Source organism: Silene latifolia, chromosome 11 (genome assembly GCF_048544455.1).
Source record: "Silene latifolia isolate original U9 population chromosome 11, ASM4854445v1, whole genome shotgun sequence".
Taxonomy (NCBI): Eukaryota; Viridiplantae; Streptophyta; class Magnoliopsida; order Caryophyllales; family Caryophyllaceae; genus Silene; species Silene latifolia.
Genome location: NC_133536.1, coordinates 16,247,104 through 16,371,991, shown reverse-complemented (window position 1 = coordinate 16,371,991; position 124,888 = coordinate 16,247,104). Strand labels below are relative to the sequence as shown.

General features: G+C 37.2%; 8 protein-coding genes, 3 long non-coding RNA genes, 1 other non-coding gene and 1 pseudogene across 17 annotated transcripts; 8 read left to right on the top strand and 5 right to left on the bottom strand.

Moving 5' to 3' along the window:
* Positions 1–17,810: 17,810 nt before the first annotated feature.
* On the top strand, positions 17,811–20,038 carry LOC141611202 (3-ketoacyl-CoA synthase 4-like). The gene has a single exon (XM_074429676.1). It carries the CDS (start codon positions 18,275–18,277, stop codon positions 19,778–19,780), a length of 1,506 nt encoding a protein of 501 aa, XP_074285777.1. The 5' UTR covers positions 17,811–18,274; the 3' UTR covers positions 19,781–20,038.
* Positions 20,039–21,638: 1,600 nt separating this feature from the next.
* On the bottom strand, positions 21,639–25,407 carry LOC141611201 (clathrin coat assembly protein AP180). Its single transcript, XM_074429675.1, has 2 exons — positions 24,478–25,407; positions 21,639–23,547 (listed from the first exon to the last, which is right to left on the bottom strand). Exons 1-2 carry the CDS (start codon positions 25,050–25,052, stop codon positions 21,783–21,785), a joined length of 2,340 nt encoding a protein of 779 aa, XP_074285776.1. The 5' UTR covers positions 25,053–25,407; the 3' UTR covers positions 21,639–21,782.
* A 5,005-nt stretch (positions 25,408–30,412) lies between these two features.
* LOC141611199 (uncharacterized) lies at positions 30,413–33,398 on the top strand. Its single transcript, XM_074429673.1, has 5 exons — positions 30,413–30,748; positions 31,419–31,861; positions 32,447–32,536; positions 32,703–32,770; positions 33,097–33,398. Exons 1-5 carry the CDS (start codon positions 30,583–30,585, stop codon positions 33,227–33,229), a joined length of 900 nt encoding a protein of 299 aa, XP_074285774.1. The 5' UTR covers positions 30,413–30,582; the 3' UTR covers positions 33,230–33,398.
* A 558-nt stretch (positions 33,399–33,956) lies between these two features.
* LOC141611200 (uncharacterized) lies at positions 33,957–34,801 on the top strand. Its single transcript, XM_074429674.1, has one exon. The coding sequence runs from the start codon at positions 34,043–34,045 to the stop codon at positions 34,715–34,717; it is 675 nt and encodes a 224-aa protein (XP_074285775.1). The 5' UTR covers positions 33,957–34,042; the 3' UTR covers positions 34,718–34,801.
* Positions 34,802–35,877: 1,076 nt separating this feature from the next.
* On the top strand, positions 35,878–37,832 carry LOC141612739 (uncharacterized). Its single transcript, XM_074431517.1, has 4 exons — positions 35,878–36,540; positions 36,764–36,853; positions 37,060–37,127; positions 37,263–37,832. The coding sequence occupies exons 1-4, from the start codon at positions 35,923–35,925 to the stop codon at positions 37,402–37,404; spliced, it is 918 nt and encodes a 305-aa protein (XP_074287618.1). The 5' UTR covers positions 35,878–35,922; the 3' UTR covers positions 37,405–37,832.
* Positions 37,833–39,410: 1,578 nt separating this feature from the next.
* Positions 39,411–51,380, top strand: LOC141611198 (uncharacterized). Of its 3 annotated transcripts, XR_012528554.1 has the most exons (5): positions 39,411–39,746; positions 42,382–42,495; positions 48,537–48,695; positions 50,046–50,183; positions 50,310–51,380. It is a non-coding gene; the product is annotated as an uncharacterized LOC141611198 (long non-coding RNA). The 3 variants fall into 3 exon arrangements; XR_012528553.1 differs by having other exon boundaries at positions 50,046–51,380; XR_012528555.1 differs by lacking the exons at positions 50,046–50,183; positions 50,310–51,380 and adding an exon at positions 49,535–50,039.
* On the bottom strand, positions 44,353–46,485 carry LOC141611197 (protein RADIALIS-like 6). The gene is made up of 2 exons (XM_074429672.1): positions 45,510–46,485; positions 44,353–44,584 (listed from the first exon to the last, which is right to left on the bottom strand). Exon 1 carries the CDS (start codon positions 45,777–45,779, stop codon positions 45,519–45,521), a length of 261 nt encoding a protein of 86 aa, XP_074285773.1. The 5' UTR covers positions 45,780–46,485; the 3' UTR covers positions 44,353–44,584; positions 45,510–45,518.
* Positions 51,381–54,608: 3,228 nt separating the features above from the next.
* Positions 54,609–77,633, top strand: LOC141611196 (uncharacterized). Of its 3 annotated transcripts, XR_012528552.1 has the most exons (7): positions 54,609–54,995; positions 57,564–57,677; positions 63,593–63,867; positions 66,061–66,148; positions 69,630–69,715; positions 71,098–71,224; positions 77,234–77,633. It is a non-coding gene; the product is annotated as an uncharacterized LOC141611196 (long non-coding RNA). The 3 variants fall into 3 exon arrangements; XR_012528550.1 differs by lacking the exon at positions 77,234–77,633 and having other exon boundaries at positions 71,098–72,539; XR_012528551.1 differs by lacking the exon at positions 77,234–77,633 and having other exon boundaries at positions 66,061–66,154; positions 71,098–72,539.
* On the bottom strand, positions 59,537–61,706 carry LOC141611195 (protein RADIALIS-like 6). Its single transcript, XM_074429671.1, has 2 exons — positions 60,808–61,706; positions 59,537–59,757 (listed from the first exon to the last, which is right to left on the bottom strand). Exon 1 carries the CDS (start codon positions 61,075–61,077, stop codon positions 60,817–60,819), a length of 261 nt encoding a protein of 86 aa, XP_074285772.1. The 5' UTR covers positions 61,078–61,706; the 3' UTR covers positions 59,537–59,757; positions 60,808–60,816.
* A 4,324-nt stretch (positions 77,634–81,957) lies between the features above and the next one.
* On the bottom strand, positions 81,958–87,418 carry LOC141612990 (uncharacterized; annotated as a pseudogene).
* Positions 86,923–87,029, top strand: LOC141615897 (small nucleolar RNA R71). The gene has a single exon (XR_012530284.1). It is a non-coding gene; the product is annotated as a small nucleolar RNA R71 (small nucleolar RNA).
* A 14,426-nt stretch (positions 87,419–101,844) lies between the features above and the next one.
* Positions 101,845–105,339, top strand: LOC141611194 (uncharacterized). Its single transcript, XM_074429669.1, has 7 exons — positions 101,845–103,095; positions 103,304–103,576; positions 103,710–103,844; positions 103,938–104,009; positions 104,127–104,333; positions 104,422–104,524; positions 104,759–105,339. The coding sequence occupies exons 1-7, from the start codon at positions 102,544–102,546 to the stop codon at positions 104,794–104,796; spliced, it is 1,380 nt and encodes a 459-aa protein (XP_074285770.1). The 5' UTR covers positions 101,845–102,543; the 3' UTR covers positions 104,797–105,339.
* A 2,207-nt stretch (positions 105,340–107,546) lies between these two features.
* On the bottom strand, positions 107,547–111,839 carry LOC141611193 (uncharacterized). 2 transcript variants are annotated; one of them, XR_012528549.1, is made up of 6 exons: positions 111,554–111,839; positions 111,224–111,282; positions 109,848–109,965; positions 109,699–109,760; positions 109,286–109,370; positions 107,547–108,444 (listed from the first exon to the last, which is right to left on the bottom strand). It is a non-coding gene; the product is annotated as an uncharacterized LOC141611193 (long non-coding RNA). The 2 variants fall into 2 exon arrangements; XR_012528548.1 differs by having other exon boundaries at positions 107,547–109,370.
* Between the last annotated feature and the right edge of the window lie 13,049 nt (positions 111,840–124,888).

The window sequence follows — 124,888 nt, the reverse complement described above, 5'->3', positions numbered from 1 at the left end:
AGTGTTCCAAAATAAAAAAGGGCGAAACATCGAGGCTTACGTCGACGATGCTATTGTAAAAAGCAAGTCTGACAGCGAGCACTTGGCCGATTTAAGCGAGACATTTTGTTCACTAAGGAAATATAGAATGAAGCTCAACCCAAAGAAATGCAACTTCGGTGTCCGGGCCGGCAAGTTCCTCGGCGTACTTGTCAGTGCCAGTGGAATTGATGTCAATCCGGAGAAAGTCCAAGCAATACTGGACTTACCGGAGCCGAGGAATCGAAAAGAGGTTATGACGCTGACCGGGAGAATGGCGGCTCTTGCCCGCTTCATCTCTCGGTCGGCCGACAAGAGCACACCGTTCTTTAAAGTGCTGAAAGGGAATTAAAACTTCAGCTGGGGGGAGGAACAGAGCACGGCTTTCGTGCAATCGAAAGCTAACCTTCGACACCGCCGACCCCGTCTGTGCCGATCTTTGGGGAGACGCTATATCTATACTTAGCAGTTACCTCGGCCACGGTCAGGGCCGTGATCGTCAGGGAAGAAAATAAGCAGCAATACCCAATTTACTTTATCAGCCATACACTGCTGGACGCCGAAAGGAATTACCCACTGATCGAAAAAGCAGCCCTCGCCGTCGTCGTTGCCGCAAGGAAACTGAAACCCTATTTCGACGCACATCCCGTGACGGTCTTGACCGACCAGCCATTGGAGAAAGCATTGGAAAAATTCGAAAAATCCGGCAGACTTATCAAATGGGCAGTGGAGCTCTCCGGCTTCGGCATTCAGTACAAACCGAGGCCTTCGATAAAGGGGCAAGCGCTTGCAGACGTCCTAGCCGAGTGCACATATCAAGAAGAATCACATCCCGGTGTGTGGGAAGTATATACCGACGGGTCCTCCACGGCGAACAGCTCAGGAGCCGTTATCCTTATCATCAGCCCTAACGGGAACGAGTTTGAGTACGCCATGAAGTTTACCTTCTCGACCTCAAATAACGAATCCGAATATGAGGCGGTGATAACTGGAGTCGAGTTAGCTAGAGCTGTCGGGGCGGAGCATGTTGTGTTGAAAACAGATTCACTCTTAGTGGCTAATCAAATCAGAGGAGAGTATGAGACTCGAGACGATGGGATGATAAGGTATCTGGAGAGGGTAAAAGCTGACACCTCAAAATTGAAATCTTTCCAGATATAGTGCATTCCCAGGTCTGAGAACAACCGAGCCGACGCTCTCTCAAAACTTGCCAGTTCAAGCATCAAGAATGTCAGTCGAACCGTGCTGGTAGATATCAGAAATGCTAAAAGCATCACTGAGATCGTCGGCATGGTGGGCGACATCGAAGCCGAGACGACGTGGATGACTCCGATAATGAAATACAAACTGACAAATGAGTTGCCGGAGGACCGCAGTCTCTCGCAGAAGATAAGAAGGATCGCCGCAAGGTACTCAATGTTCGAAGGAGAATTGTACAGAAGGTCCGTAATAAGGCCACTCTTGAAATGTGTCGGCCCAGCCGACGCGGAGCTAATACTGACAGAGATTCACGAAGGCATCTGTAGACATCACATGGGGGCAAGAACTCTAGCCCACAAAGCTCTCCGAGCCAGCTACTTCTGGCCTACCATGCTTGAGGATTCCAGAGCAAAGACCAAGAAGTGCAAGAATTGTCAGATGCATGCTCCGGTGATACATGCTCCTTCCCGAGACCTGCAACCGGTGCTTAGTCCCCTTCCTTTTGCACAGTGGGGGATAGATTTATTAGGGCCATTTCCGACGGCCTCCAGAGGAAGAAAGTACCTGATTGTCGCCGTTGACTACTTCACCAAATAGGTCGAGGCTGTCGCGGTACCTGCCAAGACCACGGCGGCCGTAAGAAAGGTGATTTGGGAGAACGTCATAACTCGTTTTGGGTTACCCCAAGTCATGGTATTTGACCACGGCCGAGAGTTTTGGAGCGACATGGTGATGAATTGGTTGGAAGAGCTCGGTATCAAATTTGCATACTCCTCCGTCTGTCACCCTCAGAGCAACGGACAGGCGGAGGCAGCCAATAAAACAATACTGAACGGGCTGAAAAAGAAGGTTGAAGATCTAAAAGGAAGGTGGGCTGATGAACTACCCGGCGTCCTGTGGTCACTTCGAACCACGGAGAAAGAAGCAACGGGGTGCAGTCCATTCCACCTAGTCTATGGGTCTGAGGCCGTCCTGCCAATTGAAGCAGCGGTGCCGACATTCAGAACGCAAACTTTTGACCCAGTCGAAAATGAGGAAGGCCTGACAGCCTCCCTAGACCTGGTCGAAGAAAGTCGAGACACGGCACGGCTCAACTTGGCAGTGTATCAAAACCGAATGAGAAGAGCATACAACCGTAGGGTCCACAAAAGGGACTTAAGAGTAGGAGATCTAGTCCTAAGAAAGTCGGCCGCCACAAACAAAGGAAACATCCATGGTAAAATGACGGCCAACTGGGAAGGACTCTACAAGGTGGTTGAAGAAATGAGGCCAGGGACATACCGGCTGACAGACATGGAGGGTGTTCCTCTAATGAGCCATTGGAACACAAACAACCTTAGGAAATACTTTGTATAGCGGCGGAGGTGTCCGAGACCGTTGTGGGCACCCCAGCGCGTGATTATACCTTATGAAGAATGATCCAAATTTTCCATCAAGATGCTTGTCCCCTCCCTAGTCGTACCAAGGTAGACGCCACGGCCAAAGCCGGCAGTCACCGCAATGGCAGTTGATACTCGCGAAAGCGACCAACAATCTTAGTAGACGCCACGGCAGTCACTACGAATGCAGTTGATACTCGCGAAAGCGACCAACATGCTTAGAAACGTATAAGTACAGTTGAGACGCAAATTTAGTCGCCTCGGCCAATCCGGGAGTGGCAGACGAAGCGATCAATATGTCTACAGATACGAACGCTGTCGAGCCGTAACCTCGATTGCCTCGGCCAAAGCCGGGAGTGACGGGGACACAACGACCGATACGTTAACATGTTCACAACAGCGGTTGGGAAGCGCAAATCTGACCGCCTCGGCTAAGACCGGGAGTGGAGGAGGAAGCGACCGACATGCCAACATGTTAAAAAACATTTAAGTACAATTGAGATGCGCATTCTAACTGCCCTCGGCCAAGCCGAAAGTAAAAACGAAAAAGCACTCAATATGTTGAAACGTAAGAGGACAACTGAATGGAGGCAAAATAAACAAACTTTATTGAAAAATGTTTACAGGTGAGGCAAAACAAAGTCGACGGCCGTCCCCATAGGGATAGCCTAAACACAACCTACCAAAGTTTAACAAAAACAAAAGGTACAACAAAAGATTACAGACATAAGACTTGAAGCGCCAAAAGGATGGCAGGGAGGAAAGGCTCAATAGTTGGCCCCCAAACAGCTGAAGCTGTCTGAAGGGCCGGGTGAATCTGGTGACGACCGCCCGTCTCCCTATGCTTGTTTCTGCTCGCCACCGGCAGCAGTAGCAGCATCACCATCAGTGGGCGGCCTATAAGCCGACTTGGCAGCTTCACCTGCCTTTGCCCTCTCAGCTTCCTCCCTGGCCTCCTTCACCTTAGCATCCCGGGCCGCCTTGGCCTCAGCTTCCTGAGCAGCCTTCGCCACCTTCGCCTCATCCGTAGCCTTGGCCTCCGCAGCAGCCGCCTTCTCATCAAGAAGCCGGTCAAAATCTTGCCACGGGAAGGAACCTTCAGGAAGGAGCTCTTTGATTGCATCCCTGGTAGCATCTTCAGCTTGGTCCCGGTACCGGGCACACATGTCAGGGATGATGACGGTTTTAAGCATCTCAATATCCTTCTCCCTCTGAGCAAGGATAACCTTTGTGCTCTTGTGCTCCTTTGCCTCAGTCGAATGCAGGGACTTCCATCTATCCCTCTGCTCAACCATGGTATTATAACCGCCCTAAAATCTGGTCTTCTCCTCCCGCTGCTTAGCGGCATCAGCCAACGCAGCCTCAACCTTGGCCCTCTCGGCCAGGACCAGCTTCTCAGCCTCCTCCTTAAGCTTTCGCTCAGCGAGGAAGTCATTCATGGCGGCCTGGAAGTCCTTCTTCGGCTTCTCGGCTTCCTTCTTAGCAGCGGCAAGCTCAAGCCTAAGCCGTTCGAGCGCAGGAGCTGCTTGAGCCATGAGCTTTTCTTGCTCAATCATATGAGTGCCGGCTAGTTCAGCCCACTTCCCCAGCCTCTTGGACAACCTTATGCCTTCCGCCCTAAGCTGAGCGGGGGAAACCTTCTGAGATGAGGAGTCGGCGGTGACATTTTGATCGCCCGTCTGCACAGGCCGCTTCTCCAATTGCCGTTCAGTAGGACCGACAGCCGGCGACGATTGATCTACAAAAAATCCAGACAAAGCATCCATGTCAACATTCATTGACATGTCAGAGAGCCTGTCATCAGGAATGCCTAAAGAACCTGCTAAATCCGAGCCATGGGTCAGATCCGTACCGGTCCTGGTCTTCTTAGACAGAGGGCCGACTGGCCCCTTCTCTTTCCCGGCCTCGGTAATAGCAGCAGCGACAGGCGTTACCTCTTTTCTCTTATTTGAAGGAGGAGGAGCCTCCACAACGGTGACCTCCTCTTCAACATCGACGACCACCGTCTTCTTTTGGACTACGGGGATTGAAGATTTTGCAGGAGTTGACGTCGTAGCCGCCGAAGACTTTGCTTTTGGTTTTCAGCATGGCACGAAACCGCCAATCTCCGCTTTAGTCGTCGTCACATCCATTGCCTTCATCGCCTGCTCCATAAGTTCGTGAGGGGCCGGTCTGCGATCACGTGGCGCGGCCTTAGGATGCAGCTCAATAACTCTCCCGTCCTGATCAAGTCCCAACTTGTTTAAAATGGAGACGGAGAGATCCCGGCCAAATCGATTTGCAAAAGAAACAAAGCAAGAGTTAAACAAAAGAAGTAAAACAAAGCTCAAATACAGAAGCATAAAAGCAAAGGTGGGCCTCATACTGACCCCACTCACCCTGGCCAAGGGCCGGTATGAGGCCGACATGGCAAATCGGCTCGTCCTGAAGAACGATCTGCGTCGGGGGCATCCATCCCTTCGGCGTGCCATCCTTCTCAGCCTCAAACAGCCTCATTGCCCGCGTTTCGTCCTCTTTAAGATAGACCTTCTGGGCGTCCATCTTAAGTTTATTACGGGAGACATATTTATCGTGCTCCCCCTGACTCTCACACCGCAAATTGACGCGGCTCTGGAATGACCGAGGCAGTGGATAGTTCTCCGGAACCTCGACGTACACCCACTGCCCCTTCCAATCCTTGCAAGACGTCAGCTTAGAAACGGTAACGTAACCCGGCTCCGTCTACACGCTGTACCACCCCGTGCCACCTAGGGTGGTCTGCCGAAGATGATGGAGCCGGCGGAACAGGTTAACCGTTGGGGCCTCCCCCTTAAAGAGACAGAGCCACACAAAGCCAATAATCGTCCTGATGGCCAACGGATGAAGTTGTGCCACGGCGACGTTCATGGCTTTAATTATGGCAGCAACGTGTGCATTAAGAGGAAACCGGAGCCCATACTCCAGGTGTCTGATGTACACGCCGATACAGCCTTCGGGAGGGCAACAGACTACCTGATCACCCTCAGGGACAACAATTTTATACCCCCTGCCGAAGGAGTAATGGTCTTCAAAAAGATCAGGCCCGGAGACAGAGGCGAACTTGTTTGTCCAAACACGATCAGGATTGATCGCGCAGGCTTCACCGTGCCACAAGAACTGCGGCCTCTCTACATCAGAATGGGTCGCCTCATCATCATCATCATCATCAAAACCCTCCAAAAATTTTGGATCAATTTCAGGAGAAGGCGACTTGGGACTTGGGACCCCCAAACCCTATCGGGGTGACAACCAGTGGCTCCTGTTCATCAGGATGCGACAGTTCGCCCCCCGGCGCAGAGGTACTGGGTTGAGCATCAGCATAAGACATGGTGCCAACAATTACTTAACAAATAAAAGAGTTGGAAAAAATTTGTTTGTTTACCTTGGAAGAAAGTGTTACGCCGAGTAACGCTTCGAAAGTTAGAGAAAGAAAGACGCTTCGAAGAAAACTAGAGAGAGGAAATTTTTTGAGAAAATGAAATTTGTACGACAAAAAGAGGGGCACACTGCTCTATTTATAGAGCAAAGCCCATGAAGCGGACCAATCAGGGCAAAGCCCATGAAACGTCCACCAATCAATGCCAAGCCACGTGTCAAGCATGCAGCCACGGAATGTCAATCGACATACAGTACCAATCTTCTTTGACACGCTTCCTGATATCTACTTGCCAACGGCCAGCTGACCAACCAAGCTTGGCAACACCGGCCGGGGGCAATCAAAAGCACACGACACTCAACCTTGGTCTCGGCCAGCGCCATTTTCTTTTCCACATTCGATGTCCATTACACATCCATGTGGAGGGGGGATATGGTACGGCCTGAACAGAACCAAGCCGAGGAAGAAGGTCAACATGCGCAGAATACGCTCAACACTCATCGAAGGTCCATAGCACGACATAGACTACGCTGGGCGCAAATTGATGGGGCATATTCTGCACCCGCTGACCGGGTCAACACATTGAGCAAGGTCAAAGCCAAAAGACAGCAAGTCAACGTATTAGACCCTAACAAGACGCACGACTGTCGGCTGTCACTGGGTCTCGGTCTTGGCAACTAGCCGGCCGAGAGACATATCCGCGTACTCGCATCCAGTCTCCTCGGCATGGAGTCAACCAGGCCTGCCGGCCTACCATGGGTCGCTCGGCCGAGGGCAAGACAGTCTTTTCACCTGCTCTGCCACTTGGCCACTTGGCCACTACGTGACAAAAGGTGAAAGTCTATAAATACTCCACTTCTCTCATTGAGAAAAGGATCGAAATATCATCTAAACATCTCTTAATCCGGTATAAACTCCCTTATCTCTCTACAATACATCTTTGCCAAGTTAACATACAACTTATCTCTTTTAAGTTTACTGACTTGAGCGTTGGAGTGAGTACGCTCGGTACCAAGCCGAGCCCTCAGTTTGTTCATCTTAAACGGGAAAGAGTGAAAGGAAGAGACAAGCAACGACTCCATTCAACAAGCTCACATGGTCACAACACTGCTCCGAAATTACACCCGGAACAATATTATACAATAATGGCATTTAAATATGATTTTATGAGTAAAAATGTCATTTTCGGTCTAAAATTAGCTATACTTCGAATTTTCCAGTGATTTTTGGATATGTTGTCACATATATTATTTTGAGATAACCTGTAAATTTTCATAATTTTTGGACTTCTTATGCTCGAAAAATGGATTTTTCATTATTAAATTCGGATTTAGGTGAAAAATAGGTTAATATGAGATAAATTTCGAATCTGGTCATAGAAATTTAGTATGTTGTCACATGCAATTTTACAAGATGTGTGTAAAATAATGGGCTATAGTGAAGTCTTTTTGCATGATTTATGGATTTTTGAAGAAAAATTGCATGAATAGTGACTTTATTAGTGAAATATTGATATAACATACTCTATGACTAAAGAAAAACATCATATGTTGCATTTTATTATATTTTTCAGATCTGAAATTTAAAAGATAATGAATATAATTTTTCTCATGTTTTTATGATTATTTTGTTAAAAACCGATAAACCGCAACATTGTTTTTCCGGAAAAATTTCAAAATTTTTAACCTAAGTTTTTGAACATTATGAGTGTCATGGTATTTTTCCAGAATTTTCATGAGTTTAAATTTCAAATTTTGAATTTATTTGAAATTTTGGGATTTATTTGAAGTTTATAGCTTATTTTTATAATTTTTGGTCCCTTAATGAACAATTTTAGAAATATGAGTTAATTATGGTCAAATAATTAGTGAAGACTAAATTTTGAGTCCTAAAAGGTTAGGGTAATTAACTTATGCATAAATATGAATTTATGTAATTTTTGTGATTGTAAAATATTGAAATCACGCAAATCCGTAAAAACCGAGTAATATACGATATTGGCTAATTAAAGGCGATTTAGCATAAAATTGGGCATGTTCATACATATTATAATGCTGCATTTTCTTTATAATTGTCATAATTTAATTTATGTATTTTTTGAATTATGTAATTTTTACTTAGTATGGCCTTAGTTTTAATTGGTATTACCCGAAATGTATGGGAATATCGATTCGGTTGTAATTTTATTGTGATCTCGTATCACCGTTTTGTAATTTAATAGAATTATTTTATTTTAGTTACAAATGTATAATAGGAAATTATGTAATTTGCTATGTAATTTAATTTATCTCGGAGTTCCCAAAGACGGATTTCTTCAAGATGGCGATACATAAAGACGGTGTTACCTCGAGATGCGTGCCACAACCGAAGTTCAAGGGACCAATGGAGTTGGTTTCCGAATATGTAATAGTTAAATAGTTTTTCTATTTTAGGAAAGGTCATACTAGGAGTTTTTTTTTAAGTTTGCATTTTATTTATATGTCACATGCATCGCTAAATCGCCATAACTAAAACATGAATCATCTTCTTTCATCGAGTTTATCGACCGTGTCAATTAGAATTATCGTAGTTCACCGCTTTAGTTCACTTAAAACGTGATAGATAATAAATTGACATGACCTCTCGCAAAAACAATCAATTGAGACATAGCCTTACCAAATAGTAGAAACCATGAAAACCTATTTCGCGAGGGAGTGCGCTCGGCCCTACCGGGGTACAAAACTTGTTACGTAGGGGAAGTGGGTGATAAATGTCTATCCACCGAATTCATGTTGATAAGGGATGAATCGGCCCTACCGTGCCCGAGTTGATGTGGATTTGGATCATGGACACATTTATTCGAAATTTGGATTGAGCTCAACGGAAGTATTCGTGACCGTAGTCGCATGTGTTCCGGGCTATAGATAAACATTAGAGTAATTTTATCGACCAAGAGTTCTAAAAGTAGAATCGATTAAACGTTAATCCACCGAGTTATATTGATAAAGGATGAATCGGCCCTACCGTGCCTAAGTCGATATGAATTTGGGTCTTGGAATCTTTTATCTAGTTGGGTAGAGGTCACTAGAAAAATGCATAAAACTTGTTTAAATTATAATTTTTACGAGTATTATTGTTAAAACGACATTTGTTTTACTCCTTCTATTTTGTTTTGTAGACCACTTCTTTTTCTCATAACTAATGGCAACACCAACCCCTAACGTCACGCCTCTCGCTAGTTCATCATGGCTCCGATCCTTCATGGATCGATGTAAACTTGAAAAGAATGGGTCAAATTTCTCCGATTGGGATGCCCAACTCAAATTAGCCGCCCAAGGTGACGACAAGCTTCGTTACCTTACCGAGGCCTCTCCATCCGAACCTTTTTCTAGGTCGACCGCCGCCACTAGGGAAGCATATGAGGCTTACCAAAAGGAGTCCGCCGCAATGAAAAATGTCTTGATATTTCCGATGGAGGCGGATCTCCAAAGGAGAGCCTTTAAAATGGGCAATGCCAATGAGATTTACTCGAAGCTTGTGACAATGTTTTCACAAACTCCGCGGATCGTCCAATATGAGGCGGCCGCGGCATTCTTTGATCTCGAATTCAAAGAGGGCCAAAAGGTTAGCCCTCATGTGCTCAAACTTATGGAGCTTGTCGAGACCTTGAAAATTCAAAAGGTTGAAATCCCCAAAGAACTCATCGTAGATAGGATTCTACACTCCTTGTCCAAAGTCAAAGCGTATGTCCAATTCCGGGTGAATTTTAACATGCAAGACAAGGATGTGTCTCTTGAAGAATTGCACAAGTTACTTGTGCAAGCCGAGAGGGACATGGGGTTAAATGTGAACCCACCAAAAGATGTGCTTAATATAAGCACTAAGAGTAAGGGGAAGTTCAAGAAGAATGGGAGGAAGGGCAAGAAGCAAGCTCCCACATTCACCAAAGCTAAGACTTGTGAAGCTAGCACTTCAAAAATCAAGAAGGGTCCTCTTGATAAATGCCATTATTGTAATGGTATGGGACATTGGAAAAGAAATTGTTCCAAATACCTTGGTGATATTAAGGCTGGAAAGATTACTCCAGTAGGTAAATGACTATCCTTTCTTTTATGTTTCTAATTCAACTATGGTATTATGATACAAAGTTGTGATAATGTATCTCCCTTTTTTATTGTAAATAGGGCCTCCACCAAGCAAAGACAAGGGAAAGGAAAAGCAAGCATGAGAAACCATCAAGAAGCTAGGGATAGCTTTCATGGAGATTTGCTTTTTATTGTCTTATTTTATTCATGTTTTGAATTTTAGAACCTTAAGTTTCCGTGTTCGACATGGAAAGGTATTTTGGATAATGGGTTGTATTTTGGATAATGGTGACTTGGTTTGCAACCCAAGTCACCCGTTTTATCATTTTATCCTTTTGTTCTAAAATTCATGTTTAAATGCTTACTCTTAGAAACATATAACTTAAAGTGATCTAATAGACAAATATAATGACGGGTTTCATTATATGTCCACCTGCTTAAGGCTTGTGTATGATCATTTATAAAGTGATTTTGAGTCTATGAACTCTATCAAAAGAATGTCAATCACCAAGTAAACTTACGAAATCAATATCTATTAGTCTATCTATGAGATAGTTCTCCTTATATTTCAACATCATTATTTGTGTCTCATATGCTATCTTTGAATCTATAGTGTATTTATTCTAAAGATAGAGTGGGAGAAAAATGAGGGACACAACACACAAGACACAAGCCAAGATAAGTTTGCATACTTGTGTAAATGAGATCTACGCAAGAAAGAATGATTTGAATGGAGGTATGTCTATTTATATAGTATACCCAATAGATGAGATCTATGGTCTCAAGTGAGTTCTATATGACTAAAGAGACCACGTGAAGTAATCGAAAGAATATATTCTTACGATAACTACGTGAGGACACCAAAAGAAAGTTTTTGGAAGAAATGACTAATGTAAAGTCTTAATAAGAGTTTTGACTAAGTTTAGACTATTTTGTGATAAATTTTGACCCATAGTTTCAACCGAGATTTACTTAAAAGCCTAAATGAATCAAAGTATCATTCTAGTATATACATACGAGATTTATGACTAGAAATTGCAAGGATTGATATACCGATATCCTAAATAGCTAAGTTAAGCATTAACCACGCAAATGTCATTACTTAACCTCATTATGAAATGGTTAAACCTCCTTCCGAAAGGGTATTTCGAAGGACGTGTTCTAGATATTATTTATATTTGAATAATGACATCGCTACACATCATTATGATATGTGAGAGTTAGAGATTAAAATCTTTTTCCATAAGGTTAAGATAAGACCACTTCAAAATAGGTATTTTGAAAGGATATGATGGAACATATATGGTTTTATCTTAATAACTTGGCAATGCAATTTATATTTCAATTCTTGAAAAGTTTCGATTGAGAAGTCAATTTTGAAATATGTAGAATTGAGTGGGAGTTAGGAAATTGTCATGTGAAGACATGGAATTTAATGGGAGCTATCATCCTTTGAATGTTTACAACTCGTCACTCATTGAAGAATCATTTGAGTTTTCAATTCTGGATGAAAATGGACTATGATGAATCCAATTACATCAAGGGATGTTGGATAAGTATTGGGAGATACACATCGAATCAACAGAAACATAGGTTATTCATCTAAATGAAATGGAATTGCCATTAGCAGTCATGGTCGTTCCTTGAACCTAAATATAGTTGATATCATGATTAAAAGTTACTAATGTTTCCGCCATTAGAATAATCATGCACATGTCCAAATAATGAATCATATGCATAAGAGCATGATGATTCATTGGTAAGCCATAATAGAAACGTCATAAATTCTCGAGTAGAATCCAATGAGCGATTTCGGTGTTTGACGAAATGCTCTGTTATGTGTCAAGAGGTTGCACATATTGTAGAAAATCCGAGCACTTGTACGGATTTATGAGAATCCTAAGCCTTTCAAGCTTAAAAGAGAAATAAGAAGTTTAGGAAAGATACTTAGTTAGAGAATAAGTTACTCAAAACTAATCTTTCCTAACTATGCTAGGACTTGTGAGAAGTGCTAGGCTAATCATCTTGTCAAATTGTTGTAAGACTCTACAAAACATATACCTAGTGCATTGTGTGTGGATGGGGTACTTGATCAGTACAAGTTATATCATTCATCACAAATTCGTTCGTTATGTGATAATCGATAAGGAAGTTCTTTCAAGTTAAAGAACCGAAACCAAGGTCGGGAACCTTGATGTGTACTTGGTAAGTTTCATGCTATGAGAGAGAACATGAATGTAAAGGAAAATGCAAGTGTAAGAAGTTTGAACACATGGACACATGGCATGTTAAACTTCTATTGCAATCAATAAGTGTTTACACTTACGATATACATCACAAGGTTGTAATATGATATTGACTACCTGATATCGACATTTGTCGTTTGAGTTATTATTAACTCACCTTGTACTTTGTTACATCCAAACGGGTTGTGGAGACAATTGAACCCCGTTAAAGTGAACACGGATTAACATAGTATTTGCCCATAGTCACTTGTATGAGGTGACGTCTCGAAGTGACTAGAGTGTGATGCGATTGATGGCAAGTTCAAGTGCCATAGAGTCATGTGAGATGACTAGTCGATCACATAGGCGATCTGTTAGGAACATTTTGTCGGCCTAATGACCGCTTATAGAGTTCCGGCAAATTTATATAGCCTGGTCGTGGCGAGAGCTACTATAGTATTCGAATGAGTCGATTCTTTTGACTAAAGACTGTTCACCTAAGATGGCACGATTTGATTAACTTTGATTTGTGTTACTACGACCTTCGTAAATGGGGTCAAATGGGCATATTTTGGGTTATGATGGCTGTGGCTAGTCGAAGGGAATGAGTGCGATAGGAATTGTCCACCCCTAGTCAGGGTTATAACAATATCTCAGGGCCACTCGAGGAGTAATGAACTGGAAATGCGTGGCCACGCTCGGAATGTATCCATGGTGGATAAATCCGGTCAATCAGTTATTCTCGGATCGAGGAAACCACTCTCGATATGATCACTTGCAAGTACGACCTGAAAGACACCTTGCATTGAGTGGGAGATAGTAATAGGACAAGAGAATTGGTGACGCACACTTGTCGAGGACAAGTGGGAGATTGTTGGAATATGTGTCCTCCGACAATAATGCGATCACGACTGTTGATCATGATGATCACATGTTTAAAACTCATTATAAAGAATACAATTGGGAAGTATTTTTACTGTCAACTGATCAACATATATCGGTAATGATTGGCTGACTAGAGTTTGACATTCATTGCGTCGTGCGGCGTTGGTGATCGTTGATCCCTAGGTCATACCTATAGGGCAACACTCTTAATTGATCATTTAATTAATCGTATAACGTTACGAGTTAATTAAATTACTTGAAAATTGACGGACGATTTTGGAGGTAAAATTTACGTATCACATTGAAATTTGATTAAATGAGATACGGTCTGAGTAATTGAATTGTATCATTACTCAGATGAAGTTATTGTTTAAAGAAACAATTAAAATTGAATGAATTATTATAAATACAATTTATTGTGATTTGTAAATTGGTAAAATATTTTGGTACAAGTAATTATGAATTACTAAGTCGATTTTTGTATATGACGTATTTTTATTAATACGTTGATTTTTAATATGTTAAAAATACATAACAAATTTATGTAACATATGACATGTGACATAAGACAAAATTGACAAAAATAAAATGGATTCCATTTTATGTATGTACTGAAATTAAGGGGAGGTTTTGGCTAATATTGTGTTGTTTAAATTAGTGGAAAACATAATCATTCACTAATAGCCTAGCCATGCAACCCTAGTTTGCATTGTTAAGAACAACACACTCATGCATTGGCCCTAAGAAACCCCCCCCCCCTACCCGGTTTTGGCAAAAGAAAAGACCAAGGGTTTTCTCTATAATTTGTCCAACACATTACTTGTTTTAGTGTGCATTAGAAATTATTCATTCATCTCATCAAATAATTTTAGAGAGATAAAAATTATTTTCTCCTTCCTTCCCTTTCTCCTACCCGGTTTTAGGAGCTAAGACCAAAATTATTTTGGGTCATTTTTCTTCACCAAATTAATATTGTACTAGTAACTATAATATTAATTTCAATTAGAGTGAGCCTTGGGTATAAATCATTGGGAGAGATCCTACACTTGGGTCTTTGTTCATCCAAAAGGAAAGCTCAAGAACAAGAGAGAAAGGTGATCTCTCTTGTGCCCATTTGAACCGAAAATCCAATGTAAAAATGGATGCTTCTTCCTTATTTTGTTTATTTGTTTGCATGCATAAGATCATTAGTTAATTTTATGACAAATTAAATTATAACATATATGAATATGTAAGTATATAGATCTACTTTTCCATCAGAGTCATCACGTGGCAATTAGAAGTCTTCCGCTGTGTCAGACGGTGTTTTGTAGCTTTGATAGTTTTAGCAGTAGACCGTCTGAGAACCTTGTATATCAGTTTCACAGTTTTGGTTTTGATCATGTAATCACTTTAAGTTATATTGTTATTTAAATTATGTTTCTTCATTGTCTTATGATTATCACTGCCTCGGGGAAACCGAGATGGTAGCACTTCCATGCCTTAAGTGGTCCTGGTAAGGCACTTGGAGTATGGGGGTGTTACAGTCGCACCACCTCCGTCTTGATGGTGGTCTGGCGAACGGGTTTCAATTGCAATATGGTTTCCAACAGATTGAGTTAAAGGTTACCGCTACTTTGAGTCGAAGTTGTCATTGATGGCCCAATAATTTACTGGTGAAGGTCACGATTGATACTTATTTCGTAAATGGGAAATAAACTCTCCATCTATAAAATATAATTAAAAGGCTACCCTAAAATGACTAATAAACGCCACGTAGACAAAGCCACGTAGGATCCAAAAATGCACGTAAATGCCACGTAGATGTGAGCATCAAAACTCATTGCCACGTAATTGCCTTATTTTATAGATTTAATTCATTTTTCTATAAATTAATTTAATTTATGTAACCCTTACAAATTTACATCAAAATTTCATAATTTATAATCAATATTGACATTTTAATTGAACTTTTGTAATAAAAACATGTTAATAAATGTCATAATTTATAATTAAAATTGACATTTTAATTGAAATTTTGGTAATAAAACATGTTAATAAATTAAAACTTTTCATATTACTTAACATGCACCCACCATTTTTATTAACACTTTTTCCAATTTAATTCATTTTTTTAATTAAACATTATAATAAATTGATTAAAAGTCTTCATAATACTTAACACCCACCAAATTAATTAAAATTTCTTCCTATGTATTTAATTTTTATAATATAATATGTTAATAAATTGATTAGATTTCTTTATACTACTTAATACCCATAATTTTCATTCATTTTTCCCTATTTAATTTATCTCTTGAGTTGCTCGGCAATCAATTATGTAATTTAATAATACCACAAAATAAATTAAAAATAAAAATAAAATATGGGAGTCTATGGTTGTGTGATGACTATAAAACCTATAATACCTATGATAGTTTATATTCACAATATTTATTTAAAATCTATTGCTCATTTGCCCATGAGTTTCTAAGTTGTGGATTATATTTTATGGTTTAATTTATTTATTTTATTATAGAGAATATATTGAGTATTATTATTGAGTATTGTTGTTGTTATGTCCAATAAAGTATATTTTATTTTGTTATGTTATTGGTTTTATAAATCCTTTGATTTATATTTAAATTCATGTTTTCCATTTGGTTTAATTTTAATGATTTACATGTGACAATGTTGATTCGTTTGTGAAGTTTTGCCATGTTGATGTTTTACCTTTTGGTCAATATATTTTTTATATGAATTTTAAAGCATCGTGAAATGTATGTGAATGCAGATAAGACAAAGCATCACGTGGGTAATCTGAAGAGGGAAGAAATACAAAAGGCACGAAACCGAGGTAAAATCTATCTATAAAATATAATTAAAAGGCTACATAAAACATATAATTTTAATTCACATGGCATTTTATAGAGGTTAATACTAATTCATCTATATTAATTACTTAATTATTTATTTTTATACAATATTATAAAAAGGCAAAACTATGTATTAAAAAGTTAATTATCTCCAAAATTGTCACATGCTTATAAGTACCAAAAAAATTAAAAAAAAAATAGTAGTTGCAATCACTAAAAAACTAATATAAACTCTTTATTTTCCTCTCATAAATTTGGTTATTAATCTACCTATTTATTCAACTTTAATTCCATAAGATAATTAAAAAGCAAGCGATACTATCTACCATTATTATTCTGAATGTCATATTTTAATTTCGGAAGATAATTTCTAAACCATTCTCATGCAAAGTAGATTGTGTAAAATAATAATAATAATAATAAAGCAAACCTTTCACATTCCATTTCTCCTTACACCATATTTATGTCTATATTAGACTTCATAATACTGAGAGAAATCTATAACTCTATAATCTAAATAAAAAATCTATAATCTATAAATCTAATTAAAAGGCAAACCAAACTATCTACCATAATCTATATGTCATATTTAATTACATACGATAATATCTTAAACCACTCTTGTATAAAGTAGACTTTGTAAAAATAAAAATAAAAATTATAATTATTAGTAATCAAGCAAACCTTATACATTCTATTTCTTCTTACTCCTTATTTATGTTTATATTAAATTTCATAATAATGACAAAAATGATGCTCAAAACTCAAAAGTCATGAACCTTGATTCATATTTATACTTATATTAAATTTGATAATAATGAAAAAATGATGCTCAAAAGTCATAAACGCATCCTCAATTGTTTATATATTTTTGTTGGAAGGCAAATTTGTAAACCAAAATTTTTCTCATCCCTATTGTTTGTAGAACTAAATGTGTCACTAATCTTCCTATGATTCTATTCCAATTAAGGTAAATGTATTAAGGCTTTAGATTATTAACTAATTTATTTCTTTTTTAGTACAAGTTCCATTGGTATGAAGTTTTGATCAGATTTTTCAACTTCATCGTATGTATTTGTTTTGTTCTTATTTAGGGTCTACCAAGATTTGTGGTGTTGACCTATTCAAAGGTTAACACACTTACATATATAAGACTTCATTTATATTCCCTCTTTCTTTCCCTATTTAAGAGGAAGTTTAAGTTAATAACGATAATATTGTATAAAACAAATTCCACTTTTTTTGTTAGTTAATTCGCACTAATTACTGAGTTACTTTTTTATAGGGACGATTCATTGGAGAAACAAGACTATATGGAGAAGGAAAATATTAGGATTGCTTAAAGAACTATATATTAAAAACTAAGTGTAAGATTGACGACATCAACGTGAATGAGTAATAGTTTTTTAGTTTTTTTTTTCAACTGTATTTTTTATTGTAGTATTTGTTGATTTTTTTTTTCATTATTTTACCTTTGAAAAAATAGCACTCTTTAATTTATCGACTTTGATCTTTATGTTAACATGTAAATGCCCGTATTTTTAGTACACGATCTATCAAGAATTATTCACGAGGTAATCTTACTATGCGATTTGATATTTTATAAAGTCTCAATTACTAGAAACACTAAAAACATCACACTAAAAACAAAATATCCCGTGAAATTCACGGGCCACAAAACTAGTTTCTTTTAAAAAACCGGTAAAGATAATTCAAACTTGTAAACAAAGAGGATCAAATGGCATTAAGTAATTAACCCTAAGTCCCTATTAATATTAGTGGCAGCCACAATAAAACTCCCATCATTAGGCAATCAACCCTTCCTCTCCCCTCCTCTCCAGTCTCCCCCACAAAAAAACCCAGAAAAACATCTGAATCAACAACAGTCTGTACTCTGTAGTACTTTACTGTTACCTTAAAATCACAGACCAAAATCACACATCAATCTTCACTTCCATTTCAGAGAGAGAAAGAGACTTCACAAGTCACAACATTTCATTAAAATCTCTAAAATCTTCCATTTTTCTTCTCTTTCTCTCTCTAAAACTCAACAAAAAAAAAAAGTCAAACCCCATTTTTACTAATTACTCTCACTAATCTTTTTAATTACTCACTAATTACCCTTTTGAATCCTTTAGATCTCTACTAATTTCTTCAAATCTAGTCAATAATCTTCAAAATTAATCACTACCCATTTCAATTAACCCATCTAATTACAATACCCATATCTCCAATCCTCTCAAATTCGCCAAATATGTCAAACGACGCCGTTCAGATCCAGTTACCGCGTCGTTTACCTGATTTTCTCCAAAGCGTAAACTTAAAGTATGTCAAGCTTGGTTATCATTACTTAATGACTAACCTTTTGAAACTTTGTTTGATTCCATTAATATCCGTTATACTAATCCAAGCGTCGCAAATGCAATACGACGACGTTTATCAACTATGGCTACACCTTCAGTATAACCTCGTAAGCGTCATTATCTGTTCCACAATACTCGTATTCGGCTCCGCCGTCTATTTCTTGACCCGACCCAGATCCGTTTACTTAGTTGACTTCTCCTTATACCATCCACCGAGTCACCTCCGAGTCGAGTTCAACGACTTTATTCAACACTCGAGGTTAACCGGGGACTTCGACGAGTCGTCACTCGAGTTTCAAAAGAAGATTCTAGAACGTTCTGGACTCGGGCAAGAGACGGTTGTTCCGGTCGCAATGCATTCGGTTCCGCCTCGCCCGACAATGCAGGCGGCACGTGAGGAGGCGGAAAATGTCATGTTTGGAGCACTTGATAATTTATTTGAAGAAACCCGAATTAACCCGAAACAAATAGGGATATTAGTTGTTAATTGTAGTTTATTTAATCCAACTCCTTCATTATCCGCCATGATAATAAACCGTTACAAATTACGTGGAAATATTCGAAGTTTTAACCTCGGCGGAATGGGATGTTCCGCCGGGGTTATATCAATCGATCTCGCTAGAGATCTTTTGCAAGTTCATAGGAATACGTATGCCGTAGTCGTTAGTACCGAAAATATTACGCAAAATTGGTATTTCGGGAATAAAAAGTCAATGTTAATTCCCAATTGTTTATTTCGAGTTGGTGGTGCTGCGGTGTTGTTGTCGAATAAGAGAATTGAACGTCGTCGATCAAAGTATCGACTAGTCCATGTCGTCCGCACCCATCGTGGTGCGGACGACAAGGCATTTAAGTGTGTGTATCAGGAACAGGATGAGATTGGTAAGACTGGTGTTTCATTGTCTAAGGATTTAATGGCGATAGCTGGGGAAGCATTGAAAATAAATATTACGACTTTAGGACCGTTGGTGTTACCGGTTAGCGAGCAATTGTTGTTTTTCGGGATGTTGGTGGCTCGGAAAGTGATGAACTCGAAACTTAAACCGTATATACCGGATTTTAAGCTTGCGTTTGATCATTTTTGTATTCATGCTGGTGGGAGAGCGGTAATTGATGAATTGGAGAAGAATTTGCAACTTAGTGAAGTTCATGTTGAGGCGTCTAGGATGACCCTTCATAGGTTTGGGAACACGAGTTCGAGTTCAATTTGGTATGAGCTTGGTTACATTGAGGCTAAGGGAAGGATGAGGAGAGGTCACCGGGTTTGGCAAATTGCGTTTGGGTCCGGGTTTAAGTGTAATAGCGCGGTTTGGCAAGCGCTAAGGAATGTTAAGCCTTCGCCTAAGAGTCCTTGGTTGGATTGCATTGAGAGGTACCCGGTTCAAATAAGTGCTTAATTGTAGTTTTAATGATTTGGGGTCAGCTGATATGTATTATTCGTTATATGAACCATTTTTGTCATGTGGTAAATTGGTAATCGAGTTTTATCACATCATCAAATCTAAAACATGGCGAAAATAAAGAGAAATCAGATCCTTTTGTTAGATTGATCATATTTTGTTAGAAGATTTTAATGATCTTAATTGTTGTATGATTTCATTGTTTTGAAATGGTGGGTGTACTGTTGCTGAATTTGTGAAATTAAATGTCAAATGATCATATTGAAAATGTGTGGTTGAGTTTGTTAAAGCACAAATTCTTATTTGAGATAGTGACTTTTCGTTTGAAGCATCAAACTGGCATATGTGACCATTTTATGGTTAAATGATACCACGATGGTGTAGCCTGTGTTACAGCTTATGCTAACTTGTTTTTTAATAATGGTCACATTTGATTGTAAAATGGCTATAAAATCTTGTCTTATTATTTCAGACCAAAATGGCCCGTCTGAAGCAAGACCCACCATTGTTAAAGTTATGTTTCTCTCATTTTGTCCCATCTTTTCTGGATTTTACATCAAGGTACAAGACAATTTTCACAATTTGTGGAATAATTCATTCATACAGTAGCAATGAGCTGTAAATGGCTAAAACAGCAATAATTATGTTGGTATCGTTTTTCAATACCACCCTCTCATATGCGTTTATATAAGGTTTATCATTTTAATAAATCTTACACATTATACATGAGAGAAGACTCAATATATTTTTTATTAGACTGCTAGTAATTGACTCACTGTGACAGATATGCATTCATGTGATGGTCCCATGTATTCAGCTGTACAGGCATCTAGTCCCCAAATTTGACAGCTGATTTGTGATTGGAAGTTGAATGTTAGATGAAGTCATAATTTAGTGATTAGTTTGAAATGATCAACTAATGAATGGGTATAAAGCAATTAATTTATTTAGTCAATTATGAAACTTTATGTCACAAAAGCTTAAACTCATTTTTTAATTACTCAAAAGGTTGAACTAGTTTTCAGGTCCGGCAATTGTCTTAGACTCTTCTTAGGTTAGATTCTTTTTCCGCGTATAGAGAACCACAAGGATGATTTTAATACAAACGGGGTTTGAAATCAGATCATGAGTATCACCACTCATAACTTTATCAAATAAGTTAGTTGACATTTGCTTCTTAGATTAGATTTGAAACATAAAAAATGTGTGTTATTGATATTAATGTGTTTGTAAGGCAATTTGATAATACATGAATCTTGTTAAGTGAGACGGGTCTCGTACGAAATTTCCGTGTGAAGGTATATGGCTTGTTGATTGAAGGTAAAGGAGGATAAATAACATTTATGCATTATGTAGTAGTTTGAAATCACAATTTCAACTATCTAGCTTGTGAGTATAAATGTCAAGTTAACTTTTTCTTTCTCCTTAGGGTGTGTTTGGATAGCAAAAGTGGAGGGAAAGGAAGGGGAGGGAGAAGGAGGGAAGAGAAAGGGATGGAAGGGAAGGGGAGGGAGAATGGAGGAGGTCATTTTCCCTCCAAATCTTGCCTTTGTTGGAGAGGAAATAATTTGGCTTGGAGGGGGGAAGTGGAGGGATTCATTTTCCCTCCCCTCAAAATCCCTCCACCTCCATTTTGCTAACCAAACAAAGGATTTATCATCCCTTCCTTTCCCTCCCCTCTCTTTCCCTCCAAATCCTCCTATCCAAACACACCCTTAATGTTAGATAAGCCTAAATATGGACAAAGTAATACGGAGTACTTAAAAGGAAAATGAGATAGCGACTAGCGGGTAGTTTTTGTTTATAGATCAAAGTCGACTTTCAAAATGTTTGCCTAGTTCTTCGTTTGAGCACGTTTTGTATCCCCAAAATGTTAATTACCTTGATTAATTAACAAAAAACAAATGCTAATTACAATCAATTACAGACGACATTCAAAACTAACCCGAAATTTACAAGATTACAAGAAGGTAACAATCACAATTGAACAAACAATATCCTAAGTCAAATGTCTAGCTAAAATCTTGTTCTGATTTTGCAACCACAACTGCTGCTGTGTCTCTACAGCTGTAGTATTAGTAATTGATCCAAAAGGATCATTCTCAATGCCGAAACTGCTATTTTGCTCATCCATGTCTATACTATTAGCTCGAAAGGTTGGTGCTGCTTGAAATCGGGGACCTGATGAAAACAAGTCATCACTGTCTGCAGGATTAAATGGGACTATTGCATTCCCGTCTCCTAAATCCGCAGAAAATGATGTTGAATGACCAAAACTGTTGGTAGCATTGCCAAAATCACCAAATAAGTCCACTGGTAGACTCTGGTGACTGACCTGTCTGTTAATATTGGCCTTACTATCAGTAAAAAAATTAGGTGGGAAATCATCTCCAAACTCGGCCTTAAATGTTTGTGGAGCAATACCCTTATCAGTCGGAAACCCACCCGAGATAGATGGGAAGTCAAGATTACTGGCATTGACAGTGCAGAAATCATCTCCAAATTCGGCCTTAAATGTTTGTGGAGCAATTCCCTTATCAGTCGGAAAACCACTCGAGATAGATGGGAAATCAAGATTACTGGCATTGACATTGCAGAAATCATCTCCAAACTCAGCCTTAAATGTTTGTGGAGCAATTCCCTTATCAGTCGAAAAACCACCCGAGGCATTATCATTAAATTCAGGTTGAAAACTAGTATGGCTTAAATCGCCTGGAAAACCGCCTTCTGGAAAATGGGAATCAAAACCAGTTTGAGCAAAGGAGCCGAATAAGTCATTATCGGTAAGAGGATCAGCTCCAATAATACCATTCAGATCATCCATTGTATCCTCTAAGAATGGATTACTATAATTATTTTCAAGAGATAGCGGCGAATTTGAGGTACTTGGATTAACACCATTAGCATTAAAACTGCTGAAAAAATCGACATCATTATTTGTCGAATTGTCATAGTTATGATTATTAGTTTCTGAAGGATGCTGGTCAGAAGTGTCAAATAAAACCAACTCCCAACCTTCATTCTCATTCGGTTCAAAACCCGAATCTTGAAATTCAGGCGGAGGCGATGGACCGTCTAAAGATAAAAGATCCAAAACCGAGTTAATCCCCCGGTGATCAGTCGGGTCAGATCTTACAGAAGCACTGTCATTTTCCTCGAAAATATCTTCACCCTGGGGCGAGTTTTCTCTACCTGGATCAGAGTACCTATCCGGACTGAACCCGGGATCAGTGCTTATAAGGTCTTCCAACGACGTACATTGGGACCCACCATACTCTGACACGGCCCGGTCCCTACTCCCTAGGTCAGACCGAGTAATAGACCTTGGATCGAACTCTCTTGGGCTAGGTGGCGGTAGACTAGTACTAATTCCCGGTACAACACCGTTTGAGCCAGGAAAAGAGGATTGGTCCTTGAGAAATTCTTGAAGAGTTTCTATTAATTCGTCTGATATTTTATGGACACTCGGGTATTCTGCGCTCCGTCCAAGACCAATGGCTTTACAGACGTTATGAAATAAGCCGAGTTCCTCAAATTGCTTAGAGGCCTTAGCACAAGTTTGGTAAACACTTACGCAATTGTTGTATTGTAAATGGAAAAATCCGTCTATTAATAAGGCTAGACCATCTGAGATATCCCGGTATAGCTCAAAAGACTCTTGGACTATGGCGTATAGGCAAGTTTTCACTAGCCGGTTTGTTCTGGCTATTCCGGTTGGCTGTGAGGCTATCGCTCGGTCTAGCAGCCTTTGCCAGTGTGTTATCCTGTCATTTGGATCAATTTATATTAATTAGGTTCACATTTTATTTTCACACCCATGTTACACAATGCACCAAATAAAGACTCCCAAATTGATATGACCAGTTTAGACCTGTGCTCCAGTAGACGAACCTGAATGTGACTCGAACTCTGAATTGACGCAATTGGGCCCGATTTTTTATGGTCATGAAGTTGCCTTATCCCTACATGACCCAATAAAAATACCAAGTATATTCAAAAGGATGCATGCGCGAAATGACGTACTTGTACCACAACCTAATAACCCGATTGCCAAGTCTAGACGTATCTAGACCTGGCCCGAATAACACGACCCGACACCCAAACTCAAGGCCCAAGTTTGACTTTAACCCGACTCGAATGTTTATTGTTGCACACTGATTATTATTCATAAATATAACTTGATAATAGTTGATCATGAAATGACCCGAATCAGAAATGACTTGGCTTGGACCCCTGAGCTCTGCAAACCCAAAATTGACCATATACCAGAACCTGACCTGATTGGCCCGTTTGTCAAGTTTAGATGCACCTAATTGTAGTTATGTATCAACCTTTCAAACCATGTGAAAGTTAGTGCATTTTGTACGGAGTACATAACTTCACAGCCTCACAGGGTCACAAGTCACAATGTACATGTATGAAGAATTAGTTAATAGAAAAATCACAATACATACATGATACATAGCAAGAATCTTGTGAATTGCAAAATTTGAACAGAAATTCACAATATTCAAGTAAATAAAAAAAACCTACAAATAGTCTATATGTTGAAACACAAATTCTCATTTGTAAAACGTCACAAGCATGTGACGTCTCTCAACCGATTAAAATAATGTTAAAAAGGGAAGGTGGTTGTGAGATGTCACAAGCACCTTTTCGTCAAAAGCAAGAATAGCTGATGTTGAAAACAATACCTGTCTAGGAGGACATTAGGCTTCATGTCGCGAACAAACGGCAAATTCCTCCTAGGATAACCCCTTGTTTTACCAGATTGATAATGAGATGTACGGCGTTGAAGCTTACCCGTAAGAAAACAATCAAGTCGCTCGTCTAGGTAAAGAGCAAACGTCCGAACAAAGGCCGTAAAATCCCAAGGACAAGAAGTATTCGATTCATCGCGAAACGACGTAATATTAAGGATCTTATACCCACGTTTCATTGCATGAAGGACTTCCTTAGGAAAATGTGGGTCCCCATCTTGGAAAAGTCGGAGTACAAGCATGAGTGACTTTACTGCCACGACCCAATTTTTAGTCCGTCCAATGCGACGTCCTAAGGCTCTAGCACAGGACCTCGCATAGGACCTATTTGAGGACACGTGCTGGAGGACCTCCATCACGTGTCGCTCATCTACGGGTACCTCATCATGGGTTGTAGCCCTTAGGATCGCGACTTCAAGACTTGATGAATCCGCGCCACCTACCTTTGCTAGGCTTATGCTCGTTTGGTCCTTAACTACCGCGATTGCCTTCTTAAATTTACTCGGCATTGTGTTTTGTAATTTGTTTTTTTTTTTTCTAACTCAATGATGAAATTCTCCCCAATATGATTTAAAAACTCGTCTAATTATACCGAAAGATGCTTAAACATTTAGATTTATTCATGCATTTTACGATATTAATGTAACGCGTATCATGAAAAACACTATTTTGTGCCCGTGTTAGTAATCTAATTTGGAGAAAAATTCGACAAATTTTTTGGTAACAAAAATGTTGGAGAAAATTTTTAGGAAAATTTGGAAGATTTGATTGATGGGATGCTAAAGAATTGGAGGCAAAAAAAAATGAATGGTGGAAAAATGAAGCTAAGAAAGGGAGGGAAATTAAAGTTAGTGGGAGGCAATAAGAGACTCTAATTTCATGTTCATTGATAAATGATTTGTTGGCTTTCTATAACGTGACAAAGACTATCACGACGAACATATTGTCCGTCTTTGATTTGTTCGTTATATTCGTTAGATTTTGTTATGTTTGTGACATTTTTGTTAGTTATTGAATTATGAACGGCTGAATGCCACCTTTAAATTTTTCTTTGGTGAAAATAATCTAAAGGTGAGATTATCAGTCAACTCACCAAAATCTTAAATCTTTGCCACATCAGGTTTTTTACTAACTTTTATTATTTATTTATCGGTTTTTTCCCATGGTACCCTTGAACTTTGACAGATTACACATGGTACCCCTCATTTTAAGTTTCTACATATAGTACCCATGTGTTTAACTTTTTCTTTCCCAAAATACCCTTGGCAGACTTTCCGTCATAACGCCGTTAGTTTATATCTTCTAAACACACTTTACCATCCCTAATCTTCTATCCTTTTGTTTTACACTTCAAGCCTAATCTCACATTCTCAAATCTCAATCATCCCCTCCATCACCACCACCACCACCACGCGCGACCCCCACAGCCAACGACACCATCCAATCCCACCACCACCACTGATGACGCCACTCTGCCACCCTCTCGCTGGCGACGTGTCTCTCTCTCTCCCCCTTCCTCTTGATTATTGCCTTTATCACTCCAATATTCATAACCTTGATTCTAATTCGGTAAACAAACAATTATATAACAACTAAGCTTTCCCAATGAAGTACAACTATGGTGAAGATCCTAAACGAAATCAGTAGCCATAATCAAGTAAGAACACAATCCAATGGAGCTGACAATAAACAAGCAATGGCACAAGAAAAATCGGCAAAGAATGGCAAGAAAAGAATATTCCTGAGAAGAAAACCCGAGTAGGGGAATCAACCCAAATTCAAGATCAACCCAAATGAGTAAACACTAATCCGATCAAAACCCAAATTCCAAAATCAGAAATTCAGGTCTTAATATAATTGATCTCTTTCTCCTACATCGATCCTTTAGTTTCAAAGATTATAGGAACAATTGACAACAATAATCCCACCTTTCACCTCTCTTCCTAAAATAATCCCACCTTTTATTAATCTCAAAATAGTCTCACCTTCCTATCCTATCTTCTTTTAACAAACCATATGACTTGTAACCTGGTTAACCGGTTACTTAATCGAAACAAAGTAAGAATCACCTAATGAAAGGTGTTTTGATGTGCTTAATAAGATGTGAGTCATGTGACCATAAAAAGAAAATGTTCTTAATAAAGATCAGAACTACTAAACTACATTGACAATCAACAAATGTTATGCATATATATGACTGCCGTCTTATGTACTCTTCCTCCATTACTACATATGCATCACTATTCATTGTCTTCCTTCCAAAGTTGCTCTCTCTTTGTGCACAAAAAGTCTACCAGCGCAATTGAACTGGCCGCAATTACGGAATCTCCGGCAACGTAATAGAATCTCGGTGTGTTGTGTTTTAGGAGGGCCATAAAAAGTATTACCCTTTATTTTTTGGTTAAATCGATGGTGGGTAAGAAGGTTTAATGGTGATGATGGAGATGTGAACATGCTAAGAGACGGGTATTAAAAGTGGGTAGATGAGAGAAGCAGTCAAATTGTTTTTTTAAGGGATAAATCACTCACTTAACCTGATATTATAGATAACGTTTAAATAGGGCTCATTTCAAGAACATGGAGTGTAAAGGTGGAATTATTTTAAGAATAACAAAAGGTGGGAGTACTTTGGGAAGAGAGGTAAAAGGTGGGATTACTCTTGTCAATTATTCCAAGATTATATTGTTGCTTTACCTTCGCAACAACAATCAATTCATTATCGGCATCACCATTATCATGATCATGATCAAGGTGTTCTTGAATTTGAGTAGAGATTTGAATAAGATTGAAACGAAGATCAGGTTTACAACGTCGAATAATGCGGCGTTAAATGTATGGAACTTCGATGACTGAACTTAGATGGTTGTTGCGGTGGTGGTGGTGGTGGATGAGCAAGAAGTGGTTGTAGTTGAAGAAGATGGAGGGCGAGATGAATTGGGGAAATTGGGATTTTCATTGGAATCCCGCCCTAACCCCTAACCCAACCGTTTCGGATGGTGGCGTCATCAGTGGTGGTGATGGGATTGGGTGGTTCCGTTGGCTGTGGTGGTTGTGGGGGTCGCGTGTGGTGGTAGTGGGGGTGGTTGTGGTAGAGAGGAAGAGTGAAATTAGGCTTGAATTGAAGGTGTAAAACAAGAAAATGAAGATTAGGGAGGCTAAAGTGTGTTTAGAAGATCTTAACTAACGGCGTTATGACGGAAATTCTGTTAGGGTATTTTGGGAAAGAAAAAGTTAAACACAGGGGTACCATATGTAGAAACTTAAAATGAAGGGTACCATGTGTAATCTGCCAAAATTCGAGGGTACCATGGGAAATTTCCGTTTATTTATTGTTCAGACTCACCTCAGACTTATCTCAGACTTTATATATTAACATTATCAGTCAGACCCACCTCAGACTCTACTTTTTCACTTTACTTGAGAAAATGTGGGGTTTAAGAAAAAAAAAAAACAGAAATAATATAACATTGTCATTCATTCATTGTACGTCTTCTTTTAATAGTGGGGTCAAGACTCATGTAGAGTTTAAGTCGAATCTTGGATTTTCAAGACTCTACTTAAAACTTTGTCAAGACTTTATTAAAAGTATAATAGATTATTGGTAGTCTTGAATGAGTCTTGTCTTAAGACTCACAAAATTATCTCAAAACTACCAATAATCTTAGCCTAAATCTCATTCTCTGTTTTGTACGACGTTGTGGACCTCAGTTTTTACCAACTCTAATGGCAGGACCTTATTATGTGAGTAAAAAGTCAATTAGGTGTCCTACATGGCTACATGGGAGATGACTGATGAGAGTGAATCATGAATTACGATGGAATTTATGAGGCTCGATATAAATTAATAAAAAAAATTGAGTTCTTTTCTACTACGCCCTCCAATTTCCTATGTTGTTTCTCTTTTTTTTTTCCGTCCAATTTTATTGTTGTTCCCTCTTTTCTATTTTGGACAAGTTTGTGTGGTAAAAAATCAATCACATGTAGGTTTATGTATATTGTATGGTCCAAATTGATTCTCTTAATTCCTGGGCAAAAAAGAAGAGGGAACAACATAGGAAATTGAAGGGAATACTTGTTACGAAAGAATGAAAAGTTAAGGTTTGATAATTTGGATGGCATTGTTGTTGATTGAGTGTTTAATTTGCAACTTTGCATAGAACGCATTGGTCAATTATTTGAGTCGAATTTGTAGGATTCATGATTAATGGCATTGTGTCACCTTCCCCTTCTTATTCCTTTGAAGAAATCAGTTTTTTTTTTTTTTTTTTTTTTTTAGTACGCATTTCTTTGTTTTTAATGACATTGTCGACCTTCAACTCGTTGGTGTTTAACTTGACAATGTTTTGGATCCAATGTCGTGCTAAAATGGGTCGTGAGCTGTGTTAGTTAGCTTAACAGGTCGAGTGCCCGTGTGTCCACTTTCATCTCTAAGCGTGACCCAATCTAATCCAACAGTATCCGGATATCGAGGCCATCAACACCTCCTTGGTATTTAATTAGGGAACAAGTAATTATTAGTGAATTAATTATTGATCGAGCAAGTGAACCGAAGATAAAGGACCCATCACATTTTATTTTGCTTGATTTGGGCTACATCTTTGGCTACGACTCTACAGCATCCAACTTTGAGAAAATACTTGCGTTCTTCTGGAGGACGTCCTTCTTACCCTCAAAAGGAGAAGGACTATCCTCCTCATTTCCATTTTGGTCCTCCTTTTAAGAGTGTAAGAAGGACGTGCGCAAGTATTTTCCCCAACTTTGATGCATTTCTTGTAGCTTCACAGTTCACGCCCTCATAAATCATAACCACCAACGATATATTTATTACCTCCATCTACCCAAAATTTGGAAAATTCTTCGTTTTTTTTTTTTTTTTTTTTTTGGTTCAATTCATTTTTATTACCTTCAATTCTTCATATAGAGCACTAAATTGGACCGCTTTCAAGGCTTGAGCTACTTACTAACCAAATGTATACCTACCTCTGGTACTTCCTAACCAAATGCAATAAACTCAATGACACATCCATTGTTTCTGTAGGGCTACTGCGCCCCAATTCCAATTCCATCATTCAATCTTATCCTTGCTATTAATAATAGAACGATTTTTTTAATGTGTGTTCACGAATATAAATTAAAAATCCTAATAAGGAAATACCGAGTATATTTTAGAAAATACAGAGCGAAACTACGAGATGAAGTAGTAATTAACAAACTCTCAAAGAGACTCTCCTCTCGTGACATAATTTCGGACCAGTTTAAATTTCATCAGACCTTGGACGAAATTTTAGGCTTTGAGCATGGTAAACCATGAAAACGGGTATATTAACGAACCCTCGTAGAGGCTCTCCTCCAGTGACATAATTTAGAGGTTGGAGCCTCTTTATATTTCATTAAATCGAAGACGAAACCTTGAGCTTTGAGCATGTTAAACCATAAAAACGGGTTTGAATCACATCTATAAGAAGGATAAAGAGTTCACTTCATTACCCCAAAAGCCGTTTCATCTTAAAACCAATCGATAATAGAACTAATAATTACTCCATCCATCTCGGTCAATTGTTGTCCTTTGGTTTTGGCACAAAGATCAAGGAAAGAGAAGAGAGTCAATTATTAGATGACAAGTTGACTAAATTGAGTGTGAATTATCAAATTGCTCATCAAATGCATTCCTAAAATAAAAAAGACAACAATTGACGGAGACACCCAAAAATAGAATAGTAAAATGACCGGAACAGGGAGTAATTGATTAATATGACCTCATAACAGTAATAATTTGGTTCCCCCGCATTAATTTTGTTTTGGTGACCAGTGATTCTACCACATTATTGTTTTGCTATAAATGCATTTGTCAATAGTACACCCTTCTTTTCTAGACAAAATACTTGCTATATATATATATATCATACATGTATCTCCATTGTCAGTATACAAACTTAGAAACAAAAATTACATTTTTGAGTATAAATTTCTTGGTTAAAATCTGGTCAGTATACATTGTTCATCTAATTTGAGAAATCTTTAGATCTCAATTTAGAAAAAATGAACATTTTGAGTTGGTATGTTTCAGTATTATATAAGATCATGAAATTAATTGGATTGCAACCCAAAGAAGTAGAAATAGAGCCTGGAACTGTCATGCATTTCTTTGCTCCTTGTGAACGAGACAATAAAAAGCCAAATGTTGTTCTAGTCCATGGCTTTGCAGGTGATGCTCTTTATTCTTCGTTTTACGCGTCCATTCAAGCCATTTTCATACGTTTGTACAAATTATGTGAAAGAAATTTTGAACAAACGAATGAAAATGACAAAAAAGAGCTTGTAACATATACATAATAGTTATCATTTTATATGTTGCATTATATGTTTGTTCTCTTAATTAATGTTTAACATATACACTCATTGTTCTGGTCAATTCTTTACGTTTTCCTTATTTGGACTTTTCAGTCATTCCTTTTACATTTCTATTTTCAGCTTGAATGAATTAGTTGACAATTTTTAGCAGAGACGGTTTTAGAGCGAAAATAATTAAATTACTAAGATGTAGTTATCACAATGACATTTTATTCAAAGAGTCTACGGTTTGAGGACTTGTTATTGTTTTCTTTCCGAATTTTTATTGTTTAATACGTAGTAGTAAAATAGTGATTTTTGACTTCCCGGGATAAAAACATTTTCTATGTATACTCGAACCCTTATTACCGAATACCGAGATCCTAGAATCGCCCCTGTGTGTTAGTTGTTTTTTCACTTATTATATTTTTTAAAACGTGTCATCACTCAACCAACGTAATTATGTAAAAAAACAAACATATAGAATTGACTGGAATCGATACAAAAAAGCGAACCACATCGCTAACCCATCCATGGTATTACAGGTGATGGTCTTACTACATGGCAACTACAAATGATATCCTTAGGGAAAAAATACAACGTATATGTACCAGATCTAATCTTCTTTGGCAAATCACATTCAACAAGAAGTGAAAGAAGCACAAGATTTCAAGCAGATTGTTTAGCAAAAGCACTAAAAAAGTTGGGAGTTGAGGAGAAATGTGTATATGTTGGATTTAGTTATGGTGGATTTGTGGGATTTCAATTTGCAGAACATTATCCTGAATTAGTTGGTTCAATGGTAATTACAGGATCATCTGTAGCCTGGTCTGAATCCCTAAATAAAAAGGCTTTGAATAGAATTGGGTTTAATTCTATGGCTGAAGTTTTGTTGCCTACTACTGTTGATGGTGTCAAGACTTTGCTTGATGTTGGTTCTTATAGCTTCCCTCCTATGCCTAAATTCTTTTATAAACACTTTCTTGAGGTAATTTTCTCACAATTTTTTTTTTGTTTGTAATGGTGCAAATCTAGACCTGGTAAAATTGATCCGATCTGAATGATTAGATCCAAATAATCCGACACCTAAAGTGAGCAACCGAGTATGAGCAGGACCTGAATTGACCATACTCTATATGACCGACCTGAATGTTATTGTTATAAATTAACCATTATTCCTAAATTGTTTGAAAATAATAGACCTCCTGAATGTTATTGTTATAAACTAACCATTATTCCTAAATAACTTGAAAATAACAGACCTCCTGAAAGTGATCTTAACCCGAAATGACTCGATCCGGTCCGATTTGTCTCAAATCGGCCTTTTAAAGTTGAACTGACCTGACCAGATCCGAAGCCAACCCGATTGTCACGTTTACCAGGTCTAGGTACAGCACGGATAAATTTGTTGTTGATAGGATTTGCGCCTAAGTCATAAGTATCACTTTTGATAAAGCTACTATTTTATTTAATATTTTTCACCTTATTTAATGATATAGGTAATAGGCTAATAGCTGTGACAATTTTTAAAAAGTCTTCGTTTGCATGTCTTTATATTTTTGTTTCTTGACAGGTTATGTTTAATAACCGAAAGGAGAGAGCTGAACTGTTAGCAGGTCTTGTGGTTCCAGACGAAAATGTTAGCACCCATCAATTTAAACAGGTTAGTACGATTTTACGAGTAACTTACCGCAGTTAAAAATTAAAATCATTCAAATTTACTCTACTTATTTGCAATTAAACTATGCGTTTTTTTCTTTTTAAAAAAGAATGATCTAAAAAGTTGTTGAGTAATAATTTCACTTTTTAATTGAATTTCTTTGCTGTAGACAATTCATCTGCTGTGGGGCAAGGAAGACGTACTTACGGACGAGGAAGCGGCAATAAGCTTGCAAGAGTACGTTCACCATAGATTTTAGAGTAACAATGAATACAGAGTAGTAGGAATTTCATTCACTAAAATCATATAAACATTTGACTGAAATATAAACATTTGACTGAAATATAGCTCACATATATTCAATTAACGTTGTGATTTTCGCACAATAATGATTGTTTTTAATTGACATTTACCATTATTACGTTTTGATTGACCTTGCACGGTTGCACCTTGCTACACCACGGGACTACACACGACATAATCGAGGGTTTTAGTGTTTTACTACTACGTTGCTTTTTTTATATATGACGTTTTTGTTTATAATGAAATCTTATGTGATGCAGAAGATTGGGTGGTAAAGGAATGCTGAAATTGGTTGAGAAGGCAGGACATCTTGTTCTTCAAGAAAGACCTTTTGTCTTCAACAAATACTTAAATGAAATGCTAGCCTCCTTGGCTAAAGAAAATTCCTACTAGATTCTTCTTGTGATTACCATTATCTTTATTTTCTCATTATTTGTACAAGACATACCCAAAACAAAAACAAAAACAAAAAATACTATGTACAATTATTGTGTGTGTATTAGTAGTAATTCAACTTTTACTTTAAACGTTCTATAGTTGGTTATGTAATCTCTATTATTTATCTCTTTGTGTTTTGTGTTACTTGTGGTATTTTTGTAAGTTGATGTTTAAATACCTATTTTAACAACTAGTATAGATCCCGCGTAAATGTCCAGTATTTTAGATAGAAACATTAAAGAAAATAATAATAAAAATGCTATTTAACTCAATTTGAAATTTAATTGTAAATTTATTATAATTAATATTTGTATTAATCGGTGGAAAAGGGATATTTCAGTATAATGCAGATGTAAATATAATATAACGAAAGCTCAATAACAGATACGATATAATAAAAGCCGAATTACATATATGATATAATAAAAGCCAATTATAGCCAAATACATTTAGGCGGGAAAATTTTGGAGAACTCTCATCCTTTTAGCAAAAGGGGGATTAATGCGCAGATGTCACTGGTTTCATAAACCAAAAAACAATAAAAAAAAAAAAAAATTAATCCCAGATATTTTATGTGCAATTCTATTTAATTTAGGAGTGTGTTTTACTACTTGTGTTCAGGCTAGGTTTAATACTAATCATACTTATATAAGAAAGAACTAAGGCTGTTAATTATTAGACATTGTTGCACGTTAATAATATACTTGACCTAGCTACATAAGCTCTTAGATAAAGTCGAACCTCGAAAGCTTTGATTTAGGGTTAAAGATGGTGAACATGATGAGTTCTTACAAGACAATGCTACACAATGTAATGAAATTAGCAGGGATGAGAACCAAACAAGTCGAAATCGAACCCGAGACTATAATGCACTTTTGGGTTCCATCTAAAACAAACAATAACAAGCCAAATATTGTTCTAGTCCACGGTTTTCAAGCTGACGGAATATTAACATGGCAATTTCAAGTTTTATCGTTACGAAAAAAATACAACGTTTATGTCCCTGATTTACTGTTCTTTGGTAAATCTTTTACTAGTAGAAGTGAAAGAAGTACAAGATTTCAAGCAGATTGTTTAGCAATTGGGCTAAAAAAGTTGGGTTTAGAGAAGAATTGTGTTTATGTTGGGTTTAGTTATGGTGGAATGGTGGGCTTTCAGTTAGCTGAGCATCACCCTGAGTTGGTGGGCTCAATGGTCATCACGGACTCGGTTTTGGCCGAAACCGAGTCCATAAGTAATAAGGCTTTGGAGCGAGTCGGGTGCTCGAATTGGTCGGATTGTTTGATGCCTACTACTGTTGAAGGTGTCAAGGTTTCGGTTGATATTTCTTCTAACAAGAAAAATTTCCCTAAAATGCCGGATTATTTCTTCAAGCATTATCTTAAGGTATCTCCTACGCTTACTTTGAATTGGTTTTTGTTGATACTGGATATCGATAAATAGATTGGGATTGCTTCGAATTATGTTTTTGAATATATAAAAGCCTAAAGGCAACGGATTAGATTGTTACTTACATAACTCTGATTCGTTTGACTAACCCTCTAAATTATATTTACCTGGTCTAAAAATTTTTATACCAAATAATTCGCTTTATTTGTTTTATATATAATTCATTTAAGATTTAATAGCGTTACCCGGCCTTTGTAGGAAATATGAACTTAATTGATCAAAAATACCCTTAATCGAGACGTCGTGTGGGTACACTGCCCTAATTCAGTTAGACCCCCACATAGGTGCTCCTTGGGTTCCTTGGTCACCAACTCCTGGGTTAACGTCTCCTTCCGCACAATGGTGCACTCCAAAGACAAAAGTGGGAATTGTTCTCAATTGGACATAAAATATAACAAAAGAGATGTTTTTTTTGTGTTTATGTATTTTTTGGATGATCTAAAACTGAGCAAATAGAAGGGGTTTTATAGCTGTTAGAAGACTCTAACAATAACATAGAGATGCCAGAATTAATGGCATTCAATCAAGCAATCAATAGCAATAAATCAGATAGTTAAGTGCAGATTTTATTGTGCAATTAACGGCTATATTTCAATAGCTAGAATCCGAGGAAAATATTTAGACCAAAATCAAAAAGGGACACACTGCACAACGTGCACGTGTCACGTGTCACTAGCCCGAGCCGAGTGTGACAATATTTATCACTTTTTAGTTTGGAGCAACATCATACTCTAACTTTTAAATAATATTTTTTTTGTATATATCTGGCCTTTAAAAATATTAAGTTAATTTTATTTGGAATAGGATAACATTCCCTCCTCAACCCAGGCAAATTAGGTGTGGTTCACCCATTAAAACACGAGAAAAATCTCTCGAAAATGCCGAAATTTTCTTATCAGCTTTCTTGTGTTACTTGGAGCTAGAATTGCACAATATTTACTAAGATAAAAATATACGTGTTCCGCGAAAAAATTACATAAATTAAAGTCTACAATGGTAGATTATGTATGTCACACTAACCTTGTGAAGCACGAATAAGTTGGACTATATAGTGATACAACTAACCCTTTATCAACCGAGCGACTGTGACATTACAAGTTATTTTTTTTTTTTTACTGTCAAAAAAAAAAAAAAAAAAAAAAAAAAAAAACTTCACTAGGGATTTAGATTGAGAAGTCAAGAACAAAAAAAAAAAGATAATGATGAACATAGTAACTTGTTACAAAACAATGCTAGAAAAATTGTTGAACTTAGCAGGGATGGAAGCTATAGAAGTCGAGATCGAACCCGGAACCATTATACATTTTTGGGTACCATCCCAAGAAAATAATAAAAAGCCAAATGTTGTATTAGTCCATGGTTTTGCAGGGGATGGCATACTAACATGGCAATTTTTAGTACTATCCCTTAGAGAAAAGTACAATTTTTATGTCCCTGACCTTTTGTTCTTCGGCCGGTCTTACAGTCGAAGAAGCGAGAGATCTCCGAAATTTCAAGCAGATTGTTTAGCATCTGGACTAAAAATCGTCGGCCTTGTGAAAAAATGTATAGTGGTTGGGTTTAGTTATGGTGGTATGGTTAGCTTTCAATTAGCGGAGCATCACCCTGAGTTGGTGGGCTCCATGGTTATTATAGGCTCAGTCTTGGCTGAGACTGAGTCTATTAGTTGCAAGGCTTTAGCGCGAATTGGGTTCGCTTCTTGGGTGGATTACTTGATACCTAGTACTTTTGATGGTGTTAAGGTTTTGCTTGATTATTGTTCTTACAAGAATAACTTTCCTAAATTGCCTAATTTCTTCTACAAACACTATTTAGAGGTATTCCTTGATAATTGCCTATCCCATAAAAATTTTGATTTATTTTTACTACGATTCGTATGATTGTGCTTGAAATTGACACGGTAAAGTGAATACGTAATTAATTGACTTATCACTCTTTTAATTCTATCTACGTTGTTAATTTGAATAATCTGGACTAAATTGTATCGTAAAGACAAAACATTTTTCGTTTCTAATGTGTCGTTTAATTATGATTATTCAGGTTATGTTTGAGAACAGGAAGGAGAGAATCGAATTATTAGAGGCTCTAGTGATCAAAGACGAAGATGTCACAAATCATCAATTTAAACAGGTATGTATAACCGCGTAGTTGAATATATTACACACTAGGTTTAAAGCCTATGTGTTGCAACAGAACTTAGTCGCTTACTTTGAGTTTTATTTAACGCCTTTTTAATTTACCTAAATATCACACTCTTTTTTCTGATCTTTTCATTATATATCTTTTATTATCACACTCTTTTTTTAGTCGATTAATATTTTTTTTTGTGGTTGCAGCCTATACATCTAATTTGGGGCAACCAAGACAAAATATTCGACATGGAAGTTGCGAACAACTTAAAAAAGTATGACATTCTACTACTTTATAATTTCTCTCGCATTTTATTTAATTTGAAGTGGCGTTAATCTATCTCAATTTATTAATAACATTATTTTTTTTCATTGCATATATATTTACTCTAATTCAAATTGTAATGCAGGAGACTGGGTGGCAAAACAAAACTACTTATAGTGGAGGAGGCAGGTCACCTGGCGTTACTAGAGAGGCCTTTTGTCTTTAATCAACGTTTGAGAGAAGCCTTGGACTCTTTCACAATGAATACTGAATCTTCGACCAACTAAACTAAGATGTAACACAAATTCTCATTATAGACGGACACTATCCGTCTATACGTATAGACGGATACCATTTTCCCTCACAAAATACCCATTTGCCATAAAGTGGGAAGCACATGGGGGTGTCCCACCTTATCCCCCCTACCCATTTTATTAGAGGTCTTTACCCGTCTATTCGCCCCACCCGTCTATACCAAGACCTACTGAAGATGTAATTTGTTACGAGAATTGTTATGTTTATGAATGATAATAGCCGCGACCTACACAGACTCCATGTATATGTTTTTATTTATGACATTTTTTGAGTTTATTTATGTTGTGTTTGTCGACATTCTATACATGTAATGTTAATCGTTGTGAATGAACAATAACCCGGATTGAGGAAGCTATCGAGACCAAACCTCTTACTTATAGAATTATCCAACTGCAATTACTACTCTATGTGTAATCTTTTTTTTTTTTTTTTTTTTTTTCTCTCTCTCTCTAAAAAGATCTTAACCTGTGTCTATTGGGTACATTTTAGAAAAAACTCTTATATCAATGATGATGATCTTTGCTTGCTTTCAATATTATTACCTTTGTGTGTCAGACGTTGATGATAACTGTGACTACGGTTTATAGTATATTGTCACGACGAACTATAAAAGAATGTTAGTAGGTAAACTTGAATCATTTCCTTGAGATGAGTTAAAAATACACTTTACAATCCAACTCGAATATCTAACCATAATACAATACAACAGGTACATTTAATTGAGTTTGGATCCTCTCCATTTCCTAAAAGAAACCATTACAATCCTTTGTCTATAAAAGTTGAAGCCAATAAAGCTCTCCTATTGGTCCGTGGTTTTTAAGGATTAAAAAGAAAAAAAATTAAGGTAGGACCCCCATGTTCATCCTACACATTTAATTACCCTCTCTTCTATATTTCACTTGATTTGCTTTTCTTTTTCTCTTTTTCAAACTACTGAGTTTACGATATTTTAATTTTAGTTTTAACTTTTTTTATAATTACATATTATACATATATATTTTCCTAAAATGTTGGGAATACATCTGAATGAAAACAATTTAAAATATTACAAAATGAATAAAATTACAAATTATTTGTACCGGTTTTCTTATTGATAGGTACCCAAATAACATTCCTATACAAAAAAAATGTAAGTCTCGATAAGAATTAAAGCACATTCATATAATTATAATTCACAATGTTAAGAAATATACAAAATTTAGCAAAATTTGAAGAAGATTCATATAATTATAATGTTAAAAAAAATACACATGGTAAAGATTTTAATGATTATAAAAAAGAATCAGCACTAATTTTCTTATCTTACAAAAACCACAAGTCTTACAAAGCATTATTATGAGACAAAAACATTTATTTAGTAATCAGGCATCAACAATATCATATTTACAATTTCAATACCGTCATTTGAATTTAACATTTGAATAAAGAAGCTCAATTCATTATATGTGGTTACAATAATAAATAAGCGGCCCGATTAAATTCAATACCGTCTCTATGGACAATTTATATTGTTACGATATTGAGCACTTAACATCTGTTGTTACGACCAGTGCATTTTTTTGCACGGGTGTAAAACTAGTACTCCCTCCTAGTCTGAGTGTTGGTTCTCTTTCTTTTGGGCACCAAAATTAATGAAATGAATTTGGACCACACAAAACACTCTACCCCACATGGAATTGAATTTGGACCACACAAAACTTACCAAAAAAGGAAAGAGGAACCAACACCCGACTAGCATGAAAATAGAAAGGGAAACCAACACTCAGACTAGGAGGGAGTATAATATTACATCTCTCTTTGTATTGCGTTTTTCATGTATTTTTTGGCAAAAACTTGAATCATTAAATTACGTTGAGATAAAATTTTGTCCGTTTATAGAAAATGGACCCTCCGAACGGCCAAGAACATGGTGAAAACAAAACGTGAACAAGTGGTCTCGGTCTAGTCCATTTGGCAACATCACACGCGGACGTGAAAACCCCGCCAATTTTGAACCCAAAACTTACGTCACACGTCAATTCTACCATTACCGTATTTGACTTCCTGTCACACGTTCTCCCTCTTCCCTCAATGTCTCCGATTACGATTCCCCGTCATCGTAAAATCACACTCATCAACCAATTTAATCTCCAATTCCTTCAGAAATTTCCAGAATTTTGCGCGATTATACTATTTGAAGCTGAAATCAACGAATCGCTTTCAATTTACTTGCTTGTTTGCTTTGGATTTGGGAATTAGGGTTTCGGATTCTCCAAATTTCATCGATTCTGCATCTATTTTTCGAAATTCAGATGAAAATCGGTCGTCAATCGTGGTTAGTTAACTTTTAATCTAAAGTTTCATAACTTTAGTATAATGATGCTGTATATTTAATCGTATTCTTTTTTTTTTTAATGATTTCCTGTTAAAAGTTGCGGATTGTTTAATTGTTTATTTCACTTTGTTTGATGTTAGTGTAACCTAGAAATCTAGAATATTCCGTAACTCAGCGATTTATCAGATATTTTCGGTGATTAATTTTCATTTACTTGAAGACGTGTTACTGTTGACATTATTACATACGGAGCATATGAGATTATTATTTGTAAATTTTCATTTATTGGCGATATTTTCCGATATGAGATTAGTATTGTTAGCTATTGACATGGTTTGTTAGTAGATGATGACTAGAAGGGAGAGGAGAACAATGAATTGGTACAAATTTAAATAGGCTACTTCAATACGGCTGGTTGTTATTATATTTTTATTAGAGAAAGTATTGATCGAGAGTTTCGAGTGAGAATGTTGATGAGGAGCATTATCTATAGGTCAACGTTTATAACTTTCTATTGAGTTGTATTTGTTTCTCAAAATATCTGAGTGAGATTTTGACAAACGTATGCAATTCAATGGAACAAAAGAAGTACGGAGTACAACTTTTAGAGAGTGTACCTAGAGTACCTTTGAGTAAAGACGTGTTACTTGTGGAGTTGGCATGATAAGTTTAACTATTATGAGGCAATCTCATTGAAATTTAGTTGTTTGAGAAATTATGTTAGGATGAAAATAGTTAGAAGCAAGCAAGAAAATAATCCGCATAACAATTTGTTAATGTTCTCGACATTGTAGTTGTTTTCATAGTTGATGAAGTCATCCATGGTTCTCGCATAAACAAAAAAAAAAAAAAAAAAAAAAAAAGACATAACAAAGCTTACAGAGATAAGTAGGTAGGATCACTAATTTGTTCTACATGTTCTCCCCTGTTCTTTATAGTTGTTAGGTTCTCATAAAAACAAAGAAATTCCAAATTCATACAGTGGTTGTTTGTTTGTTTGTTTGACACAAAACACTAAAGTTGAGGAAGTTGCACACCTGGTATGTGGTAATTCTGGTTGGAATTTCCCAGTTTTTTGTTTGCCGATGTCTGAGAAATTGATAAATCATTGGAATAATATTTCTTAGGCATTTGACATTCCTATATTGAAGCAAACAACCCCTTCAAGTTGGGATTTGGATACGTTGAGCTTGTTAACCGATGATACTTTTTTTTTAAAGTCATTTGTGCTTCTTTGGTAGTTGATTGAAGCTGTGTTGTGGTCTAAGGTTCATCGTTCCTCCTGCAAATGGAGTTATAGACTTATAGTATTGCAGAACATATGTTACTTTCTGAATCAGTCGGAAGACAGTTTTGCAATTTGGCATATCACTATTGAGACATGACGATCTTTTCTGCCCTCTTAATATTCACATTACCCTCTTTTGCAAACAGAGGAGTTCTTCAGGATATCATTGTGTAGATGCTTAACAAGACCTAAAATATAGAGGTTTATTCTAGACTACCATGTTGAGGTTGAGACGAAATCAAATATTTGAAGTACTTACACCAAAAACCAGTTATGTATAGTGGGGAATCAACTTAGAGATGCTTAGAATGGCCTGAAAATTTCAGAGGTTAATTATGATTATTCTCTATTTAGATGTTATTCTCGTAGATTTGGTAGACAAAGTATAATTCCCAGGGCATTCAATATGGAGATGTCGGGCAAGTTTTAAGGAATACGCCTTGTTTTGGCAAATTAAATTATTTTTTTAGTGGCTTATTGTTCATTGAATTGGTTATTCTTAATTAGTGAGGTCCGTTTCTCAAGTGAACAAGATTTACTGATTGGCACTCAATGATTTTGTCCGGTAAATGATTCATGATTTATGAAGCACCTGTGTAACTATATTTATGTATTCGTTTTAACTCATATTGTAGTTCCTGTAGTTCGGTCAGTGTCAACTCTTTTTGGACCATCTATTAGATGCTCATAAACACAGATTCACATGATAAGAATATAGATGTTTTAATATCCTATCAAAGTTCCTCTCTGATCAATCAGTTAATTTAGGTGAATATAGGCTTGTGCATTTCATCTTTCAGCTCAAGGCCTCAGACATGGTATCTATGTACTTTTTTGAAAAGGTGGCTATGAATTATTTAGCATCTTAATTCTTTGGTTGTGAAGGATCTGCTGAGGTGAAATTTTACGTATCATTGCATTTGTATTAGGTCTAAAGACGTGTATAATTAGTTTTTTGTAAACTGTTCCATGTTCAAAGTGCCAGAGTATTTAGATTTAGTACTACAACTACGATATGTCTTGTTGTCTTGAAGCCTGATGACTAGCTCGTAAGAGGTCCATAAAAAAATTATCCTCAAGCTTTGTGTCGAGATCGTACAATTTCTATTATATAACTTTGCTCTCTGCTTTTCATAGCTGTTATTTACTTGCTGCTTTTGTAACGCCAAGAAATGTGCTAAGAGGTCCATTCACAGTTATCCTTTCCTCACGGGATTCCCTAATCTTACCTTCTTAGCTACTATTTAATTCATCATATGCGTGTATTTACTTTCTTAGTTGGTTAAACAGATTGTTTTAGTTAGCATGTTCAAGGCTTATAAGACTTAATTTGCACTGTATGACTAGGGCTGAAGTTAATTTTAGTTTCCATGTAATTGGGCGAAGAGCTGAAGAGGAGCATGCAGGATTAAATCGTCAGTTTGGCCAACTCGGTAGCTGCCTTGAAAGGGTAGAGACGAGGTACTTTGCTAATTTATTTACACATCTCAGTCATCTTAGTTTGTGTCCACTTTGGTACTTTTATTATGTTTTGCATGTGTAATGCTCTAATCGTTGGATATGTGGCGTGAAGCTTTTGTTCTGCCCTTGTCGAATATTATTACAACATCTAATTGGTTGCATGATCGTATTAGAATTTTATCAGGATGAGGAATATTTGTCAAATATGGCAGGAGAATATCATATCTTTGCATCAGTACATGAGTGCACTTCCTTGCATTAATAAAATAGATTTTTTTTTTTTAAAGATGAGGGTTCTGCCATTCAGCAAATGTTGACATCTTAAGTAAAATGTTGTGTGGGACACGATTTTATCGGCACTTAGAGATCACTATGAAAAGTATGATGTAACAAGAGAGAACTAAATCTAAATCCTTCCTAAGCCGTAATTATGATTCTATTAACCAAAAAAATTCTCTCTAAGAAAGGCATCAACCTTAATTTTGACCGTGAAAAAGAAACAATGCCTGATATGAAATGGGGTGCCTGTCTTGATTGAACCAAAAACACAAATACCGTGTCTGGTACTTTCCACATTTAAGGGAATGGCATATGATTTGAAAGGATAAGTAAGCTTATTTAGGCTAGTTATGGATGCAAACTAAGCAAAGATACTCCGATAACTTATGTTACTCTGAGTCGAGTATGCGGGTCGAATATTATACTTATCAAACATTGGACTTGTCATGACTCATTTTTCAGACTTTGGGGCATGTTGGATGAAAGAATTTCGGGGGAAGGGGAGGGGAATGAGAGTGAGGAATACAATTTCCCCTCTTTGGTTATCAAATCGGGGTAGAGACTAGAGAGAGATGGAGGAATACCAATTAGCGGTCGTTGATGAAGGCAAAGGAAACCAAAGGTGTAAGCACCAAACTTGTTAGATGGTCAAACGTCGAAATCAGGTTGATCAGTGCGACAGTCATGAAACTCATTTACTTAGCTTTCTTGTTTCGTTTTTCCTTTGTTTTGTGCATCAATTTCTTTGGATTCACATGACCTGGCCTTGACTCATCCTTGACATGAAGGTGAGTCTGTTGACTACTTGACCCGGTATTACCACTGTTGACTTTTGTTGACCAACTTTGGCTTGTGACCACTGTTTAGCTCGTCTTTGGACTTCGTTTTACAATCCGCACATCTTCTAAGGTCAAACCAACATTGATGTTCACTCAGACATAAACGCGATCCTTAGCTCACCTTATCACCTTGAGACTTCAACCAAAACTCCTCCAATCCCATCATGAAATGACTTAAAAACCTCAATATAACTACAATATTCACGCACATGTTACTAAGAGGCAATATACAATATCGCTCCTAAAATCACCATCTAAATCTCTCTTAGTGATGAAGTACTCTCATAAACACCCTACTAAGCTCGTCACATCAAAATTCAAAATCTGGGTAAAAAAATATGGGACCATGACGCTTTGATTTGATGGGATGAAGTAATTATAAGTTTGAAATACCAAGGGTTTCAAGTGAAAGAGCTAGAGTGAGTGATGTTCAAGAATTATCATATAACATTAAGCCATAAAATTCTTGCTAAATATTTCATGCACCAGTCTTCCTCTACTTTTGTCATGTCAATCTCCTTTCTCTAACTTTTTGAAGTATTGTATTGGATTGGTGAGGATCGGGTACTCCATACTCCTAAATTGTAGCCTTGAGTGTCGTGTAGGACACATGTATGGCTTTTGGAGTTATGAGTTCAAGTAGCATACCGTTAGCTAATGTCGCGGCTCCATTCTATCAAATTGGCTTGATTTGAACATCAGACTTTTGCATTTATCTCGGCCCTTGGATAACATATACTTGAAAAGTAATAACTCAGCTTTAATTGTTTCATTTCATGAGATTTGGGCATTAGAGAATCATAGGCTTACATTTCATATTGCTGGAACATTACATAAGCTAAAGTGGAGAAGCATAATTTGGATTACAGTTACAAGGAATGGATAAAGGAACAAAAGTTTGTTGTAGACAAAAACATAGCTTCTGCTGCATGAACCTAGAACTTCACAGTAAACTTAGTTATTGTAGCTTCCTGCAAAATTGTTCAAGCAGAAATTATTAAATTAAAAACCCATCATTTCTTTTCCTACCTTGCCACATTTTGTAGAAAAATAATGCTGATTAACCGATTTGCCGTTGCGCTATAATGGCAATATGACATCTTACCAGTGTAGAACCAGTTTTATATGTTAGCCAAGCCACTGGGTATCAGAGAGAGCAACCGTCTAAGTGCTTGCATGTCTGATTTAGGATCATAGTAATTTCTGTGTTTTTTATGTTATTAGTGAAGTAGCGTTTGGTCTTTTGGTAATGATTCGCATGGGATCACTAAGTTCTAGTTACTAATAAGCTCGCTATTTGTACTGATATATTCTCTCGTCGTCTCTAAACAAAAACAGAGTAACTCCGGCCGATGACTAATTAATTGACATGTGTTAGGTCACTGTCATTATAAAAGTTGAGCTTAGGTTAGTGCATTGAATTAAAGCTTTGTCAAAGATCTAAAATAAAAAAAGGCACAAGACCAAATTTAGGTGGGATTTTGCATCAAGTTTGGAGGAGATCTCACGTGCACTTTTATCTTAGATCAAAGACATGATAATTAGATAAAGAAGGAATATTACAGATTTAGATTCTCTCTAAAACATGCCATATTTGATAATCATGCAATACTATATGGGTCACCTTAACTTGTCAAAATTTTCTTTGGTTTACCTATTAACTGGACTTGCAGCCTATGGTTCCTACTTTTTTGTGGACTTTACCGCAGTTACAGTAGACATAATGCAGCTAGCGACAGCTTAATTAACAGTACACAAGCGTGATCATTGATCGCAATTTTGTTTTTTAGAAGAAGTCAGATTGCATTTCATTCTAAGTCATGTGGTTTGTTTATGCCATTGTTTTTGCACATGTAATTTAAAAGGAGTACATTATACATGTTGGTTGAAAGATACCTGTGTTTATCATTGAAGCTCATTGAGTTTCCTTGAGGATGTCTTGTAGTTGGGAAAGGGAACCCTACCCGCTTCAATCTGATGAAGATCAGCAAGGAGAATTTCATAATGCCTCTTAACATCCTCAGCTGATTTCCCCTCCACAAACCTTGCGATATTCTGCCAGCGATCTTTTGTGTCCTTGTCATATAAAGCAAGCGCCCTTTCAAAATCCTTGTTCTGTTGTTGAGTCCATGCAGAGCTCATGTTCCTGCGAGAGTTTGATGCCATTGTGTAGGTTTTTAGTAATTTCTTTAGGAGACTTGGAAAGAAGAAGACAAAAAGGAGTTTATGTGTTTTTGTTGGCTAGGGAGATTATTAGTAAAAAGATTAAGTAAAGCTTATGGTTTTAGGGTTTGTTTTATGGAAAGATGTTTGAAATGAATCCTACTTATAAAGAGGAAGAAAACTAGAAAAGGGAAAGAAAGCCAGTGAGCGAATCAGATTATCAGCTAGAAAGTTACGAAAACGAATGACTAGTTTTGTTTCAAACCACGGGATTTAAAGTTCCATAGGTGAAGCAAGGGAAGAGAACATTAGGGCAAAAGGGGAGAGGGGAATCACTTTTACACGAGAGAAGAAGAAAAAGATGATCTCCTCTTGGGTATATTAACTGTGAAATTTTCCTGAGAGAAACTCTTTTTCACTTCAGCAAAAACTGTTAATACGCGTTTTTTTATCTTCTCTTTCAAATTTTATGGCCTTTTTACTAGGTTAATACTGACCAAGTCTAGATCGGGACCTCCCTATGCTTAAGCGGGATTATTATTGGACGGTTTCTCTTCTCGGATGTTTGTTACTAGCAGCTCTTAAAACCGCAAATTTTAAACTAAGGTTTATGAGTGACCCGACAAGATAATTGTATAATTAGGCAGTACTCTATGAGTGACCAGACAAGGTAATAGTATAATTAGGCAGCAGTACTCTAGGCCAAAGAAGTCTACAACAGCCTAACGGGTCAGAAAAAGGATCCATGGTCCTTTGTAACATTAACATTAAAATTGTGCACATTTTCATGTGTTAAGTCGAAATGATTATGGTCTCTTTCAGTTTCACCTGTTTCCAATTTCTTTCTATAGTTGTACGGACCTGTTAAGTTATTTTTCTGTTATGAGTTTGAAATAGAAGTAAACTGTTTGTCACAGAACATATCCCTTGAAAAAGTAGCATTAAATTTAGATAAATAGAGGAACTGAGGAAGTTAACTTATAGTGTTGGCTTCATCTTCTTGTGAGTTTCAACTCTCGATTTAAATGACCGTCCATTTAGCCTTTCACCCTGCTCACTTTTTTTTTTTTTTTTTTTTATCTTTTATACCGGGTGATTTGTAACTTCTGCTGCTGGGAAAATGAACGTAGCACAGGGCTGGGAGTTTGTTACAAAACAGAGCCGAAGCAACAAACTTAGACAGAAACGACTGTATTACTGATTTGTCATTATGATTTTACTCTCTTGCTGTAAAATCTTTTGTTAAACCAATATGGTTAGCAAACATGAGCTTAGTTGAAAACCATCCTGTGTTTGTCTTGATGTTATTTCAATTTATCTAAATACGTATTATGCCATGTTTTTCCACCTTTTCGATGGAGCCAAAGACTCATTGGCCATTGCTCTTTGGTTCCGGATTCTGACGGTATAAAGCAAAATGGTTCACTAAAGTGACTGCACTTCTTTCTATTGCGGAGTACCGGTCATTCGATGTAGTTTTTGATGCAATTTTAATCCTGGTCATTCGGAAACAGTCTCTTTGTGTTGCTAACACAAGGGTAAGACTGCGAGCGTACATCAGACTGCGAGGCAGTGGGGTAATGTTGTTGTAGGTATTATGCCATGTTTTTTATTATTCATGATCTTATTACATGCTCTAGTTTTCTCTCGTTAAAATTCCTAGAAAGAAGAAAAAATAGCATCTTTGGAGAGATTAGTTGGTGATCATCCTTGCTAACATACAGTATTTCACTATTTTGTCATATTTTGTCATGTTCTTTTCTCTTATGTCACCTCAAAATTTGTCTGAAACTAGATTTTGTCATGCTAACTTGAGCTAAGGTAAATGCCAAGAGATAAACTACATGCCAAGCATGCATATATTGGTATTTGAGTTGTGGATTGTTTTGCTCAGAAACAATACTCCAAAACCATTTACCACTAGCTACCCAGCTAGCGTAGCATAGATTGCTCAGATCGATTGTATGAACGTTGATTGAGGTATATGTTGTTGTCTACCACTGCCAACGTATGCATGTCTTGCCTTTGTGACCTGTAGCATTTGATCAGGTGGCTTGAATTTATGCAAATGCAGGTAGTGGGATTTGAACCCTGGGCATTAGGTTGAAAATCAAAGCATTTACCATTGAACCACAATGTATATTGTACATTTAATGAGATAACATTTACTTATTAGCTATTCAGCAATATTTGGGGTAGCAAAAATCCGTCTTCTAAACCAATTTTTTAAAGTTTGGGGTAGCGACCGCCACCCCTTGCTACTAGGTAGCTTCGCCCCTGAGCAGCAGAAGTGTGCTGGTTTGTTTAAGTTGTTTCTCGAATCTTGCTACATTACTCCGACTCCTGTTTTCCCCATGCACCCGTGTTCGACACTAGACACTTGGACAAGGATATGACACTTATAATACAACATTTTAAGCAAAAATATGCATATTTTTCATAAAAATAGCCGAGTCCGACACTTGGACACGTACCCGTGTCACAAACTTCTAAATATGTCCAAGCAACATTGGTTTCTTGACAGTAGTATTTTTGTTGGAAGCTCAATCTAGGAATTTTAAAAAAAATTCCTACTAGCTTTATTTGAAGTAAGAGATTGTGGGCCTGTGGCGGTACCCATAGACAAACAAGGGGTTATGTTCACTAGTCCAAACTTTTGATGATAATAAAGAAGAATTTTCTTAGCTGAAGTACGAAGAAAATGCGAACAAGAATCCATAACAAATTAACAAGTATAATTGTTGTTTTGTTGTGTTCCAGGAGTGCTGAAGTGCATGAACGAAATTATGTGATTAACCAACGAAAAGGAAGGAAATTAGGGCAGTGAAAATGACAAGCATTTATCTTTCAGCAAGTCACAAGATGTACATTTGAACTGTGGAAAGATGACAAGATGATTACTTGTCAATTCGGCATTAGGTAAGGCACGTTAACATAAATATTTTTGTGTAATATTAGTCGTTGCATGATTAATTGGTGATCTTTGAGAGGAACCGACTTGCGCCTAAGTGTTCATTGCTGCCGTTCAATAGAAAAGCCTATTAGAAATATTACCTAAACCGTCTCAAAGATTCTGTTCTAGGTTTGTTATTAATTGAATTTCCTTATGACCATCATAACTTTCCTATTCCTATTTGTGAATAATTGTATTTCCTTTAGTTAGATTAGGAAACTACAACTCTTGTATTATTAGTATATAAATAGACGTCTTATATGTCATTATTATTTATGCAATTTCTCAATAAAACATGTCCTTCCAATAAAGCCCAAAGTATATCCAATTATTCAGACTTACCTATATGTTTTCTTAGGGGGACAGTATATTATACTCCCTCCCAGCCACTATATTGTTCCCATTTGATATGGGCACAATACTTAAGGAAAAGTATTCAAATAGGAGTAAAAGAGTTGTGTGGGGTTGGTGATAAGAGAGAGGGATGAATTATTAGTAGTTAAATAAAGAATTGTGGGGCCAAAACATAAAGAAAAGTAATAAAATAAAGTAAAAGAATTGTGTGGGTTTGGTGATAGGGGAGGGAAATGAATAAAATAAGAGTAAAAGTTTCTAAAAATAGAAAGGGGAACATTAGTTGAATAATCCGTTTCGGGAAAGAGGGAACATTATAGTGACTGGGAGGGAGTATGTTGCATGAAAATATTTATGGAAACTCGAAATTGAGATGGAGGGAGTCTAAGATTAATAAACCTCCAAATTAATTTCTGTTATTAATTGGTGTTATGCTTTTATGAATTTGTAGGAATTACCAACAATTCTTATGGCGAACGTACGAGAAAAAGATGCCCGAAATTCAGATAAATTCAATTAATTTAAATTTAATACTCCGTAACTTTTAATTATTTTCGTAACTGTACTTTAAAAAAGATGACCTAAATTCAGACTTTGATTAATTGTTAAATACCCAACCTGTTTATTTTTTAAAATTTCTGGTAGGAAATAGTATGTCGATGTAAATAATTCGCACAATTCGATACTCTCTTCGTCCCAATCAGTTGTTTAATTTTTAGTTCTTTGATCTTTAGTTCTTTGACTGCGGTATTGTAATAAAAAGAAGTAAACAGATAATTGAGACAGAGAGAGGACCATGTACAAACTACCTAGTAGCTAAGATACTGGTTCACCGGTATTTATTTTTGCAACCCGCAATATGAATTACATCATGAATCATCGGGAAATAGTCTCTTTGTGTCTTTAAAATAGTTAGTGATACTAATGCTTATCTTATCTCTTGTACTTGATATTATGATCAGCCAAATTTGGTCGTAGTCGCTCGAGGAACAAGCGAAAGAGGATTATTGGAGGGTATTTTAATCGCCTTCCATGTGAAATCCTGCACAACATTGCACTGATGCTACCATTCGCCTCAATCATACAGCTGAGGCGCTCGAGTAAGTTTTGGTACAACCTTGTGACGGACCCGAAATTTGAAGATTTGCATTTAACTCATGCACTTGAGAAACCACCTGGCTATCCTTTTACTCATGCACCCGTATGTTATTTTGTGGAACAATCAGGGGGTCAAGTTCGTACCTCCAAGATCTTGGAGTACTCATTCGACGACTTTGAACGTAAAATGTGGGCTAGCTTTCAATCAAGTGGAGGTTTGATGTGTGCCTATTGGAATCAATCATATTGCTTTCGTATATTCAATCCCCATATTGGAGAACAAGTTCAAGTTCCTTGTGATCCCAAATTTAAAAGATGGCGCTTTCTACGTTTTATCTTCAGTTATTCACCGTCCATCAAAGAATATAAGATTCTTAAACTGGGAGAATCAATAGAGAAGGGACAAACAAGGGTTTATGGAGAATCAATAGAGAAGGGACAACGAAGGGTTTATGGAGAACCAGCCACTGCTGAGATTTGCACACTTGGTTCCAACAGTTGGAGGGAAATACAAAATGTTCCTAGTTGGAATATTAATGGGTATATTCAATGTCAAGGGAATCCGTTTTGGATGAAAGAGTCCGATTTACATTATTTTGATCTTATTTCTGAAATTTTTTATGTTATTCCTGATCCTCCAGTACTTGATCGTGTTCGTGTTCAAGTGACGCATTATATGGATACGCCTGTGTATATTATGATGAGGAATTGTCTTATAAGAATGGGTGACACAGTAGGATATGTACATTATAACAAACTATGGATAAATAGGTACAATTTTTCTATCCCTGAATTGTACTGAGGCTTTAAGCTTATTGGTACCTCGGAGAATGGGCATTTGTTTGGCTAGAATGGGCATTTGTTTGGCTACAATGGTTATCGAAACATATTCTACGGCCATGACATGGGATGTAGAGGCTTCAAGGTCATGGAGAATAAATTGGACGAGCATGGTGGGAGCGAAGAGCAGTCGAGAATAGTAGACGACAATGACCTAATACTGGATGAGTATGTCGCTCCTCATGTTAGAAGTTTTGTGTCTCCGGTTAGAATCATGAAAATGGGAAACAAGTTAAATCACAAGGAAAAATGGGTATTAGACCCTGTTCTTTTGAACTTAAAATCACTTAATATAAGTTCACTTCAGATCCTATGAGTTCAGTTCAGTTTAGATTCTATAAGTTCAATTCAGTTCAGATCTTATACGTTCAGTTCAGTTCAGATCTTATAAGTTCAGTTCAGATCCTATAAGTTCAGTTCAGTTCAGATCCTATAAGTTCAGTTCAGATCCTATGCCTCAATTTAAGTTTACTTCAGATCCTATAAGTTCAGTTCAGATCCTATAAGTTCAGTTCAGTTCAGATCCAATAAGTTCAATTCAGATCCTATAAGTTCAGTTCAGTTCAATTTAGATCCTATAAGTTCAGTTTAGTTCAGATCAGATAAGTTTCAGTCCAAAAGAAGAGGGCCTTAGACACATTGAAGTTGGATTATGATGCTACTAAAAATGATATTTTCAACAAAATTTATCAAGTCTTGCAAGCATATGAAAAAGATAATAAAAGCGAAGACTCATAATGAGGGTGCACGTTATTCTAACTCCAGAAAATTTCCAAAATTTTAACTTGTGATTCAACTTTTTCATCGATTGCATTTTAGAAAGTATTACATTATGGAAAATGAGTAAGCCCTGTTCTTTTAGACTGAAACGGATCTGATCTGAATTGAACTGAACTTATAGGATCTGAATTGAACTGAACTAAACTTATAAGATCTGAACTGAACTTATAGAATCTGAACTGAACTGAACTTATTGGATCTGAACTGAACTTATAGGATCTGAACCGAACTTATAGAATCGAATCGAATCGAACGTATAGGATCTCGAATCGAATCGAACTTATAGGATCTCGAATCGAATCGAACTTATAGAATCTGAACTAAACTTATAAGATCTGATCTGAACTAAACTGAACTTATAAGATCTGAAGTGAACTTACATTAAATGACTTTAAGTCCAAAATAACAGGGTCAGTGTCACTGGGTGGCCTTATATTATTGTATACTCCTATTTTGCGTAAGAGAGAATATATTATTATTATTATTATTATTTTTTTTTTTTTTTATTATAAAGGGATGCGCGCAGCTTTCATTAAAATAGAAATAAAAGTTTACATGAAATTGGTGGGGAGCCGAGAGACAATCTGGGCTCCCACACCCTTAGCAATAGCAAAGCTAAGTCTAGTAAAAATGTAAGCGGCCACCCGAGCCTCCGCATCCTGAGATACCGAGAATTTCTGGATCCGCTTGAGCAAGACAACAGCATCCGAACCCAACTCCCCAAGTGAAGAGAAAGAGAAAGGTAGGAAACCATAACCCGCTACCGCGCACAAATCCTCATACTTAGCACACTTTCGCTGAGCAGCATCAGCGACAACCCGGCCCGGCACAAAATCTGCCAACCCAGTCTGAGTCAAAGGTGAAGAACATGTCAAGTCAACGCACACATCACGCCCCCTGTCCCAAGAATAAAGCAACAAATCCGCAGGACGAAGAGAGCCACCATGCCCATCAACCAAACCGATATCAACCTCTTTCCCCGCAGTAATACCAGATCTATAGCAAATGTCGAAAAGAGTGTCCCGGACGAGGTTATGCCGATGTTTAATGCCCACAGTACCAGCACAAGAAACCGCATGGTCCCCAAAAACATCCTCAGCAAAAACCCGAGAGCAAGCAGGACAGGGCCTAGATGTCGTGAATAACGGAACACCCAGACGATACCCAAGCACACTACGGTAAGTCCTTCCGTTCATAGTCTGACCCAACCCCGAGATAGGAACAGCATGTAACCAATCAGAGGAGTGAGAACCCTGCTGAGACTGCCATAAAGCAAGCTGGCGCGGTGTCAAAGAGAAAACAGACTCTGAGGCAGCAGCAACCGTCGCGAAATAAATGTCTGCCAATTTCTTCATAAGTTTGGGGGCAGCAATTTCACTAGGGTTACCTAAGATTTCAGATCCCGTGCAAATGCATGGTTTTTTTAGGTTATAATGTGTAGAGAAATTAACATTTAGTAATTAAACTTTAAATTAAGTGTTATAGTCTACAATTATTATATGTAGTATTAAGTGGTAAAAATTACATTATTTATATTTTCGTGTTGCATTTTCATGTGTGGTGATGGAGAAGATTCTTAAATATAATACTCCTAAATAAGTAACATTTATGATTAAAGTTCAGACATAATATGGGCAAAATATATTCGTAATTTATTTTCGCAGTACGTTTTTTACTCAATACAGTACGTTTTGCACCAAATTTTCCATTTATTTGCCCTTTACTAAAAAAACATTAAACCTAATTCTTTTTTCCTTCTCTCTAATATTGAAACCTTAACCATCTTCAAGCACATTAAAATTCTTCAATTATGAACAATTATTCAAGTGACGAACATGTAATTAATTAGTTTATCCTATATTACTTATTAAATTAAATTGAATATTTTTTATAATTTAGTTTCTTTTTTAATTAGGGTTTATGATGTAACTTAATTAAAATCTAATTTTATCAATCATATATATCAATTTACGAAAGTTAAACATTTACTCAATTTGCTACCATTACAATGTAGTACTACAAGCAAAAATACTCCAAAAATACTACTGCAAACAATCAATGCAAACAAACATAAATATTCAATGTAGTACATTGTACTACCACAAACAAAAATAATATTGCAAATAATCAATCCAGAGTACTACTCCAAAACAAACCAAATACTCAATGTAGTACATCGTATCCGCCATCACCCCACCCAGGTCACGATACCGACATACCACCACCACGTCATCATTATCAGCGCATTCCCCTCTCCCGGCACATGTATTAGCGCATCTCCTTCTCTCGCGACTAACCACCACCGGCGGCGACCAACGGTCGGTATCTACCCTATCCCGATGTCGACATCAACCATTGAGATATGAGATTTGAGATAAATTTATATGAATTTGATATGATTGATATTTTGATATTAGAGAGAAAATATTAGAGAAAGAGGTTAGATAGGGAAAATAGATGTGGAAATGGGAGAGGTAAAATTGTCAATAGTGTACTGTATTGAGTAAAATGTGTACTGCAAAAATCAGGACCAAATATATTAGTACGATCGAACGCACATAAAATATAAATATTTTACTAAATATATTTTCTCTCAACTACAAAGGTCCAACGCTTATATAGATTAACCAAAGTATTAAGCTCAATTTATAGGTGAAATGATTTGAGCGAAAAAATTTAAAGTTTCACCTATTCATTTAGTAAATAGAGAATTTGGATTATTAAGCCGCCGTAATATAAAATCTAAACCGTTTATAAAAAATGGACCCTCCGAACCCAAAAGAACACGGCGGAAACAAAACGTGAACAGGTGGTCTCGGTCTAGTCCATTTGGCAACATCACACGATAGACGTGAAAACCCCGCCAATTTTGAACCCAAAACTTACGTCACACGTCAATTCTACCATCACCGTATTTGACTTCATGTCACACATTCTCCCTCTTCCCTCAATGTCTCCGATTACGACTCCCCGTCATCGTAAAATCACACTCATCAACCAATTTAATCTCCAATTCCTTCAGAATTTTCCAGAATTTGTCGCGATTATACTATTTGAAGCTGAAATCAACGAATCGCTTTCAATTTACTTGCTTATTTGCTTTGGATTTGGGAATTAGGGTTTCGGATTCTCCAAATTTCATCGATTCTGCATCTATTTTTCCACTTTCAGATGAAAATCGGTCGTTAATCGTGGTTAGTTAACTTTTAATCTAAAGTTTCATGCCTTTAGTATAATGATGCTGTATATTTAATCGTATTCTTTTTTTTAATGATTTCCTGTTAAAAGTTGCGGATTGTTTAATTGTTTATTTCACTTTGTTTGATGTTAGTGTAACCTAGAATATTCCGTAAATCAGCGATTTATCAGATATTTTCGGTGATTAATTTTCATTTCCTTGAAGACGTGTTATTGTTGACATTATTACATACGGAGTATATGAGATTATTATTTGTAAATTTTCATTTATCGGCGATATTTTCCGATATGAGATTATTATTTGTAAATTTTCATTTATCGGCGATATTTTCCGATATGAGATTATTATTTGTAAATTTTCATTTATCGGCGATATTTTCCGATATGAGATTAGTATTGTTAGCTATTGACATGGTTTGTTAGTAGATGATGACTAGAAGGGAGAGGAGAACAATGACTTGGAACAAATTTAAATAGTCTACCTGAATATCGCCGGTTGTTATTATATTATTATTGTGAGAAAGTATTGATCGACAGTTTCGAGTGAGAATGTTGATGAGGAGCATTATACCTATAGCTTATAGGTCAACGTTTATAACTTTCCAGTTTCCATCGAGTTGTATTCGTTTCTCAAAATATTCGAGTGAGATTTTGAAAAACATATGCAGTTCAATGGAACAAAAGAAATACGGAGTACAACTTTTATAGAATGTACCTGAAGTACCTTTGAGTAAAGACGTGTTACTTGTGGAGTTGGCATGATAAATTTAACTATACTGAGGCAATCTCATGGAAAATTAGTTGTTTGAGAAATTATGTTAGAATGAAAGTAATAAGAAGCAAGCTAATAGTTTAGAGTTCTGGACATTGTAGTTGTCGTCACATTTGATGAAGTCTTCCATGGATCTTGCATAAGAAGAAAACGATATAACAAAGGGAATACATGATAAGTAGGATTATCAATTCGTTCCACATGCTCTCCCCTGTTCTTTATAGTTGTTTGATTGCTGATAAAAACAACGAATTGTTAAAGTGGTTGGTTGTTTGTTTGATACAAAACACTAAAGTTGAGGAAGTTGCTTACCAAGACACCTGCTATGTAGTAATCCCGGTTGGAATTTCCTAGTTTTTCTTTTGCCAATTTCTTAGTAATCGATAGTTGTTTGAAATAATATTCCCTATAGGCATTTGAAATTCCTATACTGAGCAAACACTTTAATTTTGGTTTTGCAATACGATGAGCTTGTTAACTCGATCATGCTTTTTTTTCCCTCTTAATATTCACATTACCCTCTTTTGCAAACAGAGGAGTTCTTCAGGATATCATTGTGTAGATGCTTAACAAGACCTGAAAATATAGAGGTTTATTCTAGACTACCATGTTGAGGTTGAGACGGAATCAAATATTTGAAGTACTTACACCAAAACCAGTTATGCTTAGTGGGGAATCAACTTAGAGATGCTTATAATGGCCTGAAAATTTCAGAGGTTAATTATGATTGTTCTCTATTTAGATGTTATTCTCGTAGATTTGGTAGACAAAGTATAATTCCTAGGGCATTCAATATGGAGATGTCGGGCAAGTTTTAAGGAATACGCCTGGTTTTGTCAAATTAAATTATTTTTTTAGTGGTTTAGTGTTCATTGAATTGGTTATTCTTAATTGGTGAGGTCCTTTTCTCAAGTGAATAAGATTTACTGATTGGCACTCAATGATTTTGTCCAGTAAATGATTCATGATTTATGAAGCACCTGTGTAACTATGTTCATGGATACGTTTCAACTCATAGTGTAGTTCCTGTAGTTCGGTCAGTGTCAACTCCTTTTGGACCATCTATTAGATGCTCATAAACACAGATTCACACGATAAGAATATAGATGTTTTAATATCCTATCAAAGTTCCTCTTTGATCTATCAGTTGATTTAGGCGAATATAGATAGGTTTGTGCATTTTCGTCTTTCAGCTCAAGGCCTCAGACGTGGTATCTATGTACTTGGTTTGAAAAAGGTGGCTATGAATTTTTTAATATCTTAATCTTTGGTTGTAAACAATCTGCCGAAGTGAAATTTTACGTCCAATCGTTGCATTTGCATTCTGTGTAAAGACATGTATAATTGTTTTTTTGTTAACTGTTCCATGTTCAGAGTGCCAGAGTATTTAGATGTAATACTACCACTACAATATGTGTTGTTGTCTATAGGAACTGAGTAGAAGATTTATCATTGTAGCTGATGTTTGATTTAGAAGCCTGATGACTAACTCGTAAGAGGTCCTTAAAAAATTACCCTTAAGCTTTTGTGTCTAGATCGCACAGTTTCTGTCGTATAACTTTTCTCTCAGATTTTCATAGTTGTTATTTACTTGCTGCTATTGTAAAGCCAAGAAATGTTTTAAGAGGTCCATTCACAGTTACCCTTTCCTCATGGGGTTCCTTCATCTTACCTTCTTAGCTACTATTTAATCCACCATGTTCGTGCTATTTACTTTCTTATTTGGTTAAACAGATTGTTTTAGTTAGCATGTTCAGGGTTTCTTAAAACTTTATCTGCATTGTATGAATAGGGCTGAAGTTAATTTTAGTTTCCGTGTAATTGGGCGAAGAGCTAAAGAGGATCATGCGGGATTAAATTGTCAGTTTGGCCAACTTGGCAGCTGCCTTGGAACAGTAGAGACGAGGTACCTTGCTAATTTATTTACGCATCTCAGCCATCTTAGTTTTTGTCCACTTTGGTAGTTTTATTATGTTTTGTATCTGTAATGCTCTAATCGTTGGATATGTGGAGTGAAGCTTTTGTTTTACCCTTGTCGAATATCATTACGAAATCTAATTGGTTGCACGATCGTATTGGAATTTTATCAGGATGAGGAATATTTGTCAAATATGGCAGGAGAATATCATATCTTTGGCATCAGTACATGAGTGCACTTCCTTGCATGAATATAATAGATAAACATATTTTTTTTGAAGATGAGGGTTCTGCCACTCAGAAAATGTTGACATCTTAAGTAAAATGTTGTGTGGGACACGATTTTATCGGCACTTAGAGATCACTATGAAAAGTATGATGTAACACGAGATAACTAAATCTTAATCCTTCCGAAGTCTTAATTATGAACCAAAATTTTCTCTGTAAGAAAGGCATCATCCTTAACTTTGACCGCTATGCTGATATGAAATGGGGTGCCTGTCTTGATTGAACCAAGAACACAAATACCGTGTCTGCTACTTTCCACATTTAAGGGAATGGCGTAAGATGTGAAAGTATAAGTAAGCTTATTTAGGCTAGTTATGGATGCAAACTAAGCAAGGATACTCCGATAACTTATGTTACTCTGACTCAGGTATGGGGGTTGAACATATATACTTATCGAACCTCAGACTTGGCGTGACTCATTTTCCAGACTATGGGGCATGTTTGAAATAAGGGGTTTTGTGGGAGGGGAATGAGAGGGAGGAATACAATTTCCCCTCCTTGGTTATCAAATCGACGTAGAGGGGAAAATGGAGGAATACCAATTAGTGGTCGGTGATGAGGGCTAAGGAAACCAAAGGTATAAGCACCAAACTTGTTTGAAGCTCAAATGTCGAAAGCGGGTTTCTAGCGGTCATTGATCAATGCGACGGGCCTGAAAATTGTGTACTTCGCTTTCTTATTTCATTTTTCCTTTGTTTTCTGCATCCACTTCAAGATTCACTTGACTTGGCCTTGACTCATCCATGACATGGGGGTGAGTCTGTTGACCCACTTTACTACTGTTTACTTTGTTGACCAACTTTGACTTGTGACAACTGTTTAGCTTGACTTTGGCCTTCATTTTACGATCCACACACCTTCTAAGGTCAAACCAACACTTCACTCAGAGACATAAACTCAATCCTTAGCTCACCATATCACACCTTGAGACTCCAACCTAAACTCCTCTAATCCTGCCATGAAACGCCTCAAAATCCTCGATGTAACTACGAAACGCACGCACATGTTACTAAGATGTATACAATATTGCTCCTAAAATCACCGTCTAAACTTCTCAAGTGTGAAATACTCTCTTAAACACCCTACTAAGCTCGTCAGTCGTCACATCAACATTTAAAATCTCTCTCAGGAAAAAGTGTGGGACCGTGGCGCTGTGATTTGAAGGGATGTAGTAGTTATAAATTTCAAATACCAGGGGTTTCAAGTGAAAGAGAGAGAGTGAGTGATGTTCAAGAATTATCATGTAACTAGTCACTAAAAATTCTTGCTAAATATTTCATGCACCACTCTTCCTCTACTTTTTCATGTAAACCACCTTTCTCTCACTTTCTGAAGTATTGTATTGGATTGGTAAGGTTCAAGTACATATTCCATACTCATAAATCCTATCCTTGAGTGTCGTGTCGGACACCTGTATGGCTTTTGAAGTTATGAGTTCAAGTAGCATACGATTAGCTAATATCGGATCTCCGTTCTATCAAATTTGGCTTGATTTGAACATCAGACTTTTGCATTTATCTCGGCCCTATGATAACATATGTACTTGAAAAGTAAGAATTAAGCTTTAATCGTTTCATTTCATGAGATTTGAGCATTAGAGAATCATAAGCTTACATTTCATATTGGTGCAACATTACATAAGCTAAGGCGGAGAAGCATCATTTAGATTACAGTTACAAGGAATGGATAAAGGAACAAAAGTTTGTTCTGGACAAAAACATAGCTACTGCTGCTGCTGCGTGAACCTAGAACTTCACATAAAACTTGGATAGTGTAGCTTCCTGCAAAAGTGTTCAAAGCAGAAATTATTAAATAAGAAATCCATCATTGTTTTTCTACCTTACCACATTTTTTGGGTGAAGGAATGCCAATTTGCCGTGGCGCTTAAATGCCTATAATGATAATACGACACCTTACTAGTGCAGAACCAGTTTTATATGTTTGCCGTGCAAGCTACTGGGTATCAGAGAGAGCAACAGTTTACGTGCATGGATGTCTGATTTTGGATCTTAGTAATTTCTATGTCGAGTTTATGTTATTAGTGAAGTAATGTTTGATCTTTTGGTGATGATACCCATGGGAATCACTAAGTTCTTGTTAATAATTTTTATCTTGGGTCATTCGGAAACAGTCTCTTTGTGTTGCCAACACAAGGGTAAGACTGCGTACCCCCCCCCCCCCCTCTCTCGTAATTTGCGGGAGCCATTGAGGCATTGGGGTAATGTTGTTGTATTGATATATTCTCTCCTTGTCTTTAGACAAAAACAGAGTAACTCTGGCCGATGACTAATTAATTGACATGTGTTGGGTCATTGTCATTATAAAAGTCGAGCGTAGGTTAGTGCATTGAATTAAAGCTTTGTCAAAGATCTAAAATAAAAAAAAGGCACAAGACCAAATTTAGGTGGGATATTGCATCAAGTTAGGATGAGATCTCACGTGCACTTTTATCTTAGATCAAAGACATGATAATTAGATAAAGAAGGAATATTACAGATTTAGATTCTCTCTAAAACATGCCATATTTGATAATCATGCAATACTATATGGGTCACCTTAACTTGTCAAAATTTTCTTCGGTTTACCTTTTAACTGGACTTACAGCCACGGGTTCCTACGTTTCGTGGACTTTACCGCAGTTACAGTAGACATAATGCAGCTAGTGACAGCTTAATTAATAGTACACAAGCGTGATCATTGATCACAATTTTGTTTTTTTTTTTGGAAAAAGTCAGATTGCATTTCATTCTAAGTCACATGTTTTGTTTCCGCCATTGTTTTTGCACATGTAATTTAAAAGGAGTACATTATACATGTTGGTTGAAAGATACCTGTGTTTATCATTGAAGCTCATTGAGTTTCCTTGAGGATGTCTTGTAGTTGGGAAAGGGAACCCTACCCGCTTCAATCTGATGAAGATCAGCAAGGAGAATTTCATAATGCCTCTTAACATCCTCAGCTGATTTCCCCTCCACAAACCTTGCGACATTCTGCCAGCGATCTTTTGTGTCCTTGTCATATAAAGCAAGCGCCCTTTCAAAATCCTTGTTCTGTTGTTGAGTCCATGCAGAGCTCATGTTCCTGCGAGAGTTTGATGCCATTGTGTAGGTTTTTAGTAATTTCTTTAGGAGACTTGGAAAGAAGAAGACAAAAAGGAGTTTGTGTGTTTTTGTTGGCTAGGGAGATTATTATTAGTAAAAAGATGAAATAAAGCTCTTGGTTTTCAGGGTTTGTTTTATGGAATGATGTTTGAAGTGAATCCTACTTATAAAGAGGAAGAAAAAGGAAAGAAAGCCAGTGGGCGAATCAGGTTATCAGCTATAAAGTTACGAAAACGAATGACTAGTTTTGTTTCAAACCACGGGATTAAAGTTCCATAGATGAAGCAAGGGAAGAGAACATTAGGGCAAAAAAGGAGAGGGGAATCACTTTTACGACGAGAGAAGAAGAAAAAGATGATCTCCTCTTGGGTATATTTACTGTCGGATTTTCCTGTGAGACTCTTTTTCACTCGGCAAAAACTGTTACTGTGTGTTTTTTTTATCTCCTCTTTCAAACTTTATGGCCTCTGTACTAAGTTAATACTTAAAAAGTTAAAAGGCAAGTCTAGATCGGGACCTCCCTATGCTTAAGGGGGATTATTATTGGACGGTTTCTCTTCTCGGATGTTTGTTACTAGAAGCTCTTAGGAACCGCAAATTTTAAACTAAGGTTTATGAGTGACCCGACAAGATAATAGTATAATTAGGCAGTACTCTATGAGTGACCCGACAAGATAATAGTATAATTAGGCAGCAGTACTCTAGGCCAAAGAAGTCTATAACGGCCTAACGGGTCAGAAAAAGGATCCATGGTCCTTCATTAACATTAAAATTATTCACATTTTCATGTGTTGAGTCGAAATGATTATGGTCTCTTTCAGTTTTACCTGTTTCCAATTTCTTTCTATAGTTGTACCTGTTAAGTTATTTCTTCTGTTATGAGTTTGAAATAGAAGTAAATTGTTTGTCACAGAACATATGCCTTGAGAAAGTAGCATTAAATTTAGATAAATAGAGGAACTGAGGAAGTTAACTTATAGTGTTGGCTTCATCTTCTTGTGAGTTTCAACTCTCAATTTAACTGACCGTCCATTTAGCCTTTCATCCTGCTCACTTTTTTTTTTTTTTTATCTTTTATACTGGGCGACTTGTATCTTCTGCTGCTGGGAAAATGAACGTAGCACAGGGCTGGGGGCTGTTACAAAACAGAGGCGAAGCAACAAACTTAGACAGAAATGACTGTAGTACTGATTAGTCATTATGATTATACTCTCTTGCTCTAAGATCTTTTGTTATACCATTATGGTTAGCAGACATGAGCTTAGTTGAAAACCATCCCGTGTTTGTCTTGATGTTATTTCAATTTTATCTAAATAGGTATTATGCCAAGTTTTTCCACCTTTTCGATGGACCAAAGACTCCTTACTCTTTGGTTCCGGAGTATGATGAAATAAAGCAAAATGACTCACTAAAGTGACTGCACTTCTTTCTATTGTGAAGTACCAGTCATTCGATGTAGGTTTTGACGCAATTTTAATCTTAGGTCATTCGAAAACAATCTCTTTGTGTTGTTAACATAAGGTAAAACTGCGTACATACCCCTTCTTGTTGTTGTAGGTATTATGCCAAGTTTTTTTATTATTCATGATCTTATTACATGCTCTAGTTTTCTCTCTTTAAAATCCTTCGAAAGCAGAAAAGTTAGGGTCTTTGGAGAGATTAGTTGGTGATCATCTTTGCTAACATACAATATTCTGTCATGTTCTTTTCTCTTATGTCACCTCAAAATTTGTCTGAAACCAGATTTTGTCCTGATAACTTGAGCTAAGGTAAATGCCAAAAAATAAACTACATGCACAAGCATGCAGATATTGATAAATTTATTCTCATGGCAGATCATTGGTATTTGAGTTGTGGAATTTTTTGCTCAGAAACAATACTCCAAAACCATTTACCACTAGCTACCCAGCTAGCATAGCATAGATTGCTCAGATCGATTGCATGAACGTTGATTGAGGTATATGTTGTTGTCTACCACTGCCAACATATGCATGTCTTGCCTTTGTGACCTGTAGCATTTGATCAGGTGGCTTGAATTATTGCAGAGCAGCAGAAGTGTGCTGGTTTGTTTAAGTTGTTTCTTGATACATTACTCCGACTCTTTTGTTTTCCCCATGCACCCGTGTTCAACTTTAGACACTCGGACAAGGATATGACACTTCTAATACATCATTTTAAGCCAAAATATGCATATTTTTCATAAAAATGGCCGAGTCCGACACTTGGATACGCACCCGTGTCACGTACTTCTAAATGAGTCCGAGCAACATTGGTTTCTTGACAGAAGTATTTTTGTTGGAAGCTCAATCTAGGAATTTTTTTTAAAATTCCTACTAGCTTTATTTGAAGCAAGAGATTGTGGGCCTGTGGCGGTACCGATAGACAAACAAAGGGTTATCTAATTTGTTCACTAGTCCAAACTTTTGATGATAAAGAGCAATTTTCTTAGCTTAAGTACGAAGAAAATGCGAACAAGAATCCTTAACAAGTATAATTGTTGTTTGTTGTGTTCCAGGTGTGTTGAAGTGCATGAACGAAATTATGCGATTAACCAACGAAAAGGAAGGAAATTTGGGCAGTGAAAATGACAAGCATTTATCTTTTAGCAAGTCACAAGATGTACATTTGAACTGTGGAAAGATGACGAGATGATTACTTGGCTATGTAAAATGATAAATTTGATGGATAAAAAGCAAGTTACGTTGACATCTGGTGACCTGGTGTAACTTACTTCGGTGTGGACATGGTGGTTGAATGACTGTTCTTTCCTATATAGCTTTGGACCTCAAGGTATTCTTTTTCACAAATTCTCATTTAAGACGGGTCATATCCGTCTTAAGTTTAAGACGGGTCAAGTATTATACATAGGACAAAATAAAAATGCATTGAGAATAGCAAAAGATTTGTTCCATCTATACAAGTGGGGTGTTATTTGACCCGTTTTATCCTTAAGACGGATATCCGTCTTAAGCAAGACCTATTGTTTCTTTTTAGCCTATTTTTATCAGCTTAACTTTTAAGTACTCGTTTTTAACATGGATACGTATTTAATTGTCATACAGTGGTCATGATAAAATTACATGAATTAATCTAAGATTTTTAAAAATGAAGGCCATGAGGTACAGTCACTTTTCCTAACTTATTGCTTGTGGTCCTAATAAACAATGAAAAGCCTACACAAAAGTTTCCCTTTGAAATGGGGATCATTAGTGTAGCTGCTGGATCTTTAGTGCTCACAAGTCTACAAGGATCTGGTTCAACCTTGTTGGTGTGGAAGTGTGCTTAAAATTTTCTGCGGGATAGAATGTTTCTATTGGAGTCTATTTAGCCAACAAGCAATGAGGCAATGATGATTGTCTAATTTGCTCGATGTCCTTGAATTTCAGCCGTTTATTGTGTTTCGAAAAATTTGGCGGTAGTCGTAGACCTAGCAAATGTGTCAAATGGGTCGAGTGTGGATTTGATCATCTTGGGTATGCTTGCAGTCGGGTTCATTTTGGGTTCAGGTGTGTCTATCTTTTCAGGATGTGGGTTAGACGGTTAGTTTGGGTCCAATAAAGTTCGAGTCAGGTCCTATATTCGGGTTATTTTCCGGGTACAGGTTGTGCCAGGTCATCGTTGTCAAGTCTAAGCTGGTAGACCTACCTTTTGACCTTAGCTTTTGAGTTTTATGAAATATTGGGAACTTTAAGAGGAATACGAATCCTAATAGAAGATGCAGATCAGTAGATAAAATTATATGCCTTAGCAAAGGAATCCTGCAATATCTTGTCGCAAAAGGTGATGGAGATACTTTGCTGCTATGGCCAACTTGTGAAAAAGGTGAGACTAGTAAGGGGTGTGGGTGGGGGTGTAAGAGATTCATTTCACTCTTGTGGGCAAAGGACTAAAGGAGTAGATGCTATTGGTTGGGCCAAAAAATAAAATGGGGACTTACAAGCAACAGTAGGTCTTTTGTAAAACGGGTCAAATAACATCCACTTGCATAGATGAGACAAACTTTTTGCTAATAGAGTGCATTCTGTTTTTATCTTATACTTATATGATACTTGACCCGTCTTATGGTTAAGACACATATGCCGTCTAAAATGAGAATTTGTGTACAAAGAAAGGAAAGCTAAATATTCCGGGGTTGATCTGCTGAGAGTAGTAGTATCCAAGTATCATTCTCAGTTATACTTAATAGGCAACTTTAGTTTTGTGCTATGAATTTCTCTTTTGACTCTTGGGACTATGGAGTATTTAGAGGGATTATGATGTCATATTTTTTCTTACTTGTGTGGTTTTATTTTGTTAACCTTCAATTTGTTTGTAGTCGGCACTTATACGACTACCTTTAAGAACAAGTTTAATCGCCTCGCCGGGCCTGAGAAAGTCCTCACATTTTGACACATTTCAGAATCAGCTTCATTTATTTTTGATATAGAATTATTGACCAGAATTTGAACCATAAGTTTAGACTTTGAGTTACTATGTTCATATAGCTTAGGAGACGTAGCAGTCTCGAGCATCAACCTTAGAAGTCCCTATTTTTCAACAAGATAATGAGCGTATGAGGAGAGCATATGCGTATGTATTACTCACACTTAGAGTCTAGCAGGGATTACAAGAAGGGATTTGGTACTGTGATAAATCATCCACTAAGCGTCAATCATCATAATGTGTTCTGTTTTTGTTGATGCTTTATGATTAGATAATCATCTTTTATCAAATGTATTCACCAAAAAAACTCATACTAGCACGTAAACTAGTACTCCTTTTGATAATTGGATTCTTTAGATTTGGTTCGGCAAAAATTTTCATGTCATGAGAGCTTGTTCAAGTGATTGGCATGAAATTCTCATGATCAAACTCAATTTTTCGCAAAAAATAAGAGTTTAGTACTTAATGAGACATCCGAAAAAAGAATAATATAGAGATCATGATGAGATAGAGAGAACATGTTTTATAAAGTGATTGTGATTTTCGGAATCTGTTTTGAAGGACTAGCTGCTGGCCACTACTAGAGTACCAATGGATCATCTAGCTTCAAACACAAGTGGAAGAACATATCTTGAAGTATTGATTTAAGGTAAAGGTAATTTTTTTCTATTTTTGTTTCGTCTATGGAATCTGCTTGTCTTGCATTCAAGACGTTTATGCATGTAATTAAGGCTGCCCGAATGACCTCAAAAGTACAAGGGGATACCCATGACCCAGTTTAATAATGCTAAGATCTTTAGCAACGTAGTTGATAGAGTATTCATGCACACCCTTAGCTACGACCTATGGACTATGGAGTATTAGATCGGTGGCTTAAAGTTTTTAAACCTTGTCTTACTCATTATTTGCGCTCGTACAAAAGCTTAGAAAGATAGTTCCCTACATTGCATTATAGTGCGATAGTTAATAATTTTTCCTTACTAGATACGGGAACTAAACTAATTGAAGTGCGTTTATTGTTAAGTTTAAGGGGTTAACTCTTGGATGATACTCTATATGCAACATACGATTTTCATGTTCTACGTTGAGGTTTACATAGTTTGTTTGTTACTCATATATCATGTTTTGGCTTATATTGAAGCTATTAAGTTCATACTCATTCTTGAGATAATTTGAAGAAGGTATATTTGACATTCTCAAACTCTCAAATTGGTAGGTATTAGCACATGTGCATTGAGGGTAGACTTTGCAAACGGAACAGCGGGTGGGGTGTGGGTCGGGTTAGTTCAGGTCAGGTCAATATCGGATTTGCAAGAATTTGGGTTTGATGAGACACTTTGGGTTCGGGTCAATTATTATTAAGTTATTTAGGGATAATAATCAGTGTGGAACCATAAACATTCGGTTAGATCATATTGGGTGGGTCAATTCGGATTATCAGTGAAGTCCGGGTACTCAGTTCGAGTGTCAGGTTGAATTAGCCGCGTCAATTTTGTCATTTATACTAAAGAGTGTCTCACTTGGAGCCGCCCATCTACCTTATTATGTGAGAGTGTATCACTTAATTATTGATGGTATTTAGGCCCACCCATCTACCTTATCATTTGCGAGTGTCTCACTTAAATATAGATAGTATTTAGGCCCACCCATCTACCTTATCAGTAAAACACATGTCATTTGGTGCTTGATCTATATAATATTTAGGCCCAAATATCAGGTAGAATTTATATTCTTGCCTTGGCCCTAAATGTTTAGATAGATTAGCCAAGTGCCTAAATCCATGTTTGTTGAAATAGTACAACATATTGCTATTATTAAGGCTTAGCCCATTCTATTATCACCATTGGCCAAAGAGGGAGTTTTGTTCTTAGTTTTGTTTAACTTACTCTTATTCTTAGTTTTGTTTAACTTTGAAAGCCTCTTCTCAGCCTGATTAGTGATTCCTCATGTTGTTACACTTGTTTGTCATTAACTTCCAGCTCCGCCTTTCCCAAAAAATTACAAAATTGTTCTAGTATGATAAAAGTAAGATTAATTCCTATATGATCAAATAATAAATGTATAGTTAGTTAATCAACTCGACTTTTTCATCATCTTTAAAGTTCATCTCTGATAAAGAAATTCTTTCGTCGTCTTTTGTTTGGAGTTTGTAGCCTTCGCCTATAATAAAGAACATTTAAATAGCGGGAAAAAATTCAGCTTGAGTTGTTTGGATACATTACCGGAAGTTGTATGCCAACCTATAGGTCTGCCTTTATAAAACGCGAAGTCTTGTATTAGACATTTTCTTATAAGACCAACAAAAATCCCAAGACATCTTATTTTTAAGTTTGTATTAGGAGAATTATTTTTGTAACCTAAGTTGAATACATTTGCTGCTACCTGGCTTTAAGATGAGAAGTGATAAACTCATGCATTGTTTTGGATATGACATAAGAAGTGCAAGTAGATTGAAGGAAGAGTGTTTTCCTCTCAAATTTACTTCTACATTGGGATAATTTTATTTGCTTTGTAGGACGGAAATTGAATCCCTCCATTTTTCTCTAACCTAACTTGCTATCAAATCGTCCCTGTTGTTTTTACCCGGAAGCATAAAGTTTCGAAAATTAACTCGATCTCAATAGTCATTGTAAGATTGGTCTGTGCCATCATTTACTCAATAATGGTCCAGATGACAAACTAAATATTGGACCCCTTTATCCTAATATGGAGCAGTTGAATTTATTCCGGGACCTAGATTTTAATTCAGTTTTGTTCCTAAGTTGCAGGAGTTATTACCTGAATTATTATCTGCTATTATAGAATTATTATGGCTCACTATCACAATCATCTTAGCTCTCACCATATTTGCTGGTGTCCACAAATATTAAGAGATGAATATTATGGGGCCAACGAGCAAGTCTTACTTCAGACGGACCATTTTTGTCTAAAATAATAAGACGGGGTTTTAAAACCATTTTACAGTCAAATGTGAATACTTTGGGGAGGAAAAAGGCACAATCACATTTGACCATAAACGATCCCAAAATCTCGTTTTATTGTTTTAGAAATGCCCCGTCTGAAACAAGAATTTGCGGGGCCAATTCTTGAAACTGATCAAATCATGCAAAAGTTGGTATGACATCATTTCGATGCCACCACTCATTGTTGTCCCTGAAAACTTGTAAGCTATGATCTCTAACCAATCAACTTTATAATCTCTAGCATCTTTACGGACGACATTTTTCTGATCTTTAAATATATATTTGTACAATGTAATCAAGGCTTTCCCTTTTTCTTGTACTTCCACTACACGGATGGCCTCTAGATTTAATAATTATTTCGAAATTATGTACATCTGTGCTTAATGAATATGCCAAAATAATTGGAATAAGGATTGTAGGGTCTACTATTACCATTTACCTGTGGTGAAGCAAGGGGGGCGGCTAATTTAAGCGCGGTCACCTCCATATGTAGTGAAATTCTTGGAAAGTTTTCTATTGATTTCTAATTTACCTTATCGCATAGTTTGCTCCCTGAAATTTTTCACTCCTCTGGGTTCGAAATGACTTCACCACTAACTATTACGTAAAGGGAAATGGAGAAATTGTGTTGGCCTATAACTGTGCTGCGACTTGTGAGATAAAGCAAGGGTATTGTATGGGATAGTTCATAAGTTTTCTTAGGCTTCCGCTAATTAGACGAGAGAGAGCTCCACATCCTAGACCTCTTTCCCTTGGCCTTGTTAGTTGTTACTGAGGTTTTTTTTTTGTTTTTGAGCGAAAGCCTTGTTACTGAGCTTATTTAAAGATCATTTGAGAACGGTGTAAGCGTATAACGTCTTTCCATATTATATGTTCATTTGGTGATATATATAATGCCTCTAGTCAATTTACAACGGTTTTAAACAAGATTAACGGTTAAGCGTAATATTTTGATTAAAAAGTTCGTGTAGGAAAAAAGCTTGTGACATATTGAATCATTGATAGATGTATAAAAATATCTTCATTAGCTTAGTTATAAACTTGTTATCAAATGAGTTGATTTCAGTACAGCTGGATTTCAAGGTTATCATGACTTGGTTTACATTCAACTGGGCACCATCATAATTCTGCTGGACTATTTCTTATGATGGCCTGGTTTCTTTACAGTTGGAAGGAACCCACATGAAAGGGGCCCAATCATCCCAATTATCAACCAAGGGAAAGGATCCTTTCTTTATTTCTTTTACCTTCAGGTATTCCTCGTCAAATGTCATTTATACCGATGTTTTAGTGGGAAATAACTGTTTCACTCGACTGATTAATTTTAGACCTTAATATCCCTCATAGATTTTGCTTTAGTTGAGGTTTTGTGTTGTATTTTTCATAACAGAAGTTTATGTTATGAATTACAGAGTACTATCATTTCACTACTCATATTTCAATTGATAGAGTCGTCCCAAGACGTAAGACGTATTAGACTTCCGGGGTATGCCTTCCGAGTTCAAAACCTTGATTTAGGACTTGGTTTTGACCTTCTTTGAATAAGGGCAAGGCTTTTTCTTGGAGTACTGTTGGCCTATTGGGTAGTCATGCATGATTGCATGCTCATTGTGATTTGAATCCAATGTACCATCGCTTATAATTTAACTTTTCTTTTAATGGTTTGATGTAAAAAGTTACGAGTAATTTATTTTTAACATTGTTCTCTTATGAAAAAGCCTTGCCCATATTTGAATCTTTGGCTGTGCACAGTTATAATTTTCAAGGTAAAAAAGAATGGTATACGTTACATGAGCTAAAAGTTGAAAAGAATGGTACTCGTATATAATATGATGCATGTTAGACAGGTTAAAAAAGTAGAAACCTAGGGCATTAGTTAGAGGTTTGTCAATAAGTTTGTCCACTATTTTAGACGTTTTTCCACAAACCTTTATATTGTTGGATAAATGTATATGGGTTCATGAACGAGAGGGGTTGCAAATTTTTATATACAGGTTAGTGTTTAATTTTATTGTGACTTCGTGAGTCAAATTGCTCCCATGATGTAAACTTTGATGAGGTTTATTACGGAGTACTATTTAAGAGGTTTATCTAAAGCCATGTGGACATTTGTTGTTAGAAAGCTAGGTTTGCGAGTTGAGTTATGTGGCATTGAACAAACCTCATTTAGGGTATGCCTATTGCCAATGCCCTAGAACTTTCAAGTGAGAACCATGATATTTTCTTAACTTGCAAGGCACAGTTAACATGTACGTAATAAATAACTTTCAAGTGAGAACCATGTACGTAATAAATAACTACTACTTCTACGGTTTAATATTTCAAACAACATGTATCAATCTTAACCATAAAACGGATCAAGTATCATCTTACTTGTGCATATAAGACCAATCAGAAAGGCCAACAATCGGATATGAAGCAGGAAAGATAAATGAGGAATGGGGTAACCAAAAGGAATTATGCTTTTATTTTATTCTAACTACTTAACATGTCGTAAGCTTAAGACGGATATTGGAGTCTTAAATGAAAATTTGTACTCAAACAATTATTTCTGATAATGTTGACAAATTAATGGAGTAAAGAAGTTGGTGGTGATTTGATTGACCCTTTGATCTTTGTTTGCAAATGAATGCAGGCAAAGGAGTTGATGATTATGGAGTTGTTGTCAAGTTGTCAGTTGTTGCCGGAGAGAGGGTCCGTCCTTGACACAAATTTTTTCCTCCTTCCCATCTTTCACGTGATTCACTTCCCTTCATTACTTGGTAAGTATTTTTGTGCCTTTTATTGGCAACTCCTTACGAAAGTGTGATGAGGTAGAATAAGGTAGATCACAATTACTATGTAAACTCTTTGGCAATTAATATTAGAAAACAGTAAATCTTGCGTAAGACGGAAACGATTAAAACAGCCATGTCGTTCATGATTCTCGTACATACCTTTCCCCTGCTTAGAGTTGTGTCTATGCTTTCCTTTGATCCCTTCTTTTCACAATTAATAACTAGTTACAGTATTGTTTTATTTTGCGCCCTTCGTATAAGCTTTATCTTCCAAAATACAATTTGTACTATATTTAATAGGTAGAAATATACAACTATATAAACAAACACTTGTAGTATAAGTGAAGTAGTAAACCGTTTTATATTTGGAAGTTACTGTACTTGTTAGACATACAAATAGTGAAAAATAGGTGTTTTGAGACGATGGTGTAGAGCACTCTTAGGTAAACGGTAATAGTTCTTGTCGATAATTACTAATACGTACTCCCTCTGTTCCAGTGAGATGTTTACACTTCCTTTATTTTGTGAGGGGGAAATAAAGGAAGTGTAAACATATCACTGGAACGGAGGGAGTATAAGATAGAGTCACTAGCAATAATATTTCGAGGATGGGTTATCCTACTTCTTTGCTTTGATTCCGGTGAACTTAATGCCTTACTAAAAGCGTTATACCCAAAAACAACTTAGACGATTGGGTCGTACTCCGTATGTAATAGTACTTGTAGATAATTATTCCCTTCAAAAATAGGTGAAGACGTACTAGTAGTAATATTTTTAGGATGGTTTATATTTGGTCCTTGCTTTGATTTAGGGCGAGCTTAAGGTCTCACTAAAGCATTATACTCCATAGAAAAACTTAACTAGGCTTTAGACACTTCGGTAAGTATGTTGAAGCAACGACTTACGAAAAACCTCATCTTTTTTCTTCATCGTCCTTTAATCCTAATCAATTCCGCATTCTAGTAAATATGGCAAATTTCGCCTTATGACTAGAATGTCTTATAAAAATACCGAATAGGTCTATTGTCTAAACAAGTATGTGTCCGGTAATGAATTAATTGCGCATTATGTTTGGCTATTTAATTTGCCTGGTATTTCCTCCTTAATGATTTCGGTATCAATTTAGTCTGCTGGAAGAGCTGGGCTTTTTCCTTTCCAGGTACATCGTCCCCTGCCTAATTTGTCATTCTGGCATTTGAGTTCTTTGGACATCTTCACGTGATCTTTGACCAAATTTGTTGCATTTTGTTGGTCAATTCTCTATTTTTCTATATTATACTAGTATGTCTTTAGGACTGCTGCCACGTTACCAAAAAAAAGTCTTTTTTTTTTTTTTTTTTTTTTTTTTTTTTTTTTTTTTTTTTTTACTTTTGTCTTACTAAAAAATTGGATTTTGTGCTCATATGCATACATGCACATTACACACATACTTGAAATGATTCGTAAGATGAAAAAGGTGATTCAAAACATAGGCCGTCAACGGGTATTCCCTGAGTTTTAGTATCACTCTCTCATTTACATCTTGTAGGGTCTACATGCATTGGCGTTTTCAGTGGGTGTTCATGGGGTTCCATTGAACCACCACTGATTTCAAGAATTAACATACGGAGTATATGATTAAGAATAATAATAAATCAGTAAGATGGTGTTGGTAGAGAACGGTTTGTGCATGACCTTCTATGTAGAATTCCCATGCTTAATGATTTTTCGTTGACATTTTAGTTCTTTATTTATTTTGAATCGACTTTTGCTTCAATTTTAATTCTTAGTGCGTAAACTTGAACTTCCATTACAAGTGTCCTAGAACCGCCACTGCCTATCTACATGATGAAGAAAGAATTTTGGAGGACCTATCATATGCATTTGAGAGGATGATACTGAAACTACCCCTATCATCTGTGATGTCTCATATAAGCACTACCGACTACCGAGAGACCGTCTTATAGGAGAATTCGTGTTCCTTTTGTTGCATAAGTGTTCTGTAAAGACTAATGGAAGTTTGCATAGCATATGTTCATGCACCTATTTTCCCCCGTTCTTTATATCAAGTCTTCTTTTCCACCAAAAGAAAGATACCAACACTTTTCTTTACGTACCAATTCACAACATTTTACAGGAAAACAAAGATATGTGACTGAGGCGAATAGTGTTATACTATTATGGCTCAGAGAGTCAGTGACATGTCTACACAACATACAGGAGATTTTTAGGATTTCTCATGTCAATAATTGTCTCTTGTTTTTCTACAACCTTAAAATTTTGCTACACAAACTAAAAGGCTACACACATAGTACTACTTGTAAGACTATTATCATTATTTTATGAAAACTATAATACGGAAATCTTGTAAATTCTGTTTTTTTTTTTTTTTTTTTTGTCATTTAGAAATCATATATGCAGAAGGAGAAGGCTGCGTACATCCGACCCCCCAATCCCACAATTTACGGAAACCATTGAGGCACTTAGGGTGATGATGTTGTATTTAGAACTCTTGCCATTTTGGGGTGACTCTCTGCGGCGTATTTTTTCATTGCACTTTTTCGAGTTTTGCCGATTGTAGGGTGACAAACTTTGTTGGAAAGATTGGGGAGTGGAGACAGACTCATCTTTGGCCCATCTACCTCCATTAGTTAAAAACTTGGAACTTGCCTAGAAATGTAGTTGAGTTGAAAGGCAGGTTAGTATAAGCATCATTTTGTGTATTTTGTGTTGTAGCCAAATCGGAATCACGAGTTTAGCAGTTTAGCAGGTACTTGAAGAAGAGTGGAATTGTGAGTCTTCGGTGTGATCTTTTATAACTAGGATTTCTTCCTCTTAACATTGTTCGTATCCATTTTTGTCGATGGCCACTGGACTTCAATGCTCATGTCTGAGTCGGAGTTCTTGGACATGATTTTCTCTAACAGTCGGAGTATTGTTTTAAATTCTTGATCACCCTCCTCAGAATCACAAATTCTCATTGAAGACGGCCTATATCCGTCACAAGGGAGAGACGGATCAAATAGTTCCATATTATAAGGAAACGGGCGGGTGGGTTGCTAGTGGGCTGAGAATTGTTAGCGAGTTTGTAACAACCTCTGCTATTTCTTCCTTAATCTTTGGGGTGAGAAGAGTTGATTGTCTAATATGGTTTCATCCACCAAATTATGAGAATTTTTGTACGAGCATACAGCTCCAGTCAAACAACTTATGTCTCCTATATGCTCCATTGAAAGCCAACTATGAATAGTTGGTTTCTCTTAAGACAGGCATAACTATCTCAAGCTAAAACCGGATCAAATGTACTCATTTTGATAGATGAAATAAGTTTCTTGCTAGTCCGTAAATATTCTATGTTTGTCCCATTTGTCTACTTGTCCTGCCGAAGTTTTAAGATGAATGTGTCCGTCTTGTACAAGAATTTGTGAATTAGAGACATTTTATGGTCATGTAAGACTTGCATCATTTGAACTTCTTTTTCTCATCGAGTTAATCAAAGACTCTTCTTCAAAATAGCTTAGTTCTCATGTGGCACTTGTTCAATGTTTGATATAACTGAAGATTGGCTTTAAAATTGAAGTTTAGGAGTGACAACGGATGAGCTGATCATGTTTTTGATTTTTCGTGATTATACAGCAAATCAAATCAGAATGAAGCTGAGTTGAGTTGAAATTAAGCTAGTTCGGCTCTATTTAGATTACCTCGGCTTAATTCGGCTCAATTTTACTCAAATCAGCTGAACAAATGTACCCCATTTTGATAGATTAGATAAGCTTCTTGCTAGTCCGTAAATATTCTACGTTTGTCCCATAGCTTAGTTCTCATGTTGCACTTGTTCAATGTTCGACATAATTAAAGACACTGGCTTTAAAATCGAAGTTTAAGGAGCAATAACTTCTTTGATTTTTCATGAATATATCGCAAAGCATAGAAACTTGATACTCAAATCTAAATGGAGCCGAGCTAAGTTGAACTGAAATGAGTTGAAATTAAGCTAGTTCAGCTCTATTCATATCACCTCACCTCAATTCAACTTTATTCAGCTCAGTTTTACTCAAATCTTCATCTCCGTTCATTTTAGCAAAGCAATTTCATTTATTCAATTATGTTTCTTTCAATAAAAAAGAATAGGGCCGTAAAGCGCTTTAGCAAAGCAATTATGAAGCTTTCAATTATTAATGAGAGTATTGATTTTATTTTATTTTTTGGTCTAAACTATCCAGTAATCCGAACCACATTGGGCCGATTAATCCGGATTTCGGGGCGTGTCCAAGGATTACGGTATTTGAACCCCTCCCAATCGTAGTTGTGGGGGATCGATCCGCAGACCTCCCTACCAAGCGCAGCCCCATGCTACCACTGCGCCAACTAACGATTGGTAGAGTATTGATTTTATGAAATTGAACAAATAAGGGAGTGACATTGACTAGGTTATAATAAGTTGCTATCAGTCACTTTTATGAAATTTCCAGTGGATAATTGTCACTGTTGTAAGAGATTAGCATATCGATTGGTCGCCATTGTAAGGGACCAAGCCCTTAATAGGTCACGCCCACAACCGAATGCAAATGGCCATACTAGGCCCACTATTACCAAGTAAATTATTACCGAAACACTTTCATATAAGAACCGCGTTTTTTTATTTTTTATTTTTTATTTTTTAAATTATATTTTAAGAAGAAATTAAGGAGTGAGGATCATCTCCATTAACTCAATAGTAATCAATGGTCCATTACTCCTAATACATTATTATAAAATTATTATACTCTCTTCACCTTATCAAAACACTTGACTGTTGGATCGTTCCGGAACAAAATCCGGACCATTGAGAGGTAATGGAAGGTAATGGAGAGAAAAGAGTAAGGGAGAGAATCCGGACCAGAAATTAAGGAGGTGTTTGTTAGGGATTATGAAATGAAATGGAGTTAGAATCTTCAATTGATAGAGTCTAATTCCACCCCAACCCCTGGAATCCCATACTCACCCCCAATAAATTTTTTTAGTTTTATTTTAAAAATTATGAGTTTTATTATAAAGTTTTTTAGTTCATTTAAACATTAAGTTACCCAAAAATTACAATATAACTCACAAACATTACATATAATCTCAGAAAAATTTGAGTTTTGACGTCAAAAAATTAACATGTTCTCGTAACTCATAATCTTTATAAAACTCAAAAAAAAAAATTACACAAAAACTCAGTTATATATAATGTAATACATCCGATATATAATCATTTTTCTCTGCCTACAAATTATAGTGAACTAAACAACATTAAGCAAGTATGGATTTAGAACCCCATACCCCCATAGTCCCATACTACCAAACGAGAAAAAGAATTGTAGTTTTTGAGTTTTTGTGTATTTTTTTTAGTTCTATAGAGTATATAAATTTCATTTTAGTTTTATGAGACAAAAATCAAATTTTTCTGGGCTTATATGTAATTTTTTTGAGTAATAATGTAACTTTTTGAGATTAATGTTTAAATAAATGAATTCAAAAACTTTATAGTAAAACTCAAAAATTTTAAATTAAAACTCAAAAAATTTATCTTAATGCTCAAAAACTATACTCCCTCTTATTCTTCATACTAGTTTGAATGCCCGTGCGTTGCAACGGGGTAATTAACTTATTTATAATGCAAAAAAAAAACTTTATAAGGGTTTAATATTTACATTCTATGTCTTATGACTTGTTTACATATTATTAAAATATCTCTTTCAAAAAAAAATAAAAGATTAATATATACGTGGGTTAACTCTTATTTATAATCATATAATCACCCCACCTTATACTAATCTTTCGTTGTGGGACAATTCTGCTATTTATAAGTAACTAGGTTTGGTGCCCTGATAACTATGTTATCACCCTACATTTTTGGCCTTAAACCCTTCACTTTGTCTTCATTTTGTTACATTCTTTAGCTAATTTAGCCTAGTCCTTAGTCGATTTTGCACTTATTCATTTTGTATATGGCGCCTTACGTAATTATAATATTATTTCACACTTTTTTAGGAGAACGTGAGAGGTGATATAGGGACGAGACCTTTTTGCAAGGAGCGAAGCGGAAATCGAGAACCGTCTTGAGATTTTCCCAACTTCCATGGGCGTTCAGACTCCAGGGCGGTGTTCCCACCTCTATCTGGTGCTCAAAATTGGCCTAGTGGGTGTTCAGAGATTCCATCCGGTGTTCCCACCTCTATCCGGTGTTCCCAAGAGGCGGCCGGCGTTCCCAACACCGGATAGAGGTCTTTTGGGCTTTTCTTTGATTTTCGACCTTTGTAATTCCGTTAATGGACCCTTTTGTATATATACCCAACCCTATTTTCAGAAAACACAACAATTCCATACTAGATTTTAGATCAAAAAGTGAGTTGGTAGAGAAAATATTTGGGGAAGAAGTTGTAACATTGTTCTTCATCTTTTGCAATTATTCAATCCAATCATCTTTCTTGCCTTATAATTGTTGGTATATTTCCTTTGTCACTTCTTATTTTCCTCTTGTTTTTAGTTGTTGATTTAATTTCTCTTTGTTCATGTTTCTCCCATTTTTGAATATTGGTTTTGCTTGAAGTCAAAGTTACCATCTTTTTGCCTAATTTCATTTTGATTGTGGTTTGATAACTTTGTTATCATCTTTTTGTTGCCAATTGCATGCTTAGTAGTAATAATCGATTAATTATCATGTTAATGGTTAAAGTTGCCTCCTTTATTGCTTGTCTTGCTAAATTGACCATGATTAGTGAGTAGTACCCTTACTAGGGTGCGATTGGGCACTTACATGAGTGATTAAAATGCTTGATTCCATTTAAATAGTCATTAAGGGGAAATTGGTGGGGTTTACCTTAGGATTTATTTTGTTAATGTTGTGATTTGGGATTTTGGTTGATTGATGACCCTTGTCCACCAATGGGAATTGGTTAGGTCCTAAGTTGACCCCCCCCCCCCTCTTTTACATCCTTTGCCTATTTGGGTTGAACCGGGGAGGGAGAGCCTAAAGAGGGTGCCTTTGGGGACCGGTTTGACCTTCACCTTTGGGAAAAGGGTTGGGAAGGCCGGGAATTTATCGTATACTTAGTGACTCCTAGCATAAATCGACTACCTTGGGGATGGCGCGCGTTCCTAGGGTCTTAGAATGTTGTATAGGAGATTCCGAGTCATGAGCCTGGGAGGGAGTTGAGTCGGTAGGTCTAGTGTCCTATTGTGAGCCCGGGAGGGAGTCAATAGGCGAGTTAGAGGCGTTTTCCCCCGCCTTGTGTACCCAAGATGACTTATTGCCGGAATTAGCATGATAATCATGAATGTTTGTAGCCTAATCGTGCCTTAGTCTTTTTATATCTTGAGTAACACATCTTTCCTTTTAGTTTTCTCTTTGAATTTAGTTGTTGCTTATTTAGTTTAATTTGTTAGTCATTTAGTGTAGCTTACTTAGTTATTTCTCCTATCAATCCTTTTCCTTTGACTTAGCTAAACTTAAGAATAACAACAATTAGTAGTCTCCCAAACTCCTCGTGTTCGACCCTTACTAGTGCAACGCATCGTTCACTTGCGAGGTTTAACTTGAAACCATCAAGTTTTTGGCGCCGTTGCCGGGGAGTTACGGTTAGATATTAATCGTTTTTGTTCTAGTTTAGACTAAGTCCTTTGTTACTAATCCTTTCTTTCAAGTGCTTAGGTCTTTTGCATGAGTAGGCGACAAAGAAGAGGTCAACCAACATATCCTATTGATCTTGAAATTGAAGCTACGGCAAGAAGACTTAATTCATTAAGAAGAAGGGGTTTTCTAGATATACCACCAATTGAAGAAGCTAATCACCAAGAAGCTACCGAAGTGTTTGAAAATCCTTTTGGGGTTTTAGAAGAAGAGCCTAACACCATGGGTGATCCGGTTCCGATAAGAGACACTATGGCTCCTAAGCACATAGTCAATCCAAGCATTCAAAGGCCACGAATTCAAGCTAATAACTTTGAGATTAAAAATGCCTTGCTCAACCTTGTTCAAGACAACCAATTTGGAGGAGGTCCCTTGGAGAACCCAAATGATCATTTAAATGATTTCCTTGAAAATTGTGATATGTACAAGTCAAATGGGGTTTCCGATGACGCGGTTCGCCTTAGGTTGTTCCCCCGTTCTGGACCAGCGACCTAAGGATTGGTTGAAGAATTGTGACCCGGATTCGACAAAGAACAAACAAAAAGCATGCAATTAGACTACCCTCAAACTACCCTTCCACACCTACACTAGACTACCCAAGAGACCAAGTGAAACCTCCCCACACTAGAATAATCAATAAGGTGGGTCTTGGGGAGGTTGTTGGTTGGGGTCGAATGGGTAACTATAGAAAGGCCCCAAGGGTGGTGGCGGGTAGTGGACCGGGTGGTAAGGGTCCCAATCCGCCGGGGGCATAAAAGTAGGTTGGTAAGGGTTGTAGTTCGGAGGAGGGTACCCCATGGTGTTGGTGAACATGGGGTTAAGGTAGTTCAATTGCATATTCCTCATTTGAAGTTCAAGGTGTTCTTGTCTCAAGTTTCCTTGTTTGATCAAGTCTTGGTTAAGTAAGGCGATGTTTTTGCCTTCAAGAGCGGCCCCATAAGCTTGTCGGGCAAGGTTCTCGGTTGATATAGATCTTTGGTACATCTCATTCCATTGAGTTTGAAAAGTCGGGTCATCAATGAAGGAGGGGTGGGCATGGGAGGAGGTACCGACTTCGGGTTGAGGTTGTGGATGGGGTTGAGGTCGTGGATCCTCTTCTTCTTCCGACCCGGACTCGTATTGCAATTTTCCATCTACAAGGTCATAGTGAGCAACATCCCAATACCCCTCTTCGTCATCCTTACTTCTCTTAAGCCTCACATATTCCCCCGGTCCCAAGGGCATACTCCAATTGCTTCGGTTCGAGAGAGTGGTCCGCGGAGTGTTCGGTACCACGAGTGCTCTCTTGGGGGTTATGGTGAAAAGGAAGAATTTAGGCTCCTTAATGAGCATCTTAAGGTAGGGTCCATTGAGCTTAGTAGCCTCATCATAAGCCACGAGATCCGAAACATCATGGTGGAGTACCCTAGCAAGAATAGAAACTATACCTCCACAAGCAATGTTGGTAGGGGGTTGGTCAACAATCTTGACAAAGTGGTTTGCTAGGGCGAGGGTAATGTCAACCGTATGGGGGGTTTCCATGAGGGCCTCATGTAAAAGTTGGAGTGCGCAAGCACTCACATTATAGTGAGTCTCTTTGGAGGGGAAAAGGGAGTTAGAGAGGATTCGTGCAAAGTAGCGAATAGCGGGGTTTCGAATTGATTTGTTGTACTCCTTCCCGGCCCTAAATTTTTCTTTCCGCCGGGTGAGCAATTTCCACAATTCCCCCCGAACATCCCTTTGAGGTCCCATCCGAGAGGCCTTATGAGCTCCCCCCGATACCGATTCAAGGCCTAAAAGTTTACCAAATTCCTCTATAGTCATCTTATGGCGAGTTCCTCGGAGTTGGAACTCGCAAGTGAATGGAGGGACGGTGAAGTCGCTTCTCCAAGTAGCGAGGAACTCGCTAGCAAGGGCTACATAAGTCTTGTCCTTGGCATCATAGAATGCCCTAATCCTTATCCTGTCACAAAGCATCCTAACATCATCCTCTACCCCCAAAATTTGCATTGTCTCAATATCGGCCCATCGGGTCGATTCCCACCCTTTTTGGACCCACATTTGAAAATCCTTAAGGTCCTCTTTTCTACTAAAACCCATTTTCCAGGTTTTATCCACATGCTTAAATGAATTATAAGGGATGGTGGGAATAAAAGATGATGAGGAAGAGGAACATACCATGGCTAGAGTATCCGGACACGGTCTCGACCTTTTAGACATTTTTGAAGAAACAAACCACCAATCCTACCCAAATACGCCTTTTCAATGCTCCTTGTTGCTGAAAAATTGCTCCCAAAGCTTGAAATACCAACAATGGAGGAAAATAGCTTGATAAGATGACCCAAAAATGGAGGATGATGATTTCCCACAGATTTCTTCAAATAAGCACCAAGAAAAGGAAGATCCAAGCACAAGGGACAAGAATATGCAATTGTTGTGAAGAGAAATCGCAAAACAATGAGGCAAATCTGGGATATTAGTGTCGAAAATATGGGGTTTGGGTGAAAAATTGGGGTTTTTGAAATGTATACAACTGAAAAGTGAGGAAAGAGGTGGGTTTCACGGGTAGAAAATGCTATTTTTCTTTTTTTTTTTTTTCGAAATAAACCCTCTGTCCGGTGTTCCCAACACCGGCCGCCTCTTGGGAGCGCCGGATACAGGCCTGAACACCGGATGAAACTGCTGAACGCCCACAAGTGTAATTTTAACGCCGGATCAAGCCAATGAACACCGGCCTGGAGTCTGGACGCCGGATACACTAATGTTGGGGGTCCCTTTCTCGATTTTCGTGCATGAATTTCGAGACGGGATGATCCCGAGTCACTCCTTAACTGATGTTTTTGCCCGAGACGACCTTACTCTTCCTCAAAATTTCATGAGAATGTGAAATTCGTTTTAAAACCCAAAAACTCCTCCAAATTTCAAGTCAACAAGCCCCAATTTCACTAATTTGCAATTTCAAACTCCGGATATCCGCGCCGACCGCGCCTCTAATTTCTAAAAATCATTATTCGTTTGGGTTGCCTCCCAAAAAGCGCCCTTGTTTAACGTCGCAGGCTCGACCAAGTAAACAAGCAAACAATTTTCATAAAGATGAGTAAATAGCTTAATTGACTAGGAAGGTTTCAAGGATCTTCATCTCCCTTTGAACGGGATTGCCCACATAATAGTGCTTTAATCTTTGACCGTTTACTTTAAAAGTTCGGTCTCCTTGGGCTATTTCAACCGCCCCATGAGGGAAGGATCGGACAACGGTGAATGGTCCGGACCATTTCGACTTCAACTTCCCGGAAAAAAGCTTCAAACGGGTATCATAAAGTAGAACCGATTCACCTTCCTTGAACTCTCTCCTAATGATGCACTTGTCATGAAATCTTTTCGTCCTTTCTTTGTATAACTTGGCATTCTCATAGGCCTCGAGCCTAAATTCCTCCAATTCATTCAAATCAAGGAGCCTCCTCTCACCGGCCGTTTTCAAGTCATAGTTGAGATGCTTGATGGCCCAATATGCCTTGTGTTCAAGTTCAACCGGCAAATGACAAGCCTTGCCATACACCAATCGGAATGGTGAGGTACCGATCGGTGTTTTGAAGGCCGTCCGGTAAGCCCACAAAGCATCATCAATTCTCAAGGACCAATCCTTTCTTGACTTGTTCACGGTTCTCTCAAGTATAGTCTTCAACTCTCGGTTGGAAATCTCGGCTTGCCCATTAGCTTGAGGATGGTAGGCAAGACTTTTCCTTTGTTGCACTCCATACTTTTTCAACAAAGCTTCCAATGCTCTCTCTCCGAAATGAGTACCACGATCGCTAATGAGGACTCTCGGGACCCCAAACCTAGGAAACATGACCTTTTGAAGTAGCTTGATCACTTCCTTAGCATCACAAGTCTTGGTTGGGATTGCCTCAACCCATTTGCTTACATAGTCGACCGCCACAAGTATGTACTCATTGCCGAATGAGGATGGGAAGGGACCTTGATAATCTATCCCCCACACATCAAAGAGCTCAACCTCAAGCATGAAATTCATGGGCATTTCATGTTTCCTTGTGATGTTCCCGCTCCTTTGGCATTTGTCACATCCTTTAACATAAAAGGCAACGTCACGGAATAGAGAGGGCCAAAAGAAACCACATTGAAGCACTTTAGCGGCCGTCTTCTTGGAGCTTGCATGGCCACCACAAGGCAAGTCATGGCAATGGCTCATAATGGAGGTAGCTTCCTCTCTTGGAACACACCTTCTTATCATCCCATCGGCACAAGACTTGTACAAACATGGGTCATCCCAATAATAGTGCCTCACATCGTGGAAGAACTTCTTCTTTTTGTGATAGTCGTAATCGTGCGGGATTATCCCGGAAACCAAATAATTCACTATATCCGCATACCACGGTGCTTCACCCAAACTTAGGGACAACAAGTGGTCATCGGGCAAGTGATCATTGATAGGAAGCCCATTGTCAACATTGAGGTTGATTAGCCGGGATAAATGGTCGGCCACCACATTTTCAACTCCTTTCTTATCCCTAATCTCCATGTCAAACTCTTGGAGAAGTAATATCCATCTAATCAACCGAGGCTTGGACTCTTTCTTGATGAGCAAGTGTCTCAAAGCAACATGATCGGTGAACACTATAACCTTAGCTCCCACTAAATAGGTCCGGAACTTTTCCATTGCAAAAACCACGGCCAAGAGCTCCTTTTCCGTTGTTGAGTAATTTGTTTGAGCATCATCAAGAGTTTTGCTTGCATAATGAATTGCATGCACCTTTCCATCCTTCCTTTGGCCTAATACCGCGCCCAAGGCATGATCGCTCACATCACACATCAACTCAAACGGCAAGCTCCAATCCGGAGGTTGTATAATAGGAGCACTTGTCAAAGCTTCCTTTAACCTATTAAAAGCATCAAGACACCGGTTAGAAAACAAGAAAGGGGTATCTTTGGCTAACAACTCGGTCAAGGGTCTCGCGATCTTAGAGAAGTCCTTGATGAAGCGGCGATAAAAGCCCGCATGACCAAGGAAACTTCTCACCCCCTTAACATTGGTGGGAGGTGGGAGACTAGCTATGACCTCTATCTTAGCCTTATCAACTTCAATTCCTCGGTTGGACACTATGTGTCCCAACACAACACCTTCTTGTACCATGAAATGGCACTTCTCCCAATTGAGTACAAGGTTGGACTCTTGACATTTACTCAAAACTTTCTCCAAATTCATCAAACAATTTTCAAAACTTTTCCCAACAACCGAGAAATCATCCATGAAAACTTCCATTTCTTGTTCAATGAAATCGGAGAAAATTGACATCATAGCTCTTTGAAAGGTAGATGGAGCATTACATAGCCCAAACGGCATCCTCCTATATGCATAGGTGCCGAATGGGCAAGTAAAGGTGGTCTTCTCTTGGTCACTTGGATGGATAGGGATTTGGAAAAATCCCGAATAGCCATCCAAGAAGCAAAAATAGTTGTGTTGAGCTAATCTTTCTAGCATTTGATCCATGAACGGTAAGGAAAGTGATCCTTCCGGGTGGATTTGTTCAACTTCCTATAGTCCACGCACATTCTCCACCCGGTTACCGTCCTTGTAGGAATCAATTCATTCTTGTCATTTCGCACTACCGTCATGCCTCCTTTTTTAGGAACTACATGAACCGGGCTTACCCACCTACTATCCGAAATAGGATAGATAATGCCCGCGTCAAGTAGCTTAAGGACTTCTTTCCTAACAACCTCTTTCATGATGGGGTTAAGCCTTCTTTGTGGCTCAATTGAGGATGCATCCTCATTTTCAAGAAGAATTTTATGAGTACACAAAGAGGGACTAATCCCTTTGAGGTCACCAATAGTGTACCCAAGGACACCCTTGAACCTTTTGAGCAAAGAGATGAGTTTTGAGGTTTGGGTGTCATCAAGTGCACTATTGATGATGACGGGAAAAGTGGAATTATCTCCTAGAAATTCATACTTCAAAGAAGAGGGAAGAGGTTTAAGTTCAACCGTAGGAGGAGGCGTGGAACTCTCCTCCTTCTTACCGACTTCCAACACTTCAAATTTGGGAGCTTGTTCATGAATAGGAGCCGAATCCAACATCCATACATATGCAAGAGTCTCAACATCTTTGTCATCGACCTCATACCCACTAACAAGACAAGTCTCCAAAGGATCCATAGAGGAAGCTTTTGGGTCATGCTCCTCCATGGGATTCTCAAGAATGTCAACAATGCAACAAGTGTCACCTAGAGAAGGAGCTTCCATTGACTTGTGGAGTTCAAATTCCACTCTATCTTCACCCACTTGTAAAGACAACTTGCCACTCTTTACATCGATCATAGCTCCACCGGTAGCAAGACAAGGTCGGCCTAAAATAATAGGCACATTGTAATCCTCCGGCATATCCATAACAAAGAAATCACATGGTATGACAAGCTTCCCAACTACCAAGGGTACATCTTCAATCACACCAATGGGAAATTTGACCGACCGATCGGCAAGTTGAAGTGAAACTCTAGTTGGCTTCAAATTTCCCAAATCAAGCCTCTTGAATATTGAAAGTGGCATGAGGCTCACACTAGCCCCCAAATCACACAAAGCTCTCTTAATAGCCACCCCTTGGATAGAACAAGGGATAGAGAAGCTACCCGGATCTTCTAGCTTGTTTGGAAGCTTGTTGGTGTGAGTAAGAATAGCACTACATTCCTTAGAGAGGTTGATGGTTTGCACCTCTCCATTCTTCTTCTTCAAGGTAACAAGTTCTTTAAGAAACTTGCCATAAGATGGAATTTCGGTAATCATATCAAGGAAAGGAATAGTTGCATTCATTCCCTTCAAGATCTCAACAAACTTCTCATATTTCTTTTCAATTCTAGGCCTTGCAAGCCTTTGTGGAAAGGGTACCGGTGCTACATACTCCCTTGGTGGTGGAGTACATTCTTTGGTCTTAGTTACAATAGGCTCATCTTGCTTTGGAGGATCAACCATCTCCACCTCCTTAGACTTCTCCACCACAATCTCATCTTCTTTCACAATTTCAACCGGGTGCTCTTTCACAACTTCATTAGTCACCCTTTTTCTCTTCCACTTAGGAGATTTCTCAACCTCCTCCAATTGCTTACCACTCCTCAAAAACACCGCATTCATCTCCCTTGGGTTAACCGTATTCCCCGGAAACTTCCCCGGATTTTGAGCCAATTGACTCAATTGTTGAGAAATTTGGGCCACATGAGTTTCCGTAGCCTTTTGTGATGCCCGTATTTCATCATTCACCCGGTTTTGTGAGGCAATGTGGTTATCAAGCTTTGAGTCGGATTTTTGATTTGCAATAACCAATTGTTCAAAAGCTTGTTCCCAAGATGGTTTTTGAGGGGTTTGGAAGTTTTGGTTTTGTGGTTGGAAATTTTGGGTTTGTTGTTGATTGAAATTTTGCCCCTTGAAACCCCCAAATGGTTGTTGGTTTTGGGTGATGAATTGTTTCCCTTGGAAACCGGGTGGAATTTGTCTTTGGAATTGGGAGTTTTGATTGAACCTTGGTTGTTGTTGAGGTTGGGAAGTGGTGGGATTTTGAATGTTTTGTGAAGCATAAGATAAGAAAGGGTGAGTTCTTTTTCCATTGACAAATTGGTTGTTGTTATTATTGTTGAACCCTTGCCTTGCACTAGTTGACTCCCAAATCCCATTTACTTGCTCATAGCTCTCCTCTTGGAGGGGTGCAATCAAGGGACACCCAATAGGAGTGTGCCCTTGTTCACCACACAACTCACACGACAAGACTTGCCTCATATCGGAGCCCTTAGGTTTTGAATTTAGCAAAGCAACTTGTTGGGTGAGTTCATCTAGCATACCCTTAACTTCCACATTCAAAACCGAATTAGAATCCTTGCTCTTGCCCTTCCTCATTTGCCTATCACTTCCCCATTCCATAGTTCTTGAGGCCATCTCCTCAATTAGTTCCTTTGCCGCTTTATGCCCCACGATGTCTAAGGCACCTTTCCCCGATCCCGCATCCAATGAAAGCCTAAGGTCTTGAGTCAATCCTTTGTAGAAATTGTTCACTAGCTCGGCTTCGGAGATGCCGTGGTGTGGGCATAACCGTTGGAGCTTCTTGTACCGCTCCCATGCCTCATATAATGTCTCATCCTCTTCTTGAGTAAAGCTTTGTAGTTCACTCTTGACTTTGGCCGTTCTTGAGGGTGGGAAATACTTGTTCAAAAATGCCGAAGCCAACTCATCCCATGTCTTGAAGGAATCCGGGTCACAATTCTTCAACCAATCCTTGTCTTGGTTGGTCACAATTTTTCGGTTGGTTGATCTCTTGCCATTCCACTTTTGGTCTTGAAAGGAATTTTAAATGAAATTTTTTTGATGAATGAATATTTTGTTGTGAAAATTGTTTGTCACACCCTTGATGGAGTCGGGTGTTGTTCTATTGCTCCCCAACCTAAAATCCAAAGCCTTCGGTATGCTCCCCGGTTCAATCCAAATTCTATTTGACCCTCCCTATTATCCAAATGTCGCATTTCAATTTTTGCATTTAGATTACTTTGTAATATATTAGCATTAACCATCATTTAGTTTGCATTCATGTAGGTTGCATTAGACTTTAAATTTTGTAATATGTTTGTCACATTTAGTTGCATTCATATAAAAAAAAAAAAAAAAAAAAAAAAAAAAGAGAGAAAAAACCAAAAATATGTCCTTTATTTTGACCTAAAATGCCTCTTAACCACACTTCATCCGTCATTGGATGTTGTACATAATAAGTGTGGGGAGGAGGCACACAAAAAAAAAAATACAAAAACAAGTTCTTTACTTTTTCAAAAATTCAAAAACAACAAAAATATGTATTTACTTTTCGAATATCCTCCACACATTCATTTCCATCAAGAATTATGTAAATAAATAAGTGTGGGGAGGACATTCTAAAATTTAAAAAATCCAAAAATATGTTATTTAGTTTTGCTATTCACTCCCTATGCTTTTGTCCATTGAGGACAATGTACATTTCAAGTGTGGGGAGGGAAATATCCACTCTTGTGAATATTTGTATATATTTGTAAATGCTTGTCAATTTAAGAAAACTCAAGAAAATGCCTAAAAAATTGAAAAATTTCGAAAAATTCAAAAAATATTGCATTGTATATATTTGTTTTGTCTAACCTTTGGCATAGCGCATTGACCATTTGAGGCAAAAAGGAGACTAGAAGACCGCTTGGTATACACGTTCTTATCTCTTTCTCCTTTTTCATTCTCTCTCTTTTTATATTGTTGTATAATATGGAGGAGGATGGGATTTTTGTGCCTTGGGTGTCTCTTTGGGAGACCTGTTGATTGTTTGGTGTTGATGTGTGCTGCTAGGATTAGACATTGGTTGCACGTTTAGTTTCATGTTCTTTCGCTTTCCGCATGCATTTTTGTCACATGTGCATATGTGTTGTTGTTAGACTTAGTTGCACCTAGTTTGTAAATGATTTGCATAAGCATGGTCGAGGAAGGGAACCAAGTACCCCCATGATGAGCTATATGTCCAATTGTGCCTTTCCCCTCCCCGTGACTTGCACCCGTGGCCTCTTAGTTAGCCAAGGGAAGCGGGCTTGACCAATGAGTTTAGACCGATCTTGTGAGACCTAGGACCGTAGACTAGACCTAAGGCTCGACTTAGCTACTCAAAGGTAAAGGTAGAGCCTCCTAGGGTGGGTACATTCATACCCCGCCCTCATTTAGGTTTGAGAGTAGGCCTCCTCGCAAGGCGTGTCACATCTAGACGCACAAGTGTGTCATTGCGTCCTTAGACTATGAAATTGCATTACATTTTTGTGCACATGATATGAAGCAAGAGTCCATTTGCATAAAAACATCACATAGCCAAATAGCCTTGTTTTCTCCCCTACATTGTTTCCCTTTTTTATTCACCCCCTTTGAGCTTAGCCTTTTCATTTGGCAAACCCACCTAAATAGCTACATTCCCATAACCACCCTTCCTTAATCAAGAATTGGTCGGTTTTTGTAGTTGTGTTGTAGGAGGTGATTTGGGTGACAATGGTGGATAATGTAAATGTCCACTCGGGCCGAAAGTTTTGTATGCATTTGGCATTGTATATAAATAAGAGGTTTTGAAAAAGAAATGAAAAACAAAATAGAAAAGTGAAAAAGTCATGAAAAATCCAAAAAAATGAGTTACTTGTGTTGTATATATGTTGTCAAGAAAAGAAAGAGGCAAGCAACACCCCTCCTCATCATTAAACGGGGTAGAAAAAGCCGTTGCTAAATAAAAAGGGCAAATTGATGTTTTTCCAAAATGAGTCGGGTTTACACAATTTTTGCATAACTTGGGAAACCGAGTTTTTGTTACGGTGTAGACGTTACCATTTGTTGAAATAAGAGGAGTATTTTCATGCCCGGCTTCGCCCGGGCTACCTCTTTTTACCGTTAAATTTTATTTTCAATGAAATAAACTATGTTGGAGCTGTCTAACTCACACGTTTACTATTAGTAATATATTTTCTATAGCATATCTTGTAATTATGATGAAATGTAAAATTTATTTTCAAATTATGAGACACGTTCACTGCCCCGCTATTAATATTATTACTTTCACGACATTCTTTGTTAATATCATTACGTTCACTACTCCCGTGGTTACTATTGTTTCTTTTATTAATTCCTCTATTTTTTTTCTGTTAAATTCATTATTCCCGTTAATTTTATCCGGCCTTTATTTAAATAAATAAAATATTTCCTTGAGTCGATTGGTTATTTAATTGTTCATTTTTTTTCATTGTTGCCAATGTTACTTTCACTACATTCGTTGTTACATTCACTACTCCCACTGTCATTATTTTAACTGTCACTACTCCCACATTAATACCGTTAATTTTATTAATCTCGTTGCTGCTAGTATTACTTTTACTACATTTAATTTAGTTTATAATTCTATGATGATACTGATTAATTTTATAAGCGGGGCATGTTAATTTTAAGGAAAATCACTATATTATTGTGTTTTCTAAAAATAAATACTTTAATTTAATGTAGTTTCCATAAGTATTTTTCATCAAAGCATCTTTATTTTATACTTTTAACCAAAACTATATAATATTTACATTGAGGTCCCTCTATCAGGTCCATCACACGGTGCTATCGATTTAAAACTATATAGTATAATTAATTTGTATAAATTTCTTTAATTACATTGGAGTCCCTTGGTTTCTGGAATTAATATATAGTATTGATATGTTCACAAAACTTGGATTTTTTTTTCTGATGTGGGACAATTCTACTATTTATACGTAATATATATTCATCAAACATGCATTGTTTTTCAATGTGGGACAAATAATATATTCAGAATTACACCATCTTTTTTGCACTTAGTTCGACATCCAACCAGATTTCGAATACCGAATACAGACAATTGTTACTCATTATATCTAATAGTTATATTTAAATTTAATAATATGATCAAGTACACTCCATTAATATTTGTACGTTGTTTTCTTCAAAAAAAATTAACATAATTGAGATATGGAAATTTCCCGTGGTACCCCTTAATTTTGTCAGATTTTCCATATTACCCCTACTTTTAAAAATCTGCCTATGGTATCCTTGAGGTTCTATTTTTTTGCCCATGGTACCCCCTAATGTAAAGGCTGTTAAATGGACGTTATGTTTGATGGCGTGGCAATAAAATAACAATTAAAAAATAATACCCCATTTATTATTTTATTGGTACGGATATCTCTCTCTTTTAAATGAAAATTTAATTAACTATATCATTATAATATTGGAAATTTCTCATGGTAACCTTGAACTTTGATAGATTACACATGCTACCATGGACGTTTATTTCTATTTTTTTTTATCATAATTAAAATATGTGCAAATGATAGGAACCTATACTCTAATGATAGAATTTTTTTTTAACACAATTCTAATTATATTATTTAAAAGTAGTATATTTACCACACCTACATTATTTTTCAATATGAGACATATAAAATCTACAGGTAGAAAATATAATGATATAATCTTTTAAGAGCTCTCGAAGACAATACTTAAGAGACTCAAAAGATTTTGGGTTGATGCCTAAGTTCCAAGGATGCCTATTATTTATAATCATAGAATCATCTACCTTATGCTATATTTCGATGTGAGAAAATTCTATTTTTTATATGTAGTATATTTATCACACCTATATTATTTTTCAATGTGAGACATATAACATACTATGAAATACACCATCTTTAATATGTGCAAATTATATGAAATCTATATATACTCTAATGATAGCGTTTCTTACCATGAATCTAATAATATTATTTTCATAATTTTTTTACCGGCATTATTTTGCCAAATGAAATGTAAAAGTTTTTATATAAAAATTAGAAACATCACTTGGATATAAAATAAGAAATACAGAGTATATATTATAATAACCAAAAGATTTTCCAAAGATTAACTTAGGTTAGAAATCATTATTGTAGAGACAGTAATACAAACTCTTTTAAGAGCTCTCTCTGACAATACTTAAGAGAATCAAAAGATTTTGGGTTATGACTTCTATTTTTAATCATAAGATCACCCTGCCTTATGGTAATCTTCCGATGTGGGTCAATTCTAATATTTATACATAGTATATTCACCACACTTACATTACTTTTCAATGTAGGACAAATAACATACTAAGTACACCATTTTTTATGCACCTACTTTTACATCAACCCGATTTAATAATGAGAAAATACAATACAATCTACACTCTAATGATAACATTTTTTTGTCACAATCTAATTATATAATTACGATACTTATTTGTCAAATGAAATATAACGTTTTGATATCAAAATTATAAACATTACTTTTATATAATATATAAAATGTATATATATGGGACAGTTCTATTATTTATACATAATATATTCACCACACCTACATTATTTTTCAATGTGGGACATATAACATACTAAAAAGTACATATATTTTATATTTATAGAATGGACTTAATGGGTGGGAGGGGACGAACAGATGCCAGCCTATTGTATTTTGTATACTTTGCTTGCCCTAGAATTTTTGTATCTTTAGGTTATTGTATTGCCTCTCCTATATATGTACGTTATTGTTAATTAATGAAATACACACCAATTACACAACTTCTACATATTTAACTAACTCGTGGTCTCGTGGAGGGGTTATCTAGCTCACTTCTACACGACTTCTACATATTGTATTACTCGTAATATTTTGTAATAGTTTAATGATGAACAATTGTATGTGTAATTCTAAATAATTAGTATTGCTCCTTATTGTTATAGTGTAATGAGACGATGATTGAATTAAATGTTCTTCTATTTTACCTTAAAATTATGGGTTAATACTTAAGTTTCAAGGATGCCTCCTACTTATATTTATAGAATCACCTTACCGTATGCTATTATTTCAATGTGAGATACATAATTTAATTATTTAGACGTATTATGTTCATCATGCCTACATTATTTTTCAATGTGAAAGATATAACATACCAAGAAATACATGTCTCTTCTTAAAAAAACCACTATTGTATACATATTATTTTTCTTTGAAGGTAAAACAAGTTAATCTCGATCATTAGATAGAAATCTCTACATCGTACATATAACGACTCATTAACGCTCTATTACTGCATTCAAAAGAGTTTTTTTTTATATCATATCGTAGAAAATGATAGAAAATCTTAAGAGCTTTTTAAAACAATATTTATGAGACTCAAAAAATTTTGGGTGGATACATAAGTTCCAAATATGCCTCCTATTTATAATCATAGGATCACATCAACTTATACTAAACTTTCGATGTGGGACAATTCTACTATTTATATGTAGTATATACACCACACCTACTTATTTTCCAATGTGGGACAAAACGTACTAAAAAGTACACAATTTTACGTATTAAGAAGTACACAATCTTTAATATGTGCAAATAATATGAAATCTATACTCTAATGATAGCATTTTTTTACCACAAAGCTAATTATATTATTTTCATAATTTTTTTAACGATATTTTTTTGCCAAATGAAATGTAAAAGTTTGATATAAAAATTGGAAATATCACTTGAATACTTCCTCCATTCAACTCCACTCAACCTATTTGAGTTTTACACAAATATTAAGAAGGGTGGGGTTGGGTGGAATATATTATAAATAAATAATAGGGTATGATGTAAATAAGTGGGGTATGAGTGGAAAAGGGTGGAGTTTGATGTAGAAGTAGTGGGGTATGAGTGGCAAATATTGTAAATAAGTAATGGGGTATGAGGATAAAATGGTCATGTGTCATTCTTTTTAAGGAAATAGGTAGAGTGGAGTTGAATGGATGATAAAGAAAATATGGTAGAGTGGAGTTGAATGGAGGAAGTATAATTTAGGAAATATACATATTATAATAATTAAAAGATTTTCCACTTTATTTTTTACATCAAAAATTATACTTTCCTAAATTGATTTTTGATGATGTGTACGCTCTAAGATCGCTCGAAAAAACTCTCTTTTATATATATACTAGATTCTTCCCCTTTGTTGGGGGCACAAGAATTAAAGAGGGGAATAAAGTATGAATTGTGAGTTGGGTGGGGTTTGGTGATAGGAGAGAGGAATGAATAAAATAAGATTAAAAGTTTCCAAAAAAAGAAAGGGGAAGAAAACCTGAATAATCCGTTTTAGGAAAGAGGAAAGAAAATGGAGAATAGGAGGAAGTATCATTTAATGTATGTATTACATCAGATGTATAATCCACTTACTGCTACCAAACTCCATTCAATTTTATTCCGCCTTAATAAACCAAACGACCCCTAAGTCCGTTGGAGAAAAATAGTAAGAAAATTGAGATGATCTAATCGAATAGTCCCAGATTCTTCTCAAGGGTCAACATTATTCCATTTAAACTCAATACATTTCGGCGCTGTTTGGCAAACGGCATATTGGCCAATTTTTAGCATATTCAAGGGTTTTAGCATGTTTGACCAATCAATATGTTAATTTTTTTTTTCAAGCCTTGAATATGCTGAAAATTTCTCAATCCGCCGTTTACCAAACACCCCCTTAAATTAATTCTACTAATTACAATATGCTAGTCAAACCTTCTGATAAAATCTGTCATTTATAATCTGCTTTTGCAATCTGCTTATGTTCAAATATTGAAAGACCTAGTTGCTAAATTAGTTGAAAATGTCATTTTAGCAGAATTAGTTGAAAGACCTAATTCCATATTTAATTTTATCCATTTTCTTCATTCAACCCTACTAAAACTTGAGTAGGATTCTAAAGGGTTGCTTATAGCATGAAACTATACCTTCGAGTCCATCACCCTGATAAACAAAGGTGGTTAACCTAGTATATGTGATTTGTATGTTATTACATGTACTCAAAAGTTTACCCAATGTACGTCAAACGTAACAGATGCGAATTCTTCCATCCTCTTAAAAAAAGCAATTAGTAGACTACGCCACCAGTTGTATGATGTATAATCCGATCTCTGTACTAAAGTTTTCGAGTTTGGTTTTAAAGAATCTGAGCTATATTATAAAGTATCTGAAACATAAAAAAAATACACTTTAAAAAAACTCAGAAAAATTACAAATAAGCTCGGATTAATGTATAGCGGTTGTACAATGCTTATTATACAACTTGAGATATAGTAGTATTTACCAAAAACAGGATGCGAAATTAAAAACCACAACGCTAGTGAGGAAAACTTAACCGGGGGGCGAGTTCATCGTAAATAAAAAACCGCTCTTATAACGCCCGTTAACTGTTCTTGGGTGCAGAAACTAAGAAATTTGGTGACGTTAATATATATTTTTACCCCAGAAAACAAGAACTGAAACATTGGTAACGCACTTGCTGTCGTACTACATAATTATTACTTGGAGAAAGATAACATAGAAAAACTGACGTCAAAATATTTAACAAGCCAAGACATTTTCTCCTTGTTTTACTCAACACCACTCACTAAAACAAGGGGCTGAATCGTCAAAAAAAAAAGTAAATACTCTTCATAAATATAATCGTTAAAAGAAATAGGAGAAATGCATAGCCGCTACTTAAAATAGCGACTTAGTTAGTAACTGACCTGGCCTAGTGGTAGATACGGAGGTGCATATATTTTGAACCGTCCCATTCAGACTACAAAGGCTTCACCAGTCACCACATCATTGAACAACTAATGTAAGTAACAACTTTACCTCAGAACCTAACAAAAAAAAATGACACGATCCTATGTGGACTCATTCAGGATAAATAAGTTTTACCTCATAACCTAACAAAAAGATGACACGATCCTACGTGAATCCATCGAATAAATGCAAATTTTGGTTTCAGACGGACACTTTTCGTCTTATTTTCCAGACGGGCATATGTGACCATTTTATAGTTAAATGTAACCACAATGGCATAGGCAGTGTTACGGCTTATGGTAACTGGTTTTTTAATAGTGGTCACATTTAACTGTAAAATGGTTACAAAATCTCGTCTTATTATTTCAGACCAAAAAGGCCTGTCTGAAACAAGACGCACTGTTGAATAAATAGTTTATTAAAAACCAAAAATATTCGCCTTGACCACTATTCATTCCAAAAATATTCGCCTAACTTGATTTTTGGCACAAAAATAAAGAAGAAGGGCAGTTTTTAGTTATTTTTATTAAAAATCAAAATGCATGCGGATGATCAACTTCACATACGTTTACGTTTACAAAACGAAATTAGTCTTTAGCGAAATTTCGTTTCATAAGAGCGAACATTTCAGATTATTTACTCATATATTTTAAGCGATATTGTAAACTGTAAAGAGAAGTGAGAAGAGTGAAAATAACATATAGAAGAATTTTCTACACTCAAAGCAATAGACTTGATATGCTAAAAGTCTCTAATCTGCTAAAAATTTCTCAATATATCATTTATTAAACCGGACTTTTAGAAGCAGAAAGGAACTGATTATATGAGAAAATCAGTGAAAACAAAAATCAATCAACAGATATACTCTTGTCCAGCCACATTATGATTACCAATTAATTCCAAATAAGAATATCATAGAGGAGAAGAGATGGGATATCTGACATTAAATCATGTAAACATCCTCCAATATCATGGTTTATAGTATGTATCTACCATTCCATCATCAAATCTGTTATTAAAAATTGTGGCACATTCTTCAAGATGATATTTTAACTTGAAGCATTTAAAACCACAAAACTCTCAAAAAAACAAAAATGAAGTCAAAAAAGCATCCCAAATTAAGCATAACAGGGAATGTATCTACAAAGAACAGTATTTCGACGAAATCATAACTATAAATGGTGATTCCTAGTTTAAGATAACCATATCTATATTCTCTTAGGACCACTGTGCAAAATGGGAGGCCATAATAACAAGCACATCCATCATCAAGGAAATAGCTAAAGTACAATGTAACCAATATTACCAAGGTTGCTTCACCATTCCTAGTTATTGTTTTGATCACATTCACTCATTTCCAGCATGTGACACGAAAAGCAAGTAAAATGAGCATATGCAAACTATGGTTGCGGCCTTGTGGGCCTATGTATAAAATGACCATTCCTAAGTTCACCATTTTAGAATCGCTTGTACCGACGACTTCTTAAGGGCATTAGCAATAGATAAACCCATTTTGAGGTTTGTCAAGTGCCAAATCATCAAAAATCAAACCGTTCTACAACAAACCTCTTGTCAACAATAAACAAGCTTATTAAAGGTTTATGCAAGGGACCCACTTTCTCTCTTATCTCTCTCCACAAACCATTTGCATATATTAGAAGTATTAGCATGGACAAACTGGTTCATTTTTTTGCAACAATAGAGAGGTTTGTGCATAAACCATCAAAAAGTACAAAGCTTTGTTCACAAACCTCTATTGTGAATGCCCTAATATATAGTGTTAAGATACAGACCGGTTTCTAGAAAAAAATGTTTTTGTGTGAAGAAATTAAAAGTTAATTTTAATGACAACAAAATTCAAACCTGGGGACTGGGTCTATGAGTATCATTCTTTATAACTTTACCGGCTAATGTCAACATAATTCAAACCTAGGGTATGAGTATCATTTTTTATGAGTTTACCCGCTAAACTAGTTAATGCTTGCATCTGCCTAAAAACAATTAACATATCAAGTTATCAACCAAAGGCCTTGGTCATTATGTACCTATGAGTCTATGACTAACCGACTTTACGGCTCACAAGGGTGGTTATTAGCCTGTTTTCATGTCCTATCCACCAATTCACAACCTCCTATTTTCTTTGTATTCTTAGTCCATTTTCTATTATAATAACTTAAATCAAATCATCTCCGATTCTCCATTGCTTAAGCTAATTCACTACATAATTTAAAATTTTCCTCATATTTTCGGATATGTAGTGATTAGTGAATCGGTTTGTGTAACATTAGTGATTTAGGGTCTTCAGCATGAGTAAGCAAGAAAGGAAATCAGAGCATGCAGCTCCCTTTTGTTGTTATATGCATATGATTACTAATAATTGTAAGATTTGCAGCCGCAACAAAAGACAGAAACATCTCTCCTATTTTTATGACTAATTCGTTAATAGCCAATCTCTCCCTCTCTTAAGCCATTAATTTCAGTGAAGATAGGTAAGGGAAGAATGGGATCCCCTTCCCATCGGATCTGCTGCATGTCTCTCACTGCCGGCTTATTTCTCTTTCTTCTACCCCATCTTTTTCTATTATTACTTCCATTCAGATCATACCAGAACAACGATAAGATGACATGACCTCCTTTTATTTAATACATTCTTCCCAGTTAGCTAGCTGTGAGTCTGTGACAGTGTGACTCACCCTTGAAACAATTACGTCTTGAAACTTTGACGGCAAATATATTAAACCACAGAGAAAATCGTGTCATACATAGACCATAGTAATACAGAGTACTCCGTATTTAATATTACTCCGTATTTATTATCATGATATCTTTCATTTCTATTTCTAATTCAGTTTAAGACTCTTTACTCTATGGTCCTAGATTATGATAGAATAAAGCAAAATGGTTTACTAAAGTAGATGCGATTTTTTCTATTGTGAAATACGGGGTAACATGAAACAGTCTTTTTGTATTGGTAAGATATGGGTAAAGCTATGTACCGTAACGTACGTCACTACATCCGACCCTCTTCCCCCGCCAATTACAGGACCCATTGAAGCACCGTAGTAATATTATTGTTATTGTATCATGGTACAACAACATTATTCTAGTGCCTCAATGGCTCCCGCAAATTGTGGGGTAAGGGGGGATCGGATTTACGCAACCTTGCCTTTGTATAATGATACCTTTATAAAATAATTTTCAATTAAAAAAAAACATATACTATGTAAATGTTAAAAGGCTAAAAGCAATGGTAAATATGAAGATCATTATAAAAGGGTTGGATTAAACAGATTGAGAAATAAGCTGCAAGCCTACAATAGCAGAATGACATAATAAGTCTGCAAATTGTTATAGAGAGCATCTCACAGCCCTTTACTTATTTGGCAGCTTTCACCATATACATTCCACAAATTGTTTGTATATAACTATTTTTAATTTCCCTCTTATTAGCTCTATTCATGACTGGCGTTGCTTTTTTGTGTAGGAGAAGACATATTTATTTCCACCATAGATTCTAACAGGACCACCTTCATAACTCCCAGAATTGACAATCCCCTATCCTTTTTCTTTGGTTTTAATATGTCGATTCATTTTAGATACTCTTTCGAATTGGAAGTTATCTGCTTTTCAACCAAACTGAAAAAATGGTCCAATTTTTTTTTGGTTTCGATTAAAATAATAAAATGTGACATCATCTATACAACATTAGTCGTTCACGAGTCACGAGTCATGCAAAAAATATTACTTCCTCCATTCAACTCCACTCTACCACTTTCAATTTTCTACACTATTCACAAATAAACATTCATTTTCCATTTTCTCTCAATATATAAGTGAAAAAATATTCATGTGGGATCTAGTTTAATTCGTTTTTACGAGTACATTAAAAATATCTAACTTTTATAATTTTTGCAAATACGTAGCTAACGATATTTATCGTGTAATATACGCGTTGGCAAACGTGATAAAGTAAAGTGGTAGAGTGGAGTTGAATGGAGGAAGTACTTCGTATCTTTGTTTTAACATATGAGAAAGTACAATATTTTCGTATAATTATTATTTCGATCTATATTTTTTTTATTTTTACTTAATTAGGACAGTTACTTTGTTGTATCCCTTAATATAATTATAAAACCATATCGTCTATTTTTACTCCAATTAGTAGATTATACAACTGGTTGTATGTAGTTTATGTACAACATTTTCAATGTTGTCGAGTTTTGTTATAAAGTTGTCGAGCTTTACTAACAAAATTGTCGAGTTACAATACAAAGTTATTGAGCTTAAGAGGAATAATTATTAAACTCAATAACTTTTTAAATTAGCTCAATAACTTATAAAATAGCTCGACAACTTTGTGTAAAGAACTCAACAACTTTGAGGCGGTTGTACAATGCTAATATACAACTAGTTGTAGGATAGTATTTGTGTTTTTACTCACCCTTGCTAAAAGGCTGGAACCACAACTACTTCCTTGAGTTTTTTTTCCCTATTGTAATCGTTTCTTTTTTTTCACAGGAATGTTTCACTAGCTTAAATGCATTTTCCAAACTATACATATGTTCACAACTTCACAAGCATATGTATGTTATTCTAAAACCAAGCACATTTTATGGCATGTTTAGAAAAAAAAAGGGTCAGACTAGATCATTTCCACACTGAAGATTTCTTAAGAGTCCAGAAATGCTTTTTGATTTATTTATTTTTTAAATGATACTCCGTAATAAACAACAGCATGCATGCGCATTTCAAACTGAAATGTCTCAAACATGACTCAAGACTCAAGAGACTAATTGGCAACTGGAAAAATCAAATGACATGATCATATGATGATGCTAAGCAAATTAGAAGACAAAAAATTGGTCAAGAAAAGCTGCAACTTCTCTACAAAATCTACGCAATATCATAAGTCATAACGCATCAGCAATCGTAAATTTAATTTATGGCAACTTCAAAAACCAAAAAAGTGACATATCTAACTCACGACACTCTTGTCAAAATTAAACAGATAAGCATGAGTTAACATTAGTAGACTGTAAATATAGCGATCACGGGCTATTTTATCAATTTTGCCACAGACGCTAGGAACCGAAGAAAAGCAAGAGGAAAAGGTGCCCTGCCCTTTTTAGTTGATTAAATTCGAGGCCACAGGGAAGAAAGTGACAGAAGAAAAATTCAATAAAGAGGTCCCAAATGACAGTAGTTTTTGGTAAGAAGGGCCATTATATGTGGATGCATTACAACTAGAAAAGAAAGAAAGGGAGAAAGACTTACTAGCAGAAAAGGAGGGAGATAGACATTTGAATTGCAGGGCCCATTCACTTGATAATGGAAGTAGCCTTCATCCTCACTGGACTCCTCCCCACCAAATATATTTGTTTATAATGTCGAAACTTGAATTTTATAATAGTCTGCTTTAAACGGTATCTAAGCGTAATCTGCAACATTATACAAGTAACCAAAATTAACTACAACAGCAATACAAAAAACAGAAGCAGCGAATTCTCAGTAACATAGATTATATACACAGAAGACAATATAAAAACGACTCAAGTGCAAACATGGGATTACTATGGTGAATGGTCAGAGATCTCGAGTGCTTATGAATTATGTATGTGTAATGTGCCTAAAGAAAGCAATCTTCCTGATAAAAAACGAAAAAAAAAAAAAAAAAAAAAAAAATTACTCTTAAGATATACTGATAAGGAGTACTGTATCTGAACATATGCAAAAGAATAATATTTGAATTGACCGAGTTCGATTAGTTGATACTATATCTAAACACCTATAAATCAGAGAATAAAGTGCATGCTAATTGCCATCAGTCAGCTTGTTATGGAAAAGACATAACCTTAATTAGCTGCTAATCAGCAGTAGATTTTTATAAGAGAATCTTAAAGTTGCTTTCTACGCTTTTACATCAAAGGTAGCTTGTCTCTTCGGCGAAATAAAGCAAGGATTATGTTAATTCATCAATCACTATCCACAAAGCCCACAAGGGCAGACATAATTAGATTGCCAAGATCTGCAGATTAAGTAATTGAAGCAGACATCTTATCTTTAGCAAATGGAGATGCGGAAATTTCACTTCGCAAGTGTTAAACCAAACTACAGCCCAAGCACCAGAAATTAGTGCCTAAATTCACTTAGTTCATTATTTAAGATAAAATATCACATCAGTGTTAACAATTAACTACCTAAATAAGATGTGAAAAAAAGACATGCGGACAGTCGGACATGCACCTAAGTCGAAATTGCAGCTGAGGCTGAGATCGAGTATAGCTAATGCTTGATCCTTCATACCAAAGTACATGTTATAGGAGAAATTCTAATACATCAAATATGCTAATTTTGGTAGGTTGTCAGCATATATTCCCAATCCCTAATAACTGCAGTGCCTCAGCTGAAAGGCAATTCAACTAAATTACACATCATCAAGCTGCCATATCTTAGGTGGACGCATTCAGCATCTGACATGTGTACAATTTCATATGGGCATAAACCCAAATAAAGGCTCGTAGCTTTGCTTGCAGATATGATAGTGGGGCTTCCTTTAAATACACCACAAAATAAGCAAACATTTATACTCCATAAACTAATCTAAACTCATGGCATTAATCACATGGAATTAATAATAAAAAAGCATAATCAAATCCCGTTTAGCATGAGCTCCCTTGATCTATAAATATCCGTTCTGCGATTGGCTAGACAAGACCACGTGGCAGTCGTTTGTCAGGAGGACCCCACAACCCACAGCCTCTAGTTATGGATTCATTCTATGGCTCTCTGCCCCAGTTGCCCCTCTCCCTTTATCTCTCATCTATCTACTTCATTTCTCTCCACTTGCCACCTTGGCTCCACCAAGAATACCATAAATATATTTCAAGAGTAATCAGTAAAATAAATACATCGCAAATTATAATAAATACATCGCAAATTATAATAAATACATCGCAAATTATACCATGAGACCGTCTTATGGTGCGACCATATAAAAAGGGATCATTTTATGTTAAAAAGTGACCACTTTTTACTATTAGAAAGTGACCAATTTTTACAAGTTGTCAATGAAATTGTCACTTTTTTGTCCAGCCCATCATACGACGGTCGCACACAATAGCTACTATAGATAAATATTTCTACTGTTCATTCATAATTATTCTGGCTACTTACGTCAGGTAGCAGCCTCTTAAGGGTCAGATGGACTGACTCCAGAGGTGACCCCTTTCCTCCTTTATATATACCATTTCCTCTCTCACAAAATTTGGAAAACCACACAAATGAAACTGAATCCAAACTAAAACAAATAAAAAGAACAAAGAGAGAAAAAAGAAAGAGTCATACTTCAGTACCTTGCGCATGAAGAGCTTGTGTTAGGTACCAAAAGCCTGCATAATCCTTTCAGTGCACCAACTTCTCTTTTACCTTACCTTGATATAAAGCAAAAAACAACAAACAGCTGAGCACATATTAAGACTTAGTAACAACATTAAGCAACCATTTTTTAGAGCTTTACCAAATTTAAATATAATCAAAAGCAATGAATAACCCCGGCATGCTACACTGCCTGAACACGACTGCGAATGTCACTGGAGTTAAGGGAATGGAAATGAGCGTCTTGGAACAACAAAAAATGGTTATGAAGAGGCAAGAAGAGCAACAACAGGAACTGAGCTGCTTTAATGAGTTAAGCATGCTCTCTTTTTTACAGCCACAAGCACAAGAATTCCATACCCTCGATATGGATCGTGGGCCAACACTGAATGAGTTTATGAACCGGCCCATAAAGACAGACCCATGTATTGAAAACAGGTGGATGGATTTTGGAATGCAACAAAGCGGAGTGACAGTTGAAAGTTCAGGAGTGGAATCTATTAACCAGGTCAATAGTAGTCCTTATGGGATGCGTTATGCTATTTCTAGAACTGCCAGTGGTCCTCCAATTGTGCCGGTGGTGGCAAGCGGGATGGAGACAAGCCACGACAATGTTAAGAAGGGGGAGAATGTCGCTTTGGAACAACAGCTGAATGCAGGGACAGGAAGGGAAAGTTTCAAGAAGAGAAAAGCAGAAAGGAACCTGATGATACCAAAGGTAACAATCCCTTCTGTGTTTTCAATACGTTGTAAGACAACAACATTATCCATAATGAAAATTGCAATTAGAATAATTAGTACTTTAGGATAACAGAATCATTTTGCTTTATTTCATCATATTCCAACCAAAGAATGTTAGGAGTTTTTGGCTCGATTGGACATGGAAATCTTTTCAAGTCAGTAAAACTCTGAATAATGTGTACCAGGTAGCAGGAGAGGTAGTAGAACCAGAAGAAGTTGACAGATCAAAAAGAAGCAAGGTGAATGCGGCAGAAGAAGAATCGAAGATCACAGAGCAAAACAGCAGCCAGAGCAAGAAAAAAGATATTAGTGGCAATAACGATGACAAGAAAGATAAACAAACTTCAGCTTCTACATCTAAGGATAATTCTAAGGCTTCCGAGGGCCAGAAACAAGATTACATTCATGTCAGGGCACGGCGAGGCCAGGCCACTGACAGCCACAGCTTAGCTGAAAGGGTGAGCAAATAAACCAGCTTAAAGAATACTTCGTATATTTCACACTGAAGAAAGGCACACCATCTAAAAAATGAAGAGTTGTGAACTTTAACTGAAGACATTAAAATATGACCTATGTTCTTGTGTGTTCTAGGTAAGGAGAGAAAAGATAAGTGAAAGAATGAGATATCTACAAGATCTTGTCCCTGGGTGTAACAAAATCACAGGAAAAGCGGGAATGCTCGACGAAATAATCAACTATGTTCAGTCTCTTCAAAGACAAGTTGAGGTAAACAGAAATACTTGATGATCAGCACACTATATTAGAATAAGATTAATGACAACAGTCAACTAATTTGTACTTCATGTTCGTCTGAAACAGTTTCTGTCCATGAAGCTGGCTGCTGTCAATCCTAGGCTTGAATTCAACATTGAAGACTTAATTGCCAAGGAGGTAAAAAAAGAAAAAAAAAAAAAAAATATCATGAAGATAGCTCTAGCCTCTAAGCAAATAAAAAATACAAGTTTGAAAATAAGTGGTTACTGATCAGTGAAACACTTGTATCAACAGGTTTTAGCAGCATGCTCTAGCAGTCTACCGACAATGGGCGTTTCACCAGATTTGACTAATCCCAACTACCCACAATATAATTCCATTCAACAAATAAATCCAGCTTGTGGATCCGAAATTCTGAACTCAATTGATATGGGGATCCGAAGAAGCGTGAGCACTCCAATATCAATGCCTGAAACCTTTTTTGACACCTCCAGCTTCAATGTAAATCCCTAAATCCTTAATCATAACGTAGGTGTAATCTTGTTTCACTCATTGACTACTTATCAACTTTGTTTTGTTTGGTAAACAGCAAATTACAAATTCTTTACAATGGGAACCCGACTTACATAATATCTACAACATGGAATTTCAACAAGGCAAATCAACATCATATCCATTTCAAACATTCCCAGGTAAATTGTACTCCGAAGTCTACATCCATATTCCCGTGTATACTGCGTCATATATTTAGTATGAAAAAGAAAGAAGGCGGCGTTCTGATTTAAGCAGCAAGAAAGTTTTCTAAGATAGAAAAGGGAATAATTAGTAGTACCAATTCATTTAAGTTCTATTATTAGAGAGCTTGTTAATAATAAGTTCACTGCATTCACAGTTCAGCTCCTAACTATCATGAGTAACTTGTGCAGGGACCATTGAAGCCAACATTTTAAAGATGGAGATGTAAATAAGATTGCAGATTAGAATCTATTATGAGACTGAGTTAGATTGGTTTAACAACGATTATTTTCAAAACTATGTTTGGTATATATTTTTATGTACAAACTACAAAGCCTAAGGTGATGCGGTCAAAGTAATAATCAAAGCTCTACTTTGCATCAACCTTCTGCTATATATCATGCATAGAACATTAATGCAGCAAGTTTCCTTTAAATCAATTACTCAACCGATGGTACCCAGATCAAAGATAGATAAGAACAGAGATGCTGGTGGTTTCAGAGAGGTTGCAACAATAAAGAGAAAGGAGAAAAGGAATGTGAAAGTAGTTTTCAATCAACCACATATGATCCCTTTTGCATTGTTTAGAAACCAAAGGCACCAAACAAATTAAGATAAGAAGATTGTGATAGCAGAGTTTTGTGATATAAGAGGTGATGGAGACACATATGTTCAACTTCAAGTGGCAGAAACTATAGTATTTTTAGCTTGAGATTGATTGGTTAATTATAGAGCTAATGAAAGATTCGCAAGATGAACCGTGATATTAGAATATGACCATTACGAATTTGCGATCCATTCCATCCTATTATAGAAATGACTATAATAACGACATCAAGCAGTTTCCAACAAATGACAAGATGCTACTAAACAAGAGGTTCAGGCAATGTGTAGCATTGAAATTTCAGTGTCCTCTTTGAAATGGTTCAGTGACTTCAGTCATAGCTTAAAAGAACTTACTGAGTATTTCTTTTCTTAAACACAGTTGCATCAAACTAACAGATCAAACATCATTCATCACACATCATTCGTCACACATATATCACAGCCATTGAGCCATATCTCCAAGGCATCAGAAAACATGGCACTACACATCATCAAGATACTCATTATTTTTAAGAACTTCACCTACTTTCTTATAAGAAATTCAATGACCACTAAACTGCACGTATCTCAAAGTGGAATAGATCAAGAGCCTGAGAAAATAGATGTTTAACTCAAACCGAGAATAAAGCGAATGTATTTTCAAGAAATCTATAAAACTATATTAAAAGGGTAACCTTAAAAGACCACGTAGACAAAGCCACATAAGCGAAGAAAAAGCCACACGTGCATTACGAATGCCACATCTATAAATCTATATAATCTATCTATACTATATAGTTAAAAGGCAACTTAATACATTTAATTTTTTTGCCATGTAGGATTATCATAATTAAATTCTATTAATTTATATTGTTAATATTATGGCTACTTTACTAAATTTATTAAAATTCATTATAAGGTTTAGTAATATTTTTTTTGTGTGGAAACCATAAGATCATGATTTAAATTATAAAAATAAATTAAGAATTTAGTCTCATCATTTAAATCATTCAATTTGTTCATCTAAATCCTCCTTAACCATAAATATAGTAGCTAAAAGGTCTTATATGCAGTAAATAAAAAATTTAATAATTTGGATTACAAAGCTACTAATATCTACAAATTTATAAATATAATTAAAAGGAAAATCAAAATATCTATCATCATCAATATGTCATATTTTAACTATATAGTTAAAAGGCAACTTAATACATTTAATTTTTGCCATGTAGGATTATCATAATTAAATTTAAGAACAATGATAATATCCTTTAATATTATAGATTTATAGATATCAGTGCATTAAGCTAATTTATAGATGAATGATTTAAATTAATGTCATGTAATAATAAATTGATAATCCATGTCACATTAATTCGCCATGTCACATTAAAAATATGCAACATCACATTTAGATATGCCACGTCACATTAAATTTTAATCTAAGTGGCTTTTTGGATCCTACGTGCCTTTGTCTATTTTGCGTTTATTTGTCATGTTAGGGTAGCCTTTTAAGTGAAATACTAAGATTGTTTAAACAACTATATTTTACATACTAACTAAAGATTGGTGACATCAACGTGAAATCGTGGATGATTAATAATTTTTTGAGCATTTATTATATAGATTTTGAAATATCACAAAAACTCCGGAGAGACGGTCTCTCAATAGCGTTATTGAGAGACCTCTCACATGATGGGGTGAGGGACCCACTGAATCTCTTTTTTCCCTATTATGTCTCCCACTAAATTAGAGGAAGACGGTCTCTCATGAGACCTACTGTTGAAATATATGGCTAAAAGGTGGAAAATTTGAGGGGATGACATAGCATTTTTTGTATAATATTGTTTAATAAGAGAAGTATTCGGCAATAATGATCCAATTGTTGTTCAAGTTGTTGCTGCTTTAAAATTTTTAGTTCCGCAATTTATTATTGTATTAGCTTCAATTTTATGGGGGTATGAAATGTCAGTTTTATCATAACATTTCTAATTGTGTGTTTTATGTTATTTTCAGAATTGTTGATGAAATTTTGATATCTAATTTGTGAGGGTGCTCTATGTTTGGGGATCTTTGTTTGATAATATAGTGTCTAATTTGATTATATGAATACTTATATTATTAATTCATTTTAGCTTGCATTTAGTTACTTTAGCTTTGATAGGGATATCTTAGTATATCTAATGTATGAAATTTTAATTTCTGATAAACTTTTGTATAAAAGACAAATTGAATTTATACAACCCTTAAAACATGAAAACCGTAAATTGAATTAATCGTAGTATGTTATTGTATTAAATCACTAAAGTATTACACTAGAAACAGAACAACCCGTGAAATTCACGGGTCACAAAACTAGTTCATAAATAAAAAGGTTAGAAAATGGGATGGAAGGAAAATTAACCTCCAAAAGACTAGTCATGTTGAAAATCACTGACTACAATACAGGGACTAACTACTGATATGTGGCAATCTCTTGATTCAGTGACATTTAAAATTTTAAATCAAGCCAAGTTACCGTCTACATGTTGACACAACACAAACCAAGTTCATTTAAATTGAAAATTTGTTACAGGAAACAATTTCCTAAGTGTGCATGAGGCTACACTTCCGCATTACACTATATTCTCACAGGCCCTCACTGCCACAGTGGGCCTTGCTCCTCTCTAAATCAAGTTCTCCATGCATATATTCCGTATTAAAAACTACCAAGAAGAAGTTAGGGTGCCAATTTAGAAACCATGCAAATTTAGGAACCAAAGATGATTTACATAACTGCTGATCAAAGACAATTATATGCCACATCTGGATAACATGCAAAATACTATGTACAATATCAAAAATAATCACAATCGCTAAATCAAATCCTTCAAACATGTCCACAAAGCATCGATTATCATTATCCTCCTAGAAGTGTGAGTCATCTACATTGATAAAGATCAGCCAATCACAATATCGGCTTATCAAGGTTTTCAATTCATCTCCGTAATCTGTCTAAGATTACTAAGCAATAAGCATCAAGCAAGCAGCAAACATAATGTTCGACATATACAGTTCTTCGATTGGTACATGCCTTAACACAAAAGAAAGCAACAACTCAGGAGCCAGCAGATGGTTGATGCAACACTGCAACAGTAAAAGGCCCACATGCCACAGGCCCACAGCTATTAATTGTGTCTTGATAGTGTCTTCTTAAGGATATTACTCTCACAACAGCCTCGACTTTCCTCACTTTCAAGGTGTGAAATAGAACTTTTGACATTTCCCCTTCTTATAGTCTCCCTGGTGACCACTAGTCCAACAACCGTAAAGATAAGAGTATTGTAATGTCTCTCCAATGGTCCCATTTTAAGGATAAGTGCATAACTAATAGATACATAAAGAGGATGTTCTAAGAGATATTACTGGCTTGGAAATGTAAATCATTAAGTTCTGATAGCATCCTATCCCGAGTCTCCATGACCTAAAAGACCCAAGTGTTCTTTAGAGGACACGCTTCACAATTTAGCACAATGAGGTCTGAGGAGGATCTAAAGTCAATTTGTTTAAGGGGTGCTTTGCATAAAAAAGTAACCAGTTGAGGTAGCTTGTGAGTTGTGACGAAAGATCCAGGAAAATTTCCCTCTGTCCTACTAGCAGTTACAATCCTGGGATCAGAAGAGCCTTGGGTGGATATAAAATCACGTACGAAGTATGAACATCACGATAGTCCATAAGTTTGGCTGATAAGGCTAAGTTTGGCTGATAAGGCATATAGGAGTCCTGCTCAACTTGTGGCCATTTGGAGGCAAACGACTAGATGAAAAACCATAGAGATGTAGGTTCCTACTCCGTACCAAACCAGTTCCCTTTAAGTACAAGACTCTCAAAGAAATGAAAAGCGGTCAGAGTTGCAAAATCCCTTAAGCAACAACTACAAATGACTCTACTTGGCAAACCTATACTCTTGAGGACCAATTAGACTAGCACGCAATAGAAAAACAATCACCATCTAATCTACAGGTCACACATTGACAATCATTCGACATTAAAAGCAAAGCAACTGTCAACTAGGACTAGGAGTACTCGGGTGTTTGGACTAGACACCGTTACAGTGCTACTCATGACTGTGGAAGATTTAAGAAACAACCTACCTATACTCATGGCGTAAACTTCTATTGGTAGATCCAGCTTAGATCCACGACATCCATTGAAACCTTAAATGGAGACCCCTACCACCTACACCAGCATTTTCACGAGATTAATATATACAGCTAAAATGGGTGACATAAAAGGCCCAAGACGAAAGCCTGAAATTTGAAAGAAAATTTGCAGAAGTAAAATACAGATTCATAAACTTTGCAAAAGTAAACTTCACACACCACTAAAGTAAAATACAAGCACGTTCAGCTGATAAATTATACTATAAGAAAACTCAAAACTTCTTGACACTTACAATATCCTTCTTCAACAAAACCGCAATCAAACAACAGCATTGGAAACTCTCAGAAGTCCAGTATATGAGGGAAGGGAAACTGATAAACAATTAGCAAGCTTACTTAAGTACCTTTGCTGTTTTACGATGATGATGTGATACGCACTGACAGTCTGGCACTCCCTTGCAATATACTGGTGACCATGAACAACAAAATCAATATAATGTAAGCATGAAGAATATGAATCATAACTTGAAATGAGAGTATGTCATTTCCAAACCTTTGAACCAGTCCTCCGCCTGTGGTACCCGTTACCATACCACAGGCTTTACCCTCTCCGCTTCTCAACAGATACTTTTACTTGCATCACCTTCCACTATTCTAGCTACAGACTTCACCTGTTTACACAAACATTGCCAGGTCATTTTTCAAAATCGTTCCGCGAAATTGATGCTTAAATATATTCAATTCCCACACATAGTAGCCTTATTTCTAAGAACTACCGTAGCTTATTCCCCTCCTTTTTATGTACTTTACTTGGAATGTGCATAAAACCTTGGGTACATTGCTTTCAATGCCAATTCTCTTCAGAGTAACATAGACAACTCACAAGGAATCCATTTTTTATTCAATCTCTATTAGCCAATTATATGTTTCACGTCTCTTCTTATTAACGCAAGTAATTATGTAATTGTATGGTTGTAGATCAGACTGCGGTTAGACGATGAGAAAGCATTAGATGTTTGAGTATCAACTCTTCACACTCAGCTTACCACAGTCACAGATTCTAACACAAAAATATTTTGCAACCTGCCTTGCGTGTCAACTGTCAACCAATTAAATACTCAAGCTAAGAGGAACAACCTACTTCGCATTCTTAGATTATGACTTATCTTTACAATGGCTATATACTAAAAAGACACGCTTCACCCTCCTAAATTGGCAATTCAAAAGCAAGATCAGAACGAGAATCATCACATCTAGATATTCATTATTTGATGCATAATATGCAAACTTATGTTCCGACTTCCTAATAATAATACAATCTTATATTCCCAATTCCTAATAACACTACAAAGTCAAGTTTATACGATAATCTCCTATTGCTATTTTGCAATTAAAAATTAAAAGCAAGTATCATCCACTCCACAAAACCAAAGTCAACTCCGAGAATTGTGTGGCCAAACAATGTAACACAATAAGAATTGTGAAGGTGCAAACTCATGTCCCACATCGGTAATGTAAAGGTGAAAGATCATCTTTATAAGTGTGTAGAAAATATAGTAGTACGAGGCTTTTTGGGAAGGAGCCCAATAGTAAATCAGTGATGGTTTAGCCCAAAGCGGACAATATCGTATAATTATGGATAGTGAACACCGATGGAGCAGAGGCCCAACACGAGGTATTCACGCTTCCGCACAACAAGAATCAACAATAATAATTGAGTGTAAGTTGATTGTACTTTTCAGAGGTTTGATTTTCACTCTTCTAACGTAATGAAACTCCTCTTTACCACCGCACAATAATTAACACTATAATGTCACAAACTTCCATTAACCAATCTATACAATCAACGAAGAAATCACCACGCCAAAAATCACAAATCCAAACATAAATGAACAGCAAAAAAATGATTTACTCAGCAATCAAACTAACCGTCAGAGCCTGGAAACCTCGACAGCTAATTTGTTCATAAACCACGGCATCTTTCACACCTAAACACCGTAAATTACCGCAATAAATCAATTGCGAAACATTTAACCAAACACATTATAAATTACTCAAAAAAACAGTAAAAATTATAACTAAAATTAAACCGTAATTAACATACTGGAAACAGCATGAAATTTTCACACCTAATCATCATAATTTACCGTAATCAATCAATGACGAAACATTAAACCAAACAATTATAAGTTACTCCAAAAAAAAATCGGAATAATTATAACTAAAATTAAATAAAAGAAAACATAAAATATAGCATACTGGAAACAGCGTGAACAAGGTGAAGAGTATCAGCGACGGTAAACTTGAGCGGAGCGCCATGATCGTAGGCTATGATTACGTCATCGCATCTCTTTCTCTCTCTAACCCTAGGTTTTGATTGAATTGAAGTAAATTTTGGGGATGTGAATTGAATTTGGGGATGAACATTGCTCGGTTGATGAGTTGTTCTTCCCGTTAGTATACGCGGTAAAGTGAAATGACGAGCGAGTAATATGCCGCCAGAATTAAAGGTTCGGGTGACCTAAACGTTTTTAAATGTTGTGCACTTGTGCTTGGGGGATTAGGGATCGTCGATTTGGTTAAAGTCAAACTCGAGTTTCATTTTTTTTAGGCGGGTCCAAGGCTAATCTGAGCTAGATGTCACGGTTGGCTTTCCGTACAACCGAGGTTCATGTGCTGGGAGCGCTTCAAGGCTCAAAGGATCAATCTTCAAGGAAGAATCTAGAAGATTAGAGAAGTATCCAGAAATGTCTAGAAGTTTCTAGAAGATAGTAGAGTCAACTAGAATATTCTAGAAGGATCCGGAATATTCTAGAATAGTGTAGAGTAATCTAGAGTATTCTAGAATAGTGTGGAGTCTTCTGAGCTGTTCTAGATTGTTTTAGTGCATACTAGAATTGTCTAGAAGGGTCCAGAATGTTCTAGTAGGTACTAGAACATTCATGTACATGGTAGAGATATCTAGTAGTGTCTGGAACATTCCGGAAGTTTCTGGGGTTGTGATGTCCAGAGCATTCCAGAAGGTTCCTGTAACACTACGGATCTTCTTTGGAGCCTACTCGACCGAGTAGAGCCTACTCGGCCGAGTAGTGCTCTTAGTGCGTGTTATTTCGGTTCTGCTGAGGAATACTCGGAGTATAGCGAATACTCGACCGAGTATTGGACACTCGGCCGAGTGTTGTTGCACTCGACCGAGTGTCCCGGTTTTGGCGAGGTTATATTTCGACGGTTTGATTAAGGAGTGATTAGGGTATTTTATATTTCCGCGTCAGTTTCTAATATCACTTTTCACAGCGTTATCATTCCTACGTTACCCTAATCATACCCAAATCATTCCCTAATCATTCCTTTGAGCATTTCGTAGCATCTTTGTGTGGATAATTGCGGTGATTCTTGCGTATAAGTTCTTGTCAGACCTTTGTTGGTAAGTACATCTTTGTAATTATTGCATCGTTTCGGGTTGCTATACATTTATATGGAAGGGGATGTTGGGAATTGTACAAAGTGTAATTGTGTTGTATGATCATTGTATAGGAGAAGACTTCGTAGAGGAGCCTTTTTGATTGTCCGTGTTGCTTATCTTTGTGATTGCTAAGGTAGGGTTTCCCTACTCGATTTCATCGTGCTTTACATGACATGTTGTTGTAATTATCGTTGTCTGTTGATCATCGTAATATGGAGATTGTTGTGGCAGTGTTGGTGTGAGGGGATTGAGATGACAGTAATGTCATGTGATTGTGATTATGGTGGAGTCACTTGCGGGAGTGGATTCACACCCTAATTCGCCCTCCGTGGAACCCGCCACGGGAGGGGATGTGCACATTAAGGGACAGGGATCGTTGTCGCTCGTGAGGAGCTGGACTAGGTGGGATCGGTGCGGTCACCCATCGGCGGCGAGGATTACTGTTGCGATGGGTAATCTGGCGGGGCTACACACTTTAGTGTGTAGTCGGTTACTATGTGAGACAGGTTGATTGGGAGTTGATGATGATCAGACGAGTATTGCATTTGTTTGTCTTGTTTGTTGCATAATCGACCCCGTTGTTGTTTGTGGAATGCGGTGATCCATTCGGGGATGGTGAGCGGGCTTGACGGTTTTGCTAGTGAGAGCTTGGGGATTGTCTTGGGAGAATTGCCACCACGAGTCATAGCATCACCATCGAGTTCTTAGCGAGTTTTCTTTTATTATTAAGACTTTGAAGTTGTAATTCATTAAACAAAGATTTGGTTTCGGATATTGTAAACTTCGCTTTTTACATTACTTTAATAAATGTGCTCGATTCGACGCTTTTGATATGTACTAACCTCGGGCAACCGAGATGGTAACGCACTCTCATGGTAGGGTGGTCCTGGTAAGGCACCTTGGTATGAGGGGGTGTTACAAAGTGGTATCAGAGCCGAAGATTCCGGCACCTAAACAAATGAATTTAATGAACCTAGGGAGTCTAACTAAAATGAACCCGGGGAGAGTTGTTTGGAGCTACCGCAAAGACTCGGGAGACGTCCCGGAGTCGCACCTTGGCCCTTACTAACTCGAGCCGGTAACTTGGGGGAAAGTGTGATGAGGACTAGGCCTTGTATGTGCACGTATGTGAAGATACATGTTGGTAAAAGTCGATAGTTGTATATATGTGTGATGAAATTCTTAACTGTTGTGATGGGAGAAGTAATTGATGAAACGGGTTGTGATTTCAACGTTGGATCTAGCGTATGTGCAAATGGGATGTTGATATGGTTACAATATGGTGTTAAAGTTTTAATATATGCATTATGGTGCTAAAGTTTTAATATAAGCATTACATGCTGACGTGATTATAACATGATTTTAAGATCCTTAAGTATTTGTTGTGGAATAGTGAGCATGATAGGGAAATCGTAATCTGTAAATCTTTTTATAGCGTAACTCGGCCGAGCAGGGTAGACACTCGACCGAGTATGGTCTACTCGGCCGAGTGGACAAAACTCGACCGAGTGTTGTTTGATAAGAAGTAGCAGTTGCTACTGTTTGTGATTACTCGACCGAGTATGGGAGTGTACTCGACCGAGTATAGGCCACTCGGCCGAGTGTTGTTACACTCGACCGAGTGTTCTTTTTGGTGTTTTGGCGTTTGTCTCTGGAGTCGATACTCGACCGAGTATCTGCAAAGGTACTAGACCGAGTTATCAATACTCGACCGAGTATGATGTACACTCGGCCGAGTGTTCTTATGGCGGAGGGATGTTAAATTTTGAGCATGTGTTTACGTTTCTTTCTTTCTTATCAGCTCAAAATGTCGCCCAAAAGAACTCCTGCACAGATCCAAGCTTCGGAGATGTCTATTGATGAGATTGCTCGCATGATTGAGCAACAAGAGGCTCTCCTTGAAGCTCTCAAAAATGTGGGAAAAGGAAACGAGAAGACGATGGATGCAACCCAGCTTAGCATCAACATTGCTCGTTTCCACCCTCCCACATATGACGGGGTAGGCGAACCAAAGCTGCTCGAGAAGTGGCACCGTGAGATTGAAGCTCTCATGAAAATGGTTAAGTGCCCCGAGGATATGATTGTTGAACAGGTTGTTTACTACCTAAGAGGAGAAGCTGCAGTTTGGTGGCAGAACGTCAAGGATGATGCTAGAGCTTACTACCAGGAGGAAGGGGATATTCCGTGGTCTGGATTGAAGAGTGCTATGAGAGAGCAGTTTGTGCCGGAGCATATCCGACACAAGATGAGATCCGACTTTGAATCTTTCACTATGTCTGAGGAGATGACAGTCACTGATTACTATCATCGATTTATGGAGCTATCTCGTTATGTGGAAGATCTACAGCTCGGACAAAGAGGTTTGGCTCTCCGTTTTGAGAGGGGTTTGTCTGCTAAGATCGTGAGTCGTATCTTGGTGGGGTTGCTACGACCTCAAGGAAGTGTATCCGAGAGCGGGTCAAGAGAGAATGGTGGATCTCTCAAGGGAGATCGAGGAGAGGATCAGCACTGAGAAAGAGGAAGGCCGATAGTGGGAACAACAATCACCAACCAACAAGAAAGGGAATTTCAACCATGCTAAAGCTTTCTCTAGTGGAGTGGTTTCTCCGGAGGTTCTCGTGGTGGGGAAAGAATGGAGGTCGGGCTGTAAGTGACAACACCAACCTTACGTGCTTCAATTTGTGGTGGTATAGGCCACAAAGGCGGGAATGCACGAGCTACAAGCCCGCAATGGTTGGGGAGCTCGATCGGAAATTTCTCTCGGGGGCCGACTCGAGTTTTGCTAGTAGCCGACCGGGAGGTTCATGGGGCAATAGAGGTGGACGGGGTAACCGGGCGGTTACAACCGCGGTGGTGGTGGATCTTACCAGCGCCGAGAATAACGATGTCACCCAGGATTCGGCGGCTAAGCCTAGTACCTCCAATGCTTGATTCGGGGTGGAGGACGGAAGAATAGTGGAAAGCTCTTCATGATGGATAAGCGGGAAGCACAGGATGATGCTCATGTAGTTACCGGTACCTTTCTTGTTAATAATGTACCGTCCTTTGTTTTGTTTGATTGGGGCTACACATTCTTTTGTGTCTAAAAGTCATGCTGTGTCTATGGGTTTGGGCAATTTTGAGGTTGTAAAAGATGATGTGTTCATACCTTCGGGGAGTCGTGTCGTGTCTCAAGTTATATAAGGGTATATCTATGGTGATTGGAGGGGTAGATTTACCAAGAAACCTGTTAGAGTTTCCTAAGGATGGGTTTGAGGTGATTGTTGGGATGGATTGGCTAGGTAGGTATGATGCCAGGATAGATTGTAGACAGAAGAGAGTGTCTTTAAAGAGTCCCAAGGGTGTTAAGGTGTCCTATAGAGGGTTTGTGGTAAAGCCTAAGTGTAGGTTTATAGCGGTTATGACTTTAAAGTCATGTTTAAGGAAAAAGTGTCCCTTAATCCTTTGTCATGTGAGAGATCACCGAGTAGAGCCGCCGACAACTTCGGAGATTTCTGTGGTGAAAGAATTTGAAGATGTATTTCCTGAGGAAATACCGAGTTTGCCTCCCAAGAGGGATGTCGATTTCAGCGTGGAGCTTAAGCCGGGAACGGGTCCTATATCTAAAGCACCTTATCGTATGGCACCTAAAGAGTTGGTTGAGTTGAAGAAGCAGTTACATGAGTTGTTAGACAAGGGTTATATCAGGCCTAGCGTGTCACCGTGGGGAGCTCCAGTTCTTTTTGTAAAGAAGAAAGATGGGAGTATGAGATTGTGCATTGACTACAGAGAGCTCAATCGGGTTACAGTGAAGAACAAGTATCCGTTGCCGAGGATTGATGATTTGTTCGATCAGCTAAGTGGAGCTGGTGTATTCTCTAAGATTGATCTGAGGTCGGGGTATCATCAGCTGAGGATAGCAGACGAAGATATTCCTAAAACAGCGTTCCGATCTCGTTATGGTCACTACGAGTATGTAGTGATGCCTTTTGGGTTGACCAATGCGCGCCAAAGCACTTTTATGGATTTGATGAACCGGATCTTCACACCGTTTTTGGATAAGTTTGTGGTTGTTTTCATCGACGATATCCTAGTTTATTCCAAGACCAGAGAAGAGCACGAAGAGCACTTGAGGATAGTTTTGCAGACTTTGAGAGAAAATCAGCTCTATGCCAAATTATCCAAGTGTGAGTTCTGGTTAGAGGAAGTGGCTTTTCTAGGCCATGTAATATCCAAGAAGGAGGTATCTGTGGATCCTAGTAAGATTGAGGCCGTTACCAAGTGGGAATCGCCGAAGAATGTTGCTGAGATTCGGAGTTTCTTAGGCCTTGCCGGCTACTACCGGAGATTTGTGAAGGATTTCTCTACCATAGCACGACCTATGACATCCTTGATGAGGAAAGAAGTCAGATTTATTTGGGATGAGAGTTGTGAAACGGCGTTTCAGACCTTAAAAGAACGCTTGACCACAGCTCCTATCCTAGCCTTGCCAGAGGGTTGTGAGAACTTTGAGGTCTATACCGACGCTTCAAAGAACGGTTTGGGTTGTGTCTTGATGCAGGGAGGGAGAGTGATAGCTTATGCTTCGAGGCAGCTGAAGCAATATGAGGAGAACTACCCTACTCATGATTTGAAGCTGGGTGCAGTTGTGTTCGCACTTAAGATTTGGAGGCACTACCTTTACGGCGCAACTTTTAAGGTGTTCTCTGATCATAAGAGTCTAAAGTATATCTACACTCAGAAGGAGCTTAACATGCGACAGAGGCGGTGGATGGAGCTGATTGGAGATTATGATATGGAGATCATCTATCACGAGGGTAAAGCTAATGTTGTCGCAGATGCTTTGAGTAGAAAGAGCGTTCATTCGCTATGTACAGCTATGTCCTTGCTGAAGTTGAGAGATGAGATGTCTGGATTGGGGATCTTTATGATTCGAGAGGGGAATACCATCGGGATTTGACGATCGAGCGAGTTGTATGAAAACATCAAAAGTAAGCAAGAGCTTGATCCTAAGATCCAGGAGTGGAAGTCAAAGGTAGAGAGTGGAGCACTTCCGGGTTCTCTATACATCCGGATGGGAGTGTTCGTTTTGATGGGAGATGGTGTGTTCCGACGATGCGAGTTAAGGAGAATGATCTTGTCCGAGGCTCATTGCACTCCTTATTCAGTTCACCCGGGTGGTGACAAACTTTACAGAGACCTTAAGAAGACTTTTTGGTGGCCGAACATGAAGAGAGACGTATTTGAGTTTGTGGCTAGATGTTTGACTGTCAAAGGGTCAAAGGTGAACAAAGGAGACCTCAAGGTAAGATTCGAGTCTCGACAAAGTGCTCGAGTGGAAGTGGGAGTCGATCTCCATGGACTTTATTGTGGGGTTACCTAGGTCACAGCAAGGTAACAACATGATTTGGGTGATTGTGGATCGGCTAACCAAATCAGCCCATTTCGTCCCCATGAAGGATACTTGGTCTAAGATGCAGCTTGCATTGGGTTACCGAAAGCATGTGGTTCGGTTACATGGTATTCCGAAAGATATTGTTTCCGATCGTGATGCGAGGTTCATATCAAAGTTTTGGCAAGAAGTGCAAGAGTTGATGGGTACAACACTGAAGATGAGTACTGACTTTTCATCCGCAACCGATGGTCGATTTAGAACGGACCATCAAGACCTTAGAAGACATGCTAAGGGCATGTGTTATGGACTTTGGAGGTAGTTGGGAAGACGGACTTGATTTGATCGAGTTTTCATACAATAATAGTTATCATACAAGCATTGGGATGGCACCTTTTGAAGCTTTGTATGGCCGGAAATGCCGAAGTCCAGTTTGTTGGGATGATAGTTCCGAGACAGTGGTCTTAGGGCCACAATTGGTTCAAGATATGGTTGAGCAAATCCAGTTGATTCGCCAAAAGATGAGAGCAGCTCAAGATCGTCAAAAGAGCTACGCCGACTTACACCGCAGGGACATTGAGTTCGCGGTAGGTGACAAGGTGCTTTTGAAAGTGTCACCTATGCGAGGTGTTATGAGGTTTGGGAAGAAGGGTAAGTTAAGCCAAAAGTTTATAGGTCCTTATGAAATTCTGGACCGTGTTGGCGAGGTAGCCTACAGGTTAGCTTTACCACCAGCTTTGGATAGAGTGCACAATGTTTTTCATGTGTCTCAACTCCGGAAATATGTGAGTGATCCGTCGCACATCCTCGAGATGGAGAACATCGAACTTGATGAATCCTTGTCCTATGCCGAGATTCCTAAGGAGATTCTTGATCGCAAGGTTCGTAAGACCCGGAATGGTGAGACGGTCTTACTCAAGGTCATTTGGTCTAATCATAATGTGGAGGAAGCCACATGGGAACCCGAGGAAGCTATGCGAGACCGCTTTCCTAACCTTTTTGATCAGGTATGTTTGGTTACGGGGACGTAACCGTTGTCTTTTTAGGGGGGTAGGAGATGGTCGCGATAGTGTTTTGTGTTTTCTTTGCCTTGTTTGATTCGTGTCGGGAGATGCATTTTGGGTAACTTGTTGTGAGGCTTGTGTAGTTCCTTGGAGTTGTCTCATGTGATTGTTAGAGTCTTGTGTCGTGGTGTTGTGCTTGTGTGTAGTAGAGTGTGAACTTCGGGACGAAGTTCTTTTTAGGGGGAAAGATTGTAACACTACGGATCTTCTTTGGAGCCTACTCGACCGAGTAGAGCCTACTCGGCCGAGTAGTGCTCTTAGTGCGTGTTATTTCGGTTCTGCCGAGGAATACTCGGCCGAGTATAGCGAATACTCGACCGAGTATTGGACACTCGGCCGAGTGTTGTTGCACTCGACCGAGTGTCCGGTTTGGCGAGGTTATATTTCGACGGTTTGATTAAGGAGTGATTAGGGTATTTTATATTTCCGCGTCAGTTTCTAATATCACTTTTCACAGCGTTATCATTCCTACGTTACCCTAATCATACCCAAATCATTCCCTAATCATTCCTTTGAGCATTTCGTAGCATCTTTGTGTGGATAATTGCGGTGATTCTTGCGTATAAGTTCTTGTTGACTTTGTTGGTAAGTACATCTTTGTATTTATTGCATCGTTTCGGGTTGCTATACATTTATATGGAAGGGGATGTTGGGAATTGTACAAAGTGTAATTGTGTTGTATGATCATTGTATAGGAGAAGACTTCGTAGAGGAGCCTTTTTGATTGTCCGTGTTGCTTACTGCTGTGATTGCTAAGGTAGGGTTTCCCTACTCAGTTTACTATGCTTTACATGACATGTTGTTGTAATTATCGTTGTCTGTTGATCATCGTAATATGGATATTGTTGTGACAGTGTTGGTGTGAGGGGATTGAGATGACAGTAATGTCATGTGATTGTGATTATGGTGGAGTCACTTGCGGGAGTGGCTTCACACCCTAGTTCGCCCTCCGTGGAACCCGCCACGGGAGGGGATGTGCACATTAAGGGACAGGGATCGTTGTCGCTCGTGAGGAGCTGGACTAGGTGGGATCGGCTGCGGTCACCCACTGGCGGCGAGGATTACCTGTTGCGATGGGTAATCTGGCAGGGCTACACACTTTAGTGTGTAGTCGGTTACTATGTGAGACAGGTTGATTGGGAGTTGATGATGATCAGACGAGTATTGCATTTGTTTGTCTTGTTTGTTGCATAATACTGACCCCGTTGTTGTTTGTGGAATCTGCGGTGATCCATTCGGGGATGGTGAGCAGGCTTGACAGGTTTTGCTAGTGAGAGCTTGGGGATTGTCTTGGGAGAATTGCCACCACGAGTCATAGCATCACTGTCTGAGTTCTTAGCGAGTTTTCTTTTATTATTAAGACTTTGAAGTTGTAATTCATTAAACAGTATTTGGTTTCGGATATTGTAAACTTCGCTTTTTACATTACTTTAATAAATGTGCTCAGTTCAGACGCTTTTGATATGTACTAACCTCGGGCAACCGAGATGGTAACGCACTCTCATGGTAGGGTGGTCCTGGTAAGGCACCTTGGTATGAGGGGGTGTTACAGTTCCGCTTCTAGAGAGTTCCATAGGAGTAGTATAAATATGGGTAAGGGGCATCATTTGCCATCCATCCTACCAAACACACACACACACACACACACACCAAACATTGTATCCAAGTCTTGTAATTCTCTTAAGTATTCAAGTGTAATATAAGTAACATTTCCACACTTAGTGTCTAGCCTTCTTAGCCGACATTTATCCTTTATAACACTTATAATATTCCGCTGCAAAGGGGTTGCCTGACTTAGCTTGCGAAAGGGGTGCGAGTTAAGTGGCACACGAGCTTGGTTTTCTAGTGTCAAAGTAACCAAGGCGTGACATAGAGCTCATAATGCTTAGTTATGAAGAGGTGCTCATTGGGTTGGGCTGTGCCGGGCTGGTGCGGGCCAGGGGCGGGCTGGGCTGGGGTAGAGCAGCACTAGCACGGCACTAACATAGGACCGGGCTGGGCTAGGGTGGTTTTGGTCAGGCCCGGGCACGTCACTATAGGGGCGGGGCGGGCTGATTACTTTTTTTTTTTAAAAAAAAAAAAAAAAAAAAAAAAAAAAAAAAAAAAAACGGGTTGGAAACCGGGCTGGCCTGAAAAAACCCAACACTAGCACGGCCCGTAGTGCTGACCGGGCTGCTGAATTCTGGCCCATGAGACCAGGCTGGGCCGAGCTCGGCTGGGCTGGCCCGCCATATTGTCCACCTCTAGTTATGATGGACTTGATCAATTAGTGTATCAGCTACCTAAAAATGAAACGACTCATACCAATATATGTAACTCATTTAGGGGTCGTTTGGTTCACTAGTTAGAAATGGATTGGAATGAGAAATCATAGGAATATGGAGTTCCAATTCCATACTTTCCAAAACATGTTTGGTTCATTAGAAAAATAACATGAAGGAATGGAGTTTGAATTCATGGGGAGAAGGTGGGTATGGGATTCCAATGGGTTGGGGTGAAATGAGAATCCATCAGGATTCTAACTCCATTCCAAAATACCTCAACCAAACACTAGAATGACTAGAATCCAATCCATTTCATTCCAAATCTCCCAACCAAACACCCCCTTAAAGAAAATGATTGAAGTAGCTCGTCTATCATGTCTATCTAAAGTAGGGATGGCAATGGACCGGATCTGGGTAGGGTCCGATAGGATCCAGATCTATATCCGCCACACCAACGTTGGATCCATATCCGACCCATATCCAGCGGATCCAAATTTTCAAGATCCATATCCAGATCCATTTTCAAATAAGTGGATCCATATCCAACCCATATCCACGGGGTCCGAAAAATTAGGATCCATATCCTGCCCATCAGGGTCCGGATCCGAGGATCTGGATAGGGTCCAGGATCTGTTGCCATCTTTAACTTACGACTTGTGTACTGTGTTTGTGTAGTGTTAGTAGGGATGACAATGGATCGGATCTGGGTAGGGTCTGATAGGATCCAGATCCATATCCGCCACACCAACGTTGGATCCATATCCGACCCATATCTGGCGGATCTAAATTTTCCAGATCCATATCCAGGTCCATTTCCAAATAAGTGGATCCATATCCAACCCATATCCACGGGATCCGAAAAATTAGGATCCATATCCTACCCATCAGGGTCCGGATTCGCGGATCTGGATAGGGTCCAGGATCCGTTGCCATCTCTAATCTAAAGAGACTTAATTCAATTAGTTAATGTTAATATTTTGGACATATCCGAAAACGACTTATTGAACTCTTGACTTTCTCTAAACCTGGTTGTAAACTAGGTAGTCGAAGATTTAATAGAGTCTTAAATGGTTAGTTAGGATTTTTTTAACAAGACAAACCTAAAGAAAAACTATTTTGTAAATTGGGTCGAGATTGAAAGTATTCAACATTATTGATGTTCATGGATTAGAGTTTTGGGGTGGAGACTGAGAGCGAACCGACACTGGATATTAGTGCAACCGACACTTTTCTAATGGCCGCTTTTGCGTCAAATGAACAATATACTTAGACCTGGCAAAACGGGTCGGGTTCGGATCGGGTCAGTTCGGATTTCTTATTGATTTCGGGTTAACTCGAGTCGGGACGGGTCATTTCGGGTTTCGGGTTTGTTGGTCGGGTCAGTTCCGAGTCAAGCGGGTCGGGTTGTTTCTAGTCGGGTAATTTTCGGGTCAATGAATAATAGAGAAATTGTCATTTCAAGTCTTTTCGGTTCAATTAGAGTTATATTTTGTCGGGTCATTTTCGGGTTTGGTGGTTTCGGATCGAATCATTTTTGGGTCAGATCAGTTCGGGTCAAGAAAGCTCGGGTCATGCTTGGGTCGGGTCGGATCAATTCGGGTTTTCGGGTCACATTCGGGTGATGTAATTCGGGTCAGCCTTTTCGACTCGGGTCAATCGAATCGAGTTGCTTTTGCCAAGTCTAAATATACTACAAAGTAGTGTTTTTCAAAAACTAGTACACCGTAAATCTACCATTGGGAATTATTAATGTTTTAATAGCCAAAAACGACGATTCTTAACACACAAATACTTCTACATCACAATTTTTTACAAACATATAACCGACATTAGGATTGGTGTTTCTCTTATAAAATCACCATTTCTAAGTCCTAATAGGGGTTTGATCACCTTTAATCCTCGAGTCCCTACCCTACATAGACACCAGAACATTAAATGGGTTGTTTACAATTTGCGAAGCAATTTATCTGCTAACACCATTTTTTCTTAAAAAGTGTATAATTTTTTCGTGGTTAGGGTTGTGCGTTAGGCAGGGTGTGTGGGCTGGCCCGATTTGTGGGGCGGGGTAGGCTAATAGTTCGTGGCCCAAGGCTGTAACACCCTGAAATTTGAGTCAGCTTAGAAATACGTGGGAAAATATTTATAGTAAAATAAAATTTTATAAAAAAAAAGAAGAGAAAATGTAATGCAAAGTTTGAATTTGATTAGTAAAGAAAATCGTATATGGATTTGAAAATCAAATAGAATAACCCGATTACAACCTGAAGCTGAAAAGGGAAGGGGAAAAAAATGTACGATAACTATTGTTTAGGACGCGTACCATGTATATAAAATGTTACTTCAAGTTGAAGTACTCGGGAGTTAAGTTGTCTAACTTAGCGTTGGAAAGTGAGTAAGTATCGTATCGTAACGAAAATTGTCCTAACTACAAATAGAACCAACCTAATATATAATCTAGATCATTCTTTGCCATCCTTCTACGACCTTCCTGGATATCTAGGGATAAGAACAAAAAAAAAATATAGAAAGAAGAGTGTAGAAGAGGAAGAACCGTGAGACTAAGAAGAAGAACAACAAGGGCAATTAATCAAGCTAATCAACTTATTTCATCCTCTTTTTCTCTAATCTTTGGTAAGTAAGTTATGAATCTTTATTCTAATCTTAATATCTTAGCTTAATACTTACAAATTAGAGCTTATTATGTAAACATAAGACGGATTTAATCTAAGAAGGGAGGATTAGACAAAGGTGTGAGACGGTCTTAACAAGATAATTACAAATTCAAGGTTTAATTTCTTTGTCTTTGAATAGATGAAAGTTGTTTGGGTATGAGGAGATTCTGATTTTGTATGTTTAAGAACCTAATTAACCTTATTCAAGTAAATTAAGGAAAAATTTAAGATGATGATCACGTTTTAGATAAGTTTAGACTATGAATATGCTAAAACCGAGTTGATTGATATTTTTCCAGAAATTGGCCAGACTTGAATCCAGTTTTTCGACCTCAAACACTCGAAACTGGGAAAATTTGCTCAAGGACAATAGTTTAGATATTTGTCTTAGCTTTCTACAAAGACCAGTTATAGCATCTAACTCTATGTAGTTTAAAAGTTATGGTTGTTTTGCCCAGATGACTCAAAACTGATTCTGTAGGTTGTAAAACTTGAAGGGCTGTAAAAATCGTACCATAACCTATGTAAAACGAATGATTTTGAAAACACTTTGTACATAAGAAGTTTAGATCTTACTCTTAGCTTTCTATGAATGTAAGGATCTTCTTCAAACGATTTGTAAATCACGAGTTATGGTTTATTTGGTAAAGCTGGTCACTAATGTTACTGAACTAACACTACTACAAATCCAAGCAACTATAACGCCCCTTTAACAACGATTATTCACGAAAATCACAATAGACGTTGTAAAATGTATGGC

Excerpts from the sequence above, each read along its gene's own strand:
- LOC141611202 (XM_074429676.1), top strand. The coding sequence starts at position 18,275 with ATGTCAAACGACGCCGTTCAGATCCAGTTACCGCGTCGTTTACCTGAT.
- LOC141611201 (XM_074429675.1), bottom strand. The coding sequence starts at position 25,052 with ATGCCGAGTAAATTTAAGAAGGCAATCGCGGTAGTTAAGGACCAAACG. Across the intron at positions 23,548-24,477 it reads CCTAATGTCCTCCTAGACAG|GATAACACACTGGCAAAGGC; the intron begins GTATTGTTTTCA and ends TCCAAATGACAG.
- LOC141611199 (XM_074429673.1), top strand. The coding sequence starts at position 30,583 with ATGAACATTTTGAGTTGGTATGTTTCAGTATTATATAAGATCATGAAA. Across the intron at positions 31,862-32,446 it reads TTTATAAACACTTTCTTGAG|GTTATGTTTAATAACCGAAA; the intron begins GTAATTTTCTCA and ends GTTTCTTGACAG. Across the intron at positions 32,771-33,096 it reads GCGGCAATAAGCTTGCAAGA|AAGATTGGGTGGTAAAGGAA; the intron begins GTACGTTCACCA and ends TATGTGATGCAG.
- LOC141611200 (XM_074429674.1), top strand. The coding sequence starts at position 34,043 with ATGGTGAACATGATGAGTTCTTACAAGACAATGCTACACAATGTAATG.
- LOC141612739 (XM_074431517.1), top strand. The coding sequence starts at position 35,923 with ATGATGAACATAGTAACTTGTTACAAAACAATGCTAGAAAAATTGTTG. Across the intron at positions 36,854-37,059 it reads CAAATCATCAATTTAAACAG|CCTATACATCTAATTTGGGG; the intron begins GTATGTATAACC and ends TTGTGGTTGCAG. Across the intron at positions 37,128-37,262 it reads GTTGCGAACAACTTAAAAAA|GAGACTGGGTGGCAAAACAA; the intron begins GTATGACATTCT and ends ATTGTAATGCAG.
- LOC141611197 (XM_074429672.1), bottom strand. The coding sequence starts at position 45,779 with ATGGCATCAAACTCTCGCAGGAACATGAGCTCTGCATGGACTCAACAA.
- LOC141611195 (XM_074429671.1), bottom strand. The coding sequence starts at position 61,077 with ATGGCATCAAACTCTCGCAGGAACATGAGCTCTGCATGGACTCAACAA.
- LOC141611194 (XM_074429669.1), top strand. The coding sequence starts at position 102,544 with ATGAATAACCCCGGCATGCTACACTGCCTGAACACGACTGCGAATGTC. Across the intron at positions 103,845-103,937 it reads CTCTTCAAAGACAAGTTGAG|TTTCTGTCCATGAAGCTGGC; the intron begins GTAAACAGAAAT and ends CGTCTGAAACAG. Across the intron at positions 104,334-104,421 it reads TTGACACCTCCAGCTTCAAT|CAAATTACAAATTCTTTACA; the intron begins GTAAATCCCTAA and ends TTTGGTAAACAG.